The sequence below is a fragment of the Pituophis catenifer genome, unplaced genomic scaffold (assembly GCF_029215685.1).
Source record: "Pituophis catenifer annectens isolate HBS135680 unplaced genomic scaffold, rPitCat1.0.hap2 SCAF_1, whole genome shotgun sequence".
NCBI classification, from domain to species: Eukaryota; Metazoa; Chordata; class Lepidosauria; order Squamata; family Colubridae; genus Pituophis; species Pituophis catenifer.
Window position 1 is genome coordinate 349,957,397 of NW_027256881.1, and position 144,179 is coordinate 350,101,575.

The 144,179-nt window shown below is 41.1% G+C and overlaps 6 protein-coding genes across 6 annotated transcripts in view; all 6 read left to right on the plus strand.

Moving 5' to 3' along the window:
• The first annotated feature begins 13,049 nt into the window (after window positions 1-13,049).
• Window positions 13,050-76,497, plus strand: LOC139312823 (vomeronasal type-2 receptor 116-like). Its single transcript, XM_070937945.1, has 5 exons — window positions 13,050-13,226; window positions 30,883-31,359; window positions 73,452-73,670; window positions 74,207-74,336; window positions 75,593-76,497. Exons 1-5 carry the CDS (start codon window positions 13,050-13,052, stop codon window positions 76,495-76,497), a joined length of 1,908 nt encoding a protein of 635 aa, XP_070794046.1.
• On the plus strand, window positions 20,282-30,231 carry LOC139307901 (vomeronasal type-2 receptor 26-like; the record flags this gene model as incomplete). The annotated part of the gene is made up of 4 exons (XM_070931257.1): window positions 20,282-21,001; window positions 25,167-25,277; window positions 27,190-27,269; window positions 29,895-30,231. Coding segments are annotated over 4 exons (1,248 nt in total), but the record flags the coding sequence as incomplete, so codon positions are not given.
• Window positions 32,378-39,610, plus strand: LOC139307924 (vomeronasal type-2 receptor 26-like; the record flags this gene model as incomplete). The annotated part of the gene is made up of 2 exons (XM_070931280.1): window positions 32,378-32,575; window positions 38,630-39,610. Coding segments are annotated over exons 1-2 (1,179 nt in total), but the record flags the coding sequence as incomplete, so codon positions are not given.
• A 30,765-nt stretch (window positions 76,498-107,262) lies between the features above and the next one.
• On the plus strand, window positions 107,263-117,255 carry LOC139312829 (vomeronasal type-2 receptor 26-like). The gene is made up of 7 exons (XM_070937959.1): window positions 107,263-107,291; window positions 108,069-108,314; window positions 109,049-109,340; window positions 109,720-110,556; window positions 114,589-114,807; window positions 115,363-115,492; window positions 116,351-117,255. Exons 1-7 carry the CDS (start codon window positions 107,263-107,265, stop codon window positions 117,253-117,255), a joined length of 2,658 nt encoding a protein of 885 aa, XP_070794060.1.
• A 1,627-nt stretch (window positions 117,256-118,882) lies between these two features.
• Window positions 118,883-134,972, plus strand: LOC139312836 (vomeronasal type-2 receptor 26-like). Its single transcript, XM_070937971.1, has 7 exons — window positions 118,883-119,224; window positions 119,721-120,029; window positions 123,399-123,460; window positions 128,399-128,690; window positions 132,132-132,209; window positions 132,716-132,845; window positions 134,068-134,972. Exons 1-7 carry the CDS (start codon window positions 118,883-118,885, stop codon window positions 134,970-134,972), a joined length of 2,118 nt encoding a protein of 705 aa, XP_070794072.1.
• Window positions 134,973-139,702: 4,730 nt separating this feature from the next.
• LOC139312843 (vomeronasal type-2 receptor 26-like) overlaps window positions 139,703-144,179 on the plus strand; it is a 16,854-nt gene continuing 12,377 nt past the window's right edge. Inside the window, exons 1-2 of the mRNA XM_070937984.1 lie at window positions 139,703-139,840; window positions 140,987-141,044. Coding sequence (XP_070794085.1) covers window positions 139,703-139,840; window positions 140,987-141,044 — 196 coding nt within the window. The remainder of the gene's footprint in view (window positions 139,841-140,986; window positions 141,045-144,179) is intronic.

Here is a 144,179-nt window from a genome sequence, read left to right on the forward strand (position 1 = left end):
GTGGGTACACATAGGTCTTCACAGAAGCTGACATATGATGTTACAGTCTCTGTAAGTTCATCTAAGTCTGCAGAGGTACTTTCAAAAACATTCCAATCAGTGCAGTCAAGGCAGGCCTGTAGCTTAACTTTGCCTCCTCCGTCCAGGTCTTCACTGATTTAATTGTTGGTTTTGTGGTTTTAAGTGTTTGCCTGTAAGCAGGTATAAGGTGAATCATGCAATGAGCAGAGTGTCCCACAGCTGCTCCTGGTAAGGACCGATAAGCATCTTTTAGTGTTGTGTAGCAATTGTCTAAAGTATTCTTGCTTCTAGTGGGACAATTGTCATGCTGAAAGTATTTTGGTAGCTCTTTCCTTAAATTTGCCTTGTTTAGATCTCCCAAAATAATGGCCAGTGAATCGGGGTATTTGGCTTCAGCCTCCATAATTTGGTCAGCTAGAGTTCGTAATGCCTTGTTTACATAGGCTTGTGGTGGGACATAAACAGCAATTAGAACAAATGAGGAAAATTCATGAGGTGAATAGTATGGTTTGCAGTTGATAATTAATGTCTCTAGATTTTCATCACAGAATTTATATATTATAGTTATATCCTGAGACCAGCTATTGTTGATATATAAGCCTCCTCCCTTCTTTTTACCAGATGTTTCTGCAATTCTGTCTGATTGTTGATCAGATATGCAGCCTGGTATCTTCAGTTGATTCATTTAACCAGGTTTCAGAGAAGCATAGGGCTGCTAAATTGTAAAAGACAGAATTGTATCTGTTTAAAAGGAGTATTTCATCCATCTTATTAGCAAGTGAACATACGTTGGTTAAGAAAATTGAAGGCAGAGGAGTTTTATTTCTCCTATTCCTTAATCTGTTTAAAATCCCCACCCTTTTACCTCTCTTTCTTCACTTCTTCCATTTGGTTTTTTTGGTAATCCGTGGCTCCGGGGAAATTGCTTCTTCCTGTGTTAGAATCTCCTCCGCATTTGTAAAGACGGGGCTGGGGGGAGGGTGAAATCACAGAAAGCTGCTCCTTAAAGAAATGTTGCTTAATTTTTAGCAGATGGTCTCGTCAGTAAGAAATCTGTAGTGAGTCGCAGAGAATAATTAAAAATAAAGAAACAATTAGAGAGCATTTCACCTAGGCAGCCTTCGGCGGTGCCATCTTGGAACATAATTATTTATTATGTTGGTACTGTCTTCATTCTGTGTTTTGTCTTTCATATTTGTTAGTTCTTATCTGAGTAAATGTGGATTTGTGAGCTAGTGTTGTTCCCAGGGGTTGCAGTAGCCTGGCAGCTACTTCTGAGAGCAAGCTCAGAGAACAAACCACTGCCAAAAAGAAAAAAACACCACATTGCAGGAGTCCAAATGGGAAGTGACCAAGGCATGACTGACTTTGAGCAGAACCACCAGTCCTGGGTAGTGCAAAAATTGGTATTGTTGATGATATTATCCCCATTTCCACTAGATGGCCTCTCATGTGAGAAATAGAAACATAGGAGGAATGTGTATGAATTGGCTCATAGAGTAGCAAACACGAATTCTCTAGTTTTCAATAAACTTTAACAAAGTGTCTATGGCAATGTAACTGATGCATTCTTTTATTAAGAGAAATCTTCTTTGTTGAAGATAATAACATTAGAAAGGTGGGGAAATAACTAGATATTTGATAATTATGAATAGGTGTGCTTACTTCATCTATTACTGATGCATATATGATTTTCTCCTCTTTTCTGAAATATGGATAAATATGAGTGCATCCTTTGGTCTTCAAGAGTTCCTCTCACTAATTTCCAGACAGGATTTATCCAGGTTGTACCCTTAACAATAAAAACTGTCATGAGATTTGATTATTGTTTTTCAGTCCTTCATTTCATTCCACAGTGGTTTTGGGAGGGAGGGAGCCTGAAGGATTAAGCAGCTGTAATAGCCACAGAAACATTGCAATTGGTCCTTGTTGAGCAATGATGATGAAAAAGTAACCTTGCAACCTATACATGCTGACAACATTCACAGGTTTGCAAAGCATACAAAAACTGAAGTCATTCCACAATAGTTTCACTTAGCAAACACTTCCATCATTCTTTTGGTATGAATGGTCAAGGATTGGTCACAACAGAATGGCTGAAGAGGACAATGGTGATGTTAGTAGATCAGATTCTTGTAGAGACCATCAGCACACTATAATCTAATGACAATGGTGATGTTAATAGTTCAGATTCTTCTAGACAGCCTCAGCACACAGTAAGCCTATTTTCATTTGTATGAATCCTAACTTCCTAGGCTTGATGGTTGACATTAAAGACCACCAAGAGGTCAGGTTGAGCCAGAATGAATGTATTGCCATCATGCTGCTCCTTCCAAAGTTCATCTAAAAGTGCAACCAATGCCATTTTGTGGAAATTGGGATCGTAGAAAACACCCAGGAGCATAGAAGAGTCCAAAGGCAGATGCAAGAATAAATGTGATAAATGTATTTATTCATATAACAAAACATATTAACTATATACAAAGGCTGTCTTAATATCCATTAGGATAGGGGGCACACAGCGTGTGTGACTACCCCTATCAAAGATCATGTCTCATGGAGAACAAACGTAAAAGAGAGCATAGTGGAAAGGTTAGAGGGGGTTTTATACTCAGTGTAAGCCCCTCCTCTCCACATAGGGGTGGGGGCACTTCCTGCCTCCACTAGTGTCTGTATGATATATGTGCCAATGGCTTGCAAATACTTGACAGTTCCCCTCCTTGCGAGCCAATGGCATGCAAACATACAAATGCAATGCACAACAAATTTTACCCTGTGAGACATAACTTTTTACACAGATCTTTGTGCCTATCTGCTGGTAGAGGTTTTGTGAAAATATCAGCTGTTTGATATTTGGTCTGACAATGTGATAAAGATATAAACCCCATCTCTACTAGTTGCCTAACATTTTGATAGCGGATATCAATATGTCTGGACCTTTTTCCCACCGCATAGGCTTTGGCAATGCCTATGGCCCCGGTGTTGTCTTCTATAATTTGGATGGGCAAAGTCGGTGGTGTCCAGATGCTAGAAATTAAGGCATCAAACCATATCAGATCGTTCCCTGCCTCTGATAAGCATGCATATTCGGCCTCAGCGGTGGAGCACGAAACAAATTTCTGTTGCCCCACATGCCAATGGATGGGTGCCTCATTTAATAGTACCAAGAAGCCCGAAGTACTCCTACGTGTCTTGGTATCTCCGGCCCAGTCCGCATCTGCGAAGCATTTTAATTGGGCCTTGTCTCTATTCTCAGGTTCCAAGCGAAGCACGTAATCTGCTGTGGTCTTGAGATACCTTAATAGCTTTTTAATGGCCAACCAGTGGAACTGGGTAGGATGTTCCACTTGTCTAGATAGCAGGTTTACGGCCAGGGCAATATCTGGACGGCTCCAGTTACTTATATATAGTAATGAGCCAATCACTGACCTAAATAGAGTATTATTTTGGAACTCTGGGCTATCCTTGTGTGCCAATCCATAATAGTCGGTCTGCATTGGGATAGCCGTTGGCTTGCTATCTTCCATTTTACATTTCACCAAGAGTTCCTCTATCTTTTCCTTTTGTGAGAGAGCAAAACCTTTTGGTGTAGTGATGATTTGTACGCCTAGGTACTTGTCCACATATCCTAAAGACTTTAGAGTGAACTTTTTTTGTAGGGTCCTGGCAAATATAATACTTCCCCCCTTGTCAGGCCCTATATATAAAAGATCATCGACATACACTAGGACTTTCTCCAGCCCCCCTTTGGTATCCCTTGTGAAGGTACATTTATCAGCTGGAGATGGATGGAAACCCAGTGATTTGAGAGTTTTAGTCAGGCATTTGTACCACAGTCTGCCTGATTGTTTGAGGCCATACAAACTTTTCTTCAGAAGCCAGGTGTGGCCTTCCTGCCGTTGAAATCCGGGGGCACCTCTGACGTAAATTTCTTGTTTTAGATGTGCGTGTAAATAAGCAGTTTGCACATCAAATTGAAAAATGTGTTCCCCATGTGCTGCTGCGGTGACCAAAGCAGCCCTCACACTTTCCGCTCTCACGGTGGGGGAGTATGTTTCATCAAAGTCCTGCAAGTAGCGCGGTGCGTAGCCTTGTGCTACCAGCCGGGCCTTATAGAGGAGTTTGTTGTTGGGCATTGGCTTGACCTTGTAGACCCAACGGGTGCCAATTGCTTTCCTCTTTTTGGGGACTTCCATGGGGATGAAGACTTTCAATTTTTTGAGACTGTCCATTTCCCGCTCCATTGCCACCCTCCACCTGCGCTGTTCTTCCTCGGGAAGCTGAAGGACATCTGAGTACGTTTTAGGGGCCATGGTAACGCTGTTGACCGAGGCAACACAGCCAATGTCCAACCTTTTGGGTGGCACCCCTTTATTGGAGCGTTTTGACCGTCTGGGAAATTGCCACTCACCATCATCATTGTCATCCGGAGCATCGGTGTCAGAATTGGAGCTGCTGGAAGTATCTTTCCAATCAAAATGGGGCGGGCCTCTGTCCCAGGCGCTGCGAAGATATGGTCGTTTAGGTGAGGCAGGAGGTGTGAAGTCACCCAGGGATTCCTTGTCTGAATCATCAGAGTCAGGTAGGGATTCATCACCATCTGGATCTTCGCTGGTCAGTTGCTTGGAGTTTGTTGGTTCATCCTCTTCAGATGGTGCTGCTTGTTCAGTGTCGCTTCTAATAGGGGAATAACCGGGTTCATTGGAATGGATTTTTGACCAATTTGACCCCTCCTCAAAGGAAGCTGATCTAGAGACAATGACAAAGTTATTTTTGTCTACAAACCTAGAGGCCTTGCTGCCGGTTGCATAACCTATAAATCTGAGCCTCCTTGATGCCTTGCCCCCCTTTCTTCTGAGGTGCTTGGGAATATGGACCCAGGCATAGGAACCAAAAATTCTCAGGTGTGAGAGGCTAGGTTTCCTTCCATGGACCAGGAAGTATGGGGTTTGGTTAATGGCACTACTCCACGTCCTGTTGACTAGATAATTAGCCATTTTGACCGCTTCTGCCCAAAAAACTTGGCTCATGTCAGCATCTGCAAGTAGGCAGTTCATGACATTCTGCAGCACTCCATTTCTCCTTTCTGAAATACCATTCTCGGACGGAGTTCGAGGGGATGATTTAAAATGGAGGATACCTCTCTCCTTCATCCACTTTTCAAAAATCTTGGATGTAAACTCAGTCCCCCTATCACTCTGCACCTGAGCGATGCACACCTTGTGTTGCGTTTGGATCTGGTTGTAAAGATATTTGAAGTTGGTAAAGACTTCAGTTTTGTCCTTTAAAATAAATACATGGCCATAACGAGAGTAATCATCTACTACCGTTAAAAAATAACGCCCCCTACCAAGGGAGGGTCTAAAAGGACCAACCAAATCCATGTGTACCAGCTGATAAGGGTACCTTGCACGACGGGAAGAGACCTTAGGTATAGCAGCAGTTTTAGATTTTGCTGCCTTACAGATGGCACATTCCAAATAGGTATTACAATTCTTTATCTTAAGCCCATCAGAAAAATCTTGCATTTTCTTAATAACCGGAAAGCTGGCATGGCCAAGCCTGCGGTGTAATATATGAGCACAATCCAAATGTAAAGGTTTACCCATGCATACTTTGTCAACCTTATGTATCTTACCATTACAAGCTTTGGTCTGTTCAGTAATGAGAGTAGGCACTGGATTAATGGTCACCTTAGAGTTCCTCAGGATTGGCTGAGGAGTTGTGACCTTAATGGGCTCAGCCTTAATGGCTTTGGATGTCCTAGGAGCTGGTTTAAAAGCTTCATTGGTTTTAGGTCCAGGGTCCTTGAGTTTGGACAACCTGGGGGCTGGCACAGAAGCTTTCTGCTCTATCTGGGCGTTAGCTCCCTGAGCCCTCTTGTTAGGTTTCTTGTGCCTTTTGACCTGTGCTTTTGGGGAAAAATAAGGCAAATTGTTGATTTTTACAATATCGCCAACAACACCCCCATTTTTGAAAACATAACCTCCACCCTTCTCAAAAACCAGTTTTACATTTTTATCCTCAGTCAATTTTAAGATGCTTAAAAGGTTGTTCTTGATTGAGGGAACATACAGTGCCCCTGTGACATCTCCTATACCAGGCACATTGATCACGCCTTCCCCAGTTACCTCTGCCTTGTCCCCAGTGGCAACTTTTACTGAGGACTTGAGTGGGTGTAAAACCTTAAATCGTTGCTTCGTGTTGGCTATATGCGTTGATGCATCTGAATCAAGAAGCCACAGCCCCTCAGCATCCTTTACCTGGGAGGTGTGATTGTCACTAGTGACACTACAGTATTGGTATCCTTTATGACCACCTCCCCCTCTTCCACGGCCTCTTTTATTTTTATTGGGCTTAAGTCCAGCCGTGCTGGCCCTAGAGCGAGGGCACTCCCTTTTAAAGTGACCTTGTATGCCACAGTCAAAGCAGGTGGGAAGGGTATTAATCCTTTCATTGTGTCCTGGCGCCTCCTCTGAGGCCTAGGCCTGTGATATGCCTCCTTCATTTCTTGTTGTTCCTCATCTATGCGTCTTAAATCTTCCTCAATAAAGCGGCCAGAAAAGTATTCTATATTTCTTTGTTCCCTAGAAACCCCTTCTAGAGAAATAATAAAGGGACTCCAGGATTTGTCTAGGGAGTTCAACATCACACTAATTAAAGTGGATTCAGAAACAGGCTCCCCCCTCTGTATAAGCTCATCCCTCATGGCTTTAAGCGTTGCCAAATGTTCCCCCATTTTGACACCAGGTTTGAGTTTATAGTTGTGGAAAATTCTTGACAATCTGCTGGTTGCAGCCATATTGTCACTATGGAACAAATTATATAGGGCAGTCCAAACTTCCTGAGCTGTGAGGCCGTCTGAAAGACTGGCATACAGAGCTGTGTCTATAGAACTTAACAGAGTTGTGTAAGCTCTTTTATGCAGGAACTCAATTTCAGGGCTCCAAGGTAAAGGGGGTGGTCTTTTGATCATGTCCAGAGTATTTTCTCTTAAGAGAATTATCTGAATCTCTTTACACCATTTTTTAAAATTCTGACCACTTAAATGTAATTTTTCAAAATTATTTGGCAAAGTTACAAAATTATTGCCATTAAACTGCATGGGGAGTTGTTCAAATGGCTGAAAAGATCCTGATGTGAATGGCATTGGGATCCCTAAGCCTGGGATCGATTGCTTAGGTCTGGCTCCTTTTTGTAGTCCTTCTGTAGTTTGAAGCAACTGGGCACGTGCAGGAAATGGAGCATGCTCCAAAGCCTTTTCTTGTTGGAGCTCCGATCTCCCTCTCTGAGCTCTGAAGTCAGGTCTGGCTGGAGCCTCAGAATAGGCCCGGACATCAGCGATGTGGCGGGGAAGCCTTGGAGGAGTGGGAAGAAGGCCTGGAGATCTTTCTGGAGACTGGAGGCCCATCAGATGAGGTCCATGGGCTGGGTAGGCCTGGAAATGTCTCTGGATCTCCTCTTCTCCATCAGAGGAGCAGGATTGCAGCTCCGGATCATCCCAGCAGGGCCGGAAAGGTGCGGAGGCCTCAGCCTGGGCCTCCCTGGAGCATTCAGTGAATGGTGAGCGCCTCTGCAGTGGGGGGTGGGAGGCTGCAGGTCCATCTGGGTTCCTCCGGGGGTGGGAGGTTGGATTTGGGGCCCTCCTTGAGTGGGCAGCTGGGTCTGGGGCCTCGGGGGGGCCAGTGGGTGGTTGCTGCATAAGTTGCAGGGCAGCGACCAGGGCCTCTATGGCCTCTTTGATGTTTGCCTTGGCAGGCGGGGCCTGGCAAGGGCCTTGTGGGCTCAGAGTGGTCCTCTGGGCCGCTGGAAGGCTGAACTGACTGGCTGGCGTTGTAGGCCTGGGCTGTGGAGCTGGGGAGGGCCTGGCTCGTGGTTCTGGCAAAGTGCCCAGGGGAGCAGCCATCTTGGAGGAAGTTGCCTCCGGAAGTGGCCTGGCGGCCATTTTGTTTGGCGGGAAACTGGGTGGGGGGGCAGTCTCTCTGGCGGCAGGCGCCATCTTGGAGAGATCAGGCAGGGGAGTCCTTACCGGGATGGCAGGCATCTCTGGTGCTGCCTCCTCAGGCCTCTCTCTGGCTGCTGCCCTTGTCTTCAGGAGGCAGGCGAGCGCTGCTCTGCACTCCTCTTCTGACATCTCAGCCACTTGCCTGTCCAGGCTTTCATCTGGTCCTTCTGCCCCCTCTTCGTCAGTGCTGAAGAAGCCTTCTCCAGCATCGCTTGGCTCGGCCCCTGGGATCTCTTGCTGCATCTGGGTGGCCTCTGGCTGCCAGGGTGTAGCAGGATGGAAACCCCCTTCAATGTTTTCCATCGTTGATTCAGTCTGGGGCTGCTGTGAAGTTCTCCTCCGTTGAAGGCCTCTGGTCACAACAGGGGAGCTTCTCTCACAGGTTATTTTGGAGGGCATCTCGCCTTTTCAACAGCTCCTGGAGTGGAGTTCTGCTACCATTCCCTCTGCTACCATTCTGTGGAAATTGGGATCGTAGAAAACACCCAGGAGCATAGAAGAGTCCAAAGGCAGATGCAAGAATAAATGTGATAAATGTATTTATTCATATAACAAAACATATTAACTATATACAAAGGCTGTCTTAATATCCATTAGGATAGGGGGCACACAGCGTGTGTGACTACCCCTATCAAAGATCATGTCTCATGGAGAACAAACGTAAAAGAGAGCATAGTGGAAAGGTTAGAGGGGGTTTTATACTCAGTGTAAGCCCCTCCTCTCCACATAGGGGTGGGGGCACTTCCTGCCTCCACTAGTGTCTGTATGATATATGTGCCAATGGCTTGCAAATACTTGACACATTTCCATCCCATACCAGGCCTGAACCTTCACAGAAATGAGGATTTATCCAAAGTCCATTGAAATTGTTCTCTATAGTGTGACGTAGCAATTGTTTCTTGAGTATGAGCCAAACCAAGTAATCCTTCATAACTGGGCTAACAACCCCATCTCTCAAGGATGAATTCAGGCTGGGTGCCTGTCAACTATAGGTTTTTTCCCAATAACAGAAGACTTTCTGCCTCCACTCTTCCACCACTCATTCCTCTATCCTCTCTGTTGCTCACATGTGGTGCTGAGATTCTCCACAGTTCAATTTCGTTCTGTTTAACAAACAACCTATTGGAGGAGTGACAGAACTGGGGCATGGAGTCAAAAGAGGAATCAGCCTAGAGTGTCTATGTAGCCACAAATAAACTAAGTTCAATCCTTCATGAATTCCATTGACCCTTATCTAACCCCAAGATAGTGCTAACCATTCATTGAGTAGTTTCCCATTTGCATGACTAGGAATTAATCAGTATAATTCGAACATCATGTGTGTTTTCAATGCTTTGCATGCAACATTTACAAAGACCTTTCTTGATATAGCTACCATACTGTTTTTTGAGCAGAAACTAATAGTCCAGGAAGACCCTAGACTGAATAAGAGTCCTAATCAATACAGTGCGATGCCATGCAGAACCAAAGATGAAAAATAACATTTCTTGGAGAACCAGTCATGCACAGCTGCTTCTGTTTGCTGGGTCTTTTTTCCCAAACTAAGACTCTTCCTTTCCATCTAACTCATGTGATGATGTGAGCTTGACACTCTTGCACTAATGCAAAACTTTGATAGCACTGCTTGGTCAATCAGTGGTTGAACAACTGAATATCATCAGCATACGAATGATACCAGACCTCAAACTGAGAAGGCTGTCCAGATGCATCCTGAAAGTCAATGGATTTGGCTCAATCATTCTCCTGCAACCAACACTGAATGGAATCCTCTTCAGATGAAGGAGAGAATCATATAGCAGTATGCACTCATGCCTGTTACCCAGGTTTCTAATTTCATCCCCCTGTCAAGTGGTTATTAAAAAACTGGTTCTTCTTTCCCAGCATTGCCATGACTGCTCACAGCTACAAGGACACAACTAATTCTCATGTGCCACCAAATTCCATTAGCACTCATACTAGCTGACCGACTATGGCCCAGGCCAAACTCCATCTTTTTGCTGGGGGTCAGTTTCATGGAGATCAAATACACAACTTCAGCATGACTCCATTTGCTCTGTGCATTACAAGAAACACAAACATGTTTTTTTCCATTCTGGTGTATGAGAAACTATTGCTAAAGGGTTGCTTTCCTTGCAATTATCAGAAGTACAGTAATTCTTAGTGTCCCCTGTGGCTTTCTAGATACAACACCTTCCAAGATAAAACCTGCTTTAGAAAAATATTTCTGAGTTTTCCAAATGGGGGCAGAACATGTCACTTTATCTGGGCTTGCAAAGAGCTCTCTCCTGGGCTTGAAGAGACTCACATACCTTTGTTTCCTCCATGGTCACAGCCCAAACACAGGTAAGAGGAACTATTGTTGATATAAATTTGTCCTGGTGCCATCCAGGTGGTACAGGTGGTATCTGATCTTCTAAAGTTCCAGTGAGATTTCAGGAGCAATTCAGTTTCTGCATAAACCTTGATTTCTGTCCTAGGAGGGAAGGTGATAAGAATGACCAGGCAGGAGTCATGCTACTGTTGATTCTGATGCTCTTCTGGCTCCTGGCTCCAACGACAGCAAAGAGGCTGCAAACCATCTGTGTGTTCAGGGATGATAGCAATTTAAGGAAACACTACTATAGGCCTGGTGATCTCATTATTGGTGGGAATTTGCCCTTGAGAACCATTGGAAAGTCTCCTGTCGTTGACTTTAAAACACTGAATCTTCTTTCCCATAGTGTGTAAGTTTAAGCTAGAGGGGAAACATGCAGACAATTATTATCTTTGCTTTAAATTTTGGGACTTTTTAAAGAATTACTTCTTCTAGTATTTGTATTGTCCTGGTGCAATGCACATTTTGTGCTTTTCTCCATAAATTAGCATGCTCTTAAAATAGGCTGGAATTCTCAATCCATTCATCAGGAACATGATAACAACAAAAATTAAGAGGGAAGCTGTGCTGGCCTAGTGAAAAAGTCAAATTATAGACTAGTCTAGTCTAGTCTAGTCTAGTCTAGTCTAGTCTAGTCTAGTCTAGTCTAGTCTAGACTAGACTAGACTAGACTAGACTAGACTAGACTAGACTAGACTAGAATAGAATAGAATAGAATAGAATAGAATAGAATAGAATAGAATAGAATTCTTTATTGGTCAAGTGTGATTGGACACACAAGGAATTTGTCTTGGTGCATACGCTCTCGGTGTACATAAAAGAAAAGATACATTCGTCAAGAATCATAAGGCACAACACTTAATGATAGTCATAGGGAACAAATAAACAATCAAATCATATTAGGAAACAGTCAATATAAATCTTAAGGATGCCAGCAACAAGGTTACGGTCATACAGTCATAAGTGGGAGGAGATAGGTGATAGGAATGATGAGAAGATTAATAGTAATGAAGACTTAGTAACTAGTTTGACAGTTTTGAGGGAATTATTTGTTTAGCAGAGTGATGGCGTTCGGGGAAAAAGTGTTCTTGTGTCTAATTGTTCCAGTTATAATATTAATCTGAACAGTAACTTGTGGTAGAAAATTCAAATTAAACTTCAACACTTTTCCAGGTATTACAAGAATCCCTCTCAGTTTAGGAATCAACATTGCTCATGTATAATGGCCTTCAGTCAATCAATGAGGTGACCTCCACTGTAGTCCTCTGCTCAGCAATGTTTACAACACCTGAAGAAGCTGCTCCAAGAGAGTCCTGAAATAATTACAGTGAAAGGGGAGCATTTGGAAAGGATTACAGCCATAGGAACAAAGTGAATATGGCAGGGATGATAGAGAGTATCAAACAGTCCATAATATACATGGAAAGGTTTGTCTCCTTTCTCACAAAGACATTCAAGTTTAACCAAGGGAAATCCTTTGAAAAAAAAAAACCTAATGAAATTTGGGAGTTTCTGCCCCCAAAAGTCCCTCCAAACCATGAGGCAAATTATACAGCCATGCTAAATATTTCCTGTAATGTTCGCCAATGTTTTGCTCACTACAGACTCATCATCAGTAACTACCAGCAGTTCCTTGCATTGATGTTTGCTGTCTCTGAGGTCAATAAGGATTTTCTTCTGCTCCCCAACATCACCCTTGGCTTCCACATCTACCGCCATTTCCAGAGGGAGGAAATTATTTCCTTAAACAGCCTCTCCATGCTCTCCTCACAAGGCCAAGTGGTTCCAGGTTACAAATGTGACCTTCAGGACACTCTGCTGTCCATCATTGGTGATCTCATCTCCAAATTCTCAAGGCAGATGGCCTCCATCTTCAGCATCTTTAAGGTCCCACAGGTAAGAGAGCCTGGAGACAATATGGAGCAGACAAAGATCAAAATCACACACATAAGCCAAAAGGTAGTTTGGGGGAGGCACATCATGAGTGTATGACTCTTAATGTATTTTTCATAAAAGGGTAGCCATCATTTTAGTGACATTTATTTCTTGCATCAGGTTGTTGGTTTCTTCTCTTGTCTTCTGACATATCACAATCATTCAAGATGTGTAAGTGGTGGCTCTCTCTAAGAAGGGAAGGAGATGAAGCTTGCCACTCAGAGTGAGAGCCTGACTGGTGGAGGAAAAGCCACACAATGGTGACTCCTAATCAGGGGTGGGTTCTACTTACCTTTACTACCAGTTTGCAATTGGCCCAAGTGCATGTGCTCGCTTCACTCATGTGCGGCCGTGCTCTTCTGCAATGTGCAGAAGCTTCCTAATGATGTCGGGGTTGGTGGGCAGAGCCCCCTGCCGGTTTTACTACTGTTTCTATAGAACTGGTCCAAACTGGGAGGAACCCACCATGGCTCCTAATGTTGCCACAAGACTTTACTTTGTCTTTGAAAGATGAATCTCTTTTTTTTCCAGCTCGGTGTTGGCTTTGAATTATCTCAGGGGGAGAGAAGAGTTTATCCTTCCTTCTTCCGGATCAATCCCAAGGAATCTCCTCAGTATGTGGGTTTAGTCCAGCTGCTCCTGCATTTCCAGTGGAACTGGGTTGGTCTTCTGGCCCCTGAAGATGACAGAGGAGACCGTTTCATCTCAACACTGATGCCAATGCTCAAGGAGAAAGAGATCTGCCTGGCTTTCATGGAAAGGTTGAAATTAGATGATCTTCAGATTATAATCAAAAAATTACTTCTTAGTTTACAGACTTGGTCAAAAAGTGAAGTGATTATTCTGTTTGGAGACTTCGATTGTAGTTTCAGTGTACAGACAATTTTGTCTGTCCGTGAAAAATTGACCAAAACATTTTATAATGTTTGGATCTTAACCTCCCATTGGAAACTGAGTGTGGAGAAATCTCAAAACACCTTGCTATTTTTAAAGTCTTTCCATGGAGTCTTGCATTTCAGGGACCACACCAGGGATGTCTCAGAATTCAATCATTTTGTTCTGTCTTTAGACCCCTTGAACCTACAAGGGGATGTATTTCTCCCTCCATGGTGGGAACATGCCTTTCGCTGCAAGATTCACCAACCAGGCAAGATCCTCCCAAAGGGGGAAAAACAATGTACAGGAAAGGAGAATGTGCAGAATCTGCCCAATTACACTTTTGAAACAAGCATGACAGGTGAAAGTTACAATATCTACAATGCCATTTTTGCTGTGGCACATGCTTTACATGCAATGTATGGATCCAGAGCCCGACTGACCATGATGAGGTTTGGAAAGAGGATCTCCAATGTCCAGTCATGGCAGGTAATTTCTGTGGCTTCATTTGAAAGGAAAACATATTAAAAGCAATTATTAGAAATATATGAAATAAGAATAATGTTTTGTTGGAAGAGTTTGGGGGGGGAAGAGAAGTAAACCAAACGAGCTATCCATAAGATCCATAGAAGAAAGACCTTATCAAGCAGAAAATATAAAAATTATAAAAATAAAATTGAAAAAGATAAAAGCCAGATTAAAGAATTGGAAAATCAATTTTTGCTTACTAAAGAAATTTTTTTTTTGGAGGAATTAAATTTGCTAAAAAATAAATTGATAGAAGAAGATATAGAATTGGTAAAAAAGAATATGAGATATTTAAATAGGAATTTTTTTGAATTTAGCAATAAAAACTCTAAGTTATTGGCAAGAATGGCGAAAAATAAAAGAGAGAAGAGAGAAATTGGAGCCTTGATAGATGATAAGGGTATAAGACGCTATAAAAAATTAGAAAAATGTGAAGTGGTCAGGAACTTTTTTCAAAATTTATATTCGAAAAAATTAATTGATCGGGGAAAACTGAGAAGCTATTTAGAAAAACATGTTGTGAAAATTGACCAAACATATAAAGATTTAATGGAAGAAGATATAACACAAGACGAGATTAATGGAGTAATACAAAAAATAAAATTAGGGAAAGCTCCAGGTGAAGATGGATTACCTGCTGAGTTTTATAAAGAATTTAAGGAAATAATAATACCAAAATTGCAAAAACTATTTAACGGAATTTTACATGGTGGAGAAGTTCCGTTGTCATGGAACAGAACGGTGATATCTATAATCCCTAAACCAGATAAAGACTTAGAAAGGATTGAGTCCTATCGGCCCATCTCTTTAATTAATCAAGATGCAAAGATATTTACTGCCATTATAAATAATAGATTAAGTAGATTTATAGATAGATATATAAGTTATAACCAAGTAGGTTTTGTGAAGGGTAGATACATGAGTGATATTGTCAGAAGAGTATTAAATATTATAGATGTTGCTGAATATAATGCTGATAAAATAGGTATAATATCATTAGATATTTTCAAAGCTTTTGACTCTGTACAATGGGAAACTATTAAAACAATTGTTGAGGTACTAGGTTTTGGTAATAAGTTTATACATGTTATTTCAAAACTGTATCAAAAAAGTAGTGCAAGAGTGAAGGTGAATGGAAGGCTGACAGAAGAGATAAGATTGGAAGCGGGTACAAGACAAGGATGTCCCCTGTCTCCAACATTATTTTTATTAGTTATGGAAATTTTGACTAAAATGATAGAAAAAGATGAAGAATTGGAAGGGTATAAGGGATATAAGATAAATCTGTATGCAGATGATACTTTGATTATTTTGAAAGATATAGAGAAAGATTTGAAAAGGATACATAAGCATTTAGAAGAATTTGAGGAAATGACAGGTTTGAAAATAAATTGGTCAAAATCTGAATTATCAATGAATAATTATGGTAAGGAGTGGGAGAATATGCAAGAACAACTTGGGATAAGGATTAAAAAAACATTGAAATATTTGGGTATAACACTTTCACTCAAAGTTAAAGAAATGAAAAAATTAAATTATGATGTGGTGATGAATGAAATTGAGAAAAAGATAGATAAATATAAAATGATAAAGTTGTCTTGGTTTGGTAGAATTGCAATGTGTAAGATGATGTTGTTGCCAAAGTTTAATTTTTTATTTGAGATGTTACCGTTAAACTTGACAGAGAAAGATATTGAAGGATATCAGAAGAAATTGGATAAATTTTGTAATGGTGGGAAAAGACCTAGATTAGTGAAGAAAATGTGGTATCAAAATCAAAAGGAAGGTGGATTAGGAATCCCCAAACTACTCAATTATTATTGGGCCTATGCTATTCGGACTGTGGTAAAAATATTTAAAGGTGAAGATAGTCATTGGAGAGATTTAGAATTAAAGGACATCAAGAGATTTGGCTCAACATGGTTTTTAGATAAAGCAAAATCAAAATGTGTAATTAATAGCTATTGGTTAAAGGGACTGAGTAAAATTTGGAACAAATTTGTTAAAATTTTAATTCCAGATATAATTTTCTTAGGAAAGACAATTGAAAATTGGCCGATTAAAACTAATATAAGTCGTGATAGGGTAATGGAAGATGAAAATATACAAACTATAATAGATTGGTTAAAAACTTCAGAAAATGAAAGGAGGAAAAAAGAAATCATTGAAAAATTGGGTTTAGGCTGGTTTGAAAAAATACAGATAGAAAAATGGACTAAGAAGGTAAGGGACAATTGTTCGATAAGTAGAAGTAAAACTGAATTTGAATATTTAGTATTCCAAATTATGAAAGATGAAATTGGGCTAAAGGGACTCGTTAGTAAGATATATAAGATTATAAATTTTGATGGAAAACCACAAAGGGTGATGAAGATGAATTGGGAAAAAGAACTTAATATTAAAATATCAGATTTAGATTGGAACGTGAATTGGAAGAGTAGAATTATGAAGACTTTATCTGTAAGGATTAAAGAGCATAATTATAAGGTTGTTTGGAAATGGTATTTGACTCCATTAAGATTGTCATTGATGGATAAAAAAAATAGTAAACAATGTTGGAGATGTGATATGGAATTAGGGACTTATGAACATATGTGGTACAAATGTGATAAAGTTAAAAAGTTTTGGCAATAATTGGAGGAAATGATATTTGAAATGATGGGGAAAGCAATAATATTGAGACCAGAAACTATATTACTGTTGATAATTAAGGAAATAGAACCAACAAAATATGAGAAAGAATTGATTAGAATTATGATTATAATGGGTAGAATTATAATAGCCAGATATTGGAAATTAGATGTGAATTTTAGAATAGAAGAATGGTATTGTGAAATGTGGAAATTAGCTTTAAATGATAAAATGACATGTGATATTAAAATTAGAAATGGTGACTATAAAGAAGATATTTTCTGGAAAATTTGGAAACCATTTGTGGACTATGCACTGGGAAAATTGGATGCTTCGGTACCTGTACCCCGAGAACGTGGATTTTGGCGATCATGAGGATATATCCGAAGAACCAAATCTTCCTTTCTTATGTATAGCACAGGGTGAAATATTGTATATGTTGTTTGTAATGTTAGTAATTTAAAATATAAAATGTTAAAAATAATAATAATATAAAAAAAAAAAGAAGAAGAAAGACCTTCATAAAGTCCTGAAAGGCTTCAATGTTTGCAGAGTTTCAGGAGGTAACCATGACAGGGAGTAGATGTCAGCTGAGAGCAAAAGAACAATCTGGATGTATTTGAGAAAGAAACTTCCAGAAGTCAGTAGAAGTCCTAGTTGGCATATTTACGGAACACCCTCTGTTTCCCTCAGCATGGAACCCACATCCAATTTGTAGAAAGACACTCAATTTGTTTTAACCTTGGTTTATGTTTGTATAATTTAACATCCTCTGTGACCCCACTCAATTTGTCCAGTTTTACATTGATTGCACTGCTCAGCTTGTTGTGTGAATTCAGAAAGTCTTTATCCACCTGAGCACATAAAGCAGGACTCAAAATAGTCTTAATGGGTTGTTTGTCTGAAACCCATCAGACTTTTCTGCATTAATGGATAGATGCTGAACTTCTCTGAACAGTGAAGAGAAAAACCAGGGCAAGCCTTTCCTTTTCCTTGATGTCCATTTCATCAGACATGGTTCTTGCATTGTGCTCTGTTCAATTCTCAGGCAGAGAAAATCAGAGGAATTGTACTCTGTTCTCATACAAATTATTTAATCGTTGCTAAAGTGAATTTATCGGTTACAAGACCTCAGGACAAAGTAAATATTTAAAACTGCATGTAACCAAGTATTACAGGAGGAAAAGCATATACGACCTCGTAGACGACCCTCACTCTGTCACAGATCTTGGGGTACCCATCTCAAATGATCTAAGTGCCAGAGCTCACTGTAACAACATTGCCAAAAAAGCATTAAGAGTTGTTAATCTAATCTTGCAAAGCTTCATTTCTGGTAATATTATACTGCAAACTAGGACATACAAAACCTTTGCTAGACCAGTTCTCGAATACAGCTCATCTGCCTGGACCCCACACTGTATATCAGACATTAATACAATTGAACAAGTCCAGAGATATTTCACGAGAAGAGTACTCCATTTCTCTGCTCACAACAGAATACCTTATGCCACCAGGCTTAAAATCTTGGGATTAGACAATTTAGAACTACATCACCTTCGGTCTGACCTAAGTGTAGTATACAAAATTATCTGCTACAATGTCCTACTGTCAATGACTACTTCAGCTTCAACCACAATAATACACGAGCACACAATAGATACAAACTCAAAGTAAACAGCTGCAAACTCGATTGCAGAAAATGTGACTTCAGCAACAAAGTAGTCAATGCCTGGAATGCACTACCTGACTCTGTGGTTACTTCCCCAAACCCCCAAAACTTTAACCTTAGACAGTATACTGTTGACCTCACCCCATTCCTAAGAGGTCTATAAGGGGCGTACATAAGCGCACCAATGTGCCTACCATCCCTGTCCTAATGTCCCTTTTTATTCATATCCATTTCATGTATTCATAATCATGTTTATACATATATGTGTTATCTTATACGTATTTGAGAAATAAATAAATAAATAATAAATAAATAAATAAAATATTATTAATTTTGGAATGTGGCACTAAAATCTTTCAATGTACTTATTCTGATGAAGCTTGATTTGAGGAAAACATGATACAAAGGACCAAAGAAAACCCATTTGTAGTTTCAGAGTTAAATATTTGGTGTTACTGCAGATTCCTCAGTTCTCCACCAAGGGAACTCCTCTAGTTTTTCAGAAATAAACTCATCTTCTCAAGTTGGTCACCATATTCTGATAGAAGCCATAACTGTAGCTCTAACTGAAGGTCTCTTTTATTTCAGATTCTTCCCTATTTGGGCAATGTGCAGTTCAACAACAGTGCTGGAGATGAAATCTCCTTCTCAGAAGATGGACTGGGATCTGCTCGTTATGATCTTCTCAACTGGGTTTTCCTCCCCAATCAATCTTTTCTCCCCATGAAGGTTGGGCAAGTAAATCCTGAGGCTCCCCCAAGCAAAGATTTCAACATTAAATCTGATGGAATTGTCTGGGGCACAGAGGTGAGCTGTAAGATAAAATTGTAAGTGTAGGGAAAGATTCATTATCTTCCTGAGATGCAGAGTATCTTCCTAACTTGAAAAATAATCAATTGAGTCAGAATTCATGGCAGTCATTTGGTGAAAAATCTGCTTTGCATCTAGCACATTTGAGGTCTGATTTGTTTCATTCCACAAAGGGTTAGGCTTGGGATCAACATCTGCTTGAAATGCAGGATGCAATTACAGCAAGCAACAGTGATTTCCATGGATCATTGATGTTCAGTGTATCCTCATGATTCTTTCTTTTAGAAATGCTGTAGTTCAGTCACAAGCCTTCCTCTGCAGGCTGAGATCCCAGTTCCAATCTCCAACATCTGATGGTAGGTTGGGAGTGCCAATGGCCTGAATCCCCCAGCACCTGTTCCTAGTTTTTGATAGATGGTGGCAATCTATTTCTTTAGAACAGAATCTGAAAATAGAAGTAGGAATAAAAAAGGGAAATAGGAATGAGGGAAAGAATGAATGCAGCAACTTCATTGCTTAAGTAATTTCAAATATTTCTCTTTCAGACCATCCCCTTTGCCAGATGTGGCACAAAGAGGTGCCATGCAGGAGAGAGGAAAAGAGTTCCAGAGGGCGAGCAGGTTTGCTGCTACCAGTGTGACCCTTGTCCAAAAGGGACCACTTCTAATCAGACAGGTAGAGCAGACTTCAAAAGTAGATCTTCCAGGATCAAAGAAGACATTCATTAAATCTATTTTGTTTATTGTGATCATTTTTGATATGGCTGACATGCACTCGTACTTTTCAGCAAAACCTTCCAGTTGATGGATCTAAATTGCCCTGGCCACAGAAGTCACCTTTCCTAATCCTTAGCAGTTCCATGCAGGATAGCAGAATTTATGAATCTCCAACTTGCATTTCAACTCCTCCTCTAATATCTGATTGTGAAAACCAAATTCTAATCTTTTCCTGAGGAAGTGGGGCTTTCAGTCCAAGCTTTAATTCTTATTACTTAGGGCATGCTTCATCCATCTATATTATCAACCTCTGAGGAAATAGACCTGTCAGAGAAAGAGGAGATTCATCGATCTGTGCCTCTTTGATAGAGTAGGAGCAATCAAATAAGTCTGAATGAACACATCTGAAGCACAAAGCAGGGAGGTTAAGGAAAGGATAATGTACACATAAACAAAACAGCAACATTCCTGGATAACAGGTCTATCGATCTTCTGTTGGTTCCATTAAAAAGTAGGGGAGAAAACAGGCAGCAATCTCAAACTCAAAGCCACATTACTCATAGAATTGCATAGTGAATAGATAGCTAGAACTGAACTAATCCTCGTCACTGGCTAATCTATCCTAGAATTATAAATGCAGCATGATTTACTTGAATGAATGAATTCTTAAACAAAGATTCTTGATTTCAGACGCACCTCACTGTGAACCCTGCCCAGAGGACCAATATCCCAACAAGGACAAGGACCAATGCATTGCCAAGAAGATCTACTTCCTTGCCTATCAAGACACCCTAGGATACACTTTAGTTTCTCTCGCTGTTTTTCTCTCTGTGAGCACATCTGCAGTCCTGGTGATTTTCTATAAATATCATGACACGCCAATTGTTAAAGCCAACAACAGAGAACTCACCTACATCCTCCTGGTCTCCCTCCTGCTCTGCTTCCTCTGCTCCTTCCTCTTCATTGGTCAACCAGGGAAGGTCACCTGTCTTATACGACAAGCTGCCTTTGCCATCCTCTTTTCCCTTGCAGTTTCCTCTGTGTTGGCAAAAACTGTCATGGTGGTTCTGGCCTTCATGGCCACCAAGCCAGGGAACAGGTCAAGGAAACTCTTAGGAAAACCACTGACCAACTCCATTGTCTTAGCCTGTCCTCTGGTCCAAGCAGTCCTTTGTGCCACCTGGCTGACAACTTCTCCCCCATTTCCTAACTTGGATTTCCACTCCTTGTTTGGAGAGACCATCTTGGAATGTAAGGAAGGTTCAGCTTTAATGTTTTACATTGTCCTCATCTCTCTAGCTTTTTTGGCCCTTGTAAGTTTCACAGTGGAATTTCTAGCTAGGAAATTGCCTGACAGTTTTAACGAAGCCAAGTTCATTACTTTTAGCATGCTGGTCTTTTGCAGTGTTTGGATTTCCTTCCTCCCTACCTATTATTATTATTATTATTATTATTATTATTATTATTATTATTGGGAAAGGGATGGGGGACGATATCTATGAGGGCTGTACCATCGGCACGGTGAATGGGAGGGGCAGATATGGCGGGAGCTGGGGACCACATCAGGTGCTGGGGGCTCGCACTTGCTGTCTGAGAGCAATTGCTTGCCCCGGTCCCCAAGGCTCTGCTCGGATACTAGGTGGCTTAGATACTCAGGAGCTGGGCCTTCGGCTGATGCTGTGCAATGCCAGGTCCGTGGTCAATAAGGCCCCCCTCATCCACGATCTTATACAAGAGGGAGGAGCGGACCTGGCGGGTATTACGGAGACCTGGTTGGGCCCGGAGGGTGGCGTCCCTCTGGTTGAAATGTGCCCACCAGGCTTCAGAGCATTCCATCAGCCGAGGGCTCAGGGGAGGGGCGGGGGGGGTGGCGGTTATTATTAACGAGGATCTGGGTCCGAGGGAGACCACTGTGCCTCAGATAGCCGGATGTGAGTCCCTTCTTGTGAGGTGGGGCCGTGGGGTTCAGATGGGCTTGTTGCTTACGTACCTGGCTCCCTGCTGCGTGGCAACAGCCCTACCTGAGCTACTCGACGTGATAGCCACGGTGGCAGTAGATACACCCAGGCTTTTAGTCATGGGTGATTTCAACTTGCCATCCGTCGGTGAAACGTCTGAGGTGGCTCGGGAGTTCATGGCTTCCATGACGGCCATGGACCTGACCCAGTTAGTTCATGGCCCTACTCACAGGGGAGGTCACACTCTGGATCTGATTTTTGTCTCTGGCCAGTGGTTGAGTGGTCTTGTTATAGGGGATATAGACATGGAACCCTTGTCATGGTCTGACCACTCACTCCTTCGCCTAGATCTTCGAACCGCGACCCCTCGCCGCAGGGAGGCGGATCCAATTAGATGGATCCGCCCCAGGCGCCTGATGGATCCTGATAGGTTCCAGACGGAGCTTGGGCCATTTCCTGAGGATCTAGCACATGACTCGGCCGAGGACCTGGTAGCCGCCTGGGATCGGGCGGCTGGTGGGGCCTTGGACCGAGTTGTGCCTTTGCGGCCTCTGACCCGATGCCGATCCTGTGTGGCTCCCCATGGAGCTGAGGGAAATGAAGCGCCAGAAAAGACGCCTGGAGAGCGGTTGGAGGGCCAGTCTCGCTGAATCTGATCGAACACTGGTAAGGTCGCATATTAAGGCCTACCTAGTGGCGATAGAGACGGCAAAGTCTAACTACTTTTCCGCCTCTATTGCGTCATCAGGGAATCGTCCGGCCGCCCTGTTTAGGGTGACCCGCGCCCTGCTCCATCCGGGAGTGTGGGAGGATCCCTTAGAAGGCAGGGCGGAGGATTTCGGACAATACCTGTATGACAAAATCGCCCAGATCCGGGGGGATTTGGACTCTGACTGGGTAGATCAGGGCAGGGTGACGAGGAATAGTCTTGAGAATGTTATCTGGGAGGAGTTTGATGCTGTGACTCCTGATGATGTGGACAGGATTTTGGGGAGACTTAGTGCGGCCACATGTTTACTGGACCCGTGTCCCTCCTGGTTGGTACTGGCTTCCCGGGAGGTTACACGAGGCTGGCTCCAGGGTGTTATCAACGCTTCGTTGAGTGAGGGTTACTTCCCCACCGCCTTGAAAGAGGCGGTGGTGAGGCCTCTCCTCAAGAAGCCGTCCCTGGATCCGGCAATATTGGCCAACTATCGTCCTGTCTCCAACCTTCGCTTTATGGCGAAGGTTGTTGAGAGTGTGGTCGCACGACAGTTTCCGCAATTCCTGGAGGAAACATCTTATCTAGATCCGTTCCAGTCGGGTTTCAGGTCTGGGCACAGCACAGAAACGGCATTGGTCGCGTTGGTTGATGATCTCTGGAGGGCTCGGGACAGGGGTTGTTCCTCTGTTCTGGTCCTGTTAGACCTCTCAGCGGCTTTTGATACCATCGACCATGGTATCATGCTGCACCGGCTGGAAGAGTTGGGGGTGGGAGGCACCGTGTTGCGGTGGTTCTCCTCCTTTCTCTCCGACCGGTCGCAGTTTGTGTTGGCAGGGGGGCAGAGGTTGACCTCGAGGCCTCTCATTTGTGGAGTGCCGCAGGGATCGGTCCTCTCGCCTCTCCTGTTCAACATTTATGTGAAGCCGCTGGGTGAGATCATCCGTGGCTTTGGGGTGAGATACCACCAGTACGCTGATGACACCCAGCTGTACATCTCCACCCCAGGCCACCCCAACGATGCCCTTGAAGTGATGTCCCAGTGCCTGGAGGCTGTACGGATCTGGATGGGGAGGAACAGGCTCAAGCTCAACCCTTCCAAGACTGAGTGGCTGTGGCTCCCGGCATCCCGATATAGTCAGTTGACTCCATCACTGACTATTGGGGGTGAGTCATTGGCCCCCACAGAGAGGGCTCGCAATCTGGGAGTCCTCCTGGATATGCAGCTGTCCTTGGAGGAACATCTGACGGCTGTAACCAGGGGAACCTTTTGTCAGGTTCGCCTGATTCGCCAGTTGCGGCCCTTTCTTGATCGGGATTCCCTGTGCACAGTCACTCACGCCCTCGTCACCTCTCGCCTTGACTATTGCAACGCTCTCTACATGGGGCTCCCCTTGAGGAGCACCCGGAGGCTCCAGCTGGTCCAGAACGCAGCAGCTCGGGTAGTGACGGGAGCAGCATGGCGCTCCCATGTAACACCGCTCCTGCGCGAGCTGCACTGGCTCCCAGTTGTCTTCCGGGTGCGCTTCAAGGTGTTGGTTATCACCTTTAAAGCGCTCCATGGCATAGGGCCTAGCTATCTTCGAGACCGCCTGCTGCTACCAACGACCTCCCATCGACCCGTGCGCTCCCACAGAGAGGGCCTCCTCGGGGTGCCATCAGCCAGACAATGTAGGCTGGTGACCCCCAGGGGGAGAGCCTTCTCTGTGGGGGCACCTACCCTCTGGAATCAGCTCCCCCCAGAGATAAGGAGAATCCAAGACCTCAGTGCCTTCCGTCGCGCCCTTAAAACCCATTTATTTAAACAAGCCGGGCTGGCTTAAGATGAAATTTTTAACTGTTTTTTAAATGTTTTAAACGTTTTTAATTGGTAAATAAGTTTTAATTGGGCCAAATTTATATATCTTTTAATTGTTTTTAATATTTGTTCTGCATGTTTTTTAATCTGGCTGTACACCGCCCTGAGTCCTCAGGGAGAAGGGCGGTATAGAAATCCAATATAAAATAAAAATAAATAAAAAATATTATTATTATTATTATTATTATTATTATTATTATTATTATTATTATTATTATTATTATTATTATTATTATTATTTATTATTTATTATTATTATTAATCAAATTTCTATACCGCCCTACTCCCGAAGGACTCAGGGCGGTGAACAGCCAAGATAAAATACAGACAATACAAATATTAAAAATCCCTTAAAATTATTAAATATTTCGGCCGAAACACAGATTAAAACACCCAATTTATAAATCACGAATTAAAAAATTTAAAATTTAAGAATTTAAAAGAGGGGAGTTAGGCCAGGCCAGCTTGCTGAAATAGAAAAGTTTTGAGAGCACGGCGAAACGTGCGCAGGTCCGGGATCTTCCGTATCTCTGGGGGAGCTCGTTCCAGATGGTAGGTGCCCCCACAGAGAAGGCTCTCCCCCTGGGGGCCGCCAGTCGACACTGTTTGGCCAACGGCACCCTGAGGAGCCCCTCTCTATGGGAGCGTACTGGTCAGTGAGAGGCTATTGGTAGCAGAAGGCGGTCTCGTAGATACCCCGGTCCGATGCCATGGAGCGCTCTAAAGATGGTAACCAAAACCTTGAAGCGCACCCGGAAGACCACCAGGAGCCAGTGCAGCTCACGCAGGAGGGGGGTCACATGGGAGCGCCACGTCGCTCCCATAACTACCTGTGCAGCCGCATTCTGGACCAGCTGGAGCCTCCGGGTGCTCCTCAAGGGGAGCCCCATGTAGAGAGCATTGCAGTAGTCCAAGCGGGAAGTAACAAGAGCATGAGTGACCGTATTTAACGAGTCCCGATCCAGAAAGGGACGCAACTGGCGAATCAGGCGGACCTGATAAAAAGTCCCCCTGGCCATGGCCATCATGTGCTCTTCTAAAGACAGCCGTGAGTCCAGGAGGACACCCAAGTTGCGAACCCTCTGAGCACCAAAGGGAAGTCCATGGTGGCTGTGGAGATTTTCTCCATTTTGGCCTCTGGAGCTGCTCTCTTGGCTTGTATCTTTTTCCCCAAATGCTACATTATTCTGCTGAGGCCCAATCTGAATTGTAGAGAAAATATAGTAAGAAACAAGAATTTCTAACTAATTCAAGGATTGGCCTCATTTTTATTTGTCTTTGTGGCAGGTTTAGAATGTGATAAGATTTCTAATAAATGATGACATGAAGGAGGAATTTGTCCATAAAAGCATTCCTTATCAAGTTCTGCAACTGCTTACAATATTCCTCTGGTCAGTCTTTTGTTTTTCATGTTTTCAAAGTGTCCTTAGTGAGGTTCAATGCCCTGTATGGAAGGAAAACTTGTTATTAAATATGTGTTTATTATTTTGGATATTTCTAAGTTTATATGGCAAGGGGAAAAACAAGAATTAGATACAAGCAACTGCAAGATGCTAAGGAAATAGGAGGTTTGGGTTTATCAGACCTGAAATTGTATTTTGAGTCATGTTGTCTGGTCTGGTTAAAAGGATGGGTGAACCTCCAGAATAGGAGGCTACTTGAATCACTTTGCTAGACGTGCCATACTAAGAGTTTGGAATAAATATAAAACAAGGTTCTATATGAAGTTCTCTCTTTGGGTGTCCCCCCAAGAAGCTTTTTTAGAAAAAAAAATGGCGGCAAAGCCAGACTGCTGGACGTGAGGTAAAATATTATCTTTCGACTCTGGTGAAACTACATTAAAGTTGAGGGAAGATCTTGAATTATGTTCATCATTGGTTTGCATATCAAGAACTGAAAGAATGATTTAAATCTAATAAAAAGAGTTGTGGGTTTGATTTTCCTAAAAATGAATTGGAAATATTACTATGTGGGAGAGATAAGCATATTATTGCTAAGTTTTATAAAATGTTATTGAAATTGAATTTGGAAAGTGAACATGTAAAACATTGTATGATTCAATGGGCAAGGAATATTGGATATAATGTAATGTTTGAACAATGGGAAAATATGTGGATGAAAGCTTTAAAATTTACACTAAGCTATAATTTAAAAGAAGAGTTTTATAAGATGATGTATTGCTGGCATTTAACACCGGATAAGTTATCCAGAATGTATAAAGGTATTTCAAATGAACGTTTTATCTACTTTGTTTCCACATGGAGACTGCTTATGAACTTTGTGCTTGAAGTGGTAAAAAATGAAACTTTGATTTTGGGTTTTACCGAGTAGATTGATATGTTTTTCTAGCAAAGGCTAGTTTATATTTATAAATGCATTTTAATGTTTGTATTGGATGTTTCTTAATCTTGGCTGTTCACCGCCCCGAGTCCTTCGGGAGAGGGGGCGGTATAAAAATTTAAATAAATAAATAAATAAATAAATAAATAAATAAATAATATTATTATGGAAAAACAAAGAGTTGTGGTTTGATGTTAATGCTTCTTTTTTACTGCACCAGAGGGAGTCGGAAGTCCATGTTTCTTCTTTTCTTTTCCCCAATTTCTCCTCACCTTTCACTCCCCCTCCCCCTCCCCCACTGTGTCTTCCTATTTACTTTTGTATTTTATCTTATAACCTAATAAAAAATGTTAAACTGCAAAAAGATGTGTTTATTATTTCAAAGAGGATGCCATGGAGGACCTTCAATTTGATAACCCAAACCTTGAGTTGGGCATGGATGCAAAGCAGAAACCAATGCAGCTTGTAAAACTGGGATATTACATGGGCCATACTAGGGGTAGATAACATTTTCCACCCTGCTTCATTCAGCACCAGCTGTAGCTTCCAAATCCTCTTCAAAGGTAGCCCTATGTAGAGCCCATTGTGTGAATTCAAATGCAAGATGACCAGGGCATGAGTGACTGAGAATGGGGAATCACAATCCCCAAGAAGCAGCTGGGACTCCCCTACCCACTCTTCCGCACACGAGCAAAGCTCCAGAGCTGACCCACACACACTGCTTGTATCTTGGGGCCACCCCGGTTTCCTTCCTGCCTTGCCTTGCAGCATTGGCACCACCAGCAGCAGCAGCCAGGATCACAAGGCAAGCAGGCCTGGACATCCCCTCAGGGAAGTGGGGCTGGGCAGTAGAGTCCCGGTGCCCTGGGAACTCAAGGGTTGGGTACCTGCTGCCCAGGGCTCCAGGCAGCTCATGCTACTGTCCAGGACCTGCCCACGTGGCCTGAGAGGATCGGTGAGGCTCCTCCAGTGGATCAGGGCCTAGCGCCCACTCTAATCCCACCCCCAACATGAAACACATTGAGCTGGCCATGCCCACACTGGCCATGCCCACCCAGGCAGCTGCAACCACCCAGTAACTCCCACCACAGCCCTCCGAGGGCAACAACAATCCTGATGTGACCCTCAATGAAATGAACTTTGACACCCCTGATCTAACTCATGTTCAGTCAGCTTCATCCCTCATGTTTCCAAAACAGAGCTCTGAATGGGTCTTGATTCTTTTCAGCTCCCTCAGTTGAATCATGGAACAATGGACCAAGAGAGGTTTCATGCGAGTGATCCTATCCAAGGACTCAGTAGCTTTCCTATTCCAGGTAGTGGCCAAGGCCTCAGAAGGACCATGCAGCAGAGCCTGGGGTATAATCCTCAGTTCCCTTTGGAACCCCACTAAGAGTGGACTGGTCAAAGAGATCCAGCCTCCCTGCAGAGAGGGGCAGCATAAAAGAATCTCAAAGTCATCAGGCCATGATCTGGCCAGGACAAAGGGGACAAGGATAGCTCCTCCTCAGATCACGTTGGAAGTGATCTGTTTTGAGTTGAACCAAGAAGGATGGTGGCCATGTTGAAATGCCTCTAAGGCCAGCCCCAGAGATGGCAAATTGACCTCTCTCAAGACCATAACTCTGTGAAACCCCACAGTCAACTGTGAAATGCCCTCAAGAGGCTCAGACACTGAGGTTGCTGGGCAGCAGGAAGGCTGGTACAGTAGTAATGATCCCATTTGGTCCTGCGAATGAATCCTCAAGAAAAGAATTTCAGACCTGGGAAATTGGGGAGCAGCACCCCAAAACACCATAAGAGACACCTTGATGACAATTCCTACCCTTAGGCTACAACAACAGAAATTTTCAAGTCTTGCCAAAAAAATAGCAGTTAATATGCTGAGATACTTCCTCAAATTACATTTCTGCCTAGTGTCATTGTTCCCAAGTAGCCCTCCTATGATCTGAGCAAACTAGGACGCAAGCCAAAGGGTCATTTTCATATGAGTCAAATACAAAACTTCCCCATGACTCCATCTGCTCTGTGAATTACGAGAAGAGACACAAACATGTTTTCCATTCTGCTGCATGAAGAGAAGCTATTGCTAAGGGGATAGGACAATGGCTCTTCCCTGCAATTATCAGAAGAACAGCCATTCTTCATGTATCCCCTGAGGATTTCTAGGCACAAAAATCTTCCAAGATAAAATTTGCTTTAAAAATTATCTCTGAGTTCACCAGATGGGGGGCAGAAATGTCACCCTAGACTGCCTTGCAAAGAGCTCACTCCTGGGTTTGAAGAGACTCCCGTGCCTTTGTTTCCTCTATGGTCACAGCCTAAACACAGGTAAGAGGAAGCATGGTTGTTATAAATTTGTCCTGGTGCCATCCAGGTGGCACAGGTGGAGTCTGATCTGCTAAAGTTCCAGTGAGATCTCAGGAGCAACCTTCAAATCAGTTTCTGCATAAACCTTGATTTCTGTTCTAGGAGGGAAGGTGATAAGAATGACTGGGCAGGAGTCATGCTACTGCTGATGCTAATGCTTCTGCTGCTCTTCTGGCTCCTGGCTCCAACTACAGCGAAGAGGCTGCAAACTGTATGTGTGCTCAGAGATTATATCGACTTAGAGAAAAACTACTGTAGGCCTGGTGATCTCATTATTGGTGGGAATTTGCCCTTCGGAACCATTTATAAGTCTCCTGTCCAAGAATTTAATAAAGTGAATCGTCATCTACGGAATGTGTAAGTCTCAACTGGAAAGGAAACATGCAGATAATTATTTCCTTTGCTTTAAATTTGGGGACTGTTTTTAGAAATACTTCTTCTAGTATTTGTACTGTCCTGATGTAGTGCACATGCACTTTTCTCAATAAAATAACAAGCTCTTCAAATAAGCTGGAATTCTCAATCTCTTCATCAGGAAGATGATAATACAACAAAAATGAAGAGGGAAGCTGTCCTGGCCTAGTGAAGAAGTTGAATTATAATATTAATCTGTAAAGTAACTTGTTGTCGAGAACTCAAAAAGAAGCTCAATCCTCTTCCAGTGTTCAGGAGTTACAGAAAATGCCCCTCAGTGTTGGAATCAGCATTGCTGATGAATAATGGCCTTTAGTAAATCTATGAGGTGACCCCACTGTAGTCCTGTGCTCAGCAATCTTTACCACACCTGTAGAAGCTGCTCCAAGAGAGACCTTAAATAATTATGGGGAAAGGGGAGCAGTTGGAAAGGATTTCAGCCACTGGAGCAAAGTCAATATGGCAGGGATGATAGAGAGCATAAACCAGTCCATGATATCTATGGAAAGGCTTGTCTCCTTTCTCACAAAGTCATCCAAGTTCAGCCAAGGGAAATCCTTTGAAAAAAACCCAAACCCAAAGAAATTTGGGAGTTTCTGCCCTTAAAAGTCCCCCCAAAAATGTGAAGCGAATTCTACAGCAATGCAGAAGCTTTCCTGTAATGTTCTCCAATGTTTTTCTCACTACAGATTCATACCTGGTAACTACCAGCAGTTCCTTGCATTGATGTTTGCTGTCTCTGAGATCAATAAAGATTTTCTTCTGCTCCCCAACATCACCCTTGGCTTCCACATCTACCGCCATTCCCAGAGGGAGATGGATATTTCCTTAAATAGCTTCTCCATGCTCTCCTCACAAGGCCTAGTAGTTCCAGGGTACAAATGTCACCTGCAGGGCACTCTGCTGTCTGTCATTGGTGGTCTCAGTGCCAGGTCCTCAAGGCTGATGGCCTCCATCTTCAGCATCTTTAAGGTTCCACAGGTAAGTGAGCTCCATTGGATACACTATGGAATAGACAAAGATTAAAATACACACAGAGAAGCCAAAGAGGAAACTAAAATTAGGGAGGGCATATAATGAGTTTGTGACTCTTAGATTATTCTTTATTAAAGGGTAGCCATCATTTTAGTGCCATCTATTCTCTGTATCAGGTTGTTGGTTTCTTCTCTTGTCTTCTGACAACCAATAAAAATGGCTAAGAAGGGAAGAAGATAAAGTTTGCCAGTCAAAGTGAGTCAGCCTGACTGGAGGGCTATCAACCACACAATGGTCACTACTAAAATCAACATAAAACTTTTACTTTATCTTTTTCTCCAGCTCGGTGTTGGCTTTGAGTTCTCTCAGGGAGAGAGAAGAGTTTATCCTTCCTTCTTCCGGATTAATCCCAAGGAATCTCCTCAGTATGTGGGTTTAGTCCAACTGCTCCTGTATTTCCAGTGGAACTGGGTTGGTCTTCTGGCCCCTGAAGATGACAGAGGAGAACATTTCATCTCAACTCTGACACCAATGCTCCAGGAGAAGGAGATCTGCCTGGCCTTCACTCTAATGCTGAAATTGGATAATGTTAAACTCACTCAGAAAAATTTTGTTCTCTATTTCCGCACCTGGTCTAAAGCAGAAGTCTTTATTCTGTATGCCGACTTAGCTGTTACTCTCACTGTAATAGGGGTGGTACAGTTATTTGAAGATACCTTGAAAATATCATTTAGAAAAGTTTGTATCTTCACTTCCCATTGGAAACTTGGTGTGGAAGAATCTGAATACTCATTGCAATTTATAAAGCGTTTGCATGGGGTCTTGCATTTTAGGGACCACTCCAGAGATGTGTCTGAATTCAGCCACTTCCTCCTGACTTTAGACCCCTTGAGCCCCCAAGGAGATGTCTTTCTCCCTCCATGGTGGGAAAGAGTCTTTGGCTGCAAGATCCATAAATCAGGAAAGATCCCATCAAAGGGGGAAAAACAATGTACAGGAAAGGAGAATCTGCAGAATCTGCCCAATTACACTTTTGAAAAAAGAATGACAGGAGAAAGTTACAATATCTACAATGCTGTTTATGCTCTGGCACACGCTTTACATGCAATGCATGGATCCAGAGTTCGACCAACCATGATGAGGCTTGGAAAGAGGATCTCAGATGTCCAGTCATGGCAGGTAATTTCTAGAGCTTTTGACTCAGTCCAGAGATGCTTAGATTGGAAGCTCCCCATATGAATTTCTTCAGTTACTGATAAAATGTCTGTGTACTTCCATTCCAATTCATCTGACACCCGGCTCTTTTTTTAGTTTACGATTTGTTGTGCCACTCAGCTTGCTGTGTGAAAAGAGCTTCTGATTAACAATGGATGGAAACTAACCAAGGAGAGAATCAACCTAGAACTAAGGAGAAATTTCTTAAGGGAGTGTTTATCTTTAGAAGTCGTGAGAGCCCCATTGCTGGAGTCCTTTAAGAAGAGACAGGATAGCCCCTTGTCTAAAACTGTAGAGGGTCTGTTGCTTGAGCAGGGGGTTGGACTAGACGACCTCCAATGTCCCTTCCAATACTGTGATTCTCTCTATGACAACCACAGCACAGAGCAAGATTCAAAGTGGTCCTAATGGACTCCTGGTCTGAAATTCATCAGAATCTTCTGCATCAAAGGCTGAAATGTTGGACCTCTCAGTGAAGAGACCAACCAGGTCAGATTCTTCCTTCCACATGACCCAGTAGATCAAACCTGGTTCCTGCATTCTGCTGCCTTTGACAATGAGCTAGAGAAAATCAGTGGAATTTTCCATGGTTCTGATAGAAATAATTTATTCATTTCAAACATTCATTTTTCAGTTAAGAAGGCCTCGGGCCAAAGGAACTATTGGAAATTGCATATAGCCAAGTATCACAAGAGGAAAAGCCTAAGATTAAAGTTAGATTGTGGAACTAAAATTCTTCTGGTTTGGTGAAATACTAGTTGGATACTGTGCCCAGTGACAAAGGGAAAACCTACTTTTATAGTTCAACACCCAGACTCCTCAGATCACTAGAGATGGACCTAACTTCTCAAATATAAACCCGTTTTCTCAAAATGGCAATCATGTTGTGATAGAAACCACAATGTCTCATTTGTAGCTCTAGCCCACATACTCCTATTTCTAAAGGTCTCTTTTATTTCAGATTCTTCCCTATTTGACCAACATGCAGTTCAACAACAGTGCTGGAGATGAAATCTTATTCTCAGAAGATGGACTGGGATCTGCTCGTTTTGATCTTCTCAATTGGCTTTTCCTCCCCAATCAATCTTTTGTCCCCATGAAAGTTGGGCAAGTTAATCCTGAAGCTCCCCCAGGCCAGGATTTCACCATTAATTCTGATGGAATCATCTGGGCCACAAAGGTAAGCTGGAAGGAAATGTTGTAAATTCATTCTCTTCCTGAGATGCAGGACAACTTTCCAACTGGAAAAATAATCAATTGAGTTAGAAATCATGGCAGTCATTTGGTGGAAAATCTGCTTTGCATGTAACACCTTTGAGGTCTGATTTGTGTCATTCCATGAAGGGTTAGGCTTGGGAACAACATCTACTTGAAATACAGGATGCAATTACAGCAAGCAACAGTGATTTCCATGGACCATTGTCACTCAGTTGAATCCTCCTGGTTCTTTCTTTTAGAAATGCTGTGGTTCAGTCACAAGCCTTCCTCTGCAGGATGAAACCCCAGTTCTAATCTCCCCCATCCATGGGTGTGTCAGTGGTGCCAGTGGCCTGAATCCCTCAGGAGCTGTTCCATATTTCTGATAGACGGTGGCAGTGTATCTCTTTAGAAGAGTATCTGAACATAGAAGTAGGAATGGGGAAAAGAATGAATGCAGCAGGTTCATTGCTTAAGTAATTTCAAATACTGATCTTTCAGACCATCCCCATTGCCAGGTGTGGAAGGAAGAGGTGCCATGCAGGAGAGAGGAGAAGAGTTCCAGAGGGCAAGCAGGTTTGCTGCTACCAATGTGACCCTTGTCCAGAAGGGACCATTTCTAATCAGACAGGTAGACCATACTTCAAATTTAAATCTTCAGATATCAAGGAAGACATTCATTAAATCAATATATTTTTGTTATTGTATCATATTTCATACAATTGACATGCACCTACACTTTCCAATAGAACCTTTCTATTGATCTAAACTTCCCTGGCCACAGAGGCACCTTTCTCGATCCTCAGCAAGAATAGTTTGGGAGCACAATTTATCAATCCCCAACTTCCATTTCTGCTTCTACTTATACATCCAATTGGGAAACCAACTTCCAGTCTTTTCCTGAGGAAGTGGGGCATGTGGTCCAAGCTTTTATTTGGTCATTTAGACGGTGCTTCTTCCATCATCTCCCCCAAACTCTGAGGAAATAGACCTGCTAGAGAAAGCGGACTTCCATCTATTTATGTCTCTTCGATAGAGCAGGAGGAAGGAATGGACAGATGTTTTAAAAGTTTTTTATTTTTATACAACTCATTTCATGAATGGTTTGATTCCTGGGTTTCATACATTTCAATATAAATAATCATAACAATATTATTCTTAATAATTAAAGCCCATTTTCATTTTTAATTTTACTAACATAGTTTCTACTGTCATCTTTCAACTCTTAACCTTCTCATAATTCTATCATACTTCATATCATCTTAATATCTGTTTTTACTATTTCCCCCCTCATATTTCTACTTCTATTTTAGCTCTCTTTTTTCCCCTTTCTCCTATCATTCTAATAATCAAAGATCTTTCCTTTTTTCATTATTCAATATTCCAATATATCAATCATGATCTTTCTCTAGCTTTTTATTAATAATCACATTTTTAATATACATAATATTATCTCCAATCCTTCATTTCTTATATTCATTACGTTACTACATTATACAGAGATAATTTTTATCTCTTACACCACATATAGACAATTATCCAAGTTATATGATTTTAGTATTCATACACATTATTAAAGTATTTTCATAAAAGATTTTACTTCACACTCCTTTTCTTTTCATTCTACTTTATCCCACATCTTTCACCCTCATCCAAATTTTTAATCTCCTTTTTTTTTTTTTAGGTTGCCTCCCACACTTCTTTTAGATCATTTATTTCATCTACGCTTATGTCTGTGTTTTGACTCTGACTTCTAGCTTTCTCTCCTCACATCCTTTTCCCCTGTGTTTTTGTTCTATGACTTCTTATTCTAACCCCTTTTTCTTCTCCCCCGCTATCTTCCTGTTTCTCCCATTTCCTTTTCACATCTTCTAAAATGTTTTCTTTCTGCTCTAATCCCTTTTTCACTATCAATTTTACTAGTATCTTCTTGGTATTATCTTCTTTCTGATTTCCCAATTCTGCAGTCTCCTCCTCTTTTTCAGATATTTCCATTCTTTCCTCATTGTCCTGTCTTTACTTGCTACTCCTTGCATTATATTTTCCAGTTTTTGCTCTATACAATCCATACAGCCAGATATTTCCATCATCTCCTTACGTTGTTCTTTTATAGAATCCTTAATGTCTTGGTATGTCAGCTCCATATCACTATCTCCACTTATTTCCATTTTACAGTCAGTCCAATTAAAAAAAAACATTCAGGGGGTTAGCCATGTCCCTTCCAATCACTTTTATTTGTTCAACAGTTTTGTATTTTGAAGTTTAAAGTAAGTTTAAAGTAAATCCTTATAATCCAACAGATAAAAATTCCCATGCACAGTTCTCCATTTAGCAGCAGATGGCGCTCATGATTCAGCTTCATATTGCCTCTCTGCATAGTGCTGATAATCCAATTTTAATTATTTTAGATTGTAAATCCAGTAGGTGGGCAAAGAAATAGTAATAAAATTTGATGGTCATAAAATATAAACAATTTCCAGATCAAATCCCAGTATATATTTCTTTAAAAAAATACCTTTTCAATGTCACGTCTTCACTTTGAGAGTTCAATTTTTAACTTAGTTTTCTTTAAAATGTTTCTCTTCTTAAATATTATAGCATATATATATATATATATATATATATATGCAAAAAATTAAAATCTCGGGTGTTTTCCTGCATCATGTTAAATAAGTTAGTTAAAATGTTTAAAATTCTGGTTAAAATCCTAGCTTAAAATCTTCCAAAAATCCTTACAGAGCACTCTGCAAGGTCCTTTAAAACCTTAGCTAAAATCCTACCAGTACCTTAAAAGTTTTCCGTACAGATAGAAAAATATTGATGATGGTGAGAAACCCTAAGGATAAAATTGAGTTGGAAAACCAGGGGATATACGAAGTGCCATGCACCTCCTGTCAGTCATCTTATATTGTACAGACAAATAGACGAATAAGTGTACGTTTAGAAGAACATAAAAATGCAGTGAGGAAAGAAGATTAAACTTCTTCTTTGGTACAACACATGAAGGCCACGGGACACAATATTGATTTTAATAAAAAACCAGAACAGTGGCGAAAGAGGAACATTTCAACAAAAGAATAATCAGGGAGGCCATCAAAATTGAAAAGAGGCTGCAGAATATGAACAGACGAGACGACGCCTCTAGGTTATCAAGTATTTGGGGACCTGCACTGAGAGAAACTTGAGTGTTAACATCAGAAGAGAGGCAGAGATTCCAACAAGCAACCAGTGGTGTTGTAAGGCCTGCCAGAATTCTTCCCGCTCTGCAGAGGGTGGCTAGCAATAGGGAGAGAGAGAGGATCGAGCCAGAAGACAGGCTGAGATCTCGACTAACAATCAAGGGTGCTGGGATGCCTACCAGAATCTTTTCCCCTCTACAGCAGACAGATAATAACAGAGAACCTGAGAAAGCTGGGCCTGTAACACGTAGCCAAACAGCCAGGATGGGGAAGCAGGAAGAAAAACTGCTGTCCTCCAATCAGGATACAGAGTTACAGGCTAACCAGCATATGAAAGAGCCTTGGTAGTACAGGGGTTTAAGGCACCCTGTTATTAAGCTGGTTATTAAGACCAGCTGCCTGCAATTACTGCAGGGTTCGAATCTCGCCAAGGCTCAAGGTTGACTCAGCCTTCCATCCTTTCTAAGGTAGGTAAATTGAGGACCCAGTTGTGGGGGCAATAAGCTGACTTTGTATAAATATACAAAAGGATGAAGGCTATTGCTAAGCACATTGTAAGCCGCCCTGAGTCTTCGGAGAAGGGCGGCATATAAATCAAATTAAAAAAAAAAATGTCAGTAGCAGCAAACATAGAAAAGCGACAGCTCCGACCTCGCAACACACCCATAGCTTTTAAACTAAACAAGAGCCTGAAGATGAGAGGGTTGTGAGCCTGTCAAAACGTTGCCAGAAAGAAAAACTTGTAAGGTACTGGTAGGATTTTAGCTAAGGTTTTAAAGGACCTTGCAGAGTGCTCTATAAGGATTTTTGGAAGATTTTAAGCTAGGATTTTAACCAGAATTTTAAACATTTTAACTAACTTATTTAACATGACGTGGGAAAACACCAGAGATTTTAATTTTTTGCATATACACACCCGCGAAAACTTAAGAAGACATGTGTGTGTGTGTGTGTGTGTGTGTGTGTGTGTGTGTGTGTGTGTAAATGTGCTTATTCCGCAACTAGCAAATAGTTCCAGTATTCTTCCCCCTCATATTTCTTGGGGATATTTTCAAAGGAAATTATTCTTTTGCGCAGTTCACAAGCCACTCACTTTCTTTTTATTGCAAAAGTTTTACAATTACATTTTCACCCCATTTCCCCCCCCAACCCACCCCAAGCTCCCCGACCTCCCTAACCCTCCCAACCCCCCCAACCCCCCCCCTTCCCCCCGGACTTCCACAGAATATAATCCCATCAAAATCCCCTTTTTATAAAACTTGAACCCCTCCATCCCCCATATAATTTTTCATCTTCACAAAATTCAAATATTTCTATCTTTATATAACACCTTCAGTGAAAAGCTATTTGATACTTCCTAGTTTGATATTTGTTCTGCACATAATCTATCCACTTTTTCCATTCCCATTCATAAGTCTCTTGTGAGCAATCTTTTAGATATGCTGAAATCTTCGCCATCTCTGCAAAGCCGGCCATCTTCAAAGTCCATTCCTCGATAGTGGGCAAAGCTTCATTTTTCCAGTATTTACCTATCAATAATCTCGCTGCTGTTATCATATACAATATCAACTTTGTTTCACCCAATGTAAAACCCTTGACTATACCCAGTAAAAACAATTGTGGAGAAAATTGATTTTTTTTCTTCAAAACATTCTGCATGACCCACCAAATTTTTATCCAAAAAGCCTTAACTTTCTTACAAGTCCACCAAACATGATAATATGTAGCATCTAAGCAGTCACATCTCCAACATTTTGGCTGAACATTAGGGTACATACACGACAATTTCTTAGGATCTAAATGCCATCTATAAAACATTTTATAAAAATTTTCCCTCAAATTCTGCGACTGTGTAAATTTAACATTCTGAACCCAAATTTTTTCCCATGTTTCCAACATCACTGGCTCTGCAAAATTTTGTGCCCACTTAATCATACAATCTTTAACCAATTCAGTTTCTGAATCTCTTTCTAACAAAACATTATAAAGCCTTTTAATGTGCATTGGACCTTTCTCTTTTATATGTCTAACCAATTCTTCCTCATGCAACATTATACCAATTTTTTGGTCCTCTTTCCATCTCAATTGAAGTTGATTATACTGTAACCAAGTTAGATTAATCCCTTCATCCAACAGTGTTTCTAACGTCTTCAGTTGCCATCTGCCCGCATCTGCAAAAAGAACTTCTTTATATAAAACCCCCCCGAGTGACATTATATTTGTATTCCACATGATATGACCAAGATCCAGCCAACCACTCACTTTCTCTGCTCCTGCTCAGTCCTGGGTATTCAGGTTATCTTCGGCTTCATGGCAGCCATGTTTGCTGCCACTGCTCCCTGTCATTGGTGGAGTGGGCTTCCCTAGTCAGGGAAGAGAGACGCGGCTCCCCTCTACCTGCTAGGCTGTCCCCCTTTGCTTCATCACCCCTCCAGGGTGGCTATGGTCCCGATTTGGACCCTCCAATAATGAGAGGTCTGAGCTGACCACGGAGTTTACGGATCAGGTTTCTGAAGGCACCAGAATTACAACCGGATGTCAGGAATGAACAGACTTGAAGTACAAAGCAGAGATGTTAAGGCAGGAATAATGTACTCAAAACAAAGCAGCAACATTTCTGGATAACAGATCTGCTGTTCTTCTTTGTGTTCAATTATAAAATGGTGGAAAAAACAGGCAGGAATCTCAGACTGAAAGCCACATTACTCATGGAAGTACATAGTGAATGGATAGCTGGAACTGAATAAATCCTTGTCTCTGGCTAATCTATCCCCAGGATCATCCTAAATGAAGGATGATTTGCTCTTTTTGATGCCCCATAAATAGCACAAGGGATTGTTTCATTACTCCCTTTGTAGGAGGGTCAACAGCAGAAAAGCAACACACGTCTCACTTTTGCAGGAGGGAAAATGTGTATGGTAGTTACTCAAGAAATCCTTAGACAAAGACTTTTGATTTCAGATGCAGCTCACTGTGACCCCTGCCCAGAAGACCAATTTCCCAACAAGGACAAGGACCAATGCATTGCCAAGAAGATCCACTTCCTTGCCTATCAAGACACCCTGGGATACATTTTAGTTTTTCTTGCTTTTTTCCTGTCTGTGATCACTTCTGCAGTTCTGGTGATTTTCTATAAACATCATAACACACCGATTGTCAAGGCCAACAACCGAGATCTAAGTTACATTCTCCTGGTCTCCCTCCTGCTCTGCTTCCTCTGCTCCTTCCTCTTCATTGGTCAGCCAGAGAAGATTACTTGTCTCTTCCAACAACCTGCCTTTGCCATTCTCTTTGCCCTTGCAGTTTCCTCTGTGTTGGCAAAAACTGTTATGGTGGTTCTTGCCTTCATGGCTACCAAACCAGGGAACAAGACAAGGAAACTCTTAGGAAAACCACTGACCAACTCCATTGTCCTAGCCTGTCCCCTGATCCAAGCAGGCCTTTGTGCCACCTGGCTGGGAACCTCTCCCCCATTTCTAAACTTGGACTTCCACTCCTTGTTTGGAGAGACCATCTTGGAATGTAAGCAAGGCTCAGCTGTAATGTTTTACACTGTCCTCTCTTACCTAGGACTTTTGGCCCTAGTCAGTTTCACAGTGGCATTTCTAGCTAGGAAATTGCCTGATAGTTTTAATGAAGCCAAGTTCATTACTTTTAGCATGCTGGTCTTTTGCAGTGTTTGGATCTCCTTCCTTCCTACCTACCTGAGCACCAAAGGGAAGTCCATGGTGGCCGTGGAGTTATTCTCCATTTTGGCCTCTGGAGCTGCTGTCTTGGCTTGTATCTTTTCCCCCAAATGCTACATTATTCTGCTGAGGCCGGATCTGAATTGTAGAGAAAATATAGTAAGAAACAAGAATTTCTAACTAAAGCAAGGATTGGCCTCATTTTTATCTCTCTTTGTGGTGTGTTTAGAATGTGATAAGATTTCTAACAAATAATGACATGAAGGTGGAATTTGTCCATAAAAGAATTCCTTATCAAGTTCTGCAACTGCTTAAAATATTCCCGTGGTCAGTTTTTTGTTTTTCATGTTTTCAAAGTATCGTTAGTGAGGCCCAGTGCCCTGTATGGAAGGAAAACTTGTTGTCAAAGATGTGTTTATTATTTTGGATATTTCTAAGTTTATATGGCAAAGGAAAAAAAACAAGAATTAGATACAAATTACTGCAAGATGCTAAGGAAAAAGGTTACCAGATCTGAAATTGTATTTTGAGGCAAGTTGTCTGGCCTGGTTAAAAGAGTGGGTGAATAAGAGTCTACTTGAATTAGAGGGCCATGAATTAAGATTTGGATGGCATGGTTATTGTTGCAATATTTTCAGGATCAGACTCAATAAGATTAGTGAGAGTTAGAGGTTTGAATATATTTTCTTTTATTTACAGCAGGCATTCTATATTCACTGAATATTCACAGATAGAAGCAAGGAAAAAGATGCAGACAGCTCCTTATATATACAATGGGAGGAGCTAGATGTGGGAGTGGTGAATTATGAATACATTAAGGAGTGAAGAATAAATTAACCCCTGATACCCCGTTCATATACTATTTACACATTGGAGAATAAGGCATTTACATCTGACAAATCCCCCTCTAAATGCCGATTCGTTATGCAACACCAATTACATTCAGATTCAGGACAATACAAAACATACAATTTAGAAGTTAAATATTTGTGCTGCTTAGAAGGTAAAGGCTTTGTCAATATGTCAGCTAATTGTTCTGAAGTATCACAATGCACTGCTTTAATAAATCCATCCTGAGATAATTGTCTCACATGTTTAAATTTTATATCTATGTGTCTGGACCTTTGTCCAATGGCGTCAGATCTAGATATTTCAATGACTGCTTTGTTGTCTTCATGCATAACAAAAGGCAAAGCAGGTTTTTTCCAAACATCTGAAATTAAATCATTAAACCATACAAGGTTATTTGCAGCTTTGGATAAACAAACATATTCTGCTTCTGTCGTTGAAGTGGCCACTAGTTCTTGTTTACCAGTGTACCAGTAAACTGGACAGTCATTTAAGAGGAATATATAGCCAGATGTGCTTTTTCTACATGAGGTGTCTCCAGCCCAGTCCGCATCTGCGTAACATGTAAGCTTTGGTTCTTTATTATCGTTAGGTTCTAACATTAAACAAAAGTCTAGTGTACTTTTCAGATATCTTAAAATTCTTTTAACAGCTTCCCAGTGATACATTGTTGGCTTGCTGACATGTCTGGATAATAAATTGAGTGGTAAAGCGATATCTGGTCTTGTCCAATTAGATATATAAAGAAGTGAACCTATGATTGATCTATAAAATGTGTTATCTTTGAATTCGGGAGAAGATTCATCAGTATTTCTTAGAAAGTCAGTTTGCATAGGAGTATCACAAGGTTTGGCATTATTTAGATTGCATTTATTTAAAAGTTCTATGATCTTATCTCTCTGAGTAAGTTTGAATCCTCTTTTAGTCTTATTAATTTGAACACCAAGATATTTGTTTACTTTGCCTAGAGATTTTAACGAGAAATGTTCATTTAGCTTAGTTACAAAAGTTTCTCTTCTCTCTTTATGTTTTCCTATGTATAAAATGTCATCCACATAAATCAATACAAATTCTATGTAATCATCACCCTTTTTGACAAAGAAACAGTTATCAGCAGTGGTGGCATTGAAGTCCATGGTTTTAAGTACTTTTACTAAACAATCATACCATTGTTTACCAGATTGTTTTAACCCGTATAAACTCTTGTTTAACAACCAAATCTCATTTTTGTTTGTGGATTGACTGTGAGGTGCTCTTACATATATTTCCTTATCTAGTTTTGCGTGTAGATACGCAGTCTGTATGTCATATTGGAATACATCAAGATTGAGTGCTGATGCTACCACTAGAGCTGTTTTGACACTCTCTGTTCTTACTGTGGGGGAATACGTGTCAGTATAGTCCTCCGGATATTTCTGTGCATAACCTTGTGCAACTAGTCTAGCTTTGTATAGGGTATTGCCTCCCTCTAAGTTCTTAATTTTATATATCCACCTGGTACCAATAATTGTTTTATCTTTAGGTGCAACTGCAGGTGTAAATACATTTAGTCCTTGTAAACTTTCCATCTCTTTTTTCATCGCTAATTCCCATTTTTCTTTTTCTTTACTAGGGAGTTTTAACACTTCCTCATATGTATTAGGTGTTGTTGGCTCACCATCCATATGCATTATATAATCCTTGTATTTATTTGGTATTTGATTTCTGGTGTTTCTAATAGTTTTTTTAGGTTTACTATCGTTATCATGCAAATATCTTGCTTCCTTTTTTGTTAGTGTATCTGTTTTTATTTTGTGTTGGCTATTTGTCCATGTTTTGGTTTTGTTTTTATATTTGTTGATATCTTGCTTTTCTATAGTCTCTTCCTCATGAGATTTTGTATCTTTGTTGTTATTTGGAAATATTTCATTAAGATGTATTTTAGACCAGTTGGCCTGTTCATGGAACACAGCTGTTCTGGAGACTATAAATTTGTTATTATTATCAATGAATCTGTATCCTTTAGTGCCTGTCTCGTAACCCATAAATCTGAGTCTTCTGGATACGTTTTCTCCCTTTCTTCTTAATTGCTTAGGTATGTGTACGTCTGCAGTGACTCCAAATATGTGCATGTGTGCTAATTTTGGTTTCCTATTATACATCACTTCATATGGTGTCTTATTTACAATGCTGGACCAGGTTCTATTCTGTGTGTAATTTGAATAATGTAAGGCTTCTGACCAGAATTGTTTGCTTAAGCCAGCATCTTCCAATGTGCATCTAATCATGGTTTGTAATGTTGAGTTCTTCCTCTCTGCAATCCCGTTCTGGAACGCAGAAAATGGGCTAGATGTGTAATGTAACATTCCTTTGTCTTTTAACCATTGGGAGAATTCTTTAGACATGAATTCACATCCCCTATCTGTCATAATTTGTTTTATTTTGATATTGTGTTGTGTTTCTATGCGTTTGTAAAATTCTTTAAATTTTTGAAAGGTTTCATCTTTGTGTTTTAATGTATAAACAAATCCATAGCGGCTATAATCGTCTACTATTGTCAAGAAGTAACGTTTTCTATAAGTGATTGATGGAGTTAATGGACCAACTAAGTCCATGTGTACTAAATCAAAAATTTTGTTGGTTGATCTAGTAGATTTTCTTGGTCTGGGACTAGTTTTTAGTTTTGTAGATTTACATACTGAGCATTCCAAATAGTTTTCACAATTTTTTATTTTAACACCTTCTGCGTGTTCAGTCATTTTTTGTACTACAGGAAAACTGGCATGTCCTAACTTCCTATGTAAGATGTGAGCACACTCATCATGAATTGGCTTACCTATTTTTGGTTTTTTTTCATTGTGTGTATCTATGTGATCATGAGATATTTTACATTCATCATTGTCACTGTTGCTAATATTTTCATTATCTACTTCAATACAATCTTCCATATTTGAATCAATGTTATGCAACCATTTTTCCTTTGTTATCAGATAAGGTAGGCCTCCTTTAATCATCACAGTGCCTATATTTATTTTATTCTTCTCCAAAGTCGCTTTTCCTTTAGAAAAAACAATGTTAATGTCAGAATCTCTACTTAGTTTTATGGCACTTAGTATGTTATGAGGTATTTCAGGTATTAACAATACCCCCTCTATTTTTCCTAGACCAGGCAGTGTTACATTCCCTCTACCTAATACTTGAACCTTTTCTTGGTTAGCTACCTTTATTACAAATTTATCTTCTATAAATGAAGACAATATATTTTTGTTATTAGTGGTGTGATTAGTTGCTCCAGAATCAATAAGCCAATTATTGTTCTCATTTTGCTGTATGTTAGTGTTGTCTTGTTTATTTAATCCATTTAGTGAACCAGATTTTCTATCCTTTGAATTATCTCTGCCCCCTCTATTCTCTTTGTAATTTGGTGGGCTTCTATATCTATGTCTATCTATGGAAGACTGTCTATAATTGTATTTGTTTCTATATTCTGACCTATGTCTTTCTTTTGAAATCTTGGGGCAATCTCTCCTATTGTGTTCCCTGGATCCACAGTTATGACATTTAAATGTTTCATTATATTTTTCTTGGAAAGCTACTTTCCTATATGGTTTGTGTTCTATGTGATTGTTAGAACGATTCCTTCTTGAATTGTCTTCTGCTATTAATTTATTGGATAGACTTTCTATGGATAAGTATCCTAGATTGATTGTGTCTAAATGTGTTATATGATGGATCAAGTGAGTTGATAATAACACTTTTCATTGTTTGGTCTGAAATCACCTCCCCCCTCAAATGCAGCTCAGCTCTTATTTTGTTTAAAGATATTAAGTGCTCACTTATGGAAACCCCTGGTTTTATCCTAGATGAAAAGAAATCTTTAGACATCCTTGTGGTGGTAGCTACACTGTCACTGTGAAACAAATTAAACATGCATTGAATAATTTCTGAAACAGTCAGATTTGGCTTAATGCTGTGATACATTGCAGGAGACACACTAGATATTAATAAGAAAAATGCTCTATGGTGTAAACAATCTATTTTTAGAGTCCAAGGTCTTTTTGGGGGACTAGTGATAAAAAACAGTAAGTTTTCCTTCATAAAGACAACCTGGAGCTGTTGATACCATTCTTGCAAATTAATGCCATCTACCCTTAGCTTTGGGAAGTCACTGGGTAAATTTCCGACATTATTAGGTCCATTACTTACAACCTGAGGTAGTCCGTGGTCTCGTAAATGCAGAAAGTTACAAAACGGCATGGGGATGCTCGCAACGAGCCTGCACGGTCTCCTCGCCAGTTCATGTCTTCCCGGGCCGTCTGCGTAGTCTTGCGCATGCGCGTTGTCCATTTCTTCCTTGGAGTCGTCGTGAAAGGTTCTCCTCACCGCGGCTCGCTCGTTCCGCTCCTCCTCAGATGAATCGGTCTCTGGTTCGATTTTGGGAGTCCTGACGACGGCGGCTGTTCTTCCTTTTCTTCTGAGGGCGTTGGTGCTTGCTTCGGTCTGTGGCGTGGGGCGGTATCGGCAGGGCTCTCTGGGTTCGGGCGTCGGCGCTCTCGTAGTCAGGATGGGAGCGGGCAGGTCTTGAGGCATTGGCTTGCTCGCTCGCTTCTTCGTTAGCTTTTTAGTAATTTTTAGTTTTGGCCCAAATGCAGCAAAAAGCGTTTTCATTGCTGATTTTATTTGGTAGTTTGTTGAATCACCTTCACTTTCTGATTCTGATTCTTCTGAGGAGTTTGAATCTTCTTTTTCATTTTCGTTGTCTGATAACGTTTTTCGCGCCAGAAATTTTGAATTGAGCTTTTTGATTGGCTCTGCTTCGCTCACCTTGGAGGTCTGTTGAAACCAAGATGGCTGCCATTCAAAATTTCGCGCTGGATCACCGTTTTTCTTCTTCACAATATTTTTTTCTGCAGTCATATCACTCACTGTTTTTGGGTCTTTAGACTTTTCATTAGTGATGTTTTTCTCTCTCGCTGCTCCGCTGTTCTTCAGCATATCTTGGAGGTTCGCGATGAGGCTTTCATCGTTCTTCTGGCTCTTTAATAGTTTTAATATTTCTGACCTGAGTTCGTTATTCTCTATTTCGATTTCCTCCTGGTCATCATTTTCATCTATAATTTCTTCGTCTTCAGTGGTGTATTCTTCGGATTCTCTCGAAATTGCGTTTGTGGATTCGTTGATTATTTCTTGTTCTGTTTCCATTTCTTTGCTGTATGCCCTGGTGTTGGGCCTATCTTTCTTAGACATTTTTAAGTTTTTATTGAGTCAATTAACCATCCTCTGCTACCAGCTTGTTGCAATATTTTCAGGATCAGACTCAATAAGATTAGTGAGAGTTAGAGGTTTGAATATATTTTCTTTTATTTACAGCAGGCATTCTATATTCACTGAATATTCACAGATAGAAGCAAGGAAAAAGATGCAGACAGATCCTTATATATACAATGGGAGGAGCTAGATGTGGGAGTGGTGAATTATGAATACATTAAGGAGTGAAGAATAAATTAACCCCTGATACCCCGTTCATATACTATTTACACATTGGAGAATAAGGCATTTACATCTGACAGTTATTTATGATAATCAACTTAATGTTGATTTTAATGATCACTAGACGTGTCATACTAAGAGTTTGGAATAAATATAAAACAAGGTTCTATTCAAAGTTGCCTCTTTGGGTGTCCCCCCAATAAGCTTTTTTAAGAAAAGAAATGGTGGCGAAGTCAGACTGCTGGACGTATGGTAAAATATTATCTTTCAACTCTGGTGAAGATATATTAAAGTTGAGGGAAGAACTTGAATTAGAAGGTTATGTTTGCCATCGGTTTACATATCAACAACTGAAAGAAAAGGTTAAATCAAATAAAAAGAGTTGTGGGTTTGATTTTGCTAAGAATGAATTGGAACTCTTACTGTGCTGTAGTGATATTATTACTAAGATATATAAAATGTTATTGAAAGGGAACATATAAAACATTGTATGATTCAGTGGGCAAGGAATTTTGGATATAATGTGATGCTTGAAAATGGGAAAATATGTGGATGAAAGGTTTAAAATTTACACTAAAGTATAATTTAAAAGAATTTTGTATAAGATGATGTATTGCTGGCATTTAACACCGGATAAATTATCCAGAATGTATAAAGGTATTTCAAATCAATGTTGGAAGTGTAAAAGAAATAAGGAACTTTTTACCATTTATGGTGGACATGTGATAAAGCAAAGAAAATTTGGAGTAAAATTCATATTATAATACAGAATATTCTTCAAATGAAAATAAAAATGAAACCAGAAACTTTTCCTTTGGGTTTAATGGAAAAAGACTTGGAGAAAAATTTTGATCTTATAGATATTGACAGCAGCAAGACTATTATACGCCCAAAAATGGAAGGACACTTAGATTCCCACTATGGATGAATGGCTACAGAAGCTGATGGTGTTGGCAGAATTGGCCAAATTGATCATTTTGGTTAAAGGAAAGAATATAAGTACCTTTATTTCCACATGGAAACCGCTTCTGAAGTTTGTTGTTGAGGTGGAAAAAAATGAAACTTTGATTTTGGGTTTTACCGATTCGATTGATATGTTTTTTTCTAGAAATGGCTATCTTATATTATTATGGAAAAACAAAAAGTTGTGGTTTGATGTTAATGCTTTTTTTTTTTTTTTTTTACTTCCACAGAGGGAGTCAGAAGTCAATGTATTTTATCTTGTAACTTAATAATAAATGTTAAACTGCAAAAATATTTGTTTATAATTTCAAAGAGGATGCCATGGAGGACTTTCAATGTGATAACCCAAACCTTCAGTTGGACACAGATGCAAAGCAGAAACCAATGCAGCTTGTAAAACAGGGCTATGACATGAGCCATTCTAGGGATAGATAACATTGTCCACCCTGCTTCATTCAGCACCAGCTGTAGCTTCCAAATGCTCTTCAAAGGAAGCCCTAGGTAGAGCCCATTGTGTGAATTCAAATGCAAGAGGACCAGGGCATGAGTGACTGAGAACAGGGAATCACGATCAGGGAATAGGGAAGCAGCTGGGACTCCCCTCCCCACTCTGCCCCACCTGAACTCAGCTCCAGAGCTGACCCACATGCCATGCACTCATGTATTTTGGGGTCCCTGCAGCCAGGCCAGCCCTGCTTTGCTTCCTGCCTTGCCTTGCAGCAGCAGCAGCAGCAGCCAGGATCAGGAGGCAAGCAGGCCTGGGCATCCCCTCAGGGAAGTGGGGCTGGGCAGTATAGAGTCCCGGTGCCCTGGGAACTCAAGTGTCGGGTACTTGCTGCCCAGGGCCCCAGGCAGCCCATGTCCTGCTGCAATCCAGGAAATGCCATGTGACCTAAGAGGATTGGTGAGGCTTTGCCAATGGATCAGGGCCGGGCGCTTACCCTGGTCCCACCCCCAACATGAGGGATGTTGAGCACCCATGCCCACACTGGCCATGCCCACCCAGGCAGCTGCAACCACCCAGTCACCCCCACCCTGGCCCCCCAAGGGCAACAACAAACCTGATCTGACCCTCAATGAAATGGAGTTTGACACCCTGCCGTAGCTCATGTTCAGTCAGCTTCATCCCTCATGTTTCTTCAGCAGAGCTCTGGATGTCCCTTGATCCTTTTCAGCTCCCTCAATTGAGTCATGGGACATGTTGGGAATAATGGACCAAGAGAGGTTGCATGTGATTGATCCTTTCCAAGGCCTCAGTAGCTTTCCTACACAACACCATCTATCAAAAAACAATGATCACACTCACTATTTTTTTAAGCATAAAAAAAAATAGCAACTTACCCAAAATTAGGCAAAGGAACAAGGCAGGCAGGCAGATCCAGTTGCTCTCAGCAGGCCGATGAAATGGATGCAGCTGTGTTGGATACAGGCAAAGCAACACAGGTGACCAGCCTCTCTGGATTCGGGAGTCGCTTGTCAAGGTAAACTGGAGGCTGGTGATGGTGCCTTAGTTTATTTATTTTATTTATTTATTTATTGCGATTTATATGCCGCCTTTCTCCCTAGGGACTCAAGGCGGCTTACAAAATGACAACTTCAATACAAATCACAATACAATACCAAATTAAAATCAGTAACCCAATTAAAACAATTTAAAATTATACCAGTGTACCCCCAAACGGATCAGTTTAATTGGCGGAAGAGCCACGTCTTCAGCTCGCGACGGAAGGAAAGAAGGTCGGGGGCTGTCCTGAGCTCAGTGGGCAATCCATTCCAGAGGGTCGGGGCTCCCACAGAGAACGCCCTCCCCCTGGGGGTCGTCAGCCGACATTGTTTGGCCGACGGCACCCTGAGGAGGCCGACTCTGTGAGAGCGCACAGGACGATGGGAGAATGGCTGGAGATGGTCCTGCAAGTACCCCGGGCCTAAGCCATGAAGGGCTTTATAGGTGAGCACCAGCACCTTGAAACGTATCCGGAGTGCCACCGGTAGCCAGTGCAGCTCACGCAGGAGAGGTGTTACACGGGAGTATCTAGATGCCCCCGTAACTACCCGCGCGGCTGCATTTTGGACTAGCTGAAGCCTCCGGACACATCCCAAGGGCAGCCCCATGTAGAGGGTGTTACAGTAGTCCAACCTAGAGGTAACAAGGGCGTGAGTGACCGTGGCGAGGGCATCCCGGTCTAGGAACGGGCGCAACTGGCGCACAAGACAGACCTGTGCGAAGGCCCCCCTGGTTACGGCCGTCAGATGGTCGTCTAAAGACAGCCGAGAATCCAGGAGGACACCCAAGTTGCGGACCCTGTCGGAGGGAGCAAGGATTTCACCTCCGATCATTAAGGATGGAACCTCCAGATCCCGGGATGCCGGCATCCACAGCCACTCAGTCTTGGAAGGGTTGAGTCTAAGCCTGTTCCTCCCCATCCAAACCCGCACCGCTTCCAGGCAGTGGGACATCACGGAAAGGGCATCCCTAGGGTGGTCAGGGGTGGAGATGTAAAGCTGGGTATCATCAGCATATTGATGATACCTCACCCCAAAACCACGGATGATCTCACCCAGCGGTTTCATATAGATATTAAAGAGCAGAGGGGAGAGAACCGAGCCCTGAGGCACCCCACAAGTGAGAGGCCTCTGGGAGGATCCCTGACCCCCCGCCCAAACAGACTGCAGACGGCCCGAGAGATAGGAGGAGAACCACTGTAAAACAGTGCCTCCTAACCCTATCCCCCTGAGCCGCTGCAGCAGGATACCATGGTCGATGGTATCAAATGCCGCTGAGAGGTCAAGAAGGACCAGGATGGAGGAGCAACCCCTATCCCTGGCCCGCCAGAGATCATTTACTAGGGCGACCAATGCCGTTTCCGTGCTGTGGCCACGCCTGAAACCAGATTGGTAAGGATCAAGGTAGTCAGTTTCCTCCAGGAATTGAGGGAATTGCTGTGCCACCACGGACTCAGCAACCTTCGCTAAAAAGCGAAGGTTGGAGACTGGACGGTAGTTGTTAAGTACGTCAGGATCCAGGTTAGGCTTCTTAAGGAGGGGTCGAACCACCGCCTCTTTAAGTGCAGCGGGAAAGACCCCTTCCTTTAGTGAAGCGTTGACAATAGCCTGGATCCAGTCTCCAGTCACCTCCCTGGCTGCCGAAACAAGCCAGGAGGGACAAGGGTCCAGTAAACAAGTGGAAGACCCCAACCTACCCATAATCCTGTCCACGTCATCCAATGAAACAGGCTCAAACTCAACCCAGATGTCTCCACCGAGACTAGGCCCTGTCACCTCAACAGACTCTGTCCAGTCGGAGTCCAACCCGGTCCGAATCTGAGTGATTTTATCTTGCAGAAACTGTGCAAAGTCCTCAGCACGGCCCTGTAAGGGGTCCTACCTCGCTCCCTGATTAAGGAGGGAGCGGGTCACTCTAAACAGGGCTGCTGGGCGATTTTCTGCAGATGCAACGAGAGTGGCGAAATAGTTACGTTTCGCTACTTCCATCGCCACAAGGTAAGACCTAATATGGGTTAGCTAGGCTCTTCTGGGATGGAGCTGAGGTGGCTTAACCAGCCAGGCAAACCCACCTCTCAAGGGTGAATTCATGCTGGGTGCGTCTCAACTATAGGCTTCTTCCCAATAACAGAAGACTTTCTGCCTCCAGCCTTCCACCATTCTTGCCTCTATCCTCTCTGTTGCTCACGTGGGTGTTGAGATTCTCCACAGCTAAATTTCATTCTGTTTATTTATTTATTTATTTAAAAACAACAAACTTTATTAAACATAAAAAGATAAAATATCAGATCAAGTACATACAAAATACATTTATATTCACCCCATAAAATAGAAAAACAATACAAAACGAAACAAACTAGATATATATATCTATATATCTATATATAGAAAGTGACTTATTACATCATTTATCTTATTGACGGTGCTTGTTATTAATTTTGTTTCCTTGTTTTCTTGTGGAAGTTTACATATACTCTCCTTTCTTTTGTCTTGTCCAATCGTACCATCTATTCCATACAGTATAATATTTTGAATCTACCTTGTCTTTTAACTCAAATGTTAATTTAGCCATTTCTGCACAATTGTAAATTTTTTGGATTACTAGATGATCTGTTGGCAATTGATCCATTTTCCAATATTGTGCTAATGCCAATCTGGCTGCCGTAATTATGTATAATATTAAATATTTTGTTTCTTTGCTATGGTTTCCTTTGATCATGCCTAATAGAAAAATTTCTGGTTTCAGCTCTATTTCCTCTGTTGTTATTTCTGTTAGCCAAGTTTTTATTTTTCTCCAGTATTTCCTAATTTTGGGGCAAAGCCACCAGACATGGAAGAATGTGCCCTGTGCTTGTTTACATTTCCAGCTAGTTGAATTTAAGTTCTGATACATCTTCGCTAACCTCGAAGGGGCCAGATACCATCTATACCACATTTTATACTGATTCTCTCTATATACTACTGATTTTGTCATTGGTTTCCCATGCATTTTCCCAGTCTTCTAATTGTATGTTATGTCCAATGTTTCTTGCCCATGCTATCATTTGTCCTTTTACTAATTCCTCTGCTAAGTCGAATTCCAAAAAGTATTTGTAAATTTTTGATATTAATTTTTCTTCCTTGGCTTCTAACAGTTTATCTAATCGGTTCGGTTTTAGTTCAATTCCTCCTTTCTCTTGATTCTTTTTATATCTTCTTTTTTTATCAGTAAATAGGGCCACTAGTCTATCAATATTCCTTGTTCTCTAAGTTCTTCTTGTGTTTTTAATACTCCCTGGGAATCCAATATTTCCTTATATCTTATCATTTTTTGTAGTGCCAATGTGTTGGGGTGTATTTGCACCTCCATTGTGGATAACCATCCGGGAACTTTTATATAATGTTTGTTTTTAATTTCTTGTCATGTACAGATTAGTGAATCTCTTAGTATATGATTACTGAAGTTTTTATATGTTTTATTCCTGGTGTTCCATAAGAAGGCGTGCCACCCCATCATCAAATCATGTCCTTCTGGTTTTAATAGTCTTTGATTTTCCAAATTCACTCATTCTCTAATCCATGTTAGACTTGTTACTTTGTAGTATGTTTCCCATGCTGGTAAACCGAATCCACCTCTAGTTCTATCGTCCTGCAATATACTTAATTTGATTCTTGGTTTTTTCCCTTCCCACACAAATTTTGTGGTTATTCTATTCAAATTATTGAAGAATTTTTTATCTAATTTTACCAGAATTGTTTGAAATAAATAAAGGAGTCTTGGCAGTATGTTCATTTTTATCGCTGCAATCTTCCCTAATAGAGATAATTTTAATTTCCCCCATTTTTCTAAATCTTCATTTATTTTTTGAACCAATATTCCATAATTGTTCTCCTTTCTGGTTGCACTTCTGGCTGCCAAATTTATACCTAAATATTTCACCTTTTTTACCACCTGTAATCCTAATTGATTAACTAATTCTTCTATTTGTTTTGCTGTTATATTTTTCGTTAACATTTTAATCTTATCTTTGTTAATTTTTAAATCTGCCACTTTTCCAAATTCTTCTATCTCTTTTATTAAAATTGGTCCTGTTTTTAACGGCTCTTCTATGAAGAATACAAGGTTGTCAGCAAATGCTTGGACCTTATATTCTTCTCATTTTACATTTAGTCCTTTTATTCCTTTATTTGACCTAATTCTTATAAGTAAATTTTCCAATGTTAAAATAAACAATAAAGGTGAGAGTGGACATCCCTGCCGTTCTCCTTTATTTATTTCAAAGAATTTAGTAGAGTCTCCATTTACTAATATACTTGCTTTTTGTTTTCTATATATAGAGGCTATCATTTTTTCAAATCTCTCCCCAAATTTCATGTTTTTTGTTAGGATATGGTTTGAGCCTAACTATGTTGTACAGGCAATATAAGTGTACTGTTACTTTAAGCTGAAAATGTATTATGTGGCTTTAATGCTGAGTCATGCTGTAATTACATAATTACTGGTTGTAAGAATATTTAAGCAAAGCTTCTGCAATGTGTTCAGTTGCTGCTGTGATATGCTGTTGAGAGGTTGCTGCTATGATGCTGCTGTTGATGATGAAGCTGTGATGATAAGCTACCATTGAGAGGAGGTGTTATCTGCTAATTATCATTGGATGGATCTGCAACCATCGTGGTTTGTGAACCAGAGTGAGTTTGTTATTCTAACCAACTACTGTTTGTTGAGTAAGAAGATTCTGTAACTACTGGACTGATTTACTGGCAAAGACTTGGAATTTGTTTAAAGACTATGAAACTGTTTTTCTACTATAAAGTAAGCTTTTGATAAACCAGTTTGTATTAACTCTTATTCATTGCTCTCAGCAACGTTACTCTGTGCAATCTACTCTGCTGGTTGGTAACACAACAACAATAACCTTAACATTTTTAATTTGCTGAGTCATAAATTGCCAATTCACTTGATCAAAAGCTTTTTGTGCATCCAGAAACACCAGTGCTACCTCCCTCTCTGGATGTACCTCATAATATTCTCCACAGCTAAGTTTCATTCTGTTTAACAAACTTAACATATAGGAGGAGTGACAGAACCTGGACATAGAGTCAAAAGAGGAATTAGCCTAGAGGATCTATGTAGCCACAAAAGTCCAATCCCTCAGGAATTCCATTGATCCTTATCTAACACCAAGATAGCGCAAACCATTCATTGAGTGGGTTCCTGTTTGCATGACTAGTAATTAATCCGTCTAATTTGAACGTCATATGTGGTTTCAATGCTTTGCATGTGACACAACATTTACAAAGACCTTTCTTGACATAGCTACCATACAGTTCTTTGAACAGAAACTAATAGTCCAGGAAGACCCTAGACTGAAGAAGAGTCCTAAGCATTACAGTGCAATGTCATGCAGAACCAAAGATGAAAAATACCACTTCTGGGAGAACCAATCATGCACAGCTGCTTCTGCTTCCTAGTGTTTGCTTCAAACTTCCTTCCCATGTAAACTTTCATGCACTAATGCAAAACCTTAATAGCACTGCTTGGTCAGTCATTGGTTCATTGAATATCATTGAATATCATCAACACAGGAATGATGGCAGACCACAAACTGAGAAGGCTGTCCAGATGCACCCTAAAAGTCAATGGATTTGGCTCAATCTCTCTCCTCCAACCAACACCGAATGGAACCACCTTCAGGTGAAGGAGAGACTCACATAACAGTATGCACCCATGCCGTTTACCCCAGTTTCTGATTTCATAGCCCTGTCAAGTCTTTGTTAAAACTGGTTATTCCATCCAAGCATTGGCATGACTGCTCACAGCTACTAGGGTACAACTGATTCCCATGTGCCACCAAACCACATTAGCACTCATACTAGCTGACCAATTATGGCACAGGCCAAACTCTCTCTGGTCAGTTTCATGGAGGTCAAATTCACAACTTCACCAACTTCCATCTGCTCTGTGCATTACAAGAAACACAAACATGTTTTTCCATTCTGGTGAATAAAAAATTATGGCTACTCAGATAGAACAATTGCTTTTCCTTGCAATTATCTGAAGTACAGTAATTCTTAGTGTGTCCCCTGTGGTTTCCAAGATACAAAAGCTACCAAGATAAAACCTGCTTTAAAAATATCTCTGAGTTCTCCAAATGGGGGCAGAACATATCACCTTAGCCTGCCTTGCAAAGAGCTCACTCCTGGGTTTGAAGAGACTCAAATGCCTTTGTTTCCTCAATGGTCACAGCCCAAACACAGGTAAGAGGAAGCATTGTTGATATAAATTTGTTCTGGTGCCATCTAGGTGGCACAGGTGGTGTCTGATCTGCTAAAGTTCCAGTGAGATTTCAGGAGAAACCTTCAAATCAGTTTCTGCATAAACCTTGATTTCTGTTCTAGGAGGGAAGGTGATAATTATGACCAGGCAGGAGTCATGCTACTTCTGATGCTGATGCTCTTCTGGCTCCAGGCTCCAACTACAGCAAAGAGGCTGAAAACCATATGTGTGCTCTGGAATTATATTAACTTGGATGAAAACTACTATAAGCCTGGTGATCTCATTATTGGTGGGAATTTGCCCTTGGGAGCCATTCTAACGTCTCCTGTCTTTGATTTCAATACTTTGGAGCATGATTTAGTAAATAAGTAAGTTTCAGCTGAAGGGGATACATGCAGATAAATCGTTTCTTTGCTTTACATTCAGGGAATTTTTTCTTCCAGTGTTCAGGAGTTACAAAAATCCCTCTTCGTTTTGGAATCAGTATTGCTCATGTATTCAGTAAATCTATGAGGTTACCCCCACTCTAGTCCTGTGCTCGGCAATCTTTACCACACCTGAAGAAGCTGCTCCAAGAGAGACCTTAAATAACTACGGTGAAATGGGAGCAGTTGGAAAGGATTCTAGACACTGGAGCAAAGTGAATATATCTATAACTGTCTGGTTCGGTTCTGCAACCCAACAAGACAGACACAGACTTCAGAAGATAATTAGAACTGCAGAAAAACCATTGCTACCAAGCTGCCTTCCATTGAGGACCTGTGTACTGCACGAGTCAAAAAGAGGGCTGTGAAAATATTGACAGACCCCTCACATCCTGGACATATTGTTTCAACTCCTACCCTCAAAATGATGCTGTAGAGCACTGCACTCAGAACAACTAGACACAAGAACAGTTTTTCCCCGAATGCCATGTTATCAGAGCTTCATCACTTGAGACTATCATGAAGAGATTGCACTGCCATTTGTCAGGAATGGTGTAGGGTCTCCTGCTAGAGTGGGGGGGGGGGGGTTGGACTAGATGATCTATAAAGTACCTTCCCATTCTGTTAATCTGTTAAATTTGCCATCACCCTGCTAAATAAATAATTCCCTCAACACTGTCAAGCTATTCACTAAGTCTGCATTACTATTAATCTTCTCATCATTCCTACCACCCATCTCCTCCCACTTATGACTGTATGACTGTAACCTTGTGGCCTTATGATTCATATTGACTGTTTCCTAATATGATTTGATTGCTAATTTGTTTCCTATGACTATCATTAAGTGTTGTAGCTTTTGATTCTTGAAGAATGTATATTTTCTTTTATGTACACTGAGAGCGTATGCACCAAAGACAAATTCCTTGTGTCCAATCACACTTGACCAATAAAGAATTCTAGTCCATTCTATTCTAAAATGACAGGGATGATAGAGAGTATAAAATAGTCCATGATATCTATGGAAAAGCTTGTCTCCTTTCTCACAAAATCACCCAGATTTAGCCAAGGGAAATCCTAATGTTCTCCAATGTTTTTCTCACTACAGATACACCACCAGTAACTACCAGCAGTTCCTTGCATTGATGTTTGCTGTCTCTGAAGTCAATAAGGATTTTCTTCTGCTCCCCAACATCACCCTTGGCTTACACCTCTACTGCCATTTCCAGAGGGAGATATTTATTGCCTTAAACAGCTTCTCCATGCTCTCCTCACGAGGCCAAGTGGTTCCAGGTTACAAATGTCACCTTCAAGACACTCTGCTCTCTGTCATTGGGGGTCTCAGTGCCAAAACCTCCAGGCAGATGGCCTCCATCTTCAGCATTCTTAAGGTCCCACAGGTAAGAGAGCTCAATTGGATACACTATAAAATAGACAAAGATCAAAATACACACAGAGAAGCCAAAAATGAAAGTACTTTTGGGGGGCATATAATGAGCTTGTGACTCTTAGATTATTCTTTATTAAAGGGTAGCCATCATTTTAGTGCCATTTATTCTCTGTATCGGATTGTTTGTTTTTTCTCTTGTCTTCTAATATACCCCAACCAATAAAAATGGCCAAGAAGGGGAGAATATGAAGTTTGCCAGTCAAAGTGAGTCAGCCTGACTGGAGGCCATCAACCACACAATAGTAACTAGTAAAGTCAACATAAAGCATTTACTTTGTCTTTGAAAACAGAATCTCTTTTTCTCCAGCTGGGTGTTGGCTTTGAGTTCTCTCAGGGAGAGAGAAGAGTTTATCCTTCCTTCATCCGGATGAATCCCAAGGAATCTCCTCAGTATGTGGGTTTAGTGCAGCTGCTCCTGCATTTCCAGTGGAACTGGGTTGGGCTTTTTGCCCCTGAAGATGACAGGGGAGAACGTTTCATCTCAACTCTGACACCAATCCTCCAGGAGAAGGAGATCTGCCTGGCTTTCACTGAAAGGTTGAAATTGGATGATATGCAAATCACTCTGAAGAAGTTAATTTTCAATTTCCCTACTTTGTCTAAAACAGAAGTGTTTATTATGTTTGCAGACTCAGCTGTTACTCTCAATGTAGCAGGGGCAATATATTATTTTGAAAAATTCAAAAAGGTATCAATAAGGAAGGTTTGTATCCTCACTTCCCATTGGAAAATTGGTCAAAAAGAATCAGAACAAACATTGCGATATATAAAGTTTTTTCATGGGGTCTTACATTTTAGGGACTACTCTGGGGATGTCTCTGAATTCACCCACTTCCTCGTGTCCTTAGACCCCTTGAACCCCCAAGGAAATGTCTTTCTCCCTCTATGGTGGGAATTTGTCTTTGTCTGCAAGTTCCATAAATCAGGAAAGATCCCTCCAAAGGGGGAAAAACGATGTACAGGAAAGGAGAATCTGCAGAATTTGCCCAATTACACTTTTGAAAAAAGAATGACAGGAGAAAGTTACAATATCTACAATGCTGTTTATGCTCTGGCACACGCTTTACATGCAGTGCATGGATCGAGAGTTGGACCATCCATGATGAGGCTTGGAAAGAGGATCTCAGATGTCCAGTCATGGCAGGTAATTTCTGGGGCTTTTAACTTAGTCCACATAGATTGGAAGCTCCCCATATGAATGTCTTCAGTTCCTGATTAAGTGTCTGTATACTCCCATACCAATTCATCTGAGACCCTTCCATTTTTTTTAGTTTACCATTTGTTGTGGTACTCAGCTTGATGTGTGAAAAGAGCTTCTGATTAATAATGGATGGAAACTAACTAAGGAGAAAAGCAACCAAGAACTGAGGAGAAATTTCTTAAGGAATGGTTTATCTTTAGAAGTCGTGGGAGCCCCATTGCTGGAGCCATTGAAGAAGAGACAGGATAGCCCCTTGTCTGAAGCTGTAGAGGATCTGTTGCTTGAGCAGGGGGTTGGACTAGAAGACCTCCAATGTCCCTTCCAATACTGTGATTCTGTTTCTATGACAACCACAGCACAGAGCAAGATTCAAAGTGGTCCTAATGGGTTCCTGGTCTGAAATTCACCAGAATGTTCTGTATCAAAGGCTAAAATGTTGGACCTCTCTGAATAGTGACCAACCAGGTCAGATGCTTCCTTCCACATGGCCCAGTAGATCAAACCTGGTTCCTGCCTTCTGCTGCCTTTGACAATGAGCCAGAGAAAATCAGTGGAATTTTCCATGATTCTCTTAGAAATGGTTTATTCATTCCAAAAATTCATTTATCAATTAAAAAGACCGTGGGAAAAAGTAACTATTTGAAAGTGCACATAGCCAAGTATCACAAGAGGAAAAGCCTACTATTAAATTTAGATTGTGGAACTAAAATTCTTGTGTTTTGCTCAAATTGGAGTTGGAAACCATGCCCAGTGATGAAGAGAAAACTTTTAGTTTCAGAGTTAAATACACCTGATTCCTCAGATTTCCAGCAAGAGACAGAACTAGCTTCTCAAATATAAACCCATCTTCTCAAGATGCCCTTTATGTGATGATAGAAGCCATGATGTCTCATTTGTAGCTTTAGCCCAAATACTCGAATTTCTGAATGCCTCTTTTATTTCAGATTCTTGCCTATGTGAGTAATGTGCAGTTCAACAACAGTGCTGGAGAGGAAATCTCCTTCTCAGAAGATGGACTGGGATCTGATTCTTATGATCTTCTCAACTGGGTTCTCTTCCCCAATCGATCTTTTGTCCACAGGAAGGTTGGTCAAGTAAATCCTGAGGCTCCTCCAGGCCGGGATTTCACCGTTTACTCTGATGGAATCATCTGGGCCACAAAGGTGAGTTGCAAGGAAATGTTCTAAATTCACAGAAAGATTCATTCTCTTCCTGAGGTGCAGAACATCTCTCTAAATTGAAAAATAATCCATTGAGTCAGAAATTATGGCAGTTATTTGGTGAGAAATCTGCTTTGTATGTAACACATTTGTGGTCTGATTTGTGTCATTCCACAAAGAGTTAGGCTTGGGAACAACATCTGCTTGAAACGCAGGATGCAATTACAGCTAGTAACAGTGATTTCCATTGACCACTGTCACTCAGTTGTATCCTCATGGTTCTTTATTTTAGAAATGCTGTGGTTCAGTCACAATCCTTCCTGTGCAGGATGAAACCCCAGTTAAAATCTCCACCATCTGTTGATGTCTCAGGAATTCCAGTGGCCTGAACCCCCCAGGAGCTGTTCCATATTTCTGATAGATGGTGGCAATGTATCTCTTTAGAAGAAAATCTGAACATAGAAGTAGGAGTGGGGAAAAGCATGAATGCAGCAGGTTCATTGCTTAGGTCATCTCAAGAATTTCTCTTTCCTCTTTCAGAAGGTGCCCTTTGCCAGGTGTGGCATGAAGAGGTGCCATGCAGGAGAGAGGAGAAGACTTCCAGAGGGCAAGCAAGTTTGCTGCTACCAGTGTGAGGCTTGTCCAGAAGGGACCTTTTCTAACCAGACAGGTAGACCATACTTCAAATTTAAATCATCCAGGATCAAAGAAGACATTCATTAAGTCATTTTTTTGTTATTGTTATTTTTATGAGATTGTCATGAAATCATATCTTCCAGGAAAACCTTTGCTGAAATCAGTTTCCAGATCTAAACTGCCCTGGCCACAGAAGCCACCTTTCCCAATCCTCAGCAGTTCCATGCAGGATATCTTTAGGGCTGAATTTATGAATGCCCAACTGGGATTTCCATTGCTACTCTAACATCCAATTGCAAAAACTGCCTTCCAATCTTACCTGAGGAAGTGGGGTGTGAGGTCCAAGCTTTAATTTTTATTATTCAGAATAAGCTCCTTCTGTCAGCACTATCAACCTCTGAGGAAATAGACCTGCCAGGGAAAGAGGACATTCATTTATTTATGTCTCTTTGATAGAGCAGGAAGGAGCAAAAAACATCTAAATGGACAGATTTGAGATACGAATTAGAGAGGTTAAGACAGGTGTTGCAATATTTTTCAGGATCAGACTCAATAAATTTAGTAAGAGTTAAAGGTTTAAATATATCTCCTTTTATTTACAATAGGCATTCTATATTCACTGAATATTCATAGGTAGAAACAAGTAAGTGGGGACAAACAGCTCCTTATATATACAATGGGTGGAGCTAGATGTGGGAGTGGTGAATCATGAATACATTAAGCAGTGAAGAATAAGTTAACCCCTGATACCCCGTTCATATATTATTTACACATTACAGAATAAGGCATTTACATCTGACAACAGGGCAGTGGTGAAATCCAGCAGGTTCTGACAGGTTCTGGAGAACTGGTAGCGGAAATTTTGATTAGTTCAGAGAACTGGCAAATACCAGCTCTAGCTGGTCCCAGAGTGGGGTGGGAATGGGGATTTTGCAGTATCCTTCCCCTGGTATACCCACCAAGCAACACCACACCTACCAAGCAACACCCAAAGAACCAGTAGTAAAAAAATTTGAATTTCACCACTGAGACAGGGATAATATACACACAAACAAATCAGCAGCATTTCTGGATAACAAATCTGTCTGTCTTCTATGGGCTCCATTATAAAATGGGAGAAAAAAAAAGGCAGCAATCTTAAACTGAAAGCCACGTTACCCATGGAAGTGCAAAGTGAATGGATAACTGGAATTGGATAAATCCTCATCTCTGGCTAATCTATCCCCAGGATCATCGTAAATAAAGAATGATTTGCTCTTTTTGATGTCCCATAAATTACACATGGGTTCTCACAACACGCCAACAGCAGAAAGGCAACACTCATATGTTCTCTAAAGTAGGGATAATAGGCATGGTAGATGCCCCTGAAATGCTCACAAAGACTCTTGATTTCAGATGCAGCTCACTGTGAACCCTGCCCAGAAGACCAATTTCCCAACAAGGACAAGGACCAATGCATTGCCAAGAAGATCCACTTCCTTTCCTATCAAGAAACCCTGGGATACACTTTAGTTTTTCTTGCTCTTTTCCTCTCTGTGATCACTTCTGCAGTCCTGTTGATTTTCCATAAACACCATGATACACCAATAGTCAAGGCCAACAACCGAGACCTCACCTACCTTCTCTTGACCTCCCTCCTGCTCTGCTTCCTCTGCTCCTTCCTCTTCATTGGTCAACCAGGGAAGATCACCTGTCTCTTCCAACAATCTGCCTTTGCCATTCTCTTTTCCCTTGCGGTTTCCTCTGTTTTGGCAAAAACTGTCATGGTGGTTTTGGCCTTCATGGCCACCAAGCCAGGGAACAAGACAAGGAAACTCTTAGGAAAACCACTAACCAACTCCATTGTCATAGCCTGTCCCCTGATCCAAGCAGTCCTTTGTGCCACCTGGCTGATAACCTCTCCCCCATTTCTTAACTTGGACTTCCACTCCTTGTTTGGAGAGATCATCTTGGAATGTAAGGAAGGCTCAACTGTAATGTTTTACATTGTCCTCTCTTACCTAGGACTTTTGGCCATCATCAGTTTCACAGTGGCCTTTCTGGCTAGGAAATTGCCTGATAGTTTTAATGAAGCCAAGTTCATTACTTTTAGCATGCTGGTCTTTTGCAGCGTTTGGATCTCCTTCCTCCCTACTTATCTGAGCACCAAAGGGAAGTCCATGGTGGCTGTGGAGATCTTCTCCATTTTGGCCTCTGGAGCTGCTCTCTTAGCTTGTATTTTTTTCCCCAAATGCTACATTATTCTGCTGAGGCCGGATCTCAATTGTAAAGAAAATATAGTAAGGAACAAGAATTTCTAATCGATGCAAGGAGTTGCCTCAATTATAATTGTCTTTGTGGTATGTTTAGAATGTGATAAGATTTGTAATAAATGATGATGTGAAGGAGGAATTTGTCTGTAAAGAATTCTTTATCAAGTTCTGCAACTGCTTACAATATTCCTCTGGTCAGTCTTTTGTTTTTCATGTTTTAAAAGTGTCCTTAGTGAAGTCCAGTGCCCTGTATAGAACGAAAACTTGTTGTTAAAGATGTGTTTATTATTTTGGATATTTCTAAGTTTATATGGCAAAGGAAAAAACCAAGAATCTGATACAAACTACTGCAAGATGCTCAGGAAAAAGGGGGTTTGGGTTTACCAGACCTGAAATTGTATTTTGAGGCATGTTGTCTGGCCTGGTTAAAAGAGTGGGTGAACCTCCAGAATAAGAGGCTACTTGAATTAGAGGGCCACGAATTAAGGTTTGGATGGCATTGTTATTTATGGTATGATAAAGTTAAAGTTCATGTTGATTTTAATAATTACTTTGCTAGACATGCTATTCTAAGAGTTTGGAATAAATATAAAACAAGGTTCTATACGAAGTTGCCTCTTTGGGTGTTCCCCCAAGAAGCTTTTTAAAGAAAAGAAATGGTGGCAAAGGCAGACCGCTAGATGTATGGTAAAATATTATCTTTCTTTTTTTTTTTTTGAATTTTTTTTTAAACAAAACATAAAACATAAATCCATCTTCCATTATAATTTCAAACAGTGTGTCGGTCGGTTACAAATCTTTTGTGCTTCATCTCCATATTCAAAATTTACTAGTTATTTAGTTTCTCATATTTTCAAACAAATAAACATCCTCATTTGTCATTTATTTAACAATGGCTTTACCGCTTCATAAAAATTATTTTCAAGTATTATATTTATAACATTCATTTCATGTTTCATATTTCATTTCCATGCTTTCTTATCTAGCCATTGGTAAAATAAATTCTATATCTTATAATATTTTTTATCTTCTTGTTCTCTAATTTCAAATGTCAATTTACTCATTTCAGCACATTCCATAATTTTCTTAATAACTTCATCTTGCGTTGGTATTTTCTCATTTTTCCAGTTTTTTGCAAACACAATTCTAGCCGCTGTTAAAACATTCACAATCAAATATCTCAATTCTCTACTGTATATTTCTGGCACAAATCCTAATAAAAAAATCTCTGGCTTAAAGTCTATGTGTTTTTTTTATCATTTTTTCCAACCATGTGTGGATTATAGTCCAGTATCTTTTAGCTTCTATACATGTCCATCACATATAGTAATATGAGCCCGGAGTCTGATGACATTTCCAGCACTTTTCCGATTTGTTCTTGAACATTCTGGCTATTCTTGCTGAGGGTAGATGCCACCTGTAAAACATTTTATACAAATTTTCCTTATATGCTGTTGACATTGTCATTTTATAATTTTGCAGCCACAGTTTTTGCCATTTCTCTAAGTCAATTCCATAATCAAAATTTTCCCCCCATGCAATCATTGTGGTAAAATATTATCTTTCAACCCTGGTGAACCTACATTAAAATTGAGGGAAGAACTTGAATTAGAAGGTTATGTTTGCCATTGGTTTACATATCAAGAACTGAAAGAATGGTTTAAATCAAATAAAAAGAGTTGTGGGTTTAATTTTGCTAAGAATAAATTGGAAATCTTACTATGTGGTAGTGATGAGCATATTATTGCTAAGATTTAGAAAATGTTATTGAAATTAAATTTGGAAAGTGAACATGTAAAACATTGTATGATTCAATGGGCAAGGAATTTTGGATACAATGTGATGCCTGAACAATGGGAAAATATATGGATGAAAGGTTTAAAATGAACTATAATTCAAAAGAATTTTTTATAAGATGATGTATTGCTGGCATTTAGCACCAGATAAATTATCCAGAATGTATAAGGGTTTTTCAAATGAATGTTGGAAGTGGAAAAGCAAAGAAGGAACTTTTTACCATTTATGGTGGACATGTGATAAAGCGAAGAAATTTTGGAGTAAGATTTGTAATATAATACAGAATATTCTTAAAATGAAAATAAAAATGAAACCAGAAACTTTTCTTTTGGGTTTATGGAAAAGGACTTGGAGAAAAAACTTGGAACTTGGATCTTATATATGTTGACAGCACCAAGATTATTATACACACAAAAATGGAAGGACTCTTAGATTCCAACTATGGATGAATGGCTACAGGAAGTCATTTTTTCTTCTTTTCTTTCCCCCAATTTCTCCTCACTTTTCTCTCCTTGTTTTCCCCTCACACACACTGTGTCTTCCTATTTACTTTTTGTATTTTAACTTATAATCTAATAAAAAATGTTAAACTGGAAAAAATTGTGTTTATTATTTCAAGGAGGAAATTTTCTTATTTTGTTCCTTAGTTTATGTAGACTATTTTTAAGGTAGTGTTTTAAAAGATTGGGTTCAATATCAGTGTTTCTAAACATATATGGCTGTTTCCTTAGATGTTTGAGGCTTTATAGAACTTCCCTACCACTACTCAATTGTTTTTGAAATAGCAGAATTTAAATCTTCCTCACATCCAGATCTGCAGTACTGCCTCATCAATGTTGGGCAGAATTTCCCTGAAAGGAATGAGCAAAGAATGTCATAATTGTATGGAGTATGTTAGTCATCTCTTCTGACATTTCATCTCATGGACTGCCATGGTAAACTATGCTGTTCCATGAGATCTGTGTGCACAGAAGGTCTCCACAGGAATCATTCTATCCATGCCCAACATCACAATCCAATTTCTTTAATGGGGACAAATTCCCAGTAACGTCATTCAAGGTGTGCTAAGATATGACAGTCATCAAAGTCAGGAGGCACCTAGAAATCACAGAGTCCTGTGACATGTAGTCATTTAATCCTGGGTTCATATCCAACATATCAACAATTGATATGTTGAGGATAACATCTCCATTTCCATCAGAAGGCCTCTCATGTGGGAAATAGAAACAATGGAGGAATGTGTGCAAATTGGCCCATAAAATAGCAAACTCAAATTCTCTGGTTTTCCCATAAGCTTTATCAAAATTTCTATGGCAACATAACTGACATACTTTTTAATTAAGATTATATTTCTCTGTTGAAGATAATAACAATAGAAGAGTGGCAACATAATTGATAGTTTGTTAATTATGAATATTATATAATTACACCATCTATTTCTTATGCACAAATCATCTTCTCCTTCTTTATCAAATGTATAATATGAGTGCAATCTTTGGTCTTCCAGGGTTCCTACCACTATTCTCTGGGGAGAATTTATCCTGGGCACACTCTTAACAAGCAATACTGCTGTGAGAATTGATTATTGATTTTTGGTCCTGCATTTGAAGCCTGAAGGCTTAAGCAGTTGTAATAGCTACATAAACATGACAGATTGTGCTTGTTTAGCAACAATGATGAAATAGTAACTTTGGAACACATTGTATTGATGGAAATGGGACAATTGTCTGCAGTCATCTTGCCCCGGCCACCTCATCCCAGCCTCCCCATTTCAGCTAACCCACCATGGACACCCCTCCCCATCAGTCCCTCCACAGTAGCCCCCCCCCCCCCCGAGCTGATTCGCCACATGCACTCCTTTCCAGCCATCCTCTCCCACTGCTTCATTCTGGGTGATTCACTGCAGTACAAATTGCCTGCAGCAGATTTGCAATGCGGGACAATTAGCCCTGCATGTCTGAACTGTTCCCAAACCAAACCCATTCCCAGAAGGTCCTTCCCACTCCACCAACCTCCTCCTCCTCTATTGACTCCTGGAATTGGGGCCCATTCCCCATTTTTTTTATTTTTTTTTTCAATCTTATATATATAATTTTTATTAATATATTCTATACACTAATACACAATCCCCATTTTTTTTCATTGCCCCCCACATGAGAATCATTCTCAGCAAAGAGGGATCAGGGCCATGTGAGTTGCAGACAGTAAGAGGCTCTAGGTCATATCTGCCATCAAGGATGAGAGAGAGGAAATAGGGAAGGGGGGAATGACAGGAAGCAGAAAAGGCAACCAGAGACAATGACTGAGCGATCCAAGGACAGAGGCATGGGAACAGAATGCAAAGGGCCACCAAATAAGCATCAAAATTTAGAACTATTACTCAAACAACTAATTTTAACTTCATTGGACACTAACAAGATGACATATGGGGGAGGGCCTGGGAGTAGGGGAAATTACATAATTTGTGCAGGAATCTTTAGATCTGGTTTTGCTTATGCTGTAACTACTTGACTTTTAGTAAAAGTATACCCAACTCTACAAAGAGAGTCAAGGATTTTTCTTTCCTAAATGTCTAAGCTGGGACAGGCCTGACATTCTGTCCAACAGCAAGGCCAGCAAAAGCATTATGCAACCGGTGGTCCCTGCTGGAGACCCATAGATGATGCTTCCTAAATTAGAGGCTCCGTCACTCCAGGAGAGATTGAGAATTTTCTCCCCACAGATAGTTGTATGGAGAGCACAGTCCTGCCCTGCATTGACAGGAGGCTACAGCTTGCGGGTCCCTCTTTGCAAACTGGACACCCCATGCCATGGAATTGATAAGCAAACTGAAGTGCTGGACAGAAACGGCATTGGTCGTTCTAGTAAATGATCTCTGGCGGGCCAGGGATGGGAGTTGTTCCTCCATCCTGGTCCTTCTTTACCTGTCAGCGGCTTTCAATACCATCGACCATGGTATCCTACTGCAGCGGCTCAGGGGGATGGGGCTAGGAGGCACTGTTTTACAGTGGTTCTCCTCCTATCTCTCTGGTCGCCTGCAGTCTGTTTGGGCGGGGGGTCAGGGATCCTCCCAGAGGCCTCTCACTTGTGGGGTGCCTCAGGGATCGGTTCTCTCCCCTCTGCTCTTTAACATGTACATGAAACCGCTGGGTGAGATCATTCGTGGCTTTGGGGTGAGGTATCATCAATATGCTGATGATACCCAGTTTTACATCTCCACCCCTGACCACCCTAGGGATGCCCTTTCCGTGATGTCCCACTGCCTGGAAGTGGTGCGGGTTTGGATGGGGAGGAAGAGACTCAGACTCAACCCTTCCAAGACTGAGTGGCTGTGGATGCCGGCATCCTGGGATCTGGAGGTTCCATCTTTAATGATCGGGGGAGAAACTCTTGCTCCCTCTGATAGGGTCCACAACTTGGGTGTCCTCCTGGATTCTCGGCTGTCCTTAGATGACCATCTGACGGCCGAAATCAGGGGGGCCTTCGCACAGGTGCATCTTGTGCGCCAGTTGCGCCCTTTTCTAGACCGGGATGGCCTCGCCACAGTCACTCATGCCCTCGTTACCTCTAGGTTTGACTAGTGTAACACCCTCTACATGGGGCTGCGCTTGGAATGCGTCCGGAGGCTCCAGCTAGTCCAGAATGCAGCTGTGTGGGTAGTTACAGGGGCATCTAGATACTCCCATGTAACACCTCTCCTGTGTGAGCTGCACTGGCTGCCGGTGGCACTCCAAATACATTTCAAGGTGCTGGTGTTTACCTATAAAGCCCTTCATGGCTTAGGCCCAGGGTACTTGCAGGACCATCTCCAGCTGCTCTCCCATCGTCCTGTACGCTCTCACAGAGTCGGCCTCCTCAGGGTGCCATCGGCCAAACAATGTCGCCTGACGGCCCCCAGGAGGAGAGCGTTCTCTGTGGGAGCCCCGACCCTCTGGAATTGATTGCCCACTGAGCTCAGGACAGCCCCCAACCTTCTTTCCTTCCGTCGCGAGCTGAAGACGTGGCTCTTCCGTCAACTCAACTGATCCATTTTGGGGTACACTATCATAATTTTAAACTGTTTTAATAGGGTTGCTGATTATAACTTTATTTCATTATGATTTGTATTGGAATTTGTCATTTTGTAAGCCGCCTTGAGTCCCCTGGGAGAAAGGCGGCATATAAATCACAATAATAAATTAATAATAAATAAATAAAGGGAAGTCCATGGTGGCTGTGGAGATTTTCTCCATTTTGGCCTCTGGAGCTGCTCTCTTGGCTTGTATCTTTTTCCCCAAATGCTACATTATTCTACTGAGGACAGATCTGAATTGTAGAGAAAATATAGTAAGAAATAAGAATATCTAACTAATGTAACAGCTGGCCTCGTTTATATTTGTCTCTGAGGTGTTTTTAGAATGTGATAAGATTTTGGAAGAAAAGATGGCATGAATGAGGAATTCGTCCATAAACGAATTGTTTATCAACTGCTGCAACTGCTTATGATATACCTACTTTAAGCAATAATCACTCAGCCTTTTGTTTATCATGTCTTCAAAGCATCCTTGTGTTGTCCAGTGCCCTGTGTGGATGGAAAGCTAGTTTTTAAAAATGTATTTATTATTTCAAGAAGAAAATTTTCTCATTTTAACCTTTTTAATTTAGCTATTTTTTTTTAATAAGGAACTTTAAAAGGGTTTGGTTCAGTATCAGTTTTTAAGCATATATGGATCTTTCTCTTTCTCTCTCTGTGTTAATTTTCAATATATAATTTTTATGTTTTATTAAAATACAAAGAAGAAAAGAAAAAAATAGGAAATTAAGGGAAGGGAAGGAAATGGGGAAAAAGGGCTGTAAAATACAAGGGGAAAGAGAAAAAAAGAAAGAAATGGGGCATTGACTTCCAACACTTCTAAGCACAGTGCAAAGCTTAGCCCCCTGCAGAGAGGGGCAGCATAAAAGAATCTCAAAGTCATCAGGCCATGATCTGGCCTGGACAAAGGGGACCAGGATAGCTCCTCCTCAGATCAGGTTAGAAGTGGTCTGCTTTGAGTTGAGCCAAAAAGGAGGTTGGAGATGGTGAAATGCCTTTATGCCTGTCCTGGAGATGGCAAATGGACGTCTCTCAAGACTATAAGCCTGGGGAACCCCACAGTCAACTGTGAAATGACCTCCAGAGGCTCAGCAACGAAGGTTGCTGTGCAGCAGGAAGGCTAGTACAGTAGTAATGATCCCAACTGGTCCTGTGAATGAATCTTCAAGAAAATAATTTCAGGCTTGGCAATTTGGGGAGCAACACCCCAAAAGACCAAAAGAGACACCCGGATGACAATTGCTACCCTTAGGCTACAGCAAGACTATTTGCAAGTCTTGCCAAAAAAATTGCAGTTAATATCCTGAGATTCTTCATCAAATTACATCTCTGTCTTGTGCCACTATTCCCAAGTAGCCCTCCTATTATCTGACCCAACTAGGGCACAAGCCAAAATCCATCTTGTGTGCAGAGGTCACTTTCATGTAGGTCAACAACACAACTTCCCCATGACTCCATCTCCTCTGTGAATTACAAGAGACACAAACATGTTTTCCATTCTGCTGCATGAAGAGAAGCTGTTGCTTAGGGGATAGGACACTGGCCTTTCTTTGCAATTATCAGAAAAGAACAGTCATTCTTCATGTATCCCCTGTGGATTTCCAGACACAAAGATCTTCCAGGATAAAAATATCTCTGAATTCACCAGATGGGGGGCAGAACTTGTCACCTTAGCCTGCCTTGTGAAGAGCTCACTCCTGGGTTTGAAGAGACTCACATGCCTTTGTTTCCTCTATGGTCACAGCCCAAACACAGGTAAAAAGAGGCATTTTTGATATAAATTTCTCTTGGTGCCATCCAGGTGGCACAGGTGGTGACTGATCTACTAAAGCTCCAGTGAGGTTTTAGGAGCAACCTTCAAACCAGTTTCTGCATATACCTTGATTTCTGTTCTAGGAGGGAAGGTGATAAGAATGACTGGGCAGGAGTCATGCTACTTCTGATGCTGATGCTCTTCTGTTTCCTGGCTCCAATTACAGCAAAAAGGCTGCAAACCGTATGTGTGTTCAGGGATTATATCAATTTAGATGCAAGCTACTATAGGCCTGGTAATCTCATTATTGGTGGGAATTTGCCCTTTGGAACCATTTATAAATCTCCTGTCCTGGAGTTTAATAAAGTGAATCGTCATCTACAGAATGTGTAAGTCTGAACTGGAGGGAAAACATGCAGATAATTATTTTCTATGCTTTAAATTTGGGGACTGTTTTTAGAAATAATTCTTCTAGTGCTTTGAACTGTCCTGGTATAGTTAACATGTTGCTCTTTTCTAGATAAAATACCAAGCTCTTCAAATAAACTTGAATTCTCAATCTCTTCATTAGAAAGATAATAAAACAACAAAAATGAAGAGGGAAGCTATGCTGACCTAGTGAAGAAGTCAAATTATAATATTAATCTGAACAGAAATGTCTGGTAGAAAATTCAAATAAAACCTCAACACTCTTCAAGTGTTCAGGAGTTACAAAAATCCCTCTCAGTTTTGGAATCAACATTGCTCATGAATAATGGCCTTTAGTATGTCTATGAGATGACCCTGACTGTAGTCTTGTGCTCAACAATCTTTACCACACCTGAAGAAACAGCTCCAAGAGAGGCCTGAAATACTTATGGTGAAAGGGGAGCATTTGGAATGGATAACAGCCACTGCAGCAAAGTGAATATGGCAGAGATGATAGAGAGTATAAAACGGTCCATGATATTTGTGGAAAGCCTTGTCTCCTTTCTCAGAAAGACATCCAAGTTTAGCCAAGGGGAATCCTTTGGGGAAAAAAACCCAAACCCAATGAAATTTGGGAGTTTCTGCCCTCAAAGGTCCCCCCCAAACAGTGAAGCAAATTCTACAGCCGTACACAAGCTTTCCTGTAACGTTCACCAATGTTTTCCTCACTACAGAATCATCATCAGTTACTACCAGCAGTTCCTTGCATTGATGTTTGCTGTCTCCGAGGTCAATAAGGATTTTCTTCTGCTCCCCAACATCACCTTTGGCTTCCACATCTATGGCCATTTCCAGAGGGAGATATTTATTTCCTTAAACAGCCTCTCCATGCTCTCCTCACGAGGCCAAGTGGTTCCAGGTTACAAATGTGACCTGCAGGACACTCTGCTGTCCATCATTGGTGATCTCAGTGCCAAGTCCTCAAGGCTGATGGCCTCCATCTTCAGCATCTTTAAGGTCCCACAGGTAAGAGAGCTCTCTTGGATCAAAAACCCACATAGAAGCCAAAGATGAAACTAAACGTAGTTTTTTGTTGGGGGGCATATCATGAGCTTGTGACTCTTAGTTTATTTCTTATTAAAAAGTAGCCATCATTTTAGTGCCATCTATTCTCTGTATCAGGTTGTTGGTTTCTTCTCTTGTCTTCTGACAACCAATAAAAATGCTTAAGTAGGGAAAAAGATGAAGTTTGCCAGTCAAAGTGAGTCTGGAGGGCCATCAACCACACAATGGTCACGACTAAAGTCAGCATAAAACTTTTACTTTGTCTTTGAAAGATGAATCTCATTGTTTTCCAGCTCGGTGTTGGCTTTGAGTTCTCTCAGGGAGAGAGAAGAGTTTATCCTTCCTTCTTCCGGATGAATCCCAAGGAATCTCCTCAGTATGTGGGTTTAGTCCAGCTGCTCCTGCATTTCCAGTGGAACTGGGTTGGTCTTCTGGCCCCTGAAGATGACAGGGGAGAAAGTTTCATTTCAACTCTGATGCCAATGCTCCAGGAGAAGGAGATCTGCCTGGCCTTCACTCTAATTGTGGAATTGGATAATATTGAAATCACTCAGAACAAGATTGTTGTTAATTTCCGCACGTGGTCTAAAGCAGAAGTGTTTATTATGTTTGGAGACATAGTTGTTACGGGCACTATAATATGGGCGGCATATTTTTTTGAAAACTACAGGAAAGTATCATTTAGGAAAGTTTGTATCTTTACTTTCCATTGGAAACTTGGTGTGGGAGAACCTGAAAAAACATGGGAATTGCTAAAGCTTTTTCATGGGTTCTTGCATTTTAGGGACCACTCCGGGGATGTCTCTGAATTCAGCCACTTCCTCCTATCATTAGACCCTCTGAACCCCCAAGGAGATGTCTTTCTCCCTCCATGGTGGGAAAGAGTCTTTGGCTGCAAGATCCTTGAATCAGGAAAGCTCCCTCCAAAGGGGGAAAAACAATGTACAGGAAAGGAGAATCTGCAGAATGTGCCCAATTACACTTTTCAAAAAAGAATGACAGGAGAAAGTTACAATATCTACAATGCTGTTTATGCTCTGGCACATGCTTTACATGCAATGTATGGATCCAGAGTTCAACCGACCATGATGAGGCTTGGAAAGAGGATCTCAGATGTCCAGTCATGGCAGGTAATTTCTGTGGCTTTTGACTCAGTCCACAGACGCTTTAATAGGAAGCTCCCCATACAAATTTCTTCAGTTACTGATTCAATGTCTGCATTCTCCCATACCAATTCATCTGAGACCCTGCCCCCTTTTTTAGTTTACCATTTGTTGTGCTACTATTTGTTGTATTTGCAAGCCATTGGCACATGTGTCATATAGATGCCAGTGGAGGCAGAGAGTGTCTCCACCCCTATGTGGAAAGGAGGGGCTTAACCTGAGTATAAAACCCCTCCATCTTTTCCACCTCGCTCTCTCCATCTCTCACTTCTTGGGTTTGTTCCTCATGAGACTTGATCTCTGTTGTACATAGTTAATATGATTTATCATATGAAAAAATACGTTTAAGACATTTATTTATGCATCTGCCTCTGAACTCTTCTATGCTCCTGGGTGTTTCTACGATCCCAATTCCACACATACCAATTCATCTGAGACCCTGCCCCTTTTTTTTAGTTTACCCTTTGTTGTGCTACTCAGCTTGCTGTGTGAAAACAGCTTCTCACTAAGAATGGATGGAAACTAACCAAGGAGAGAAGCAACCTAGAACTAAGGAGAAATTTCTTAAGGGAGTGTTTACCTTTAGAGGTCGTGGGAGCCCCATTGCTGGAGTCATTGAAGAAGAGTCAGGATAGCCACTTGTCTAAAACTGTAGAGGGTCTGTTGCTTGATCAGGGGGTTGGACTAGAAGACCTCCAATGCCCCTTCCAATACTGTGATTCTCTTTCTATGACAACCACAGCACAGAGCAAGATTCAAAATGGTCCTAATGGGTTCCTGGTCTGAAATTCATTTGAGTTTTCTGCATCAAAGGCTAAAATGTTGGACCTCTCTGAATAGTGAAGTGACCAACCATATCAGATGCTTCCTTCCATGTGGCCCAATAGATCAAAACCGGTTCCTGCCTTCTGCTGCCTTTGAGAATGAGCTAGAGCAAATCAGTGGAATTTTCCATGGTTCTGAGAGAAATGATTTATTCATTTCAAACATTTTTTTATTATTATTATTTTCAATTTATATACCGCCCTTCTCCCTGAGGACTCAGGGCGGTGCACAGCCAGAATTAAAAACATGAAATACAAATATTAAAAACAATTAAAATCTATATAAATTTGGCCCAAAATTTAAAAAACCACAAACCAATTAAACATTTAAAAATTTTAAAAAATTTCTTCCTAAGCCAGCCCGGCTTGCTGGAAAAAGTGGGTTCATTTATTTAAATGAATAAACATTCATTTAACAGTTAAGAAGGCCTTGGGCCAAAGGAACTATTTGAAAGGGCATGTAGCCAAGTATCACAAAAGGAAAATCCTAAAATTAAATTTAGACTGTGGAACTAAAATTCTTGTGTTTCAGTGAAATACTAATTGGAAACCATACCCAATGATAAAGGGAAAACTTAGTTTCAGAGTTCAAAACACTTGATTCCTCAGATCACCACCAAGAGATGGAACTAGCTTCTTAAACATAAACCCATCTTCTCAAGGTGGCAATCATGTTGTGATAGAAACCAGAATGTCTCATTTGTAGCTCTAGCCCACATACTCCTATTTCTAAAGGTCTCCTTTCTTTCAGATTCTTCCCTATTTGAGGAATGTCCACTTCAACAACAGTGCTGGAGATGAGGTCTCCTTCTCAGAAGATGGACTGGGATCTGCTCGTTATGATCTTCTCAACTGGGTTCTCTTCCCCAATCGATCTTTTATCCCCATAAAAGTTGGGCAAGTAAATTCTGAGGCTCCCCCAGGCCAAGATTTCACCATTAACTCTGATGGAATCATCTGGGCCACAAAGGTGAGCTGAAAGGAAATGTTGTAAGTTGAGAGATAGATTTATTCTCTTCCTGATATGTTAGAACATCTTTCTAACTTGAAAAATAATCAATTGAGTCAGAAATCGTGGCAGTCATGTGGTGATAAATCTGCTATGCAGGTAACACCTTTGAGGTCTGGTTTGTGTCAATCCATAAAGGGTTAGGCTAGGGAGCAACATCTGCTTGAAACGCAGGATGCAATTACAGAAAGCAATAGTGATTTCCATGGATCATTTCCACTCAGTTGTATCCTCATGGTTCTTTCTTTTAGAAATGCTATGGTTCAGTCACAATCCTGAGATCCCAGTTCCAATCTCCAAAATCCATGGGTGTTGCAGAAGTGCCACTGGCCTGAATCCCACAGGAGCTTTTCCATATTTCAATAGAAAAGTTTTTCTTTGGAAGAGAATCTGAACATAGAAGTAGGAATAATGAAGGGGAATAGGAATGGAAAAAAGAATGAATGCGGCAGGTTGATTGCTTAAGTCATCTCAAGTATTTTTCTTTTGTGTTTTAGAAGTTGCCCTTTGCAAGGTGTGGCATGAAGAAATGCCAGGCAGGAGAGAGGAAAAGAGTTCCAGAGGGCGAACAGGTTTGCTGCTACCAATGTGACCCTTGTCCAGAAGGGACCATTTCTAATCAGACAGGTAGAGTGTCAATGGTCGAACTAGTGAACCCAACAAAAGTAGGCACTGTCAGGAACTTTGTAATCCCCAAAGCAAAACTTTATTGGATACACCATTTTGGTACTGAAGAATCAAAACCAGCTCTGGTTTTTCCCCAGCCAAGGCTTACATGGTTAAACAATAGCTTGTCCTTCTTCCTACCCCTGGCTGTTCACTTTATCCAATTATGAATCGTCCTTTTGTTTTGAGAACAGTTCATTTCTTTGTTGGACACCTTCAGCATTGGCCTTGATAGGTTCTTGGCTCTCACTGTCTGTCTCTGGAGTGTCTGCATTATTTCTCACCCTTCCCTCCCAGTTCTTTGGCAAATTGAATAGTGATAAGACTCAAATGTTTGAAAAGTGGTTCAATCTTGATAAAGAGCAGATAACAAATGTCAATCTTCCAGGATCAAGGAAGACATTCATTACTTCAATTTTTTTGTTATTATCATTTTTTATAAGATTGATATGTACTCACCCTTTTCAGTAGAACCTTTCAGTTTAAACACTTAAACTGCCCTGGCCACAGAGGCCACCTTTCCCGACCCTCAGCAAGGATAGTTTGAGGGCACAAATTATGAATACCCCAACATCCATTTCTACTTCTACTTTCCCATTCAATAGGGAAACCAGCTTTCAGTCTTTTCCTGAGGAAGTGGGGCATGTGGTCCAAGCTTTTATTTGATCATTTAGTGTGAGCTTCTTCTGGCATCTGTATCAAACTCTAAGGAAATAGACCTGCCAGAGAAAGAGGAGATCCATCTATTTATGTCTTTTTGATAGAGCAGGAGGGAGACAAAAAAGACTGAATGAACAGATTTGACCTACAAAGGAAAGAGATTAAGGCTATCATGATAAGGGATAATGTACACCCCAGCAAAACAGCAGAATTCCTGGATAACAGATGTATCTGTCTTCTGTGGGTTCCATTATAAAATGGAAGAAAAATCAGGCAGCAATCTCAAACTGAAAGCCATATTACTCATGAAAGTGCACAGTGAAAGGATAGCTGTGGAACTGTACAAATCCTTGTCTCTGGCTAATCTATCCCCAGGATCATCGTAAATGAAGGACAATTTGCTTTTTTTGATGCCCCATAAATAGCACAAGGGTACTTTCATCACTCTCTTTGTGGGTAGGTCAACAGGAGAAAGGCAACCATCTTTGCGGGAGGAATAATTTGCGTGGTAGTTGCTCAACAAATCTTTAGACAAAGATTTAGACTCTTGATTTCAGATGCAGCTCACTGTGAACCCTGCCCAGAAGACCAATTTCCCAACAAGGACAAGGACCAATGCATTGCCAAGAAGATCCACTTCCTTGCCTATCAAGACACCCTGGGATACATCTTAGTTTTTCTTGCTCTTTTCCTCTCTATGATCACTTCTGCAGTCCTGGTGGTTTTCTATAAACATCATGACACACCAATCGTCAAGGCCAACAACCGAGATCTCACCTACATCCTCCTAGTCTCCCTCCTGCTCTGCTTCCTCTGCTCCTTCCTCTTCATTGGTCGACCTGGGAAGGTCACCTGTCTCTTCCAACAATCTGCCTTTGCCATTCTCTTTTCTCTGGCAGTTTCCTCTGTGTTGGCAAAAACTGTCATGGTGGTTCTGGCCTTCATGGCCACTAAGCCAGGGAACAAGACAAGGAAACTCTTAGGAAAACCACTGACCAACTCCATTGTCATAGCCTGTCCCCTGGCCCAAGCCCTACTTTGTGCCACCTGGCTGGGAACCTCTCCTCCGTTTCCTAATTTGGACTTTCATTCTGTGTTTGGGGAGGCTGTCTTGGAATGTAAGCAGGGCTTAGCTTTCATGTTTTACATTGTCCTTGCCTATCTGGGTTTTTTGGCCCTCATCAGTTTCACAGTGGCATTTCTAGCTAGGAAATTGCCTGATAGTTTTAATGAAGCCAAGTTCATTACTTTTAGCATGCTGGTCTTTTGCAGTGTTTGGATCACCTTCCTCCCCATCTACCTGAGCACCAAAGGGAAGTCCATGGTGGCCGTGGAGATCTTCTCCATTTTGGCCTCTGGAGCTGCTCTCTTAGCTTGTATTTTTTTCCCCAAATGCTACATTATTCTACTGAGGCCGGATCTGAATTGTAGAGAAAATATAGTAATAAACAAAAATTTCTAAGTAATGCAAAGATTGGCCTCATTTATATTTTTCTTTCAGACATATTTAGAATCTGATTTAAAAAAAAAAAAAAAAGGTTGACAAGAAGGAGGAACTTGTCCATTAAAGAATTCCTTATCAAGTTCTACAACTGGTTACATGTCAGGTCTCATAGATCTCTATCGGGAAACTACCATTCTGGCGGGAGGGGGAGGCTTGTGTGAGATTCTTTGTGCAGGGTTTCATTTACTTTGCTTTGCTGTACCTTGTGGGAAATAGGGAGGGGGAAAGGAATGTGCTTTGAGCCATCTGCTTTATCTCACCACTAGAGAAAGTGAAATTGAAGCAACTGGGAATTTACAGTTATCACCATCTCTACCTGAGGTTCTCAAAACATCTTCGCACTTTGGGATTGGGTCAATGTTGAACTGGACATTGGGAGGGGCTTTGCTTGTAGCAGTTTAGCCTAACGCTTTGAGTGGGAAACTTTAGTTCCTGCCTATATCTCCTTTGCTATCACTGTCTTTCAATAAAAGTTCCCTTTCAAATGATAATTGTTTCAAGAGTTCTGCTTTCTTGAGAAGACTGGCGAGGCAGGACCTTACATTACAATTTACCTGTGGTCAGCAATGATCCTCCAGTCTTTGTTTATCATGTTTTCAAAGTGTCCTCAGTGATGTCCAGAGCCCTGATTTGATGGGAAGCTTGTTCATAAAGATGCGTTTATTATTACAAGGAGAGAATTTTCTCATTTTATTCCTTTTAATTTAGTTCATTTTTAAGTTAGTATTTTAAAGGGATGCATTCAGTATTCATGTTTTTAAGCAAATATGGTTGTTTCCTTAGATAACTGAGGCATTATAGAATTACCTACCACTATTCAATGATTTTTGAAATGGTGGAGTTTAAATCTCTCTCACATCCAGATCTGCTATACTTCCTTGTCAATGTCAGGCAGAATTTTCCTGAGATGGATGAGCAAAGTATGTCATAACTGTTTGCATTATATTAATAACCTCTCATGATATTTCATCTCTTGGACATCCTTGGTGAACGAAGGTGGTCTATGAGATATTTGTGCACAGAGAGTCTGCAGAGGAATAATTCGACCCAGGATCACAATCTAATTTCCTTAACTAGTATATGTTACTAGCAATGTCATCCAGGGCATGAGAGTCATCCCAACTTTGTAATTTAAATCAGGAGGCATCTGTCAATCACCCAGTCCTGTGACATGCAGTTATTTAAAAGTGATAACCGGAACCTTGAATGGTGCCTTGGAGGAACCTGGGGGCCACTGCAACTTATGCAACAGAAGTCTGAAATGGGTGAATCTAGAAGGGTCCAATATTGTGGGCTTCATTTTGGACCAGCTGCAGTTTTCAAGGGGTCTTCAAGGGTAGCCCTAATGCAAGAACATTGCAGCATGAAACAGTAGAGAATGGTCACAGCTCAGGTTTAGATTGTGGCAGTGGTTTGTTTTCCAATGAGATTTGATTATTGGTTTTCTGTCCTGCATTTCATTCCAAAGTGGGTTTTGGATGGAGGGGGCCTGAAGGATTAAGCAGCCGTAATAGTCACAAAAACATTACAATTGGTTCTTGTTGAGCAATGATGATGAAAAAGTAACTTTGCAACTTATCACATTGACAACATTTGAATGTTTGTAAAGTATACAAAAACTGAAGTCATAATTCTTGCAACAGTTTCATTTGGCAAACACTTCCGACATGATTTCCAAAGCAGCCACCACTGATCCCATTTAATTATGGTCACTTAGAAAATAGTGAGCACTTCTGTAATTGTGCCATGCAGCTGTGTTTGATGGTTGATGACATTATAGACCACCAAGAGGTCATATTGAGCCAGAATGGATGCACTGGCCTCATCCTGCTCCTTCCAAAGTTCATCTAAAAGTTCAACTCATGCCATTTCCATCCCATTAAAGGCCTGAATTTTCACAGAAATCAGGATTTATCAAAGTTCCACTAAAATTGTCCAGTATGATAGGACCCAGGAATTGTTTCTTGCGTATTAGCCAAACCAAGTAATCCTTCATAGGTGGGTGAACACACCCATCTTTCAAGGATGAATTCATGCTGGCTATCTCTCAAGTGTAGCTTTGTTCCCAACAAGGCAAGAGCCTTGATAGTACAGGGGTTTAGTGCACCCTGTTATTAACACAGCTGCCTGCAATTTCTGCTGGTTCGAATCTCTCCAAGGCTCAAGGTTGACTCAGCCTTCCATCCTTTCTAAGGTAGGTGAAATGAGGACCCAGTTTATGGGGGCAATAAGCTGACTTTGTATAAAATATACAAAAGAATGAAGGCTATTGCTTAACGCATTGTAAGCCGCCCTGAGTCTCCGGAGAAGGGCGGCATATAAATCAAATTAAAAAAAAAAAATCCTGACTTTCTGCCTCCACTCTTCCACCCCTCTTGCCTCCATCGCCTCTGTTGCTCTCATGCAAGTTGACTCTCCACTGCTCAATTTCGTTCTGTTTAACAAACTTAACCTATTGGAGGAGTGGCAGAACCTGGGCACAGAGTTAAAACAGGAATCAGCCTAAAGTCTCTATGTAGCCACAAATAAACTAAATCCAATCCCTCATGAACTCCATTAACCCTTAGTGCTAAACATTAATTAAGAAAGTTACTGCTTGTATGATGAGAAATTAATCAGTCTAGTTGGAAGTTCATGTCTGATCCAAATGTTTTGCACCTGACAGAACATTTACAAAGACCTAGCTGGCCAAAGTCAAGGCCATTGCCATAGAAAACAGTAATGACCAGAGGGAGTGACTTCTATGACCTGCAAAATTGATTCGTTGGGGACTGTGACTGATGACACACCTTGGGGGGGAGAGGGAAACAGGGTCAGAGGCAAGACATAAATTGAGTGAAATTGGCTTCACTTGGTCCGTGCTGACATGATGCATTTAATAAACAACTGGATTTTTCTTGAAACTTTGCTTGAGGCTCCTGCTCTTATTAGGCATTGGTCAGAACTTTGACAGCCAATCCGTCACGCTGATTGAAGAAAGGGGATCTCTTGTGTATTCTGGCATTGGGACAAAGCCTATACCACTTACTACCTTGAAAGGGGTTAGTTCCATGCTACTGTGAACAGCATTATTGTACCTGACCTCAGCGAATGGCAAGAGGTCTGCCTAATTGGACTGCTGGTAGTTCACGTAACACCTCAGGTATTGTTCTACCATGGGGTTCAGTCTCTCTACCCTCCCATTGGTGCTCAGATGAAAGACCAAGCTAAGGCCTTGGGATGACCCAATGGACCGCAGGAACTCCCTCCAGAATTTAGCCATGATCTGCACTGTGATTTATTTGTTATTTATTTATTGGTTCGATTTATATGCTGCCCTTCTCCGGAGACTCAGGGCAGCTTACAATGCGTTAAGCAATAGCCTTCATACTTCTGTATATACCTGCTTAGTATACCTGCTTTTGGCCCCCACTAAGCGGAGACTTATTCTCCAAGCAGGCACACTTCTTTCTTGAGATAGGTACCATTCTGCTCCTTGAGCAGAAATTATGAGTCCAGGAAGATCCTAGAGTGAAGAAGAGTCCTAAGCATTACAGTTCAATGTCATGATGAACCAAAGATGAAAAATTCCACTTCTGGGAGAACCAATCATGCACAGCTGCCTGTTTTTGCTAGGAGTCAAACTGAGACTCTCCCTTCCCATCCAACCTTCATGCACGAGGGCAAAACCTTCATAGCACCGCTTGGTCAATCGGTGGTTGTACAACTGAATATCATCAGCATACAAATGATACCTGACCTCAAACTGAAAAGGCTTTCCAGATGGATCCTGAAAGTCAATGGATTTGGCTCAGTCTCACTCCTGCAACCAACACTGAATGGAACCACCTTCAGGTGAAGGAGAGACTCACCTAACACTATATACCCATTCTTTGTTATCCCAGTTTCTGATTTCATCCACTGCCATGTGGTTATTAAAAAAAATGGTTACTCCATCCAAGCATTGGCATGACTGCTCACAGTTACAAGGGGACAACGGATAGTTGTATGCCACCAAACCCCATGACTCTCACACTAGCTGACCAACTATGGTCCAGGCCAAACTCCATCTTGTTTCCAGGGGGTCAGTTTCATGGAGGTCAGATTCACAACTTCAGCATGACTCCCTCTATCCTGTGCATTACAAGACACATGAACATGTTTTTCCATTCTGGTGAATGAGAAGCTATTGCTCCATAGGTAAAACAATTGCTTTTCCTTGCAATTATCAGAAGTACAGTAATTCATAGTGTGTCCCCTGTGGATTTCTCAATACAAAATCTTACAAAATAAACCCTGCTTTTAAAAAAATATCTCTGAGTTCTTCAGATGAAGGCAGAAGATGTCACCTTAGGCTGCCTTGCAAAGAGCTAATTCCTGGGTTTCAGGAGACTTGAATGCCTTTCTTTCCTCTATGTTCATGGCCCAAACACAGGTAAGATGAAGCATTGTTGCTATAAATTTATCCTCGTGCCATCCAGGTGACACAGGTGGTGTCTGGGGTACTAATGTTCCAGTGAGATTTCAGGAGCAACCTTCAAATGAGTTTCTGCACAAAGTTTCTTTTCTGTTCTAGGAGGGAAGAAGACAAGAAAGATGGGGCAGGAGTCATGCTACTGCTGATGCCCTTCTTGCTCCTAACTCCAACTTCTCTGAAAAGGCTGCAAACCATATGTGTGTGAAGAAAGACTGGGCAGGAGTTATGCTACTTCTGATGCTGATGCTCTTCTGGCTCCTGGCTCCAACTACAGCAAAGTGGCTGCAAACCATGTGTGTGTTCAGGGATTATATCGAATTAGATGGAAGCTACTACAGGCCTGGTGATCTCGTTATTGGTGGGAATTTGCCCTTGGGAAGCATTAACAAGTCTCCTGTCCTAGAGTTTAATACAGTGAAGCTTGTTCTTAAAAAGGGGTAAGTTTCAGCTGAAGGGGAAACATGGAGAAAAATTGTTTCTTTGCTTTACATTCAGGGACTTTTTTCAAAAAATACTTCTAGTGTTTTGAAAACACTACACTGTTCTGGTGTAGTGCATATTTTGTGCTTTTCTCGATAAATTAGGAAGCTCTTCAAATAGGCTGGAATTCTCAATCTCTTCATCAGATAGATGATAAACAACAAAAATGAAGAGGGAAGCTTTGCTGGACTAGTGATGTAGTCAAATTATAATATTAATCTGAACAGTAATTTTTGTCTGGCCAGGACAAAAGGGACAAGGATAGCTCCTCCTCAGATCCCATTGGAAGTGGTCTGTTTTGAGTTGAGCCATGAATGATGGTGGCCATGTTGAAGGGCCTCTAAGACCTGCCCTGGGGATGGCAAATGGACATCTCTCAAGACCATAAGTCTGGGGAACCCCACAGTCAACTGAGAAATGCCGTACAGAGGTTCAGACATGGAGGCTGCTGTGCAGCAAGAAGGCTGGTACAGTAGTATTGATTCCAACTGGTCCTGTGAAGGAATCTTCCAGAAAAGAATTTCATGGAGAAAAGAATCTTCCAGAAAAGACATGGCAATTTGGAGAGCAGCACCCCAAAAGACCAAAAGAGACACCCGGATGACAATTCCTACCCTTAGCATACAGCAACAGAAATTTACAAATCTTGCCCCCCAAAATGCAGTTAATATCCTGAGATTCTTCCTCAAATTCCATTTATGCCTTGTGCCACTATTCTCAAGTAGCACTCCTATTATCTTCTCTGCAGGGGTCACTTTCACATAGGTCAACAACACAACTTTTCCATGACTCCATTTGCTCTGTGAATTACAAGAGACACAAAGATGTTTTCCATTCTCCTGCATGAAGAGAAGCTGTTGCTAAGAGGATAGGACAATGGCTCTTTCCTGCAATTATCAGAAGAAGAGATACATGCTTCATGTAACCCCTGTGGATTTCCAGACACAAAGGATAAAACCTGCTTTAAAAAATATCTCTGAATTCACCAGCTGGGGGGCAGAACGTGTCACGTTAGCCTGCCTTGCAAAGAGCTCACTCCTGGGTTGGAAGAGACTCTCATGCCTTTGTTTCCTCTTTGGTCACAGCCCAAACACAGGTAAGAGGATGCATTTTTGATATAAATTTCTCTTGGTGCCATCCAGGTGGCACAGGTGGTGTCTGATCTGCTAAAGCTCCAGTGAGACTTCAGGAGCAACCTTCAAATCAGTTTCTGCATAAACCTTGATTTCTGTTCTAGGAGGGAAGGAGACGAGACTGACAGTCATGCTACTGCTGTTGCTGATGCTTTTCTGGCTCCTGGCTCCAACTACAGCAAAGAGTCTGAAAACCATCTGTGTGTTCAGGGGTTATATCGACTTAAAGGAAAGTTACTATAGGCCTGGTGATCTCATTATTGGTGGGAATTTGCCCTTGGGAACCATTTTACAGTCTGTTGTCCCAGCCTTTGATACAATGAATTTTCCTATAAATAGTCCGTAAGTTTCAACTGGAGGGGAAATATGCAGATAATTGTTTTCTTTGCTTTAAATTCAGGGAGTTTTTTCAGAAATACTTCTAGAGTCTGTACTGTCCTGGTGCAGTGCACATTTTATGCTTTTCTCAATAAAATAGCAAGCTGTTGAAATATGCTGGAATTCTCAGTCTCTTCATCAAGAAGATGATAAACAACAAAAATGAAGAGGGAAGCTGTGCTGACCTAGTGAAGAAGTTGAATTGTAATATTAATCTGAGCAATAACTTCTGGTAGAAAATTCAAATAAAAGGTCAACACTCTTCAAGTGTCCAGGATACAAAAATCTCTCTCAGTGTTGGAATCAGCATTACTCATGAATAATAGCCTTCAGTAAACCTGTGAGGTGACCCCCACTGTCCTCCTGTGCTCAGCAATCTTTACCCCACCTGAAGAAGCTGCTCCAAGAGAGACCTGAAAGAATTACATTGAAATGGGAGCAGTTGTAAAGGATTTCAGCCACTGGAGCAGAGTAAATATGGCAGGGATGATAGAGAGTATAAAACAGTCCATGATATTTATGGAAAGGCTTGTCTCATTTCTCCCAAAGTCATCCAAGTTTAGCCAAGGGAAATCCTTTGAAAAAAACCCAAACCAAGTAAAATTTGGGAGTTTCTGCTCACAAATTTTCCCCCAAACAGTGAAGTAAATTCTACAGCCATGCACAAGCTTTCCTGTAATGTTCTCCAATGTTTTTCTCACTACAGACTCATCCTCGGGAACTACCAGCAATTCCTTGCATTGATGTTTGCTGTCTCCCAGGTCAATAAGGATTTTCTTCTGCTCCCCAACATCACCCTTGGCTTCCACATCTATGGCCATTTCCAGAGGGAGAGGTCTATTTCCTTAAACAGCCTCTCCATGCTCTCCTCACGAGGCCAAGTGGTTCCAGGTTACAAATGTGACCTGAAGGACACTCTGTTCTCCATCATTGGTGGTCTCAGTGCCAAATCCTCGAGGCAGATGGCCTCCATCTTCAGCATCTTTAAGGTCCCACAGGTAAGGGAGCTCTCTTGGATACAGTATGGAGTAGACAAACTCTCAGCTTTCCATTCCACGTCTATGTGAACACCAAAACAATCAAAGCCAGTTCACTGTGTTTGGATGATCAGTGTTTGGTTTAATTCGCTATACACGGGAATCAGGAAAAGACGAGAATGCTCCATACAAAGTCGGCGCTGAGAGCAAACACCTCTCAGCACAATTTAAACAAGCCGCGCCGCCCGCACCCCACCCTTGTAATGCGTCTCAGGTGTTTGGCAGCCACTTCCTGCTCACTCTAACCAGGATATGGGATCATGACGTTCCCGAAGCTACAATGATGTTGATTCATCGGCCACATATCCCCTCATCTCGCATCCGTTCTACCATCCCCAGTAGTCCATTAGTGCCTCCACCACAACCGAAACCTACCACCCGGTGCACATCCCCTCCTGGAATCATTGCAGGAGCGTTGTGTGTGTGAACGTTCTTGTGACAAGCTATGGCTGGGCTTGACATAAACATCAGAAGCATACTTAGAAGTGAAAGAGGTAGTTTTTTCTGGGAGGGGGCATATAACAAAGATGTGACATCAAAATGTGTTGCTGGGAGATCTTCCTAAAAAGGGAAGGAGATTAAGCTTGCCACTCAAAATGAGACAACCTGACTGCTGGGGCCACAAACCACACAATGGTGACCCCTAAATATCTAACTTTACTTTGTTTTTGAAAAAAGAATCTCTTTTTCTCCAGCTCGGTGTTGGCTTTGGGTTCTCTCAGGGAGAGAGAAGAGTTTATCCTTCCTTCATCCGGATGAATCCCAAGGAATCTCCTCAGTATGTGGGTTTAGTGCAGCTGCTCCTGTATTTCCAGTGGAACTGGGTTGGTCTTATGGCCCCTGAAGATGACCGGGGAGAACGTTTCGTCTCAACTCTGACACCAATGCTCCAGGAGAAGGAGATCTGCCTGGCCTTCACTGAAAGGTTGAAATTAGATGATCTTCAGATTATAATGGAAAAATTACTTCTCAATTTAAAGACTTGGTCAAAAACTGAAGTGATTATTCTGTTTGGAGACTTCGATTGTACTATTGGTGTACAGGCATTTTTGTCTGTCCAGGAAAAATTGATCAAGACAACATTGCAGAATGTTTGGATCTTAACCTCCCATTGGAAACTTAGTTTGCATGAATCTGAAGACATCTTGCTATTTCTAAAGACTTTCCATGGAGTCTTGCATTTCAGGGACCACACCGGGGATATCTCAGAATTCAATCATTTTGTTCTGTCTTTAGACGCCTTGAACCCACAAGGGGATGTATTTCTCCCTCCGTGGTGGGAAATAGTCTTTGGCTGCAAGATTCACCAGCCAGGCAAGATCCTTCCAAAGAGGGAAAAACAATGTACAGGAAAGGAGAATCTGAAGAATCTGCCAAATTACATTTTTGAAACAAGCATGACAGGTGAAAGTTACAATATCTACAATGCCATTTTTGCTGTGGCACACACTTTACATGCAATGTATGGACCCAGAGCCCAACCAAACATTATGAGGCATGGAAAGAGGATCTCCAATGTCCAGTCATGGCAGGTAATTTCTGTGGCTTCCTTGGAAAGGAAAATGTATTAAAAGCAATTATTAGAAAGAGATGAAATAAGAATAATGTTTTGTTGGAAGAGTTTGCGGGGGTGGGGGGAGAAGAGAAGTAAACCAAATGAGCTGTCCATAAGATCCATAAAGTCCTGAAAGGCTTCAATGGTTGCCAGAGTTTTAGGAGGTAACCATGACAGGGAGTAGATGTCAGCTGAGAGCAAAAGAACAATCTGGCTGTGTTTGAGAAAGAAGCTTCCAGAAGTCAGTAGAAGTCCTACTTGAGACAGTTGCAGAACAACCTCCGTTTCCCTCAGCATATAACCCAAATCCAACTTGTAGAAAGACACTCAATTCCTCTTACCCCTGGTTTATGTTTCTATCATTTAACATCCTGTTTGACCCCACCCAATTTGTCCAGTTTTACATTTATCGTACTGCTCAGGTTGTAGTGTGAATGCAGCAAATCTTGGTTCACCTGAGCACATAAAGCAGGACTCAAAATAGTCTTAATGGGTTGTTTGTCTCAAACCCATCAGACTTTTCTGCATTAATGGATAGACATTGAACTTCTCTGAACAGTGAAGAGAAAAACCAGGGCAAGCCTTTCCTTTTCCTTGATGTCCATTTCATCAGACATTGTTCTTGCTCTGTTCAATTCTCAGGCAGAGACAATCAGAGGAATTGTACTCTGTTCTCATACAAATTATTTAATTGTTGCTAAAGTGAATTTATCGGTTACAAGACCCCAGGACAAAGTAAATATTTAAAACTACATGTAATCAAGTATTACAGGAGGAAAACCATATACGACCTCGTAGACGACCCTCACTCTGTCAAGGACGTTGGAGTACTCATCTCAAATGATCTAAGTGCCAGAGCTCACTGCAACAACATTGCCAAAAAAGCATTAAGAGTTATTAATCTAATCTTGCAAAGCTTCATTTCTGGTAATATTATATTGCAAACTAGGACATACAAAACCTTTGCTAGACCAATTCTTGAATACAGCTCATCTGCCTTGACTCTGCACTGTATTTCAGACATTAATACAATTTAGCAAGTCCAGAGATATTTCACGAGAAGAGTACTCCACTCCTCTGCTCACAACAGAATACTTTATGCTACCAGGCTCAAAATCTTGGGATTAGACAATTTAGAACTACGCCGCCTTCAGTCTGACCTAAGTGTAGTATACAAAATTATCTGCCACAATGTCCTACCTGTCAATGACTACTTCAGCTTCAACCACAATAATACACGAACACACAATAGATACAAACTCAAGGTAAACCCCTCCAAACTCGATTGCAGAAAATATGACTTCAGAAACAGAGTGCTCAATGCCTGGAATGCAATACCTGATTCTGTGGTTATTTCCCCAAACCCCCAAAACTTTAACCTTAGATTTTCTACTGTTGACCTCACCCCATTCCCAAGACGTCTGTAAGTGGCGTGCATAAGCATACCAACAAGCCTACTGTCCCTGTCCTAATATTCCTTTTTATTTAATCTTTTCATGTATCCAAATTCTGTTTATACTTTTACCTGTTATCTTATATATGATTGACAAATAAATAAATTTAATTAATTAATTAATTTAAAAAATATGATTAATTTTGAAATGTGGCACTAAAATCTTTCAGTGTACTTATTCTGATAAAGCTTGATTTGAAGAAACCATGATACAAAGGACCAAAGGAAAACCATTTGTAGTTTCAGAGTTAAATATTTGGTGTTACTGCAGATTCCTCAGTTCTCCACTAAGAGAACTCCTCTAGCTTTTCAGACATGAACTCATCTTCTCAAGATGGTCACCATGTTCTGATAGAAGCCATAACCATACCTCTAGCCCAAACACTCCTATTTCTGAAGGTCTCCTTTCTTTCAGATTCTTCCCTATTTGAGGAATGTGCAGTTCAACAACAGTGCTGGAGATGAAGTCTCCTTCTCAGAAGATGGACTGGGATCTGCTGGTTATGATCTTCTTAACTGGGTTTTCCTCCCCAATCAATCTTTTCTCCCCATGAAGGTTGGCCAAGTAAATCCTGTGGCTCCCCCAGGAGAAGATTTCATCATTAAATCTGATGGAATCGTCTGGGGCACAAAGGTGAGCTGCAAGGAAATGTTGTAAGTTCAAGGAAAGATTCATTCTCTTCTTGAGATGTACAACATCTTTCTAACTGGAAAAATAATCAATTGAGTCAGAAACCTTGGCAGTCATTTGGTGTAAAATCAGCTTTGCATGTAACACATTTGATACCTGATTTGTGTCATTCCACAAAGGGTTAGCCTTGGGAACAATGTCTGCTTGAAATGCAGGATGCAATTACAGCAAGCAACAGTGATTTCCATGGACCATTGATGCTCAGTGTATCCTCATGGTTCTTTTTTTTAGAAATGCTGTAGTTCAGTCACAAGCCTTCCTCTACAGGCTGAGATCCCAGTTCCAATCTCCAACATCTGATGGTAGGTTGGGAGTGCCAATGGCCTGAATCCCCCAGCAGCTGTTCCTGGTTTTTGATAGATGGTGGCAATCTATTTCTTAAGATGAGAATCTGAAAATAGAAGTAGGAATAAAAAGGGAAATAGGAATGAGGGAAAGAATGAATGCAGCAAGTTCATTGCTTAAGTAATTTCAAATATTTCTCTTTCAGACCATCCCCTTTGCCAGGTGTGGCACAAAGAGGTGCCATGCAGGAGAGAGAAGAAGAGTTCCAGAGGGAAAGCCAGTTTGCTGCTACCAGTGTGACCCTTGTCTAGAAGGGACATTTTCAAATCAGACAGGTAGAGCAGACTTCAAAAATAGATCTTCCAGGATCAAAGAAGACATTCATTAAATCTATTTTCTTTATTGTGATCATTTTTGATAAGATTGAGTTCTGTTTTCAGCAGAACTTTTCAGTTGATGGATCTAGGTTGAGGTTTAGGTTTAGGTTTATTTGATTTGTATACCGCTCTACTCCCGAAGGACTCAGGGTGGTGAACAGCCAACAATAAAATACATAAATACAAAAAATTTAAAAACCAGATAAAATCAAATTAAATCATTTTGGCCCAGACAGATTAAAACACCCCAATAATTTAAAAACAGATTAAAATTTACATATTTAAAAGGGAAGAAAATTAGGCCAAGCCCGCCTGATGGAATAAAAAGGTCTTCACAGCACGGCGGAAGGAGCGCAGATCCGGGATCCTCTGTATCTCCGGGGGGAGTTCATTCCAGATGGTAGGTGCCCCCACAGAGAAGGCTCTCCCCCTAGGGGCCGCCAGTCAACACTGTTTGGCTGACGGCACCCGGAGGAGTCCCTCTCTATGAGAGCGTACTGGCCAGTGGGAGGCTATTGGTGGTAGTAGGCGGTCCCATAAATAACCAGGTCCTAAGCCATGGAGCGCTTTAAAGGTGGCGACCAAAACCTTGAAGCACACCCGGAAGACCACCGGGAGCCAGTGCAGCTCGCGCAGGAGAGGTGTTACATGGGAGCGCCATGTCGCTCCCATTACCACACGCGCGGCCGCACTCTGCGCCAGTTGGAGCCTCCGGGTGCTCCTCAAGGTGAGCCCCATGTAGAGAGCATTACAATAGTCCAGGCGGGAGGTGACGAGGGCATGAGTGACCGTGCGTAACGAGTCCCGATCCAGAAAGGGACGCAACTGGCGAATCAGGCAAACCTGATAAAATATCCTCCCGGTCACGGCCGTCAAATGCTCTTCTAAAGACAGCCGTGAGTCCAGGAGGATGCCCAAGTTGCGAGCCCTCTCCGTGGGGGCCAATGATTCGCCCCCAATAGTCAGTGATGGCCACAGAAGTCACCTTTCCTAATCCTCAGCAGTTCCATGCAGGATAGTTTTAGGGCAGAATTTATGAATCTCCAACTTTCATTTCAACTCCTCCTGTAATATCTGATTGTGAAACCCAAATTCTAATCTTTTCCAGAGGAAGTGGGGTTTTCAGTCCAAGCTTTAATTCTTATTACTTAATGCATGCTTCATCCATCAATACTATTAACCTCCGAGGAAATAGACCTGCCAGAGAAAAAGGAGATTCATCTATCTGTGCCTCTTTGATAGAGTAGGAACGATCAAATAAGTCTGAATGAACACATCTGAAGCACAAAGCAGAGAGGTTAAGGCAGGGATCATGTACAGATAAACAAATAGCAACATTCCTGGATAACGGGTCTATCGATCTTCTTTGGGTTCCATTATAAAGTAAGGGAGAAAACAGGCAGCAATCTCAAACTGAAAGCCACATTACTCGTGGAATTTCATAATGAATGGAATTGAACTAATCCTCGTCACTGGCTAATCTATCCTAGAATCATTATAAGTGCAGCATGATTTCCTTGAATGAATGAATTCTTAAACAAAGATTCTTTTTTTTTTTTGAAAAAAAAGTTTTTATTATTTTTAATAATCAAACAAATAACATTTTCACTTATCTATTTAAACATTTAAAAACCCAACCTTCCACCCCCCCTTCCCAGCCCCCTCCCCCGACTTCCCAGAAGAAAAATAGGGTATAAATTTTACCAAACATACGCTAAGATATGCTAAGTTAGTGCAAGACTTAAAACTCCCTAGACCCCTTAACTCCCCTTCTACAGATTATTCATCAACCTCCCTTTAAACTCAAAATAACATATAATCCTTTAACCCTAAGAATTTTAAAAACATTAACAAACACTAATAAATCATTCAAAGCCTAAAAATCTCGTGATACATCTGTAAGATATTCTTAGTTCATTTACTTAATCATTTTACTCTCCCTCCTACTTTTATTCTCAAAATTCAGATATTTTTTTAAAGATCTTAAACCTTAATTAGCCATTAATTGAGTTCTTAATTCATTTACTTAATCATTGTAGTTAATCATTAATACATCAATAGTTAAACCAAAGAAAATTAATCTTCCATTCTTCCTTTCTTTCTATATTTTTTCCAGTCTTTCTTCCTCCCTCTTACTTTTATTTTGAGGAGGTTTTGAATTTTAACTGGGAGTTGATGTATCTTTAAAACTTGCCCCTTTCTTGAAACCATTTCCTCTGATTTGGAGCCCCCAAATCGACTCTTCTTGCTTATATAATCAGTCAGTTCATAGAAGGAAGAGTTAACTCAATCAGTTAACAAAGAAAAGTCCAGTTGTTGCATTTCAGTTAATTGTATGAAAGCCTCTGCCAAATCTTCTTTGTCCTCCGAAACCTCGTAGGGCTGGTCAATTTCTTCTTCTTTCTGCTCCAAGTTATATTTTTGAAAAGTTCTGTCAGTTAATTCCAAAAGGGCAGGAAGAAAGTTTAAGGATTCTTGAAAGCCAGCCAGTTCCAGCTTCTCTGTTTTAGTCAAAATGTTTCCTACATTGTCATTGTGCTTTCCTACAAAAACATCCTCATTTGCTTTTATATCCTCCACCAGTTCTATAGATTTTTGTTCCATGATTGCTGTTAAGTTATTAATAATTGCAATTTGGTTATTCATGGCTTCCTTTATAAATTCTGTAAGATCTCTAAAAAAATCCTCCTGGCTCTGTGAGTCAGTTCTCTGTGTCATTTCTGATGCCATTAGAGAGCCTCCACCACTTTCAGGAACTCCTTGCTTGGAAGCCATATTATTTTAAAAGAATTTTTCTTTTCAAAAGCATGAAATCTCTTGAGCAGCTTTCTCAGATTTATTTGTAATTTATCAAGCAAGATAGTCTTTTCTACATCCAGCTCTCAAATCCCCACGGCTTGAATCCAGTCTCTAAGCACAAGTCTGTTAACAAGCACTTAACTTTCACTTTTTCGCCCACAATGAAGACGCCATTTCTACCTCTAGCTCAGCGAAATCCAGTAGAAACAATGTATCCCAGGAGTTAAGCAACCTAATTGCAAAGGCTTGTTCTCCTGCTTCTGTTCTGTCTGCTTTTGGAATCAATTAATCTCCTTGTTGTGAGCAGAGTCGGTCGCCGGCATCTGGCTCCATTTAAAACAGAGTCGCCACGGATCCGGAGCTTCAGTGGACTGAACGGGGAGCTCTCACCCTCCAAGCCCCTGGAATTGCTCCAGGGGCTTCCGGGGAGCTCTACCCTCGCCCACCGGCTCTCCTCTCTTTCTTCTCCCGAAGGAGAGGTTTTCAAGCCATCTGACAGCTGATTAGCACTGTCAGAATGGCTCCAACGGAATCGGGGGGCTGGCGGTCCTAAAAGACCGTCCGCAACGCCAGTGGTGCCAATAGGAAGCCTTAAACAAAGATTCTTGATTTCAGATGCAGTTCAGTGTGAACCCTGCCCAGAAGACCAATATTCCATCAAGGACAAGGACCACTGCATTGCCAAGAAGATCCACTTCCTTGCCTATCAAGACACCCTTGGATACATTTTAGTTTCTCTCACTCTTTTTCTCTCTGTGAGCACATCTGCAGTCCTGGTGATTTTCTATAAACATCATGACACACCGATTGTTAAGGCCAACAACAGAGAACTCACCTACATCCTCCTGGTCTCCCTCCTGCTCTGCTTTCTCTGCTCCTTCCTCTTCATTGGTCAACCAGGGAAGGTCACCTGTCTTATACGACAAGTTGCCTTTGCCATTCTCTTTTCCCTGGCAGTTTCCTCTGTGTTGGCAAAAACTGTCATGGTGGTTCTGGCCTTCATGGCCACCAAGCCTGGAAACAGGTCAAGGAAACTCTTAGGAAAACCACTGACCAACTCCATTGTCTTAGCTTGTCCTCTGGTCCAAGCAGTACTTTGTGCCACCTGGCTGACAGCTTCTCCCCCATTTCCTAACTTGGATTTCCACTCCTTTTTTGGAGAGATCATCTTGGAATGTAAGGAAGGTTCAGCTTTAATGTTTTACATTGTCCTCATCTATCTAGCTTTTTTGGCCTTCATCAGTTTCACAGTGGCATTTCTAGCTAGGAAATTGCCTGATAGTTTTAATGAAGCCAAGTTCATTACTTTTAGCATGCTGGTCTTTTGCAGTGTTTGGATGACCTTCCTCCCCACCTACCTGAGCACCAAAGGAAAGTCCATGGTGGCTGTGGAGATCTTCTCCATTTTGGCCTCTGGGGCTGCTCTTTTGACTTGTATTTTTTTCCCCAAATGCTACATTATTCTGCTGAGGCCCGATCTCAATTGTAGAGAAAATATAGTAAGAAACAAGAATATCTAACCAAGGCAAGGAGTTGCCTCATTTATATTTGTCTTTCTGGCATGTTTAGAATGTGATAAGATTTCTAATAAATGATGACATGAAGGAGGAATTTATCCAGAAAAGAATTCCTTATCCTTACTTACAATATTCCTCTGGTCAGTCTTTTGTTTTTCATGTTTTCAAAGTGTCCTTAGTGAAGTCCAGTGCCCTGTATGGAAGGAAAATTTCTCGTTAAAGATGTGTTTATCATTTTGGATATTTCTAAGTTTATATGGCAAAGGAAAAAACCAAGAATCTGATACAAACTACTGCAAGATGCTCAGGAAAAAGGGGGCTTGGGTTTTCCAGACTTGAAATTGGATTTTGGGGCATGTTGTCTGGCCTGGTTGAAAGAGTGGGTGAACCTCCAGAATAAGAGGCTACTTGGATTAGGGGGCCACGAATTAAGGTTTGGTTATTTATGGTATGATAAAGTTCAAGTTAATGTTGATTTTAATAATTATTTGCTAGATGTGCCATGCTAAGAGTTTGGAATAAATATAAAACAAGGTTCTATACGAAGTTGCCTCTTTGGGTGTCCCCTCAAGAAGCTTTTTAAAGAAAATTAATGGTGGCAAAGCCAGACCGTTTGATGTATGGTAAAATATTATCTTTCAACTCTGGTGAACCTACCTTAAAGTTGAGGGAAGAATTTGAATTAGAAGGGTATGTTTGCCATTGGTTTACATATCAAGAACTGAAAGAATGGCTTAAATCAAATAAAAAGAGTTGTGGGTTTGATTTTGCTAAAGAATGAATTGGAAATATTACTGTGTGGTAGTGATGAACATATTATTGCTAAGATTTATAAAATGTTATTGAAATTGAATTTGGAAAGTGAACATGTAAAGCACTGTATGATTCACCGGTTAAAGAATTTTAGATATAATGTGATGCTTGAACAATTAGAAAATATGTGGATGAAAGGTTTAAAATTTACACTAAACTATAATTTAAAAGAAAATTTTTATAAGATGATGTATCGCTGGCATTTAACACCAGATAAGTTATCCAGAATGTATAACGGTATTTCAAATGAATGTTGGAAGTGTAAAAGAAAAAAGGAAGTTTTCCCATTTATGGTGGACATGTGATAAAGCAAAGAAATTTTGGAGTAAGGTTCATATTATAATACAGAATATTCTTCAAATGAAAGCAAAAAAGGAACCAGAAACTTTTCCTTTCGGTTTAACGGAAAAAGACTTAGAGAACAATTTTGATCTTATAGATATTGACAGCAGCAAGAGTATTATACGCACAAAAATGGAAGGACACTTAGATTCCCACTATGGATGAATGGCTACAGAAGCTGATGGAGTTGGAAGAAGTGGCAAAATTGATCATTTTGGTTAAAGGAAAGAATATAAGTACCTTTATTTCCAGATGGAAACCGCTTCTGAACTTTGTGCTTGAGGTGGAAAAAAATGAAACTTTGATTTTGGGTTTTACCGACTAGATTGATATGTTTTTATAGAAATGGATAGTTTATATTACTAAGGAAAAACAAAAAGTTGTGGTTTGAAGTTAATGCTTTTAGAGAGTTAGAAGTCAATGTTTCTTCTTTTCTTTTCCCCAATTTCTCCTGGTGTAGGGTTTCTTGCCTGGGCAGGGGGTTGGACTAGAAGACCTCCAAGGTCCCTTCCAACTCTGTTATTCTATTCTATTCCTCGTTTTTCTCTCCCTGTTTCCCCCTCACACACAGTGTGTCTTCCTATTTACTTTTGTATTTTGTATTTTATCTAATAACCTAATAAAAAACGTTAAACTGCAAAAAGATGTGTTTATTGTTTCAAAAAGGATGCCATGGAGGACTTTCAATGTGATAACCTTGAGTTGGGCATGGATGCAAAGCAGAAACCAATGCAGCTTGTAAAGCAGGGCTATGACATGAGCCATTCTAGGGATAGATAACATTGTCCACCCTGCTTCATTCAGCACCAGCTGTAGCTTCCAAATGCTCTTCAAAGGTAGCCCTATGTAGAGCCCATTGTGTGAATTCAAATGCAAGAGGACCAGGGCATGAGTGACTGAGCCCAGGGAATCACGATCCAGGAAAAGGTCCAACTGGCACACTGTAAGAAGTTATGCAACTAGAAAGAGTTGTGAGTCCAGGAGGGCAGGAAGGCCCCATCCCCAAGAAGCAGCTGGGACTCCCCTCCCCACTCTTCCGCACACGAGCAAAGCTCCAGAGCTGACCCACACACACTGCTTGTATCTTGGAGCCCCACAGCCAGGCCACCCCGGTTTCCTTCCTGCCTTGCCTTGCAGCAATGGCACCACCAGCAGCAGCAGCCAGGATCACAAGGCAAGCAGGCTCGGGCATCCCCTCAGGGAAGTGGGGCAGGGAGGTTGCCCTGCAGCAGGAAGGCTTGTACAGTGGCAACGATTCCAACTGGTTCTGTGAATGAATCTTCAAGAAAAGAATTTCAGACCTGGTAATTTGGGGAGCAGCACCCCAAAAGACCAAAAGAGACACCCGGATGACAATTGCTACCCTTAGGTTACAGCAACAGAAATTTGCAAGTCTTGCCAAAAAAATTGCATTTGATATCCTGAGATTCTTCCTCAAATTCCATTTCTACCTTGTGCTACCTATTCCGAAGTATCCTCATATTATCTGACCAAAGTAGGGCATAAGCCAAAATCCATCTTGTGTGCAGGGGTCACCTTCATGTAGGTCAACAACCCAACTTCCCCATGACACCATCTCCTCTGTGAATTACAAGAAGAGACACAAACTTGTTTTCCATTCTGCTGTATGAAGAGAAGCTGTTGCTAAGGGGATAGGACAATGGCTTTCCCCGCAATTATCAGAAGAACAGTCATTCTTCATGTATCCCCTGTGGATTTCTACACACAAAGCTCTTCCAGGATGAAACTTGCTTTAAACCATATCTCTGAGTTCACAAGAGGCTGAACGTGTCAGGCTTAGCCTGTCTTGCAAAGAGCTCACTCCTGTGTTTGAAGAGACTCACATGCCTTTGTTTCCTCTATGGTCACAGCCCAAACACAGGTAAGAGGAAGCATAGTTGCTATAAATTTGTCCTGGTGCCATCCAGGAGGCACAGGTGGTGTCTGATCTGCTAAAGCTCCAGTGAGATTTCAGGAGCAACCTTCAAATCAATTTCTGCATAAACCTTGATTTCTGTTCTAGGAGGGAAGGTGATAAGAATGACATGGCAGGAGTCATGCTGCTTCTGATGCTGATGCTCTTCTGGCTCCTGGCTCCAATTACAGCAAAAAGGCTGCAAACCATATGTGAGCTCAGAGATTATATCGACTTAAAGGAGAGCTACTATAGGCCTGGTGATCTCATTATTGGTGGGAATTTGCCCGTGGGAACCATTTATAAATCTCCTGTCCTAGAGTTTATTGAAGTGAATAGTCATCCCCAGAATGAGTAAGTCTCAACTGGAGGGGAAACATACAGATAATGATTTTCTTTGCTTTAAATTCGGGGACTGTTTTTAGAAATACAACTTCTAGTAATTGTACTGTCCTGGTGTAGTGTACGTTGCGCTTTTCTCGATAAAATAGCAAGCTCTTCAAATAAACTTGGATTCTCAATCTTCATCAGGAAGATGATAAAACAACAAAAATAAGGAGGGAAGCTATGCTGACCTAGTGAAGAAGTCAAATTATAATATTAATCTGAATAGTAACTTCTGGTAGAAAATTCAAATAAAAGGTCAACACTCTTGCAGTGTTCAGGAGTTACAAAAATCCGTCTCAGTGTTGGAATCAGCATTGCTCATGAATAATGACCTTCAGTGAATCTATTAAGTGACCCCCACTGTAGTCCTGTGCTCAGCAATCCTTACCACACCTGAAGAAGCTGCTCCAAGAGAGGCCTTAAATAATTACTGTGAAAGGGGAGCAATTGGAAAGGATTACAGCCACTGCAGCAAAGTGAATATGGCAGGGATGATAGAGAGCATAAAACAGTCCGTAATATCTATGGAAAGTCTTGTCTCCTTTCTTACAAAGGCATCCAAGTTTAGCCAAGGTAAACCCAAACCCAAAGAAAATTGGGAGTTTCTGCCCTCAAAGTTCTCCCCAATCAGTGAAGCAAATTCTACAGCCATGCACAAGCTTTCCTGTAATGTTTTCCAATCTTTTTCTCACTGCAGACTCATCACCAGTAACTACCAGCAGTTCCTTGCATTGATGTTTGCTGTCTTCCAGGTCAATAAGGATTTTCTTCTGCTCCCCAACATCACTCTTGACTTCCACATCTATGGCCATTACCAGAGGGAGATATTTATTTCCTTTAACAGCCTCTCCATGCTCTCCTCACGAGGCAAAGTGGTTCCAGGTTACAAATGTCACCTGCAGGACACTCTGCTCTCTGTCATTGGTGATCTCAATGCCAAATTCTCAAGGCAGATGGCCTCCATCTTCAGCACTTTTAAGGTCCCACAGGTAAGAGAGCTCTCTTGGATACAGTATGGAGTAGACAAAGGTGAAAACATACAAATAAACCAAGAGGAAACTGAAGGTAGTTTGGGGGAGGCACATCATGAGTCTGTGACTCTTCGTTTATTCTTCATAAAAGGATGGCCATCATTTTGGTGACATTTATTCTCTGTATCAGGTTGTTGGTTTCTTCTCTTGTCTTCTGACGTACCACAACCAGTCAAGATGTGGAAGTGGTGGCCCTCCCTAAGAAGGGAAGGAGATGAAGCTTGCCACCCGGAGTGAGTCAGCCTGACTGGTGGAGCAAAAGCCACGCAATGGTGACTCCTAATGTTGCCATTAGACTTTACTTTGTCTTTGAAAGATGAATCTCACTGTTTTTCAGCTCGGTGTTGGCTTTGAGTTCTCTAAGGGAGAGAGAAGAGTTTATCCTTCCTTCTTCCATATTAATCCCAAGGAATCTCCTCAGTATGTGGGTTTAGTCCAGCTGCTCCTGTATTTCCAGTGGAACTGGGTTGGGCTTTTTGCTCCTGAAGATGACAGCGGAGAACGTTTCATCTCAACTCTGACACCAATGCTCAAGGAGAAGGAGATCTGCCTGGCCTTCACTGAAATGTTGAAATCAGATCATCTTGAGTTTGTATTGAACAAATTACTTCTCAATTTTGAGACTTGGTCAAACACTGAAGTGATTATTCTGTTTGGAGACTATGGTTGTAGTTTAACTGTACAACATTTTTTAGCTTACCATGAAAAATTGATCAAGACAGCATTGCAGAATGTTTGGATCTTAACCTCCCATTGGAAACTTAGTCTGGGTGAATCTGAATACACATTGCTATTGCTAAAGCCTTTCCATGGAGTCTTGCATTTCAGGGACTACACCGGGGATGTCTCAGAATTCAGCCATTTTGTTCTGTCTTTAGACCCAATGAACCCACAAGGGGATGTAATTCTCCCTCTCTGGTGGGAAAATGTCTTTGACTGCAAGATTCACCAACCGGGAAAGATCCCTCCAAAGGGGGAAAAACAATGTACAGGAAAGGAGAATGTGCAGAATCTGCCCAATTACACTTTTGAAACAAGCATGACAGCTGAAAGTTACAATATCTACAATGCCATTTATGCTCTGGCACACGCTTTACATGCAATGTATGGATCCAGAGCCCGACCAACCGTGAGGAGGCTTGGAAAGAGAATCTCCAATGTCCAGTCATGGCAGGTAATTTCTGTGGCTTCCTTAGAAAGGCAAACATATTAAAAGCAATTATTAGAAAGATTTGAAAAAAGAATAATATTTTGTTGGAAGAGGTTAGAGAGAGGGGAAAAGAGAAGTAAACCAAACCAGCTGTCCACCTGCTAGGTTAGCTAAAATGTTTAAAAATATGTCTAGCAAATGTTGGAAATGTAATCAAAAGATGGGCACATTTTATCATATGTGGTGGACTTGTGCTAAAACTAAATGATTCTGGGTAAAAATACACAGATGGCTAGAAAAGATAATGCAGAAACATATAGATTTTAAACCTGAACTGTTTTTATTATGGATGATACAAGAAAAATTTGATCAGAAAAGTATGTATTTAGTATTATATGTCTTAACAGTAGCGAGGATTATATTTGTAGAACATTGGAAAGATAAAGAAACACTGCAAGAGGAAGAGATAATTAAGAAGATACCAGACTGTGCAGAAATGGATAGATTTACATTGCAAATTAAACAGAAAGAAAACACAGAATATTATCAAACATGGAACTTATTTTACCAGTGGTTGGAAAAAAGGAGTGGAGAGTAAAAATGGAATCTATATTGTTAAGCAAATTAAATACCCAGATAACACTATGTTTATTAAGCATTAAGAAATGTAATTAATACAAAATTAATAAAATTTATTACAAAAAGAAAAAAGAAGAAAGAGCTTTGTAAAGTCCTGTGAGGCTTCAATGTTTGCCAGAGTTTCAGGAGGTAACCATGACAGGGAGTAGATGTCAGCTGAGACCAAAAGAACAAGATGGCTGTGTTTGAGAAAGAAGCTTCCAGAAGTCAGTAGAAGTCCTAGTTGGCATATTTGCAGAACACCCTCTGTTTCCCTCAGCATGGAACCCAAATCCACCTTGTAAAACGACACTCAATTCCTTTTAACCTTGGTTTATGTTTCTCACTCCGTTACATGGCACTAGGGATTTGAAACTCTGAACTGCCGACTTTTCGATTGACAAGCTCAGCATCTTAGCCTCTGAGCCACCACATCCCTTTTATAACCATAACCATAGCTCTAACCAAATACTCCTATTTCTGACGGTCTCCTTTCTTTCAGATTCTTCCCTATTTGGGCAATGTGCAATTCAACAACAGTGCTGGAGATGAAGTCTCCTTCTCAGAAGATGGACTGGGATCTGCTCGTTATGATCTTCTCAACTGGGTTTTCCTCCCTAATCAATCTTTTCTCCCCATGAAGGTTGGGCAAGTAAATCCTGAGGCTCCCTCAGGCCAGGATTTCACCATTAACTCTGATGGAATCATCTGGGCCACAAAGGTGAGCTGCAAGGAAATATTGTAAGTTCAGGGAAAGATTCATTCTCTTCCTGAGTTGCAGAACATGTGTCTGATATGAAAAATAATTGAGTAAGACATTATGGCAGTTATTTGGTGAAAAATCTGCTTTGCATCTAGCACATTTGATGCCTGATTTGGGTCATTCCACAAAGAGTTAGGCTTGGGAACAGCATCTGCTTGAAATGCAGGATGCAATTACAGGAAGCAACAGTCATTTCCATGGACCATTGACGCTCAGTTGTATCCTCCTGGTTCTTTCTTTTAGAATTGCTGTGGTTCAGTCACAACCCTTCCTCTGCAGGCTGAGATCCCAGTTCCAATCTCCAGCATCTGTTGGTAGGTTGGGAGTTCCACTGGCCTGAATCCCCCAGCAGCTGTTCCTGGTTTTTGATAGACAAGGGTGAACAATTTTGTTAGAAGAGATTCTGAAGATAGAAATGGGAAAATGGGAACAAATTAAAGAAGGAAGTTCATTGCTTAGGTCATTTCAAATATTTCTCTTTCAGACCATCCCCTTTGCCAGGTGCGGCATGAAGAGGTGCCATGAAGGAGAGAGGAGAAGAGTTCCAGAGGGAAAGTCAATTTGCTGCTACCAGTGTGACGTTTGTCCAGAAGGGACATTTTCAAATCAGACAGGTAGAACAGACTTCAAAAGTAGATCTTCCAAGACCAATGAAGGCACTCGTTAAATCTGTTTTGTTTATTGTGATCATTTTTGATATGATTGAGTTCTGTTTTCAGCAGAACTTTTCAGTTGGTGGATTTAAATTGCCCTGGCCACAGAAGTCACCTTTCCCAATCCTCAGCAGTTCCATGCAGGATAGTTTTAGGGCAGAATTTATGAATCTCCAACTTGCATTTCAATTCTTCCTGTAATATCTGATTGTGAAACCCAAATTCTAATCTTTTCCTGAGGAAGTGGGGTTTTCAGTCCAAGCTTTAATTCTTATTACTTAATGCATGCTTCATCCATCAATACTATCAACCTCTGAGGAAATAGACCTGCCAGAGAAAAAGGAGATTCATCTATCTGTGCCTCTTTGATAGAGTAGGAGCAATCAAATAAGTCTGAATGAACACATTTGAAGCACAAAGCAGAGAGGTTAAGGCAGGGATCATGTACACACAAAGAAAACAGTAGCATTCCTGGATAACAGATCTATCTATCTTCTGTGTGTTCCATTATAAAGTAGGGGAGAAAACAGGCAGCAATCTTAAACTGAAAGCCACATTATTCGTGGAATTAAATAGTGAATGGATAGCTGGAACTGAACTAATCCTCGTCACTGGCTAATCTATCCTAGACTCATTATAAATTCAGCATGATTTCCTTGAATGAATGAATTCTTAAACAAAGATTCTTGATTTCAGATGCTGCTCAGTGTGAACTCTGCCTAAAAGACCAATATTCCAGCAAGGACAAGGACCAATGCATTGCCAAGAAGATCCACTTCCTTGCCTATCAAGACACCCTGGGATACACATTAGTTTCTCTCACTCTTTTTCTCTCTGTGAGCACGTCTGCAGTCCTGGTGATTTTCTATAAACATCATGACACACCAATAGTCAAGGCCAACAACCGAGATCTCACCTACATCCTGCTGGTCTCCCTCCTGCTCTGTTTCCTCTGCTCCTTCCTCTTCATTGGTCAACCAGGGAAGCTCACCTGTCTCTTCCAACAATCTGCTTTTGCCATTCTCTTTGCCCTTGCAGTTTCCTCTGTGTTGGCAAAAACTGTCATGGTGATCCTGGCCTTCATGGCCACCAAGCCAGGGAATAAGACAAGGAAATTTTTAGGAAAACCACTGACCAACTCCATTGTCATAGCCTGTCCCATGGTCCAAGCACTTCTTTGTGCCACATGGCTGACAACTTCTCCCCCATTTCCTAACTTGGATTTCCACTCCTTGTTTGGAGAGACCATCTTGGAATGTAAGCAAGGCTCAGCTGTAATGTTTTACTGTGTCCTCTCTTACCTAGGAGTTTTGGCCCTTGTCAGTTTCACAGTGGCATTTCTAGCTAGGAAATTGCCTGATAGTTTTAATGAAGCCAAGTTCATTACTTTTAGCATGCTGGTCTTTTGCAGTGTTTGGATCAGCTTTCTCCCCACCTACCTGAGCACCAAAGGGAAGTCCATGGTGGCTGTGGAGATCTTCTCCATTTTGGCCTCTGGAGCTGCTCTCTTGGCTTGAATCTTTTTTCCCAAATGCTACATTATTCTGCTGAGGCCCAATTTGAATTGTAGAGAAAATATTGTAAGAAACAAAAATTTCTAACTAATGCCGGATCTGCCTCATTTATATTTCTCTTTGCGGCATGTTTAGAATATGATGTCATCAAAGAGGAATTTCTCCATTAAAAAATTCCTTATCAAATGCTGCAACTGGTTAGAATTTCCCTCTGGTCAACAGCAATCACCCAGTCTTTTGTTTATCATGCCTTCAAAATATCCTCGTGTTGTCCAGTGCCTAATGTTGATGCAAACCTAGTTATTAAAGATGTATTCATTATTTCAAGGAGGACATTTTCTCATTCCATTCTTTTTAATTTAATTATGTTTTAAAATAGTATTTTAAAGAGTTGGTATCAGAGCTTTTAGGCCTATATGGTTGTTTCCTTAGATTCCTGAGGCTTTATAGAGTTCTCTACCAGTATTCAGTTATTTTTAATAACATTTCCCTTTCCATAAAATGGTCTCTCATGTGGGAAATTGAAAGAGTGGAGGAATGTGTGCAAATTGTCCCATAAAATAGCAAACTCAAATTCTCTGATTTTAAATAAGCTTTATCAAAATTTCTATGGCAACGTAACTGATATCCTTTTTTATTAAGAGAATATTTCTCTGTTGAAGATAATAACAATAGAAGAGTGGCAACATAATTGATAGTTTGTTAATTATGAATAGGTATGCTTACATCATCTATTCCTTATGCATAAATCATTTTCTCCTTTCTCAAATGTATAAATTTGAGTGCAATCTTTGGTCTTCAAGGGTTCCTCCCACTATTCTCTGGAGAAAATGTATCCTGGGAACATTCTTAACAAGCAATTCTGCTCTGAGATTTGATTATTGGTTTTTGGTCCTGCATTTGAAGCCTGAAGGCTTAAGCAGTTGTAATAGCTGCATAAACATGACAGATTGTGCTTCTTTAGCAATAATAATGAAATAGTAACTTAGCAACCGAACACATTGATGGGAATGGGACAACTGCATGCAGTCACCTTTCCCCGGCCACCTCAACCCAGCCTCCCCATTTCAGCTAACTCACCATGGCCGCCCTCCCTATCAGTCCCTCCCTGGTATCCCCTCCCTATCAGCCCCCCAACTGATTCTCCCCAGCCACCCTCTCCCACTGCCTCACCCTGGCTGATTCACTGTAGTACAAATTGCTCTGGCAGACTTGCAACGTGGGACAATTAGCCCTTTGTGTCTCAACTGTTCCCAGAAAAAAACCATTCTCAGAAGGTCCTTCCCACTGCACCAACCTCCTCCTCCTCCTCTATTGACTCCTGGAATTGGGGCGCATTCCCCATTTTTTTCATTGCCCTCCACATGAGAATCACTCTCAGCAAAGAGGGATCGGGGCCATGTGGGTTGCAGACAGTAACAGGCTCTAGGTCAGATCTGCCATCAAGGATGAGAGGAGGGAGATAGGGAAGGGGGGAATGACAGGTAACAGAAGAGGCAACCAGAGACAATGACTGAACAATCCAAGGACAGAGGCATGGGAACAGAATGCAAAGGGCCACCAAACAGGCTCCAAACTTTAGAAACCAAAACAGCTCATTTTAACCTCATTGGGCACTAACAGGATGACATATGGGGAAGGTCCTGGGAGTAGGGAAAATCACATGGTTTATGCAAGAATCTTCAGATCTGACTTTGCTTACACTGCAACCACTTGACTTTTAGTAAAAGTATACCCAACTCTACAGCTAGAGTCAAGGATTTTTCTTTCCTAAATGTCTAAGCTGGGACAGCTGACATTCTGTCCACCAGCAAGGCCAACAAAGGAATTATACAACTGGTGGTCCCAACTGGAGAGCCATAGATGATGCTTCCTAAATTAGAGGCTCTGTCACTCCAGGAGAGATTGAATTTTTTTTCCTCCCAGATAATTATACAGAGAACACAGTCCTGCCCTGCATTAACAGCAGCCTACATCTTATGGGCCTCTCTTTGCAAACTGGACACCTCAGGCCATAGAATTGGTGACCAAACTGAAGCGCTGGATTGGCTGCTGCATGGTGGGGGCAGAGCTTTCTGGCCTACATGTTCACCTTATGCACTTCCACCAAAGTTGAGCAGCTCACAGGGAGTCAAAATGCAAGCATGATCACTCCTGCCATGGCCTGAATTGTCCACTTTGCAAAGAGGTTTGCATGAACCATAGCAGCTAGGGAGGGGTGAATGCCATGGGTCAGCTGGGGTGAGGGGGCTGGGATGAAGTGGATGTAGCCAATTGTCCTAGACTACACATTGACCATGTTCACAGGTGTATAAAGCATAAAAAATGATGTAATTCCATAAGTGCTGGGACAGATTCACTTAGCAAGAACTTCCAGCATGATTTTGGTAGCAGCCACCAGTGGCCTCATTCAGTCGTGGTCCCTTGGAATATGGTGGCCGCTTCTGTCATTGCACCATGTGGCCTTGTGACAAAGAGATTCGTTCTGCTTCCCTCTGGCTGTTTGTGCAGCATTGCAGAAAACTCTGGAGCTCCAGCGAAGGTGAAGTTTCAGGTGGGGGTCAACAACAGTGATTTCATTTATTTATTTTATTTTCCGAGTGCAGAACATCTTACAATAAAAGGAGAAAATGTGCTATTTAAAATTGGCCTATTGATCTAAATAAACCAAAAACCAAAAACTATACAATCAATATAAAAATTAAACGCAGAAGGAGTTTAAAACCCTTATGTGACATTATACAGGCCATCCTCGTTCAAAGTTACAAAGGCACTGAAAAAAGTGACTTATGACCTTTTTTCACACTTATGACCATTGCAGCATTCCCATGGGCATGTGGCCAAAATTTGGGCCCTTGGCAACTGGCTCTTATTTACGACGGTTGCAGTGTCCCGGGGTCCTCTTTTCTGACCTTCCATCAAGCCAGGTCAATGGGGAAACTAGATTCATTTAACAACCATGTCATTAACAGGGGGGCATGGATCCAGTTCACAGGTGGTCACAACTACATCCCATGGAGTCTGTCGACATCCTTGGGATCAGGCGGATCAAACTGTTCCTAAATTACTGCAAAAGTCCTTTCCCCAGCCTTCTCCATAGGATCCACACCATGCTTGGCCTCCAACTGGGAAGAGATCCAAGCAATTTTATCAACCAGAATTCCTCTGTGAGTGTGAGAAAAAAAATTCCCTCACAGTTGCTGTGCCTATTAATGGCCTTTGGCTTAGATAATTGAATAGGCCAATCAGAGTGCAGCTCCTGGTTTTGAATCTCCCGGGCTTTTTCTATGCCTTCCCTAACTGTCACTAACTGTCACTAACTGTCAGCATATAAGGAGCTGCTTGCCAGCAGGCTAAACCAGTTCGGGATCAGAGGCAGAGCTGAAGGCCCTAAAGCCTCTCCCTTCTGAGGAAGAAAGGCCCAAACTCCAATCGTACAGGGCGATTGTAGAAAGAGCTGACAAGATACTCAAGGAAGAGACTGACAACGGATATTCTGTTGAATAGGCTTTGTTTATTTTCCTAAATAAAACAGTTTAGTTTAAAAATCTTTGTGAGGCTCATTTATTTAATAGATTGTAAACATATAAAGTTACGGTCCACCATTTTTATAACATCCTGTGAGGCCTGAAGGAAAACCTACACATGACTCTTACCCAGAAGGTTCCAGATCATCTTTAAGAAGACCATAGGGTGTCACTCAGTGTTATAAGAAGTGCAAAAAGAATGGAGAAATATTGACTTTTTGAGGCTTGTAGTGCCATGAGGTAGCCTTAATAGAAGCTCTAGCTCAGGTATGTCAAACACAAGGCCCCTCCCACCCCAGTCCGCACACAGGAGGGGACGAGTGCACAGGGTCCAACAGTGTCTGGCAGTAGTCACAGCCCATGTTGGGCAGATGGGTCCAAGCACTGGGACTGCCAGGTTGGCCCTCCAAGCAGAAGGGGGAGGCAGAGCCGTCAGGGGAGGCACATGAACAGGCCTGCTTAATGTACCAGGTGGCTTCCCACTCACTCACCCACTCTGTCCCACCATTTGTTTTCTCTTGCCCACGGTCATCCCAGCTGGGACGGGGCAGGCAGATGCATGGCCCCCTTGCAGACCAAACCTCATGCTTTCCCCCAGGCATCTGCTTCCACCTGCTGCTGTTGCTTCCACCATGGGGCGCAGCCCGTGCTGTCCAAACGTCTTCCTCCAGCTCCACCAGACACGTGGGATGAGCCTCCAGCCCACTGCCCCACATGCAATGGCCCCAGTATATGGGAAGGGCAGGAAGACAATCCCCAAGAGGTAGCCGGGACTCCCCTCCCTACTCTGCCTTGCCTGAGCCCAGCCCCAGACCTGACCTACATGCCCTACACCAGCATACATTTGAACCCCTCAGCCAGGCCACCACCACCCTCACTCCCTGCTTCGTCTTCAAGCAGTGGCACCAGCAGTAGCAGAGCCCTCCAGCAGGAGCCCCACTGTCCCTCAGCCCCTCCCCCAAGTCCAGGAAGCCCAGACTGGGCAAGGAGAGTGAGCCTGGAGCAGGAGGCAAGTGAGCCCAGGCAGCCCCTCGGGGAAGTAGGGCAGGGCTGTGGAGTCCTGGTGCCCTGGGAGCTCAAAGGTCAGATGACTCATGCTGCCATCTGTACCTCCCTGTGTGGCCTGAGAGGGTCAGTGAGTCTCTTCCAGTGGATCAGCCTGGTCCCACCCCCCCAACATGAGGGACATCTAGCTCGCCATGCCCACCCTGTCCGCACCCACCCATCCACCCACAACCACACAGCCGGCTCCCCCAAGGGCAACAACAATCCTGATCTGGCCCTCAGTGAAATGGAGTTTGATACCCCTGCTCTAGCTCAAGTTCAGTCAGATTCATCCCTCATGTTCCTTCAGCAGAGCTCTAGGTGTCCCTTGATCCTTTTCAGCTCCGTCAATTGAATCCTGGGGCCTGTTGGGAACAATGGACCAAGAGAGGTTGCATGCAAGTGATCCCATCAAAGGCCTCAGTAGCTTTCCTATTCCCGGTAGTGGCCAAGGCCTCAGAAGGACAAGACAGCAGAGCCTGGGGTATAATCCTCAGTTCCCTTTGGAACCCCATTAGTCACTAAGAGTGGACTGGTGAAAGAGATCCAGCCTCCCTGCAGAGAGGGGCAGCATAAAAGAATCTCAAAGTCTTCAGGGCATGATCTGGCCAGGACAAAGATGACAAGGACAGCTGCTCCTCAGATCAGGTTGGAAATGGTCAGTTTTGAGTTGAGCTAAGAATGATGGTGGCCGTGGTGAGATGCCTCTAAGACCTGCCCCCGGGATGGCAAATGGACATCTCCAAAGACCATAAGTCTGGGCAACCCCACAATCAACTGAGAAATGCCCTACAGAAGGTCAGACATGGAAGTTGCTGTGCAGCAAGAAGGCTGGTACAGTAGTAATGATTCCAACTGGTCCTGTGAATGAATCTTCTAGAAAAGAATTTCAGACCTGGCAATTTGGGGAGCAGCACCCCAAAAGACCCAAAAGAGACACCCGGATAACAATTCCTACCCTTAGGATACAGCAACAGAAATTTTCAAGTCTTCCCAAAAAACTTGCAGTTAATATCCTGACATTCTTCCTCAAATTCCATTTAGGCCTTGTGCCACTATTCCCTAGTAGCCCTCCTATTATCTGACCAAACTAGGCATAAGCCAAAATCCATCTTGCGTGCAGGGGTCACTTTCAGGTAGGTCAACAACATAACTTCCCCATGACTCAAACTGCTCTGTGAATTACAAGAGACACAAAGATGTTTTCCATTCTGCTGTATGAAGAGAAGCTGTTACTAAGGGGAGAGGACAATGGCTTTTCCCTGCAATTATCAGAAGAACAGTCATTCTTCATGTATCCCCTCTGGATTTCCAGACACAAAGAACTTCCAGGATAAAATCTGCTTTAAAAATTATCCCTGAGTTCACCAGATGGAGGGTACATCTTAGGCTGTCTTGCAAAGAGCTCACTCCTGTGTTTGAAGAGACTCACATGCCTTTGTTTCCTCTATGGTCACAGCCCAAACACAGGTAAGAGGAAGCATTGTTGACATAAATTTGTCCTGGTGCCATCCAGGAGGCACAGGTGGTGTCTGATCTGCTAAAGCTCCAGTGAGATTTCAGGAGCAACCTACAAATCAATTTCTGCATAAACCTTGATTTCTGTTCTAGGAGGGAAAGTGATAAGAATGACTGGGCAGGAGTCATGCTGCTTCTGATGCTGATGCTCTTCTGGCTCCTGGCTCCAACTACAGCAAAGAGGCTGCAAACCATGTGTGTGTTCAGGGATTATATCCCATTAGAGGAAAACTACTACAGGCCTGGTGATCTCATTATTGGTGGGAATTTGCCCTTGGGAGCCATGTACCTGTCTGTTGTCCAAGACTTTAATAAAGTGAATCATATTTCCGCTATTGCGTAAGTTTCAGCTGGATGGGAAACATGCAGATAATTATTCTCTTTACTTCACATTCAGGACTTTTTTCAAAAAATACTTCTACTACTATTTGTTCTGTCCTGGTGAAGTTCACATTTTGTGCTTTTCTCCATAAAATAGCAAGCTCTTCAAATAGGCTGGAATTCTCAATCTCTTCATCAGGTAGAGATAAAGAAGCAACAAAAATAAAAAAGGAAGCTGTGCTGGCTTAATGAATAAGTCAAATTATAATATTAATCTCAGCAGTAACTTCTGGTAGAAAATACAAATAAAAGCTCAGCACTCTTCAAGTGTTCAGGAGTTACAAAGATCCTCTCAGTTTTGGAATCAGCATTGATGATGTCTAATGGTTTTCAGTAAATCTATGAGGAGATCCCCACTGTAGTCCTGTGCTCAGCAATCTTTACCACAGGTGAAGAAGCTGCTCCAAGGGAGACCTTAAATAATTACGGTGAAAGGGGAGCAGTTGGAAAGGATTACAGCTACTGTAGCAAAGTCAATATGGCAGGGATGATAGATAAAACAGTCCATGATATCTATGGAAAGGCTTGTCTCCTTTCTCACAAAGGCATCCAAGTTTAGCCAAGGAAAATCCTTTGAAAAAAATCCCAAACCCAATGAAATTTGGGAGTTTCTGCCCTCAAAAGTCCCCCCAAACAGTAAAGCAAGTTCTATAGCTTTCCTGTAATATTTGCCAATGTTTTGCTCATTACAGACCCATCACCAGTTACTACCAGCAGTTCCTTGCATTGATGTTTGCTGTCTCTGAGGTCAATAAGGAGTTTCTTCTGCTCCCCAACATCACCCTTGGCTTCCACATCTACAGCCATTTCCAGACTGGGATACTTATTTCCTTAAACAGCCTCTCCATGCTCTCCTCACAAGACCAACTGGTTCCAGGTTACAAATGTCACCTGCAGGACACTTTGCTCTCTGTCATTGGTGATCTCAGTGCCAGGTTCTCAAGGCAGATGGCTTCCATCTTCAGCATCTTTAAGGTCCCACAGGTAAGAGACCTCCACTGGACACAATATGGAGTAGGCAAAGATCAAAACACACACATAAACTAAGAGGAAATTGAAGGTAGTTTGGGGGAGGCACATCATGAGCCTCTGACTCTCTGTTTATTCTTCATAAAAGGGTAGCCATCATTTTAGTGCCATTTATTTCCTGCATCAGGTTGTTGGTTTCTTCTCTTGTCTTTTGACATATCACAATATATCAAGATGTGTAAGTGGCGGATCTCCCTAAGAAGGGAAGGAGATGAAGCTTCCCACTGAGAATCAGTCAGCCTGACTGGTGGAGCAAAAGCCACACAATGGTGACTCCTAAAGTTGCCCTAAGACTTTACTTTGTCTTTGAAAGATGAATCTCATTGTTTTTCAGCTCGGTGTTGGCTTTGAGTTCTCTCAGGGAGAGAGAAGAGTTTATCCTTCCTTCTTCCGGATTAATCCCAAGGAATCTCCTCAGTATGTGGGTCTAGTCAAACTACTCCTGTATTTCCAGTGGAACTGGGTTGGGCTTTTGGCCCCTCAAGATGACAGAGGAGAACGTTTCATCTCAACTCTGACACCAATGCTCCAGGAGAAGGAGATCTGCCTGGCCTTCACTGAAAGTTTAAGACTAGATGATCTTCAGATTAGAATAGAAAAAATGCTTCTCAAGCTACAGATTTGGTCAAAAATGGAAGTGATTATTCTGTTTGGAGACTATGGTTGTAGTGATACTCTACAGACACTTTTAGCTTACCATGAAAACTTGAGCAATAGAACATTGCAGAATGTTTGGATCTTAACTTCCCATTGGAAAATTAGTCTGGAGGAATCTGAAGACACATTGCTATTTCTAAAGCCTTTCCATGGAGCCTTGCATTTTAGGGACCATACGGGGGATGTCTCAGAATTCAGCCATTTCCTCCTGTCTTTAGACCCCTTGAACCCACAAGAAGCCATCTTTCTCCCAGGATTGTGGGAACATGTCTTTCATTGCAAACTCCACAAACCAGGGAAGATTCCTCCGAAGGTGGAAAAACAATGTACAGGAAAGGAGAATCTGCAGAATCTGCCAAATTACGTTTTTGAAACAAGCATGACAGGTGAAAGTTACAAGATCTACAACGCCATTTATGCTGTGGCACAAGCTTTACATGCAATGTTTGGATCCAGAGCCCAACTGAACATGATGAAGCTTGGAAAGAGGATCTCAAATATCCAGTCATGGCAGGTAATTTCTTTGGCTTCCTTAGAGAGGAAGCTTCCCATATGCATTCCTTCAATTACTGATTAAATGTCTGCATGTTATTATATCAATGCATATTAAAAACAATTATTAGAAAAATGTGAATTAATAATAATGTTTTGTTGGAAGGGTTTAGAGAGGGGGGAAAAGAGAAGCAAACAAAGAAACTGTCCATAAGACCCATTGTTGTTAGTTGCGAAGTCATGTTCAACCCATCACAACCCCATGGACAGCAGTCCCCCAGGCCTTCTCTACCATCCCCCAGAGTCCTTTTAAGCTCATGCCTACTGCTTCAGTGACTCCATCCAGCCACCTCATTCTCTGTCACCCCTTTCTTCTTTTGCCCTCAATCTTTCCCAGCATTAGGCTCTTCTCCAGTGAGTCCCTTCTTCTAGTTAGGTGGCCAAAGGTTTTGAGTTTCATCTTCAGGATCTGGCCTTCTAAACAGCAGTCAGGGTTGATCTCCTCTAGGACTGACCAGTTTGATCACCTTGCAGTCCACGGGACTCTTAGGCGTCTTCTCCAGCACCATATTCAAGGACCATAGAAGATCTTCGTAAAGTCGTGAAAGGCTTCAAAGTTTGCCAGAGTTTCAGGAGGTAACCATGACAGGGAGTAGAGGTCAGCTGAGACCAAAAGAACAATCTGGCTGTGTTTGAGAAAGAAGCTTCTAGAAGTCAGTAGAAGTCCTCCATTTCCCTTTTTTTATTCCCCCAGACATTCATTATCCCTTGTTTTTGGCATTCTTCGTCTTATCTAACCAATTATAAAATTTATTCCAGACTTCATAGTATGTTAATTCACTTTTGTCTTTGAGTTCTAAAGTAAATCTCTCCATCTCTGTACAGCTGTAGTTTTTGTGTATTACTTCTTCTTCTGAGGGTATTTCTTTATACTTCCATTTTTGAGCAAATGCTGGTCTTGCCGTGGTAAGTATTTGCAATATTAAATAGGTTACATTTTTGTCATATTTGCCATCTGTCATGCCCAGTAAGAAAAATTCCGGCTTGACTTCTATTTTGAACACTAACATAATGAATGTCTGGAAATGCATATATCAATGTATATCAAGATATATTGAATTTGTGAATGTAATATTGGATTATTAAATATATGCATAGCTGTTTAGGAAGTAAAATACTGTATACTTGATATATAATGAAATAGGAGATATGTAAATTTGTATATAGATTAAGGAATAAAATTACTTATTAACTTGAATTTGACGCAAATGTTAGAAACCAGAGACATTTAGCAATGGCCATTGTTTTACTTTTAAAACTAATAAAATATTTTTTTAAAAAAAAAAGGGGGAAAAAAGAAGTCCTCTGTTTCCCTGAGCATGTAACCAAAATCCAACTTGTAGAAAGACACTCAATTCCTTTTAACCTTGGTTTATGTTTCGATAGGTTAACATCCTCTGTGACCCCACCCAATTAGTCCAGTTTTACATTTATTGCACTGCTCAGCATGCTGTGTGAATGCAGCAAATCTTGGTCCTCCTGATCACATATAGCAGGACTCAAAATAGTCTTAATGGGTTCTTTGTCTGAAACCCATCAGACTTTTCTGCATTAATGGATAGACATTGAACTTCTCTGAACAGTGAAGAGACAAACCAGGGCGAGCCCTTCCTTTTCCTTGACTCCATTTCATCAAACATGGTTCCTGCATTGTGCTCTGTTCAATTCTCATGCAGAGAAAATCAAAGGAATTGTACTCTGTTGCCATACAAATTATTTCATCATTGTTAAAGTGAATTTATCAATTACAAGACCTCAGGACAAAGTAAATCTTTACAATTACATGTAATCAAATATCACAAGAGGAAAGTATATGATTAATTTTGGAATGGTGCACTAAAATCTTTCAATGTACTTATTCTGATAAAGCTTGATTTGAAGAAACCATGATACAAAGGACCAAAGAAAAAAAACTTTTGTAGTTTCAGAGTTAAATATTTGGTGTTACTGCAGATTCCTCAGTTCTCCACCAAGAGAACTCCTCTAGCTTTTCAGACATTAACTCATCTTCTCAAGATGGTCACCTTGTTCTGATAGAAGCCATAACTGTTGTTCTTGTTAGTTGAGAAGTCATCTTTAACCCATCAAGACCCCATGGACAACATTCCTCCAGGTCTTCCTGTCCTCTCCATCCCCCGGAGTCCATTTAAGCTCTTGCCTACTGCTTTAGTGACTCCATCCAGCCACCTCGTTCTCTGTCGTCCCATTCTTTGTTTGCCCTCAATCTTTCCCAGCATTAGGCTCTTCTCCAGTGAGTCCTTCCTTCTCATTAGATGGCCAAAGTATTTCCATTTCATCTTCAGGATCTGGCCTTCTAAAGAGCAGTCAGGGTTGATCGCCTTGCAGTCCAAGGGACTTGCAGGAGTCTTCTCCAGCACATGCCTCTCAATTCCAGCCTTCCAGATGCAGGGCAAGTTATCCTTGACTTCTTGAGAAAGAAATTTTATTATTACTATACATCTCCCATGTTCTATACAATCCCCCCTCCCAATTTCCCACAGTAGTAAATGTAGCAGATCTGAAGGCCTAATATAAAACATGGCTTCCAGGTCTGACATTGCCTTTCACTTCTCTTCTTTCTTCAGCCACTTATAAAGCTTTCTCAGAGAACCATTTTGCTTTCTTGAATTTCTTTTTCTTAGGGATGGTTTTAGTTGCTACCTCTTGTACAATGTTGTGAACCTCCGTCCAAAGATCCTCAGGCATTCTGTCTATGAGATCTAATTCCTTAAATCTATTTGTCACCTCTACTGTATATTCATCAGGAATATGATTTAGTTCATTCCTGAGTGCCCTAGTGCTTTCCCCTACTTTCTTCAATTTAAGCCTAAATTTTGCAATGAGAAGCTCGTGATCTGAGCCACAGTCAGTTCCTGGTCTTTTTTTTACCAACTGTAAAGAGTTTCTCCATCTTTGGCTGCAGAGCACATAGTCAGACTGATTTCTGTGTTGACCGTTTGGTGATGTTCATGTGTAGAGTCATCTCTTGGGTTGAAGGAAAGGAGCGTTTGCTATGGCTATCCTATTCTCTTGACAAAATTCTATCAACCTGTGCCCTGCTTCATTTTGTACTCCAAGGCCAAATTTGCCTGTTATTCCAGTTATTTTTTAGCTTCCTACTTTAGCATTCCAATCCCCCATGATCATAAAGACATCGTTTTTTGGTGTTAATTCTACAAGGTGCTGTAGGGCTTCATAGAACAGGTCAACTTCATCCTCTTCAGCACAATGGTTGGGGCATAGACTTGGACTGCTGTGATGTTGAATGAGTTGCCTTGAATTCAAACTGAGATCATTCTGTCATTTTGGAGATTGTATCCCAGTATTGCTTTTCCTACTCTTTTGTTGACTATGAAGGCTACTCCATTTCTTCTGAGGGATTCTTGCCCACATTAGTATACCTGATGGTCATCTGAATTAAATTCACCCATTCCTATCCATTTTAGTTTGCTGATTCCTAAGATGTCGATGTTCAGTCTTGTCATCTCTTGTTTGACCATGTCCAGCTTGCTTAGATTTATGGATCTTACATTCCAGGTTCCTATGGAGTACAGATATTTACAGCATCGGACTTTCCTTTCACCACCAGATACATCCACAGCTGAGCATCCTTTTGGCTTCGGCCCAGTCGCTTCATTCTTTCTGGCACTACTAGTACTAGCCCTCTGCTCTTCCCCAATAGCATATTGGACACCTTCCGACCTGAGGGGCTCATCTTCCAGCATCATATCTTTCTGCCTTTTGGTACGACTGTCCAAGGGGTTTTCATGGCAAAGATACTGGAGAGGGTTGACATTTCCTTCTCCAGTGGATCATGTTTTGTCAGACCTCTCTACTATGACCTGTCCATCTTGGGTGGCCCTGAATGGCATAGCTCATAGCTTCATTGAGCTACGCAAGCCCCTTTGCCACAACAAGAAAATAATCCATAAAGAGGGCCATAACCGTAGCTCTAACTAAATAGTCCTGTTTCTAAAGGTCTCTTTTATTCCAGATTCTTGCCTATTTGAGGAATGTGCAGTTCAACAACAGTGCTGGAGATGAGGTCTCCTTCTCAGAAGATGGACTGGGATCTCCTTGTTATGATCTTTTGAATTGGGTTCTCCTCCCCAATCGATCCTTTGTTCCCATAAAAGTTGGGCAAGTAAATACTAAGGCTGCCCCAGGCCAAGATTTCACCATTAACTCTGATGGAATTGTCTGGGCCAGAAAGGTGAGCTGCAAGGAAATGCTGTAACTGCAGGGAAAGAGTCATTCTCTTCCTGAGATGCAGAACATCTTTCTACCTTGAAAAATAATCAATTGGGTCAGAAATCATGACAGTCATTTGGTGAAAAATATGCTTTGCGTGTAACACGTTTGACGTCTGATTTGTGTCATTCCACAAAGGGTTAGGCTTGGGAACAACATCTGCTTGAAACGTAGGATGCAATTAGAGCAAGCAACAGTGATGTCTACTGACCAGTTATGCTCAGTTGTATCCTCATGGTTCTTTATTTTAGAAATGTTCTCATCCCATCATCAACTTTCCTCTGCAGGCTGAGATTCTAGATCCAATCTCCCACGTCCATGGGGGTGTCAGCAATGCCACTGGCCTGATTACCTCAGGGGTGTTCTTGATTTCTGATGGATGGTGGCAATCTATTTGTTTAGAAGAGATTCTGAACACAGAAGTAGGAACAAGGAACGGAAAAAGGAATGGGGAAAAGAATGAATGCAGCATGTTGATTGCTTAAGTAATCTCAAGTATTTCTCTTTTCTCTTTCAGAAGGTGCCCTTTGCCAGGTGTGGAAGGAAGAGGTGCCATGCAGGAGAGAGGAGAAGAGTTCCAGAGGGAAAGCAGGTTTGCTGCTACTGGTGTGAGGCTTGTCCAGAAGGGATCTTTTCCAATCAGACAGGTAGACAAGACTTCAAATGTTAATCTTTCAGGATCAAAGAAGACATTTATTAAGTCATTTTTTTGTTATTATGTCATTTTTCATAAGATTGACATAAAATCATATCTTTCAGCAAAACCTTTCAGTTTACAGATCTAAACTGCCCTGGCCATAGAGGCACCTTCCCCGATCCTCAGCAGTTCCATCCAGGATAGCTTTAGGGCAGAATTTATGAATCTCTAACTAGGATTTCCACTGCTACTCTAACATCCAATTGGAAAAACTGCCTTCCAATCTATCCTGAGAAAGTGGGCTGTGCGGTCCAAGCTTTAATTTTTATTATTCAGAATATGCTCCTTCCATCAGCACTATCACCTTCTGAGGAATAGACCTACCAGGGAAAGAGGACATTTATCTATCTATGTCTCTTTGATAGAACAGGGGGGAGTAAAAAACGTCTGAATGAACAGATTTGAGGAACAAAGCAGAGAGTTTAAGACAGGGATGATATACACACAAACAAAACAGCAGCCTTTCTGGATAACAGATATGTTGTTCTTCTGTGGGTTCCATTAGAAAATAGGAGAAAAAACAGGCAGGAATCTCAAGTTGAAAGCCTCATCAGTCATGGAAGTGCACAGTGAATGTATAGCTGGACCTGAACAAATCTTCGTCTCTGGCTAATCTACCCCCAGGATCATCATAAATGGAGGATGATTTACCATTTTTGATGCCCCATAACTTGTACAGGGAGACCTTTCATCTTTCCCTTTATAGACAGGCCAACAGCAGAAAGAGGAAGTCATATCACCTCTGTAGGAGGAATAATGCATATGGCAGATACCCCTGAAATTCTTAGCCAAATACTCTTGATTTCAGATGCAGCTCACTGTGAACCCTGCCCAGAAAACCAATTTCCCAACAAGGACAAGGACCAATGCATTGCCAAGAAGATCCACTTCCTTGCCTATCAAGACACCCTGGGATACACTTTAGTTTTCCTTGCTCTCTTTTTCTCTCTGATCACTTCTGCAGTCCTGATGATTTTCTATAAACATCATGACACACCAATTGTCAAGGCCAACAACCGAGATCTCACTTACATTCTCCTGGCCTCCCTCCTGCTCTGCTTCCTCTGCTCCTTCCTCTTCATTGGTCAACCAGGAAAGCTCACCTGTCTCTTACAACAATCTGCCTTTGCCATTCTCTTTTCCCTGGCAGTTTCTGCTGTGTTGGCAAAAACTGTCATGGTAGTTCTGGCCTTCATGGCTACCAAACCAGGGAACAAGACAAGGAAACTCTTAGGAAAACCACTGACCAACTCCATTGTCATAGCCTGTCCCCTGATCCAAGCTCTTCTTTGTGCCACCTGGCTGATAACCTCTCCTCCGTTTCCCAGCTGTGACTTTCACTCCTTGTTTGGAGAAATCATCTTGGAATGTAAGGAAGGCTCAGCTTTCATGTTTTACACTGTGCTTGCCTACCTAGCTTTTTTGGCCTTCATCAGTTTCACAGTGGCATTTCTAGCTAGGAAATTGCCTGACAGCTTTAACGAAGCGAAATTCATTACTTTTAGCATGCTGGTCTTTTGCAGTGTTTGGATCTCCTTCCTCCCCACCTACCTGAGCACCAAAGGGAAGTCCATGGTGGCCGTGGAGATTTTCTCCATTTTGGCCTCTGGAGCTGCTCTCTTGGCTTGTATCTTTTTTCCCAAATGCTACATTATTCTATTGAGGCCAAATCTCAACTGTAGAGAAAATATAGTAAGAAGCAAGAATTTCTAACTAATGCAAAGATTGGCCTCATTTATATTTGTCTTTCAGACATATTTAAAATCTGATTTTTTTTTTTTTAAAAAAAAAAGGTTGACAAGAAGGAGGAACTTGTCCATTAAAGAATTGCTTATCAAGTTCTACAACTGGTTACATGTCAGGTCTCATAGATCTCTATTGGGAAAGTACCATTCTGGCGGGAGGGGGAGGCTTGTGTGGGATTCCTTGTGCAGGGTTTCATTTACTTTGCTTTGCTGTACCTTGTGGGAAATAGGGAGGGGGAAAGGAATGTGCTTTGAGCCATCTGCTTTATCTCACCACTAGAGAAAGTGAAATTGAAGCACCTGGGAATTTACAGTTATCACCATCTCTACCTGAGGTTCTCAAAACATCTTTGCACTTTGGGATTGGGTCAACGTTGAACTGGACATTGGGAGGGGCTTTGCTTGTAGCAGTTTAGCCTAACGCTTTGAGTGGGAACCTTTAGTTCCTGCCTATATCTCCTTTGCTATCAGTCTTTCAATAAAAGTTCCCTTTCAAATGATGATTGTTTCAAGAGTTCTGCTTTCTTGAGATGACTGGTGAGGCAGGACCTTACATGACAATTTACCTGTTATCAGCAACGATCCTCCAGTCTTTGTTTATCATGTTTTCAAAGTGTCCTCAGTGATGTCCAGAGCCCTGATTTGATGGGAAGCTTGTTCATAAAGATGCGTTTATTATTACAAGTAGGGAATTTTCTCATTTTATTCCTTTTAATTTACTTCATTTTTAAGTTAGTATTTTAAAGGGATGTGTTCAGTATTCATGTTTTTAAGCAAATATGGTTGTTTCCTTAGATATCTGAGGCATTATAGAATTACCTAGCACTATTCAATGATTTTTGAAATGGAGTTTAAATCTCTCACACATCCAGATCTGATAAACTTCCTTGTCAATGTCAGGCAGAATTTTCCTGAGATGGATGAGCAAAGTCTGTCATAAGTATGCAGTATATTAATAACCTCTCATGATATTTCATCTCTTGGACATCCTTGGTGAATGAAGGTGGTCTATGAGATCTTTGTGCACAGGGAGTCTGCAGAGGAATAATTTGACCTAGGATCACAACATAATTTTCTTAATGGGTATCTGTTACTAGCAATGCCATCCAGAGCATGAGAGTCATCTCAGCTTCTTAATGTAAGTCAGGAGGCACCTGTCAATCACCCAATCCTGTGACATGCAGTTATTTAAAAGTGATAACCGGCATCTTGAATGGTGCCTTGGAGGAAACTGAAGGCCACTGCAACTTATGCAACAGAAGTCTGAAATGGGTTGTCATGTATAAATGCCTCACTCATGTTAGATGAAAAAGATATTATGAGACAACAAGGGTTAACTCATTCTATCCTCCCAAATGTATCATTAATAAGCCACTCCCTACCTTTAGATCTGCCTTCCTAGTATAAAAGGCAAAGCACAGTGCTTCTCCTTACTTCTTCTTGAAATCATCCTGTGAATGAAGAATGATATCTGTAAATAAACTGTTCCTTGTTTGAATCATAAAGAAGTCTATGTCTGTTATTGAGTCAGATCCTCGAATTATGGCAACAAAATGGTAGCAGAAGATGGTTTAATGATTCAATAAAAAGCAGACATGCCAAAGAAAGAAAACTCCAGAAGCAAGAAAGAAAGACCCAATACCAGGGCGCACATCAAAGAAATGGAAACAGATCAAGATGTGATCAACGAAGTCCCAATAAAAATGACAGAAGAACTCGAAAACTTCACAACAGACGATGAAGAGGTAATCGATGAACTGAGCGACCAAGAAATAAGCGTGCCCGAAAGTAACACTCTGAGATCAGAAATAATAAAACTACTAAGAAATCAAAACGATGACAAAAATCTCCTCGCGAACCTCCAGGACATCATAAAAGATAGCAGAGCAGCGAGAGAAAACTACATCGACACACCAGAACCAAAAGACCACGAACTGGTAAGCGATTTACCCCTAAACGAAAATCTAACCAAGATAGAAGCTAGCGATCCCGCGCAAAATTTCAAATGGCAGCCATCTTTTATCTGCCAGCCCGCCAAAGTGACTGACCAACAACCAATCAGAAACTGAAATTCAAAATGGCCGGCGCGAAAAATTCCTCCCACCACAAAAAAATATAAAAGACAAATCCTACTGGTCAGAAGAATCCGATTCAAGCACTGAAGAAACTCCAACTGAACACCAAATCGAAGCTGCTATGAAAACGCTTTTTGCAGCTTTCGGCCCAAATCTAAAAATCTCAAGAAAACCACTAAAAACACAAAAAGGAGCCAGCCAAATGACAAAGAGAAAACAAGCCGTACATCCAAAAGAAGAAAGCACCGAAATAAACCCGCAGACATCTCAACATCGATTAAGATCAACTCCGATCCGACCGACAAGACCACGAATGCGAGAGCCCAGAGGATCCTGCAAATACTCACCCACACCGCAGACGTATCCGGGAACTGAGGACCTCCGCCATGGTGACATCGAGAAAGAAGAACAGGCTTCACTTCATCACTGGACACCCAAACCCGAACCAGAAAGCGACTCTTCAGAGGAGGACCACTACGAGGGAGCTGCAGCAGCAAGACCCTTCCCCAACAGCTTCAGAAACGAAATGAGCTTTGCGCATGCACAAATACATCTAGACGAACATAGAGACAATAAAGCACAGAAGGAACCGTTCAGACTGGTTGAGAATATCCCTACACCTTTCTGCAATTACCAGCATATCCAGCACCACGGACAGCCACCAGCTGTAAGTAATATAGCTAATAACATTGGAAATCTACCTAATGATTTTCCCAAATTGAGAATGGACGGTGTTAATTTATTGGAGTGGAGTCAGCAGCTTCAGGTTGTTTTTCTAAAAGAAAATTTACTGTTTTTTATTACTAACCCTCCTAAGAAACCATGGGCACTAAAATTGGACTGTCTACATCACAGAGCATTCTATTTACTAATCTCCAGTATTTCACCTGCCATTTATCACAGTATCAAGCATAATTTAACTGTTTCTGAAATAATTCAAAGTATGTTTAAACTGTTTCATAGTGAAAGTATAGCAACCACAACCAGAATGTCTAAAAACTTCTTCTCAGCTAGGATTAAACCGGGAATCAGTATAAGTGAACATCTATTATCATTAAATGCCACCAGAGCAGAGTTACACTTAAGGGGAGAGATTATATCTGACCAGACAATGAAAAGTGTTATTATTAATTCATTAGACTCATCATGGGACAACTTCATATCACACCTAGATACACTTAATTTAGGCTATCTATCTATTGAAAGTTTATCAAACAGGCTAATTGCTGAGGATAATTTAAGAAAAAATCGTTACAATGCACACAGAGAACACAGGCCCACCAAAAGGGTAGTATTCCAAGATAGACACCAAGATACGATAGAGTGTTATAACTGTGGATCCAAAGAACATTATAGGAGGGACTGCCCCAAGCCCCCTAGAGAAAGACACAGACAAGATACCAGAAGTAGACATTATGATAGACAATCATCAACTGACAGGTACAGACATAGGGACTCCCCAAACCCTAGAGAATCAAGAGGGATCAGAGATAACTCAAGGGACACAAGATCTGGATCGTTATATGGAATAGGAAAACATACAAAACCCAAAATTCAGAACATAAAAGATAGTGCATGGCTCATTGACTCTGGAGCAACAAATCATACAACTCACGATAGAAAAATATTATCATCTTTTAATGAAGAAAAATTCTTAATTAAAGTAGCTAATCAAGACGAAGTTCAAGTTATAGGAAAGGGAAATGTAGAACTACCAGGATTAGGAAAAATAGAGGGGGTACTACTGGTACCAAAAATACCCCATAATATTCTCAATGCAATCAAATTAAGCAGAGAATCAAACATAGATATAATATTCTCAGAAGGAAAGGTCACATTAGAGAAAAACAAGAGAAACATAGGTAATGTAACTATCAAAGGAGATCTACCATACTTGAGCATAGAAGAAAAATGGTTGCACAACATAAACACAAATGTAGAATCAAACACTGACACAGAAGTAGAAGAGGGTAGAGATAATGACAATGACGAAAGTGAAACAGAACATGATGATGAAGTTATGTTAGACAACAATACACACACAAACAGGAAACCCATAATAGGAAAGTCAATACATGGTGAATGCGTGCACATACTCCATAGAAAATTAGGACATGCTAGTTTTCTTGTAATACAAAAAATGAGTAACCATGCTGAAGGCGTCAAAATAAAAGACTGTAAAAATTACTTGGAATGTTCAGTATGTAAATGTTCAAAACTAAAGACCAAACCCAGACCCAGGAAAGCAATACGATCAACTAACCACATTTTCAATTTAGTACACATGGACCTAGTAGGTCCATTAACACCATCAATCACATACAAAAAACGATTTTTCCTCACTATTGTAGACGACTTCAGTCGCTACGGTTTTGTCTACACATTAAGGCATAAAAATGAAGCCTTCCAAAAATTTAAAGAATTTCATAAACGGGTAGAAACACAGCATCATATACAAATCAAACAAATTATGACAGATAGAGGGTCTGAGTTCATGTCAAAAGAATTGTCTCAATGGCTTAAATCAAAGGGAATGTTACATTTTAGCTCTAGCCCCTTTTCGGCCTTCCAAAATGGCGTCATAGAACGACGAAATTCCACACTCCAAAATATGATTAGATGTACATTAGAGGATGCAGAATTAGGCAAACATTTCTGGTCAGAGGCCCTGGTATATTCCAACTATACACTCAACCGACTTTGGTCCAGTGTCATAAACAAAACACCATATGAGTTGATGTATAATAAAAAACCTCAGATAGCACATCTGCATGTGTTTGGAGTTACTGCAGATGTGCATATACCTAAACAATTACGACGTAAAGGAGATAAGGTGTCCAGAAGGCTTAGATTCATGGGCTATGAGCCAGGTACAAAAGGATATAGGTTTATTGACAATAACAACAAATTTATAGTATCTAGGACCGCCGTGTTTCACGAACAAACAAACTGGTCCAAAATACATCCCAATGAAATACATCCAATATCAGGACCCAGCTCTAATCATCAAAATAGAACAGAGAAGGAGAAACAAACGTACAGATCACAGGAAGACATCACCAAGATATGGATGGGAAATCGCCCCAAAATTAAAGTAGATTCTCTTACACAAAAAGAAGCAAAATACCTACACGATAGTAATAACACATCAGAAAAACCAATTAGATGCAACAGAAATCAAGTGCCCAAACGATTCGAAGATTATGTAATGCACATACACAATGAACTAGTCACACCAAACACATATGTGTTTGTGTATTATGTGTATTAAAACTCCCACTAGAAGAGAGAACCAAATGGGAATCAGCCATGTCTAAAGAAATGGATAGTTTAAGAGAGTTAAACGTATTCACCCCAGCCCCAGTACCAAAGGATAAAACAATCATAGGCACCCGATGGATCTTCAAAATTAAAACTTTAGAAGAAGGCAATACACTATACAAAGCACTATTAGTAGCTCAGGGATTCGCCCAAAGATACCCTGAAGACTATACCGACACATACTCCCCTACAGTGAGGACAGAGAGCGTCAAGACAGCTCTCTGTTTTTCAGTATGACATACAGACAGCATATCTACACGCCAAACTTGATAAAGAGATTTATGTAAGGGCCCCACACAGTAAAAACACAAACAGAAATGACACATGGTTACTTAACAAAAGTCTATATGGAATAAAACAATCCGGAAAACTTTGGTACGAATGTCTGGTTAATGTACTCAAAACCATGAGATTTAATGCCACAGCAGCAGATAATTGTTTCTTCATCAGAAAAGAAGATGAATCACCGGAATTTGTGTTAATATATGTGGATGATATTCTATATATTGGTAAACATAAAAATAAGAGAGATATTTTTGTCACTAAGTTAGGGGAACATTTTTCATTAAAATCACTGGGAAAGATAAATAAATATCTTGGAGTGCACATTAATAAAACTGATAAAGGTTTCAGTTTGTCACAAAAGGAGAAAATAATTGAACTCTTAAACAAATGTAACATGATTGATGCTAAACCTTGTGATACCCCCATGCAGACTGATTTTCTAAAAAATATGAACGACTCATCTCCAGAATTTAATGACAATACGCTTTACAGGTCAGTTATTGGTTCCCTTTTGTACATCGCGAATTGGACTAGGCCTGACATCGCTTTACCACTTAACTTATTATCTAGGTATGTAAGCAAACCCCTGGTATATCATTGGGAAGCGGTAAAAAGAGTATTAAGATATTTGAAATATAGTTTAGATTTTTGTTTATTATTAGAACCAGATGATATTGAGGGACCTATTCTTACTTGTTACGCTGATGCTGACTGGGCAGGTGACACTAAAAGTAGGAAGAGTACATCTGGTTACGTATTCTTTCTCAACAACTGTCCAGTCCACTGGTACACGGGAAAGCAGAATTTAGTAGCGGCTTCAACTACAGAAGCTGAATACATTTGTCTATCCAAAGCTGCTAATAATCTCGTTTGGTTCAATGATTTATTAACAAACATCTGAAAAATCCATCACAACCTATTATCATATATGAAGATAATAAGGCTGCAATCGAAATATCAAGGGCAGACGCTATTGGACAACGATCTAGGCATATAGATATAAAATACAAACATGTAAGACAGCTATCAAAAGATGGTTTCATTAAAACTATACACTGTGACACCAAGGATCAAATAGCTGATATATTAACCAAACCTTTACAAACTAAACAACATAATTATTTAATGTCGAAGTTGTGTGTTCAATCTTGTTCTATTTTTGAATGTCATTATTGTTGTGTACCAGCTCGGCATTTAGAGGGGGATTTGTCATGTATAAATGCCTCACTCATGTTAGATGAAAAAGGTATTATGAGACAACAAGGGTTAACTCATTCTATCCTCCCAAATGTATCATTCATAAGCCAGTCCCTACCTTTAGATCCGCCTTCCTAGTATAAAAGGCAAAGCACACTGCTTCTCCTTACTTCTTCTTGAAATCATCCTGTGAATGAAGAATGATATCTGTAAATAAACTGTTCCTTGTTTGAATCATAAAGAAGTCTATGTCTGTTATTGAGTCAGATCCTCGAATTATGGCAACATGGGTGAATCTAGAAGGGTCCAATATTGTGGGCTTCATTTTGGACCAGCTGCAGTTTTCAAGGGGTCTTCAAGGGTAGCCCTAATGCAAGAACATTCCAGCATGAAACAGTAGAGAATGTTCACAGCTCAGGTTTAGATTGTGGCAGTGGTTTGTTTTCCAATGAGATTTGATTATTGGTTTTCTGTCCTGCATTTCATTCCACAGTGGTTTTTGGATGGAGGGGGCCTGAAGGATTAATCAGCTGTAATAGTCACAAAAACATTACAATTGGTTCTTCTTGAGCAATGATGATGAAAAAGTAACTTTGCAACTTTTCACATTGACAGCATTTGAATGTTTGTAAAGCACACAAAAACTGAAGTCATAATTCTTGCAACAGTTTCACTTGGCAAACACTTCTGACATGATTTTCAAAGCAGCCACCACTGATCCCATTTAATTATGGTCACTTAGAAAATAGTGAGCACTTCTGTGATTATGCCATGCAGCTGTGTTTGATGGTTGATGACATTATAGACCACCAAGAGGTCATATTGAGCCAGAATGGATGCACTGGCCTCATCCTGCTCCTTCCAAAGTTCATCTAAAAGTGCAACCCATGCCATTTCCATCCCATTAAAGGCCTGGATTTTCACAGAAATCAGGATTTATCAAAGTTCCACTATAATTGTCCAGTATGGTAGGACCCAGGAATTGTTTCTTGAGTATTAGCCAAACCAAGTAATCCTTCATAGGTGGGTAAACACACTCATCTTTCAAGGATGAATTCATGCTGGGTATCTCTCAACTGTAGCTTTGTTCCCAAGAACTCCTGACTTTCTGCCTCCACTCTTCCACCCCTCTTGCCTCCATCGCCTCTGTTGCTGTCATGCAAGTTGACTCTCCACTGCTCAATTCGTTCTATTTAACAAACTTAACCTATTGGAGGAGTGGCAGAACCTGGGCATGGAGTTAAAAGAGGAATCAGCCTAAAGTCTCTACGTAGCCACAAATAAACTAAGTCCAATCCCTCATGAACTCCGTTAACCCTTAGTGCTAAACATTAATTGAGAAAGTTACTGCTTGTATGATGAGAAATTAATCAGTCTAGTTGGAAGTTCATGTCTGATCCAAATGTTTTGCACCTGACAGAACATTTACAAAGACCTAGCTGGCCAAAGTCAAGGCCATCACCATAGAAACCAGTAATGACCAGAGGGAGTGACTTCTATGACCTGCAAAATTGATTCGTTGGGGACTGTGACTGATGACACACCTTGGGGGGAGGGGGAAACAGGGTCAGAGGCAAGACATAAATTGAGTGAAATTGGCTTCACTTGGTCCGTGCTGACATGATGCACCTAATAAACAACTGGATTTTCCTTGAAACTTTGCTTGAGGCTCCTGCTCTTATTGGGCATTGGTAGGAACCTTGACAGCCAATCCGTCAGGCTGATTGAAGAAAGGGGATCTCTTGGGTATTCTGGCATTGGGATGAAGCCTATACCACTTACTACCTTGAAAGGGGTTTGTTCCGTGCTACTGTGAACAGCATTATTGTACCCGACCTCAACGAATGGCAAGAGGTCTGCAAAATTGGACAGCTGGTAGCTCACGTAACACCTCAGGTATTGTTCTACCATGGCGTTCAGTCTCTCTACCCTCCCATTGGTGCTCAGATGAAAGACCAAGCTAAGGCCTTGGGATGACCCAATCGACTGCAGGAACTCCCTCCAAAATGTAGCCATGATCTGCACTATGATTGACTTATTCTCCAAGCAGGCACACTTCTTTCTTGAGATAGGTACCATTCTGCTCCTTGAAGAGAAACTATTAGTTCAGGAAGATCCCAGAGTGAAGAAGAGTCCTAAGCATTACAGTTCAATGTCATGATGAACCAAAGATGAAAAATTCCACCAATCATGCACAGCTGCCTGTTTTTGCTAGGATTCAAACTGAGACTCTCCCTTCCCATCCAACCTTCATGCACGAGGGCAAAACCTTCATAGCACCGCTTGGTCAATCGGTGGTTGTACAACTGAATATTATCAGCATACAAATGATACCTGACCTCAAACTGAAAAGGCTTTCCAGATGGATCCTGAAAGTCAATGGATTTGGCTCAGTCTCACTCCTGCAACCAACACTGAATGGAACCACCTTCAGGTGAAGGAGAGACTCACCTAACACTATATACCCATCCTTGGTTATCCCAGTTTCTAATTTCATCCACTGCCATGTGGTTATTAAAAAAAATGGTTATTCCATCCAAGCATTGGCATGACTGCTCACAGTTACAAGGGGACAACTGATAGTTGTATGCCACCAAACCCCGTGACTCTCACACTAGCTGACCAACTATGGTCCAGGCCAAACTCCATCTTCTTTCCAGGGGGTCAGTTTCATGGAGGTCAGATTCATAACTTCAGCATGACTCCATCTACTCTGTGCATTACAAGACATGTAAACATGTTTTTCCATTCTGGTGAATGAGAAGCTATTGCTACATGGGTAAAAGAATTGCTTTTCCTTGCAATTATCAGAAGTACAGTAATTCATAGCGTGTCCCCTATGGATTTCTCTATACAAAATCTTACAAAATAAACCCTGCTTTAAAAAAATATCTCTGAGTTCTTCAGATGAAGGCAGAAGATGTCACCTTAGGCTGCCTTGCAAAGAGCTAATTCCTGGGTTTCAGGAGACTTGAATGCCTTTGTTTCCTCTATGCTCATGGCCCAAACACAGGTAAGATGAAGCATTGTTGCTATAAATTTATCCTGGTGCCATCCAGGTGCCACAGGTGGTGTCTGCTGTACTAATGTTCCAGTGAGATTTCAGGAGCAACCTTCATATCAGTTTCTGCACAAAGTTTCTTTTCTGTTCTAGGAGGGAAGAAGACAAGAAAGTGGGGCAGGAGTCATGCTACTGCTGATGCCCTTCCTGCTTCTATCTCCAACTTCTCTGAAAAGGCTGCAAACCATACGTGTGTGAAGAAAGACTGGGCAGGAGTTATGCTACTTCTGATGCTGATGCTCTTCTGGCCACTGGCTCCAACTACAGCAAAGAGGCAAACCACGTGTGTGTTAAGGGATTATATCATATTAGATGGAAGCTACTACAGGCCTGGTGATCTCATTATTGGTGGGAATTTGCCCTTGGGAATCATTAACGAGTCTCCTGTCATAGACTTTAATACAGTGAAGCTTGTTTTAATAATTGGGTAAGTTTCAGCTGAAGGGGAAACATGGAGATAAATTGTTTCTTTGCTTTACATTCAGGGACTTTTTTCAAAAAATACTTCTAGTGTTTTGAACTGTCCTGGTGTAGTGCATATTTTGTGCCTTTCTTGATAAATTAGGAAGCTCTTCAAATAGGCTGGAATTCTCAATCTCTTCATCAGGAAGATGATAAACAGCAAAAAATGAAGAGGGAAGCTGTGCTGGCCTAGTGAAGAAGTCAAATTATATTAATCTGAACTGTAACTTCTGGCAGAAAATTCAAATAAAAGCTCAACACGCTTAAACTGTTCAGGAATTACAAAAATCCCTCTCAGTGTTGGAATCATCATTGCTGATGAATAATGGCCTTCAGTACATCTATGAGGCGACCCCCACTGTAGTCCTGTGCTCAGCAATCTTTACCACACCTGAAGAAGCTGCTCCAAGAGAGTCCTTAAATAATTATGGTGAAAGGGGATCAGATGAAAAGGATTTCAGCCTCTGCAGCAAAGTGAATATGGCAGGGATGATAGAGAGTATAAAACAGTCCATGATATCTATGAAAAGGTTTCTCTCCTTTCTCACAAAGACATCAAAGTTTAGCCAAGGGAAATCCTTTGGGGGAAAAACCCCAACCCAATGAAATTTGGAGTTTCTGCCCTCAAAGTTCCCCCCAAACAGTGAAGCAAATTCTACAGCCATGCACAAGCTTTCCTGTAATGTTCTCCAATGTTTTTCTCATTACAGATTCACCACCAGTAACTATCAGCAGTTCCTTGCATTGATGTTTGCTGTCTCCGAGGTCAATAAGGATTTTATTCTGCTTCCCAACATCACCCTTGGATTCCACATCTGCCGCCATTTCCAGAGGGAGATATTTATTTCCTTAAACAGCCTGTCCATGCTCTCCTCACGAGGCCAAGTGGTTCCAGGGTACAAATGTCACCTGCAGGACTCTCTGCTGTCCATCATTGGTGGTCTCAGTGCCAAGTCCTCAAGACTGATGGCCTCCATCTTCAGCATCTTTAACATCCCACAAGTAAGAGAGCTCCATTGGAATAGACAGAGATCAAAACATACAAGATGAAACTAAAAGTAGTTTTTTTGTGTGGTGGGAGCATATAATGAGCTTGTCGCCCTTAGATTACTCTTTATTAAAGGGTAGGCATCATTTTAGTGCCATTTATTCTCTGTATCAGGTTGTTGGTTTCTTCTCTTGTCTTGTGACGTACCACAACCAATAAAAATGCCTAAGAAGGGAAGAAGGTGAAGTTTGCCAGTCAAACTGAGTCAATCTGAGGGCCATCAGCCACACAATGGTAACTACTAAAGACAACATAAAACTTTTACTTTGTCTTTGAAAAAGAATCTCTTTGTAGTCAAGGGATGCATATTGCATGGTGGCCACATATGCAGATACAATCTTGTTACGAGAAAGATTTTAAAATGTATGGTTTTAACAAAGAATTGAAAGTATCTCTGCAGACTTAGATGAACTCACAGAGACTGTAATGTCATATGTCAGCTTCTGTGAAGACCTGTGTGTACCCACCAAGAACTTGCGAATATACAGTAACAACAAACCTTGGTTCACAGCTAAACTTAAGCAACTACGTCGTTCCAAAGAGGAAGCCTACAGAAAAGGTGATAAAATGCTGTACAATCAGGCCAGAAATGTATTAACAAGGGATATCAGAGCAGCAAAAAGAAGCTACTCTGGAAAGCTAAGGAATCAGTTCTCAACAAATGAACAAGGAAACATGTGGAAAACTCTTAAAAATATTGCAAACCTCCTTCCCAGGCTGAAGGAAATCAGCAACTGGCAGATGACCTGAATGTGTTTTACTGCAGGTTTGAAAGGAAACTACAGTCGCCTATCTCCACAATTCCCATTTCAGACACACCAACAACAGCCAAGCCTCCTACAACTGACCCCATCCCATTGGGTTCACAACCCCTAGTGATCACAGAAAAGGAAGTGCAAGACCTATTTCACAGACAAGAGCCAGGAAAAGTTCCAGGCCCAGACAAGATAACTCCTTCTTGCTTAAAAGTCTGTGCTGACCAATTGGCCCCCATCTTCACCCGTTTATTCAATAAATCACTAGAGATGTGCTATGTTCCTTCTTGCTTCAAACACTCTACTATCATCCCAGTGCCAAAGAAGCCCTCCATCAAGGAACTGAACGACTACAGACCAGTTGCTCTAACATCTGTAGTCATGGAAACCTTTGAAAGGCTAGTGCTGTCCCACTTGAAAACCATCACGGATCCACTGTTAGACCCCTTGCAATTTGCATACCGAGCAATAGAATACTATTGTAAACATTTGGATTATGACTGTTTAAGAAACAATTGTACCCAGACTACACACTGTTTGATGAAAATTGAATTTTTATCTGTTATATAAATAAAATAAATAAAACATGAAAAAAAAACCCAAAACTTTTACTTTGTCTTTGAAAAAAGAATCTCTTTTTCTCCAGCTCGGTGTTGGCTTTGAGTTTTCTCAGGGAGAGAGAAGAGTTTATCCTTCCTTCTTCCGGATTAATCCCAGGGAATCTCCTCAGTATGTGGGTTTAGTCCAGCTGCTCCTGCATTTCCAGTGGAACTGGGTTGGTCTTCTGGCCCCTGAAGATGACAGGGGAGAACATATCATCTCAACTCTGACACCAATGCTCCAGGAGAAGGAGATCTGCCTGGCCTTCACTCTAATGCTGGAATTAGATAATATTAAAATTGCTCAGAAGACATTTATTCTCAATTTCCGCACCTTGTCTAATACAGGAGTGTTTATTCTGTTTGCAGACTCAGTTGTTATTCTCACTGTAATAGGAACAGAAATTCTTTTTAAAAAACTCGGAATAGTATCATTTCGGAAAGTTTATATCTTCACTTCACATTGGAAACTTGGCATGAAAGAAGCTGAACACACATTGCAATATATAAAGTTTTTTCATGGAGTCTTGCATTTTAGGGACCACTCCAGGGATGTCTCTGAATTCACCAACTTCCTCCTGTCTTTAGACCCCTTGAACCCCCAAGGAGATGTCTTTCTCCCTCCATGGTGGGAATTTGTCTTTGGCTGTAAGTTCCATAAATCAGGAGAGATCCCTCCAAAGGGAGAAAAACAATGCACAGGAAAGGAGAATCTGGAGAATGTGCCCAATTACACTATTGAAAAAAGAATGACAGGAGAAAGTTACAATATCTACAATGCCGTTTATGCTCTGGCACACGCTTTACATGCAATGGATGGATCCAGAGTTCAACCGACCATGATGAGGCTTGGAAAGAGGATCTCAGATGTCCAATCATGGCAGGTAATTTCTGTGGCTTTTGACTCAGTCCACAGATGCTTTAATTGGAAGCTCCCCATATGAATTTCTTCAGTTACTGATTAAATGTCTGCATCCTCCCATACCAATTCATCTGAGACCCTGCCATTTTTTTTAGTTTACCATTTATTATGCTACTCAGCTTGTTGTGTGAAAACAGCTTCTGATTAAGAAAGGATGGAAACTAACCAAGGAGAGAAGCAAACTAGAACTAAGGAGAAATTTCTTAAGGAACAGTTTATCTTTAGAAGTCGTGGGAGCCCCATTTCTGGAGTCATTGAAAAAGAGACAGGATGGCCACTTGTCTAAAACTGTAGAGGGTCTGTTGCTTGAGCAGGGGGTTGGACTAGAAGACCTCCAATGTCCCTTCCAATACTGTGATTCTGTTTCTATGACAACCACAGCACAGAGGAAGATTCAAAGTGGTCCTAATGGGTTCCTGGTCTGAAATTCACCAGAATTTTCTGCATCAAAGCCTGAAATGTTGGACCTCTCTGAATAGTGACATGACCAACCAGGTGACATGACCAACCAGGTCAGATGCTTCCTTCCACATGGTCCAGTTGATCAAACCTGGTTCCTGCTTTCTGCTGCCTTTATCAATGATCGAGAAAATCAGCAGAATTTTCCATGGTTCTGATAGAAATAATTTATTCATTTCAAACATTCATTTATCAGATAACAAGAACTTGGGACAAAGGAACTATTGGAAAGTGCATGTAGCCAAGTCTCACAAGAGAAAAAGCCTAAAATTATATTTAAATTGTGGAACTAAAATTCTGTTTTGATCAAATTGGAGTTGAAAATCATGCCCAGTGATAATTTTTAGTTTTAGAGTTAAATACATCTGATTCCTCAGATCGCTACCAAGAGATGAAAGTAGCTTCTCAAATATAAATTCATCTTCTCACGATGTCCATTATGTGATGATAGAAGCCACAATGTCTCATTTGTAGCTCTAGCCCAAATACTCCGATTTATGAAGGTCTCCTTTCTTTCAGATTCTTCCCTATTTGAGGAATGTGCAGTTCAACAACAGTGCTGGAGAGGAAGTCTTCTTCTCAGAAGATGGACTGGGATCTGCTCGTTATGATCTTCTTAACTGGGTTTTCCTCCCCAATCAATCTTTTCTCCCCAAGAAGGTTGGGCAAGTAAATCCTGAGGCTCCCCCAGCACAAGATTTCACGATTAAACCTGATGGAATCGTCTGGGGCACAAAGGTGAGCTGCAAGGAAATGTTGTAAATTCATAGAAAGATTCATTCTTTTCTTGAGATGCAGAACATCTTTCTAATTTGAAAAATATTCAGTTGAGTTAGAAATTATGGCAGTCATTTGGTGAAAAATCTGCTTTGAGGTCTGATTTATATCATTCCAGAAAGGGTTAGGCTTGGGAACATCATCTGCTTAAAATGCAGAATACAATTACAGCAAGCAACAGTGATTTCCATAGAACATTGATGCTCAATTTCTGGTTCTTTCTTTTAGAAATGCTTTAGTTCAGTCACAAGCCTTCCTCTGAAGATTGAGATCCCAGTTCCAATCTTCCACATTCATAAATGTGTCAGGACTGTTCTTGATTTCTGATTGAGAGTGGCAAAGTATTTTTTTAGAAGAGAATCTGAACATAGAAGTAGGAATAAGGAAGGGAAATAGGAACGGGAAAAGACTGAATTCAGCAAGTTCATTGCTTAGGCCATCTCAAGCATTTCTCTTTTCTCTTTTAGAAGGTGCCGTTTGCCAGGTGTGGCATGAAGAGGTGCCATGCAGGAGAGAGGAGAAGTGTTCCAGAGGGCAAACCAGTTTGTTGCTACCAATGTGACCCTTGTCCAGAAGGGACCATTTCTAATCAGACAGGTAGAGTGTCAGCGGACCAACTAGCGAACCCAACAAAAGGAGGCACTCTCAGGAACTTTGTAATTCCCAAAGCAAAACATTATTGGATACACCATTTCGGTACTAAAGAATCAAAACCAGCTCTGGTTTTTCCCACGCAAGGCCTACATGGTTAAACAATAGCTTCTCCTTCTCCCCACCCCTGGTTGTTCACATTGTCCAATTATGAATCGTCCTTTTCTTTTGAGAACAGTTCACTTCTTTGTTGGACACCTTCAGCAGTGGCCTTGGTAGGTTCTTGGCTCTCACTGTCTGTCTCTGGAGCATCTGCACTTTTTCTCACCCTTCTCTCCCAATTCTTTGGCAAATCGAATAGTGATAAGACTCAAATGTTTCAAAAGCAGTTCAATCTTGATATAGAGCAGACATCAAATGTAAATCTTCCAGGATCAAAGAAGACATTAAATCAATTTTTTTGTTATTGTTGTCATTTGTGTTGTTATTGATATGCACTCCTACTTTTCAGCAGAACCTTACAGTAAATTGCCCTACCTCAGAGGACATTTCCTAATCCTCAGCAATTACTTGCAGAATAGATTTAGGGCACAATTTATGAATCCCCAATATGCAATTCTACTCCTACTCTAATATCCAACATGTAAAACCAACTTCCAATCCTGTCTTGAAGAAGTGGTGTATGTGGTTAAGCATTAATTTATATCATTTAGAGTGTGATTCTTTCGGCAGCTCTATCAACCTCTGAGGAAATAGACCTGCCAGAGAAAGAGGAGATCCATCTATTTATGTCTCTTTAATAGAATAGGAGCAATCAAATAAGTCTGAATGAACACATTTGAAGCACAAAGCAGAGAGATTAAGGCAGGGATAATGTACAAACAAACAAAACAGCAGCATTTCTGGATCTGTCAATTTTCTGTGTGTTCCATTATAAAGTAGGGGAAAAAACAGGCAGCAATCTCAAACTGAAAGCCACATTACTCGTGGAAGTGCACAGTGAATGGATAGCTGGAACTGAACAAATCCTTGTCTCTGGATAATCTATCCCCAGGATCATCATAAATAAAAGACAATTTGCTGTTTTTGATTCCCCAAAAATTGCAAAGTGGCCGGTTTCACTCCCTTTGTGCGTAGGACAATAGCAGAAAGGCAACACTCATATCTTCTCTGCAGAAGGGATAATGGTAGATGCCCCTGAAATTCTTAAATAGACTGTTGATTTCAGATGCAGCTCAATGTGAACCCTGCCCAGAAGACCAATATCCCAACAAGGACAAGGACCAATGCATTGCCAAGAAGATCCACTTCCTTTCCTATCAGGACACCCTGGGATACATCTTAGTTTTCCTTGCTCTTTTCCTCTCAGTGATTACATTTGCAGTCCTGCTTATATTTTATAAACATCATGACACACCAATTGTCAAGGCCAACAACCGAGATCTCACCTACATCCTCCTGGTCTCCCTCCTGCTCTGCTTCCTCTGCTCCTTCCTCTTCATTGGTGAACCACAGAAGCTCACCTGTCTCTTCCAACAATCTGCTTTTGCCATTCTCTTTTCTCTTGCAGTTTCCACTGTTTTGGCAAAGACTGTCATGGTGGTTTTGGCCTTCATGGCCACCAAGCCAGGGAACAGGACAAGGAAACTCTTAGGAAAACCACTGACCAACTCCATTGTTTTATCCTGCCCTCTGGTCCAAGTCCTTCTTTGTGCTTCCTGGCTGGGAACCTCCCCTCCGTTCCCCAACTTGGACTTCCACTCCTTGTTTGGAGAGACTGTCTTGGAATGTAAACAAGGCTCAGCTCTAATGTTTTACGGCATTCTCTCTTACCTAGGACTTTTGGCCCTTGTGAGTTTCACAGTGGCATTTCTAGCTAGGAAATTGCCTGATAGTTTTAACGAAGCCAAGTTCATTACTTTTAGCATGCTGGTCTTTTGCAGCGTTTGGATCTCCTTCCTCCCTACCTATCTGAGCACCAAAGGGAAGTCCATGGTGGCCGTGGAGATCTTCTCCATTTTGGCCTCTGGAGCTGCTCTCTTGGCCTGTATTTTTTTCCCCAAATGCTACATTATTCTACTGAGGCCGGATCTGAATTGTAGAGAAAATATAGTAAGGAACAAGAATTTCTAGCTAATGCAAGGATTGGCCTCATTTATATTTGTCTTTGTGACATGTTTAGAATGTGATTTTATTTAAAAAAAAATGTTGACAAGAAGTAGAAACTTGTCTATTAAAGTAATTCTTTTCAAGTGCTGCAACTGGTTACAATTTAGCTATGATCAGGAACTATCCTCCAGTCTTTGTATATCATGTTTTCAAAGTATCCTCGGTTATGTCCAATGCTCTGATTTGATGGAAGTCTTGTTTGTAAAGATGTATTAATTTTTATGTAAAAAAATTTCTCATTTTATTCCTTTTAATTTAGTTCATCTTTAAAGTTAGTATTTTAAATGGATGGGTTCAATATTAGTGCTGCTACGTAAACATGGTTTTTTCTTTAGATATTTGAGGCTTTATAGAATTCCCTACACCATTCAATTCTTTTTGAAGTGATAAAGTTTAAATCCTGTTCGCATCCAGGTCTGCTGTACTTCCTCATCAATGTCAGGCAGAATTTCCCTTAGATCAGGGATGTCAAACTCATGTTGTCACTTCAGTATCACCTGACATATCAGGACTTTTTCCCCTTCGCTAAACCGAGCATGGGGGGAGCCAATGTGTGATGCATCTGGCCCGCAGGCCGGGAGTTTGACAGCCCTGCCTTAGATGGATGAGCAAAGAACATCATTACTGTATGCAGTACGTTAATCATTTCTTGTGACACGTCAGTTTTTTTTACTTTCTTGATAACCATGATGTGAGATCTGTGTACAAAGAGATTCTACACAGGAATAATTCAACCCATGCCCAGGATCACAATCAAATGTTCTTAATGAATATATGTTCCCAATAAGGTCATCCAGGGCATGAGCATCATCCCAGCTTCCTAACTAAAGTAATGAGGCATTTGCCAATCACACAGTCCTGTGATATATGGTCAATTAAAGGTGACAACAAGCACCTTGAATGGTGACTTGGAGGAATGTGGGAGCCACTGCAGCTCATGGAACAAAAGTCTATCCTGGGTGAACGTAGAATTGTCCAATCTTGTGAGCACCACTTCATTTTGGACCAGCTGCAGTTTCCAAGGGGTCTTCAAGGGTAACTCCAAAGGGAGAACATTGCAGTAGTCCAGATTGAAAGTGAACAAGGCATGACTGACTTGGAGCAGGGCCACCAGCCCTGGGTAGTGCACAATTGGTATGTTGATTATAACATCTCCATTTCCATCAGATGGCATGTGAGGAACAGAAACATAGGAGAAATGTGTGGAAATTGGCCCAAATTGGCAAACTTGAAATCTCTGGTGTTCAAAAAAAAACTTTATCAAAATTCCTACGGGAACATAACTAATATGTTTTTTATTGAGAGAATACTTTTTTTTTGATAAAGGTAGTAACAGTAGAAGGGTGGACAAATAACGAGAGATTTGTTAATTACAAATATGTATGCTTACATCATCTATTACTTATGCATATATGATTTTCTCCTTTCTAAAATGGGAAAGTCTGAGTGCATCCTTTGGTCTTCAAGAGTTTCTGCTAATTTCCAGACAGGATTTATCCAGGTTGCACTCTTAACAATAAAAACTACTGTGAGACGTGATTATTGGTGTTTGGTGCTACATTTCATCCGACAGTGGTTTTGGGAGGAAGGAGGCCTGAAGGATTAAGCAGTTGTCATAGCCACACAAGCATTACAAATAGTCCTTATTGAGCAATGATGATGAAAAAGTAACTTTGCAACCTATCCACATTGACAACATTCTCAGTTGTGTAAAGCATACAAAAACTCAAGTCATAATTGTTGCAAAGGTTTCACTTAGGAAAAACCTCTGGCATGATTTTTGGAAGCAGCCACCAGCAACCCCATTCAATTGTGATCAGCTGGAAAATGGTGGCCACTTCTGTAATTCTGCAATGCAGCCATGTGACCAAGTGGCCCATTCTGCTGCCCCCATGCGGTCTATGCAGCGTTGCAGAAAGTGCTCGTGCTGGGTGGAGTTTCAGGTGGGTGTCAACATCAGTGATTTTTGGCCTATGGCAGTGGTTCTCAGCATGTGGTCCGCTGATCCTGGGGTGCCATAACATCATAAAAAGGGGTCGATGAAGGCTTGAAGACATGTTATGATTTAAATCTTGAGTTAAGTGTTGGAGAGTGGTAGCCATGGTCCATGGTCACAAGAGATATTTGAAGGGGGGGCCGTAGTAACAACAATGTTGAGAATCACTGGCTTATTAGCTTGGTATTTGGCAGGGGTTGAGTTAGTGTAGTATTTAAGTATTGTTTAGGCTCATATTTAAACATTGTTTAGGCTCATTGTTTAGGCTAACCCCACAGTCAACTGTGAAATGCCCTCCAGAGCCCCAGACATTGAGGTTGCTCTGAAGCAGGAAGGTTGGTACAGTGGCAACGATCCCAACTGGTCCTCTGAATGAATCTTCAAGAAAAGAAATTCAGATCTGGCAATTTGGGGAGTAACACCCCAAAAGACCAAAAGATACCCAGATGACAATTGCTACCCTTAGGCTACAGCAACAGAAATTTGCAAGTCTTCCCAAAAAATTGAAGTTAATATCCTGAGATTCTTACTCAAATTATATTTCTGCCTTGGGCCACTATTCCCAAGTATCCCTCCTATTATCTGACCCAACTAGGTGTCAGCCTCCGCCTTTATATTACTTGCTTGCTCGGCTGCCATTGTAATGGGGGGGGAGGGAGCTGTCTGGATATTTGGGAGGAGGGAAGTGAGCTGGTGGAGTAAATTGGAGAAAGTTTTCCTCAGCGTTTCTCTGCAGCTGGGTGGTGCACTGATAACCAGTCAAGGTCAACCGTCCTGGCATACCAGAAGGATGGAGCCATTGGAAGCTGCACCCCATATGACCCCTTGGGGGAATGTAGATTGGATAATCCTGACTGGACCATTGGGGGGAGGGTTTTAAGGATGCTTTCTATATGTGATTTTCGTGCCTATTGCCTCAGACCTTGATTTTCTTTGGTTGCATTCAGTTCATACTCAGTAAAAGTACCTTTCTCTATAAAAATGGAGTCGGGGTTTTTCTTTCTTGAGTACTGAAAGGAGGCATACCTGACACTAGGGCATAAGCCAAAATCCATCTTGTGTGCAGGGGTCACTTTCATGTAGGTCAACTACACAGCTTCCCCATGACTCCATCTGCTCTGTGAATTACAAGAAGAGACACAAACATGTTTTCCATTCTCCTGCATGAAGAGAAACTGTTGCTAAGTGGATAGGACAATGGGTTTCCCTGCAATTATCAGAAGAACAGTCAGTCTTCATGCATCCCCTGTGGATTTCCAGACACAAAGATCTTCCAGAATAAAACCTGCTTTAAAAATATCTCTGAGTTCACCAGATGGGGGCAGAAGATGTCACTTTAACCTGCTTTGCAAAGAGCTCACTCCTCAGTTTGAAGAGACTCGCATGCCTTTGTTTCCTCTATGGTCACAGCCCAAACGCAGGTAAGAGGAGCATTGTTGATATAAATTTGTCCTGGTGCCATCCAGGAGGCACAGGTGGTGTCTGATCTGCTAAAGAACCAGTGAGATTTCAGGACCAACCTTCAGATCAGTTTCTGCATAAACCTTGATTTCTGTTCTAGGAGGGAAGGTGATAAGAATGTCCGGGCAGGAGTCATGCTACTTCTGATGCTTCTGATGCTCTTCTGGCTCCTGGCTCCAACTACATCAAAGAGACTGAAAACAATATGTGTGCTCAGGGATTATATCCAGTTAGGAAAAAACTACATTAGGCCTGGTGATCTCATTATTGGTGGGAATTTGCCCTTGGGAACTACTTTAAAATCTCCTGTCCCAGACTTTAATGCACTGAATCATCTTCTACAGAATACGTAAGTTTAAGCTGGACGGGAAACATGGAGATAATTATTATCTTTACTTTAAATTCAGGGACTTGTTTCAGAAATACTTCTTCTAGTATTCACACTGTCCTGATGTGCACATTTTGTGCTTTTCTCAGTAAATTGACAAGGTCTTAATATATCCTGGAATTCTCAACCTCTTTATCTGATGATAAAGAACAAGATGATAAACAACAAAATGAAGAGTGAAGCTGTGCTGGCCTAGTGAAGAAGTCAAATTATAATATTAATCTGAATAACTTGTGGTAGAAAATTCAAATAAACGTTCAAGGTGTTACAAAAATCCCTCTTGGCAATTGGAATCAGCATTGCTGATGAATAATGGCCTTCAGTAAAGCTATGAGGTGACTCCCACTGCAGTCCTGTGCTCAACAATGTTTACCACACCCGAAGAAGCTGCTCCAAGAGAGACTTTAAATAATTACATTGAAAGTGAAGCAGTTGGAAAGGATTACAGCCATTGCAGCAAAGCGAATATGGCAGGGATGATAGAGTATAAAACAATCCTTGATATCTATGGAAAGGCTTGTCTCCTTTCTCACAAAGTCATCCAAGTTTAGTTAAGGGAAATCCTTTGAAAAAACCCAAACCCAATAAAATTTGGGAGTTTCTGCCCCCTAAAGTGCCCCCAAACAGTGAAGCAAATTCTAGAGACATGCACAAGCTTTCCTGTTATTTCTCCAAAGTTTTTCTCAGTACAGTCTCATCATCACCAGTAACTACCAGCAGTTCCTTGCATTGATTTTTGCTGTCTCTGAGGTCAATAAGGATTTTCTTCTGCTTCCGAACATCACCCTTGGCTTCCACATCTTTGGCCATTTCCAGAGGGAGATATTTATTTCTTTAAACAGCCTCTCCATGCTCTCCTCACGAGGCCAAGTGGTTCCAGGTTACAAATGTGAGCAACAGGACACTTTGCTGTCCACCATTGGTGGTCTCAATGCCAGGTTCTCAAGGCTGATGGCCTCCATCTTCAGTGTCTTTAAGGTCCCACAGGTAAGAGAATTCTCTAGCATACAGTATTTAGTAGACAAAGATCAAAAGCACACACAGAAACCAAGATGAAGCTAAAAGTAGTTTTTTGGGGGGATGGGGAATATAATGAGCTTTTGATTCTTAGATTATTCTTTATTAAAGGATAGCCATCATTTTAGTGCCATTCTCTGTATCAGGTAATTGATTTCTTCTCTTGCCTTCTGATGTACCACAACCAATAAAAATGGCTAAGAATGGAAGAAGATGAAGTCTGCTTGTCAAAGTGAGTCAGCCTGTCTATGAGGGCCATCACCCAGACAATGGTCACTACTAAAGTCACCATAAAACTTTTACTTTGTGTTTGAAAAAAGAATCTCTTTTTCTCCAGCTGGGTGTTGGCTTTGAGTTCTCTCAGGGAGAGAGAAGAGTTTATCCTTCCTTCTTCTGGATTAATCCCAAGGAATCTTCTCAGTATGTGGGTTTAGTCCAGCTGCTCCTGTATTTCCAGTGGAACTGGATTGGGCTTCTGGCCCCTGAAGATGACAGGGGAGAACATTTTGTCTCAACTCTGACACCAATGCTCCAGGAGAAGGAGATCTGCCTGGCCTTCACTCTCATTCTGAAACCTGATAATTTTGAAATCACTCTGAAGAAGTTTATTCTCAATTTCCCTACTTTGTCTAAAACAGAAGTGTTTATTCTGTTTGCAGATTCACTTGTTACTATCACTGTAATAGGGGCGGTAATTTTTTTTGAAAAAGTCAAAAAAGTATCATTTAGGAAAGTTTGTATCTTCACTTCCCATTGGAAACTTGGTGTGGACAGACCTGAATACACATTGCAATATATAAATCTTTTCCATGGGGTCTTGCATTTTAGGGACCACTCCAGGGATGTCTCAGAATTCAGCCACTTCCTCCTGTCTTTAGACCCCTTGAACCCCCAAGGAGATGTCTTTCTCCCTCCATGGTGGGAAAGAGTCTTTGGCTGCAAGATCCATAAATCAGGAAAGATCCCTCCAAAGGGGAGAAAACAATGTACAGGAAAGGAGAATTTGCAGAATCTGCCCAATTACACTTTTGAAAAAAGAATGACAGGAGAAAGTTACAATATCTACAATGCCATTTATGCTCTGGCACACGCTTTACATGCAATGCATGGATCCAGAGTTGGACCGACCATGATGAGGCTTGGAAAGAGGATCTCAAATGTCCAGCCATGGCAGGTAATTCCAGTGGCTTTTGACTCATGTTGTGATAGAAACGACAATGTCTCATTTGTAGCTGTAGCCGACATACTCCTATTTCTAAAGGTCTCTTTTATTTCAGATTCTTCTCTATTTGAGCAACGTGCAATTCAACAACAGTGCTGGAGATGAAGTCTCCTTCTCAGAAGATAGACTGGGATCTGCTTGTTTTGATCTTCTTAACTGGGTTCTCCTCCCCAATCAAACTTTTGAACCCATAAAAGTTGGGCATGTAAATCCTGAGGCTCCACCTGGCCAAGATTTCACCATTAACTCTGATGGAATCATCTGGGCCACAAAGGTGAGCTGCAAGGAAATGTTGCAAGTTCATGGAAAGATTCATTCTCTTCCTGAGATGCAGAATATCTTCCTAAATTGAAAAATAATCAATTGAGTCAGAAATTATGGTAGTTATTTGGTGAGAAATCCATTTTGCATGTAACACCTTTAAAGTCAGATTTGTTTCATTCCACAAGGAGTTAGTCTTGGGAACAACATCTGCTTGAAACGCAGGATTACAATTACAATTACAATTACAGTAAGCAACAGTGTTTTCCATGGACCATTGTCACTTAGTTGCATCCTCGTGGTTCTTTCCCGAAATACTCAGCTGAACAGAGGTCAGAGTACAGAAATACTCATAAAGCATACTATAAGTTATATATAACCCTATAATTAGATATATAGATACCTATATCTATATTTATACTTATAGGTGTATAGATTAATTAGACCTAAACCTTTATATATAGTGTTGTTGTTGTTGTTGTTGTTGTTGTTGTTGTTGTTATTATTATTATTATTATTATTATTATTATTATTATTATTATTTAATCTTTAGTGAGATTCACAGCCTTTGAGGCTGGTTAATAGCTCAGCAGCTCGAGTCCTAACCAAGGACCTAGGAACTGTTAAGGTATCGTCGGAGGATGTAAGCTGTTCCGAGTAAGGTGGTTTTTTGTAGAGTCAAAATGTTCAAGTCCGGCAAATTTAGAATTTCTAAATAGCGGGGTAGCCCTTTGGGTATTGCTCCAAGGGCTCCAATTACAATCGGGACAACACACAATTTCTTTTTCCACAGTCGCTCAACTTCAATTTGCAAATCCCGGTACTTTGTGATTTTTTCTTGCTGCTTATCTTCAATCCGTGCATTACCAGGTATTGCAATGTCAATGAACCATACTTTTTTCTTTTCAACTATTGTTATGTCAGGTGTGTTGTGGACCAAGTGCCTGTCAGTCTGAATCCTAAAGTCCCACAAGATCTTGAGTTTCTCATTCTCTAAAACTTTCTCAACCTGATGTTCCCAGTGGTTTTTGCTGTACTCAAATCCAAACTTCTGGCACAATTTCCAGTGAATGAATTTAGCAACACGGTCATGGCATTGTAGGTAGTCAGTTTGTGAAATTTTGCTGCACCCACTGATCAGGTGGTCAACTGTCTCATCTTTCTCATTGCAGAGGCGGCATTTGCTGTTGGTGGTAACATGTTGAATTTTTGCCTTCATGCAGTTTGTGGCTAGGGCTTGTTCTTGAGCTGCCAAAATAAAGCTTTCTGTTTCTTTTTTCAGTTCTCCTGATCTTAACCAGTTCCAGGTTAGTTTCTGGTCAGCTTTGCCTTCAATACTTTTCAAGTATTGGCCATGCAGAGCTTTGTGTTTCCAATTTTCAGCTCGCTGCTCAGTTACTTCTTTCTTATATTCTGCTTTTGTTTTAGTTGTCTTTAAAAGGCCTCCTTTATTTACTTCCTTAATCATTGGTTCTTCACTTTTCTGGATGTAATCATTCAAGCTGCATTTTTCTTCTTCCACAGTCTGCTTTACTTGTAGGAGTCCTCGACCACCCTCTGCTCTTGGTAAATATAATCGGTCAACATCACTTTTAGGGTGCAAGGCATATTCATTGTCATAAGCTTCCTTGTTTTTCTGTCCAAATTATCTAACTCTATCTGGGTCCAGTCAATTATTCCTGCAGAGTATAGCCCAGGTATTTATGGCTTTTATGATGTTTCCTCCACTCAATTTGGACATTAATATCTTACGAATTCGCCGAATGTACTTGGCTGAAGTTAATTCCTTGACTTTATTATGCATTAAGTCAGAGGCTTCTAAAATCCCCAAGTACTTGTAGCCTTCTTCTGATTTTACTGCCTTTATCATTTCTTCATTCTCTAGTTTATTCCATCCTCTTCTATGATCTTGCCTGCTTTGGTTGCTATTGTTGCAATTTGTCAATTCCAAACTGCATACCAATGTCTTGGCTGAATTCTTTTGTGTTTTCAATTAATAAGTTCAATTATTATTATTATTATTATTATTATTATTATTATTATTATTATTTATTTATTATTATTATCCATACTAGAAGGTTTGAATTAACTATAGCTTGTAAAATGACCTTGACAGTCTGGACTGGAGTGATAAGAAAACAGATGTGCAAGAGAGAGAGATTGGATTGTTAACTTGGTCCCACATCTCAATTTCTATTTTCTCTGTTTTGCCTTTTTACTTACTTTTCTGACCTTTTTTGAAGTACTTTGTTTTGGATTGGTTTTGGTGGAACTCTTCTTGGCTTTTTTTTTTTCTTCTCTCTCTGCATGATTGGAAAAGAAGTGGCCTATATAGAATTTGGATTAAGGCAAGAAGAGCCTGAAGAAATTTTGTTTGCTTTTTTTTTTCACTTTTACCTTTCTCTTTGCTCCTAAAATTATTATTTTTTTGGTATATTGTTTTTGAGGGGGTGATTGATTCTTCCCCCCCCCCTCATTTTTAATTTTTTCTAATCCACCCAATGGGGAGGATTAAATATTTGGATTACAAATAAACCATAAGTGGATTACAAATTTATCTTATACAGTGTCATGAAGAAATTTACAGCACATCTGCATCCAACAGCAAGTCCATTAACGTCAGAAACACAAAAAATATCGGAGTCGATGGAGTTAAAGAATTTTATGCAGTCACTACATGATGATTTGAAACAGGAAGAAACAATATGGTATCATCTTAGAATATCCCAAAATAGAGAAGCTTCATCTATCTCTCACTCACCAAAAGAAAAGAGGCAGTATATATTAAAGAATGGGTAAAACCCAAGTAAATTTATTCCGATGAAG

Bases quoted from the DNA above. Each gene is read 5' to 3' on its own strand.
- LOC139312823 (XM_070937945.1), top strand. From the start codon at position 13,050: ATGCCAATGCTCAAGGAGAAAGAGATCTGCCTGGCTTTCATGGAAAGG. The intron at 13,227-30,882 runs GTCCGTGAAAAA...GGGGTGGTACAG, and splicing joins GTGTACAGACAATTTTGTCT to TTATTTGAAGATACCTTGAA. The intron at 74,337-75,592 runs GTAGAGTGTCAA...TCTTGATTTCAG, and splicing joins GACCATTTCTAATCAGACAG to ATGCAGCTCACTGTGAACCC.
- LOC139312829 (XM_070937959.1), top strand. From the start codon at position 107,263: ATGGAAGTTGCTGTGCAGCAAGAAGGCTG. The intron at 110,557-114,588 runs GTAATTTCTTTG...CTTTTATTCCAG, and splicing joins CAAATATCCAGTCATGGCAG to ATTCTTGCCTATTTGAGGAA. The intron at 115,493-116,350 runs GTAGACAAGACT...TCTTGATTTCAG, and splicing joins GATCTTTTCCAATCAGACAG to ATGCAGCTCACTGTGAACCC.
- LOC139312836 (XM_070937971.1), top strand. From the start codon at position 118,883: ATGCCAAAGAAAGAAAACTCCAGAAGCAAGAAAGAAAGACCCAATACC. The intron at 120,030-123,398 runs GTAAGTAATATA...ACCCCCATGCAG, and splicing joins ACCACGGACAGCCACCAGCT to ACTGATTTTCTAAAAAATAT. The intron at 132,846-134,067 runs GTAGAGTGTCAG...TGTTGATTTCAG, and splicing joins GACCATTTCTAATCAGACAG to ATGCAGCTCAATGTGAACCC.